At 37.3% G+C, this 116,979-nt stretch overlaps 1 protein-coding gene across 3 annotated transcripts; it reads right to left on the minus strand.

Moving 5' to 3' along the window:
• Positions 1 to 891: 891 nt before the first annotated feature.
• Positions 892 to 89,098, minus strand: SYT14 (synaptotagmin 14). 3 transcript variants are annotated; one of them, XM_059841117.1, is made up of 7 exons: positions 89,010 to 89,098; positions 76,999 to 77,046; positions 62,928 to 63,092; positions 30,959 to 31,227; positions 28,646 to 29,095; positions 14,885 to 15,074; positions 892 to 10,615 (listed from the first exon to the last, which is right to left on the minus strand). In XM_059841117.1, the coding sequence occupies exons 1-7, from the start codon at positions 89,020 to 89,022 to the stop codon at positions 10,302 to 10,304; spliced, it is 1,449 nt and encodes a 482-aa protein (XP_059697100.1). In that variant the 5' UTR covers positions 89,023 to 89,098; the 3' UTR covers positions 892 to 10,301. The 3 variants fall into 3 exon arrangements, with proteins under 3 accessions (XP_059697100.1, XP_059697098.1, XP_059697099.1); XM_059841115.1 differs by lacking the exons at positions 76,999 to 77,046; positions 89,010 to 89,098 and adding exons at positions 56,301 to 56,519; positions 60,780 to 62,048 and having other exon boundaries at positions 62,928 to 63,057; XM_059841116.1 differs by lacking the exons at positions 76,999 to 77,046; positions 89,010 to 89,098 and adding an exon at positions 60,780 to 62,048 and having other exon boundaries at positions 62,928 to 63,057.
• Between the last annotated feature and the right edge of the window lie 27,881 nt (positions 89,099 to 116,979).

The following is a 116,979-nucleotide window of genomic DNA, read 5'->3' on the forward strand; positions in this document are numbered from 1 at the left end:
ACTATCAATCAACAGATTCTATTTCACTTATTCTGCCCTGTTCTCATAGCTTCACAAATCCTCATTTGAAAGTGAATATTTTTCATATTATCACCGTTAACAGATCTTATATAATCTAGAGGCAGACACTCCTGGGTTGCTATTTTTTTCTGACAGACAAGGATAGTGAAGGTCTCGGGACATCTTCTAGAGAATATGGTCACAGGTGCTCCATTCAAAGTTTCTCAAACACCAAATATGTATCATCTGCATATGGATGATACATATCTGCCATGTTGTTTTTAGCTGTACAGCCTGTGGAAAATGCTAGCCTTAACAGCAGCAAGTACCATTTTCTGATTTGCAGGAGTTCTAGGATTTGCACGGATGGTGATGGTCCAGAGAGTCAGGATCATACGGCAAAGAAATTCATCCCTCTCTCCATTTTCCTCTGATAAAAGTCACTGGGCTATGCTCCTTTCATCTGCAGAAATGGGAAGAAACAATAAAAGCATTTTATACTAAGTGTTCCCACATTTAGGATAGGAAAAAATGCTTTAATTGTTCTAACAATTCTTTTTTCATGCATGCTAGTAGGTATTAAAACATACATGTATTCACTCACCTCCTGAAGCTGAGCTTCCATGAAAGCCTAGAAAGCTTTTTCCTAATAGGTTATCACAAAAATCATCAGAGGAGAGTACAGAAGGTCTAAGTTGGGTCACAGTAAAATTATCATTGCTACTTGTGGCAAGTGTTCTTTCATGTTTAAGTCAAGCCTCAATTATTTCATCCTACTTACTCTTTAGGAAGCAGAAGTTAAGCATAAATATGCTAGATGAGATCTTTTCTGAAAAACGCATGTGGGACAAAGAAGCAAAGAACCACAGATGACCCCAGAAGGAAACTGTATGAAGTCAATCAGAACAATCACCTGAGTGTGTCTTTATTTGCCAGTATACACATCATATTTGTTAGAACATTGTCACACTGGTTAATTTAAAGTTCTCTAAGCAGAAGGTTCATGACATCAACAAAGACTGTGGGGGACAGAAAGGGAATTGGGGAAACTTAGGAAATTTGTAAACAGAGCCAAAATGTGTGTGAGGGCTAGGATGCCCTTGCCAAAAATTAAAAAATATTTTTTCTTTAATGCAGACAGTGGTTCCAAAGGTTGACCAAACGTTACTATCTTCTGAACAGTGAAGTCTGGTTTTGTTTACAAGGTAATGAAATCCAAAGGAAAGTGACAACAAAAGGTTTTAAAAGTGATTTTTCCTTTTTTTTTTTTTCAAATACTTTCCAGCAATTAAATTCACATGCAGAAAGCTGATTTCACGTACAGAAAATACTTTGAAATATCCAAAGTCCTCAAACTGACAAAAATACATTTCACAGAGATAGAGTAAACAAAATACAAATCCACAGCTGCAAAGTTTCAGATATGCAAAATGACTATTTTTATGTCGTGACAGATCCAAGGTTTGAAAATATACTATAGCATGTTTCAATCAAACTAACATGGGACTGAAGTTACCTGTGCTCTACAGGTAAATACAACCAAAACCAGCTGGTGGCATTCTGGCTCTCCCCAGAAAAGGAATGGGATGTGTATGCTGAAAGTCCAGGGTTTTTTTACAGAAAGAGAACTGACAACATTAAACTGATCTCACACACTGGAAACCCTCAAGATTAATATACAGTAGCACAAAAATGATAAAAGTAGCTTTTTTCTAGGTAATAAGAAAGAAACCAAAACAACAAGTATCTGACAACACTCAACTGGAGATACTGTAGATACAATGTGACACTTAATTATAAATCCCTCTGGGGACTCAGAGTCTGACACACCATGTGCAGATCTGCACACTCATCGCCAGAGCTCCTGCTCTCACCTGATGTGGACTGAAATGCCATGAAACTTATGTCTTCATCTGGATTATAATGACATTTTCAAACCAAGTTCTCAGGCTTTAATAAGCTGCATAAACAGCTGCAAACAGTCATTTGCTCTAATTATGTTACTGTCAAAATGTAAAAAAAAAAAAAAAAAAAAAAAGGGAATTTTTTAGGGGAATTTTAATTACTGCTTATTCAGTTTAAAAAAAGGATCAAAAAAAGAAAAGCAGCTCAAGGAATACTGAAAACTGAAAAATCTGTGTGAATTCAGTCACAGGTATTAGTTAAGGGCACCAAGGTTCTGTACAGAAACAAAAGTATGAACACAAAAACAAATTCGAGAAAGGAAATAAGCACTTATACTTCACCTCTAAAACATTTAGCAAAAATGCCCTTTTTTGTGTGTGCATATAATTAGGAGCATGGTTGATAACACAACTGCAATGTACCCATTTTCTACAATCTTTGACTGATATATAAAAATAATCCTATGACTTCTGAGACAAACAGGACTTGCAAATATAACTTATTCCCGTTAAAACTGTGCTTGGTGTCTTAGATGTTTAAGGCTATACATGCATTGAAATTTAAGGAATTTCAGGTTGAAACAGTAGTTGAAAACTGTGTTATATTACAGAAGTTGTACAATGAAGGGACACTGGTAGGAAAGGTACATATGATGCAGCATCAGTCTGTTCCTGTGAGACCAGCATACACCAGGTAATTATTGTACAACATCAGGACTTCAGACACAGGAAAGCCAAATCTGTTCTTTAAGCAGCACACTTCAGATATAGGTAGAACACGGTAAACCAAGCTAATCTGACAGCACTCACTGACTGATATTTTTGTTTGTGATACGATTTTGATTAAAATGCACCAAGAAACACAACCCAAACACTTTGCTACTGATACAACAATGCACATCCAGTCAGAAAAGAGGTATTTGGAATTCTCAGCTGGGAGTCACATTTACAGAAGCCTATGTTATATTTGTTAACAGAGATCCATCATATCATTTTAGTCTTTAAGTAATTGCAAGTCCAAACATTATTTGTCCAAATAATTAGAAACAGGCTTGGTTCTTTGGTTAACACCATGTGACTTACATCAGACACAGGAATCAATTAAGAATAAACAGCCATAGGAGGAAGTTTTTGGACAAGGAGTGGGGGAGAGGAAGGAAAGGGGAAAACTTCAAATTCAAAGAAATGCACTGTGTTAAATTCAACTGCCTTTTGAAACCTCCCGGCCTAGGAATAATCAGTTTAAGACATCTCTTGGGTTGCAGTGACATTGCTTACACACCATAACTTCAGTTTCTCTACAGATTAAGTTTCATACAAAAGAAGGAAGGCACCGAGTGCATCGGTGACGTACAGGCAGTATAAAAGTATGCAAGAAAATGCTACATACTGTATATTTCATACCTTTTAGAAATGTGGTGAATGTGTGCTATCTCTATGCAATATAATGCTTCCCAAATCCAACTCCTTATATCCCAATGAAAGAATGAATTAAAATGTGGAACACATTTTAATAATCTTGCTGGTAACAGCACAATTCAGTATTTGTATTCACTAAGATCAGTTATTAGCTTATAGCCACCAGAAAAACAAGTTCAAAATCACTGAAGATCAAGGGAACTATAATCTAAAACTTTATTTTGGGACAGAGCCAGCAGCCTTTACTCATGACAGATGTTCCACTAAGAATGGAGAGGAGGCTCAGTTTTACCACTGTTATTCATGTTAATAGTGCCTTTCTCTGAGACATCCCCAGGATTAGATGGAAGTGCTTACAGGGAAAGGTCCTACACAGCATGAAAGACATCTGGTTAAACCAGGACCTGAGGAAAAGGCAGAAGGTTCAGGCCCTTAGTCATTATATTAGCACTTTTGATTGCGTTAACAGTGATATAGCTTGCTCATAGAGCATTTAATTGTACATTGTTAAATCATCTTATATAAAAATAGGTAAGAAAGCTCTGTAAGAAAGTATATATACTATATAAGGAGAAATGTCTCCTTAGAAAAAGCAAATAAAGGGAAAAATTGAATAAAAGGTTTCACTAATTACACTTTGTCATGAAAATCACATTAAAAACATTTATCGTAAACGAAACAGTACTGAGCACTAATGAACCTTGTGGTTTACTGGAAAGGACAGCAAACTAGCTGTATAGTAAAAAAAGATCATTGCTCTGTGTCCTTTTTCTGTAAATATTCCCTAATACATTCAACTGCTTAGAAATTTTCTTTAAATGTCATAATAAGCCATTTGCAAAGTCGACAATCAAAACTGGTCCAAAGCCCTGCTCCTTGCTTGTCCTATGGCCTAGAGATTACATCTCAAAGCTATGATAATGCTCCTAGTTAATTCTGCAAAATCATTCAAATTCATGCTCTGGAAATGAACCAAAAGTTAAAAAGCAATCCACTTTAGACCCTCAGCATGCAGTCAGTGTCCACGGGGTTTGCAAAACACAGAAAAATATTATGTTGATACAATGGGCAAGACTCTTGTTCCCAGATACAAGAGAGAAAAGGATGACATTAATTACATCCCTGAATGTCCATGAGGTATTCCTTCAGTGGTATGGTATTACTGCTTCTGCTCTCCTGAGTAGGGCCTTTATGCCAGCTCAACCAGTAGATGCTTCCAAGGAAATGAAATAATCCTTCTTGCTATAAGACAGCTTTGCCCTTTGTCTGGGCAGAGCTGTCTCCTGACCTTCATTCCTACAGGAGCAGTACCAGCCACTTTCCTGATCCTGGCCCATTCCTCAGCATAAGGACCACGTATCTATATCCATCCAGCAAAAGCCTGAACAGCAAAATTTGATCCAGCAAAACCTGATCCAGCATGTACCAGGCCCATCCATTACTTCAGTCACACCACATAGGAACTAAGCTTGCCAGCACTAATAATTGTGCCATATTCAGGTAGACATAATATAAGCAGATACTCGTGCATAAGATTTCTGCATAGTCTGCAGAAAGGAAGAAACCCTGCTTGAATTTAAGGAGGGGCAGTGATAAGTTCTTAAGGCTAAACTAATCCATGTCACTCTAGGACAGTTGGCACTTGCCCTACTCACCCAAGGCAAATAAAAAACCATCTACCCTCTGGAAAATACACTGGTTTAGAAGCCACACAATGTCCACAGAGACCAGCACTGCTCTGAATGCGTGAACTCCACAACTCGCATGTCACAGTTTGTCTGAGCAGGGCCCTCCGAGGGCCACAGGGCTCCAAGAGAGGAATGTGAGTCACTGTTGCTGCTACTGTAAGGAGCCATCTCTTATTTTAATGCTCTTGCTCTCAGATGACATCTCTTCGAAGTGTGTTGGTGATTCACTGACAAGGAAATGCTCCTGTGACTCTTCCCTCAAGAACTCCCATCAGAACAAAGCAGTCTGAAATCCAGCTGTGATGTACTACAAAATCTAGCAGTTGAGTTAGAGACCAAAAAACCAGAACATTCTCGATGGCTCCTTCTAACAATAAACATTGCTGAATATTCCAGTTAAAACGATCAAGATATTTAGGGACTGCTTTAACATTTTTAATAACAAGTTTTAAAACAATTTTTCAAAAGCTGAGGAAAAGAAGAAACAAAAAGAAGAGATAATGATTAAATAACAAGTTTGCGACAGTATCTGGACGTTTGGGTTTTTTTGCCTCTATTCATAACTGAAATCATATTTGAGTGTGTTGCAGGTGCCAGGCTGTACCACCCCTCTAACCCACCAATCCTATTGCTCTTCACACCTTCAGGATGAGGTCTGCTCTCCTCTTGAAGCCCGTGGGCTCCTCTCACTAACATTAATGGCAGGCAGGCATGCACATCAGTGGGAAAATTAAAAGGATGTTTACCTGTTACTGAGAATTCAGCGTCAGAAGGAAGTCAGTCTGCCTTACAACCAAGTGACAAGCCAGAATTTTAAAGACTACTATAAACAGGACAGTTTTTTTCCTCCAGAAAAGTGTCATAAATAGAGGGTTCAATACAACTCTGAGTTCAGCGAAAGGGCATTCTGTTGTTAGTTTCAAGCTGGAACAGCTCAGGCCAGAAGGCCTGCCCTCAAATCTCATTCCCTGATCTTACCCCAGACTTTTTATTAGAATTGGGATGTGTAAGAGTGATCTGTACTCAATTCCTACATGAAAATGTCTCCCTCAAAGAAGTTCTCTTCTTCTGGTTTGCTATATTAAAACTGATAGTTTGCATTTCAGAAATCTTTGGGAGTTGGAGAGGTGACACAAATTTTGCACCAGTAGCCTAAAGTACAGTATCCCTTACCTCTAAGGTCCAGTGACTGCCACAGGCAGCTTTTCAGGGCCATGGGGAGTTTGCAGCAGTGAGCCATTGGGGAGAAAAGAGAATACATCAAGAACACTGTAAACACAAATTTTAGACAAAAAAAGAATTGCTCCAAAGGTGTGAAAATGGGAAGGCACTGATGCTGACACTGCACCTGCCATCAAAAGTCTTTGAAAAATTTACAGGTAAAAGAATTTCCAGTAGTGAATAACATAACATCTTGTTTTCAGCTCAAGTATTTTCTAAATTGATAATAACATTTAGCTCCCACAAAAGAACAAATGTTCATTCCAAGGGCTCCCCAAATTTCCAAATCTAATTATTAATGAGTTTAGTTCCCTCCATTTCATTTAGAAATTGTCAAATTTCTGCCATAGCAGAGCTTACACCTTGCCTTGCTTCTGCCTTTGCAGTCAGAGCTCACTGTGCAGCTACAGCGTGGACATCTCGCATCCTGAGCATGAGGCAGCAGCACAGGGACCAAGCTTTGCATCTTCCCAGTGCTGCCCCGGTGTCCTGTGCCCCCTGGCTGAGCAGGAGCAGCAGGATGGCTCTGCTGCCTTTCTGCTCCACAGTATGGGAGACAGCGATGTCCTGCAGGTGCTGTACAACCTCTCCTCCTTGGGTGCACTGATTCCACGCTTGCCTGTCCTGCCCTTCACAGCCTTGCCCTTAACAGAAAGGAAATGACCAACTTTTTCACATTTATAATACTTCAGGACAACCTATGTGAAATGTTCTAAGCACTAAACCAAACAGATTATACAGAAAGGATGCGATACTTCAAGAAGAGAATCTGCACGAACGTCACTGTTCTACAATTATTTAAGGCTACACTGACAGGAAGCAGATTCAATTCAAGATCTGCAATTTCTACACGGTTTGCTGGCACACAGAAAAGTAACTAATTTGATACATTTTTTTCAAGTACTTACTGTACTTTTGAACAAAGGCAAACAACAAAAAGCTATCAAAAAAACCACAGCCAACTCTGGGGAAAATATAAGTGCCTCTAATTTGTTACTGATACTTTGTTCTTCAGCAATTCTCTTCCATGCTTAAAACCTAACTGAATGCACAAAACCACACTGTGTGTGCAAGCCCTTATGTAGGGTTTAAGAAACCCACAACAGACGAAGGCAGATATCAAATACAAAGGTGTAGGTTTGCATAAGCAATGAAAAACAAAATTACAAACAAATCAAATCATAAGAATAGGTTCTAGGAAGAAAAAAACCAACATGACAGCTATTGGTACTACAATTAACTCACAAAAATCCCAAGGTGAATCCAATTATTGGTGTGACTGGTTTTGCACAGCAAATCCATGTTCTACTGTGTCAAAATTAAACATTCATTTCCATTCTTTGAACATTCAGTTTCTACCCTCTGTACAGTATAAATCCAAGTAAACCACTCCTTCTTCTCTGAAGCACAAACTGGTCCCAAATACTTTAGGAAAAGTCCTAGAGAGAGATTCCTCTTCCCAAATGATCCCAACACAGAGTACCATAAATCTCTGTTGTGTCAAAATTAAGATTTCAGTGCCCTGGAAATCTAAATGGTGAAATGCAAAGCTGAAGCAATGCAATCTACAAACAGAAACCCACACCTCGACACAGTTTTGTTTAGTTTGGTTCTGTAAGAGGTTATTTGCTGCACCTTCCAAACTGACTTCTTCATTTGTTCAGTGATGATGTTAAGTATGTTCTCCACTGGAATTACCTGACCCAGTTCTTGCTGGTCAATATTGTACATTATTTTAAATAACAAAACCTGTACAAAGAGACAACCATCAAGAGACAATTTTCAGTTTTAGGAAAGAGCATCTAAATACCCACAAACAGAATAGATAAAACCACCTCCACATCCAGTGAAAAACTGCTTCACAACAGCTTCTACGTCATTGCTTCTATTATATGGAAAGCTGAAAAGATTGTGAAAATCTGAGCATTTTCCTTATGCATATTAAATTAATGCTGATTCTGTATTAAATTCCACACTCAACATTACATTTCTCAAACTGGACTAATAAAAATGACTGAGAAAGACAACCTGTATTGTATAACTGCAAGACCATTCCTGTTTAAAGAAAGTTTTTGCATTATTTATATTTAGTAAATAAAGCTTCTGTAAATGAAGCAGCAGTGCAATATCAGGAGGAAAAAAACCCAAGAACCAAAGGTCTGTAATAATGTTTAAGTCTTTAAATCAACAAAAACTGAAAGCCTGGCTCTGCAAATAAATCAGTCTAACGACACCAAATAAACCAGGATGTGGAATTACAAAATCCTTTAAAAGGGACTTAATGAAATTGTTAAATAGGGTGAGAATTTGAGAACCATGTGAAATATCTTTATTACAGCACACGCACCATCCCCAGTCTCACTGTACTTGACTGTCTGTATGCCCCAAAGCCAGGATTGTTCAAAGGTATTATAAAGGAATTCAAGAGGAACACATCTGTCCTAATGAGAACACTTGAGACTAACACTAATTGTCTCAACAAAATCCAACACTTTACTCTTCTACCCACCAAGGGCTACAACAGTTAGTGAGGTCTCATATTAGTAAGATATTATCACCATTTATAAGAAAAAACAAAATTGCTTGTTTTCTTTACAGGAACAATTAAAATTAAACAAAACTTGTAATTACAAGCAAAAAGAATATTTAAATTGGGAGGCTTTTTAAAAATACATTTACTCAGTAATTTATAATTTTAGTAATATGAATTGGATTCAGCAGTCAATAAATTAGTGTGAGTCCAGCTAAAGGCTTTGGGACAAATAGGAACCTCAGAAGCACTGATATTTCCTCAATTTTGGTGGATGCCAGGAGTGCTTATCTGGTGATACTGCAGCTTCTCAACTGCATCATTAATAAGCTGTGTTTCCCAACCTGAACATAAGCAAAGCAAACTTCTATTTTGTGTGTGAACATTCGTTCAATTGCTGGCAAATCACTAGAAAAATAACTTACTGATGTTCTCTTCTTCAAGAAGAAAGGTAAAAGCCCCTGGTCTGCTCTCTACTTCCAACAAACAGCATATGGTAATGCCTAACACAGCTCACAAGAGACCCAAATGGATACCTGTCTCAAGCAAAGCCACAGTATTTTGCATTCATCCAGAGTAGTTCAACTGCTGCTACTTCCTTCACAGTCCTTCAACCTAACTTCCAACTGCTGACATTTTAAAGAAACCTCTATCCATTTGTTTAATGAAAATATATTTTAGTAAAGTCGTGCTCTATGAGCTTCCTACATTGGAATACACGAGTAGAGGAAGTGCTTTCAACAGAAAGTTACATAGTCTTACAGTACAACCTGTCTAAGGAGTTTTGGAAGGGACCAAACGAATGGTCTGGTCTCTTTGGATTAGGCAGAAGTACAGGCAAGAGGGAAAACCCCAATTTTTGCCATATATAGAGCTCGTTCCTGTCACAGACTGAAGAAACATTAGTTTGATGTCACAAAGTTCACCTGATGCCCAAATGCCAGTATTTTCCAAACTGACTGCATATCAAAAAATGAAAACTTACTTTACCAAGCTCCTGGAAAGAAACTCAGTGCAAAACAACAGTATATTTCTATTTGCTGTATTATTAAGTGTTATTTCACCAGTGGTTTTTCTGGTTTTTTGCTTTTGCTTTACAGACCATTAACTTTTTCTGAAAGTGCAAACTATTGACCTTTAATCTGAATGCAGGCTGGTCAGAAGCTACAGTATTAAAGCAATACAAAAGGTACACAAGGAGGAGCTTACATTAATTTGGAGAACCTCGCACAAAATGTTTCTGAATTGAAAACCACAAAACAAACCCAAACAAATACAGCATCAGGTGGATGGGGAAGGGACCGCTATCGTATCTGTGTACAGCAAGGATCCTCTGACACCAAGGAAGTTCATGACACCAAGTGAACACTCTGTATTAAATCCCACCATTTTGCAGGTTGTGCATCCTTTCCGATGGAATGTTGACCGCAATTTCCATTTTTTTACTGCCACAACGAATCTGCTGATTGCGACCAGGGATGATCATCTTCCCGGGAGAACAAGCTCCCTCAGAACCACGGCTGCACTTTCTACCATCCATTAGGATTCCAGCAGAGTATGCCATCTACAGACTTGCTGTCCTTTAGATTCCTTCATTTCAGTCCAGTGGTTGAGTTCATCTTCTCCTGAGCTGTTGAGACCCAAGGAAATCCAGCCTATCATCTCTTTCCGCTTCATGCTGCGCTTGTTGTACACGGAGAGTATGAGCGTCACGTCCGAGAGCTGGAACAGCGCCACCTGGAAAACGAACGTCTCCTTGTACACCGGGTTGGGCTGCCCTCGGCGGATGGAAGTTTTGCACTTGGACATCTCCTGCCCCATCGAGTTCAGCAGTGTTAACTTAACATATGTATCTACAAAAGAAGTCACATGGTGGAACGTCAGAGAGCTTGGAGCCAAAGATTTGGAGAATGTGGTATTTACAGAGAACAAGGATATGGTGTATACCAGGATGGCTGAACACATGGAGAGATGACGAGTAAACAAAATGTTACCAACACACCAACAAATAAACTAGCTCCAGCACTATGTACATGGGTTAAGTTAAAGGTATACCTCATAATCCTCTTCCTATTGACCCCCCCTTGTTTAGTCTAAAAAAAACTTAAATTGCATTAACACTTAGCAAGCTCCAACTAGCCACAACACTGTAAGCATACCACTGAAATTTCAAAGAGTATGGATAAACAAGGTGCAATAAAGGAAATTAATGAAGAGGGGAAAAAATGATGTCAAAATGCAGCAATGATATCAAAACAGCCAGGATAAAATGCTTAAGAATAATCTCTGCATGGATGTGGTTCTCATTTTGGGCTTTTCAGTTTTATTTATCTTGAAAACCAAAATGTAACAAAGTGCATTCAAAGATGGCAGTTTACACAATAAAAAAACCCCCTACTATTTCCTACATTCATGAAGGAATACATTTACTGCATGTTTTAAGAAAAGCAAGGTTTTGCATAATTCAAGATGATTGTTCAAAAAGTAGCTTGTATGGTGCTTTTAAGAATACATTTAAGAAGCTGATGCAAGTAATGTAGCAAGTGCACATTATGTGTTAGGATTTGGGTATAAACCCTTATTTTTAAATATCTATTTTCATTGGACCAAAAGCACCAAACCATGCTCCTGCAGAAGGATGCACATTTCATGCAGTTAACTAATGATAGGAAATATGAAATTGTAAAAACAATCTCATATTTAATTTTTATTCCTATCTTTTCATATTAATAGATAATATGGATAACTAATGGATCAATTAAAGGTTGGAGTTTATGTTAAAAAAACCACATTGAGTACTTTCACTTTGCAGGTACACTGAAACCCCAACATCCATAATCAGAGATAAATGCAACTTTTGCACTAAAGAGTGCCACAAAAAATAAACATATACTTTTATAAACTGGCATGGTAGGCAGCTGTGGATATTTTACTGCTGGCAGGATTCTTTTGCATGAAAAAGACAACATCCAATTAGTTTCCACAGGAACTCACCTCGGATTATATAAACCTGTCCACCTATCAAGTGTTTTAGACAACAGAACAGTCCGTCTGACAACAGGGGGTGGAAAGCAGTAAAAGAAATAATGACCAGATGTCAATAGTTGGGTGAGAGAGGATCAAAGGTTAAAGTTTAAGAGGAAACACTACTCACTGGAGTGGAAGAACATGAAACCTTAGCAGCATAGATCAGAAAAAGGACTGAACAAAAGGATTGTTAGGTAAAATTTGATGAAATGGAAATTTTGTGCAGTTTTTGTGTAATCTTTAACAAAAATTATATTGCTTACTTAATGGGTTCTCTTAGGACTAATAGACACTGGATTCTAAGCCACACTTACCATAGCAAGAATACTGCAAATGATTAAGTTACAGCAGATTGGGTAAAAATCACTACATCCTTATCAAACCTTATGCTTTTTCATGCAAACTCCAGCATATTTAGAAAAACTGCACATTAAAGTAATTAAACTTCATATATTAAAAACAATAAAATGAAAAATAATTGAACTGAAAACCAAGCTGGTTTTGCCCTTAGCTTTTCTAGTTACAGATATTTGATTGTAATACTTCAGTTCTTGAGTAGTGATGAACTGGGGCACAAGAACGACTCTGATGTAATCTCTAAAAAGAGCTGAGGATCACTTATATCTAAAATTCAGCAATGGGTTTCTACTAAGGATGTAAAGACCTTGCTTATTAAAATCCACATATTTATGGATTTAATGTGTGTGTGCATGCATATACACACATGCATTTAATATGCAAAAGCTCATACCCTGTTTCAACTAAACCTCAAGGAAAACCGAGAAGCATCTTTTTCTCAGGCAAAATATTAACTGTCACACAGAGAAACAAAGAAGACACATCCACTGTTACTGCCTGCAGGATTTGGCCCATTTGCCTGTACTCAATTGCTAAATGAGTTACTATGTAATATAAATATGCAGTAGAGGAGCATGCACTAGTAGAGAAGTAGAAATTTAGTATTCAGTTCATATTTGCTGCAGAAGCACTTCACAAAAAATCCTAAGTTCCCAAGCTCTAGACTACAGAAACGTGGGAAAGAGTAATTGCTTCCATTTCTGTCACAGTTCCTATACACATGAATGAAAACTGTACTCTTCATATACTTTGCAGCACTTCTCAGGATTCTGGACCACTGACAGTCCAAACAACAAATGTGAACAGGACATTACACTCCATCACCATCACCCTATGGGCCTTAGTTTTCATTTTGTAGAAATGATGGCACAGATTGAGGCTGGCAGATGTCCATGATGTATGCAACAGGGAGTTAGGATATGGCAGTGGCACAGACCTGGGTCCAGGAGTTTAAAAGGTGCCACCACTGCTGGGGGCAGGGGAGGGGGATGGCACGAAACAGCCCAAAGGGGAAATTTAGATTCCACAATATTCTGTGCATGGTTTTACCAGACCCAGAAAGTTCATTAGTTTCCAGCTTTCTAGAAACAACAGAACTCTGAACTCAGATTTGCCCTAACAGAACTGGACTGTTGTTATTACGAATATCAAATCTTCCCCCTATCCTTCACAGGGACAAAAGGTAGCATGGAAGCTCTTCCCTCCAACAAGGTTAGACAGAACATGGTTTTACAGGGCTACGTGCCATGCTCTATGCTCCTTTCTTGCAATCTGAAACAGATTTGACCCCAGTGACACACAACTGTTAGCTGCACAGCATGGGACCACTGAGCACATTTTTGGAATTAACATACTGGGGAATGAGCATTTCTGTTTTCAAAACAAGTACTAAACCCCTCCTACCCAGCATACTCTAAATATGGAACAAAAACTGGCCATCTCTGAGACTCCAGAAAGATAAGCATCTGGTTTTGCTTTAAGGGAACAGGTGATCTCTTCTCTCCCTTTAATTTCTTCCCACACTCCAGTGTCCTTGGACCTCTTTGGCTTCCTCCATCTGTTTCTACACTTCATCCCCAAATAGGTGACTTTGGGGCAGCTGCCCAATTATATAAAAGTATTAGAGATTCATCTATTGCCTTCCCTCTCTGGCCATGTTAGCAAAGTCTGGCTCCATCAGTGTGAAAAGTATAGAAAAAGCAGAGCAGAGTAAGGTGAGCCAACTGTGAATAGAACAAACATGGGTCAAGAAAATGAGAAAGAGGAGAGAGCATCAGTATCAACTCTGGCTCACTTCCTAAACTCTGAAGATAAACTGAGATGTGCAAACCACTTACAAAATGTTGGCAGTCTAACACATAATCCAGTAGCAGATAATCTGCTAGTGCCATACTAATCTGGGGCTTAAAACCAGAAAGAGTAGCTAAAACCTGAGCCTCCTGACAAAATCAAAAGGAACAGGTAGGTATTTCTTATTAACATTTACATAAATCAGACACACCATCCTAAAAACAATAAAAATCCTTGAAAAAAAAAGAAAAAGAAAAGAAGTTTGTTATTGAACTTTCTCAAGCTATATCAAAGAGCTAGAGACAGTAATAACATTCTCTCCCTGTGACATTCCATCTGGCTCCACTTAAGAAGTATATAAAGTTCACAGATATTTCAGACATGTATTTTTCTACAAATGCTTGAAGACACAATTCAAGTCCTTTCTGATGGTGAACATTCCTCCTGTACAGTAAATATGCCAAAGGCCTCGAGTGATTGCTCCTTGTCTTTACTGACATTCCCAAATTACATATATTACCACATATATACAGGCACATAGGCAATTAAAGACTGCAGCATCAACCCCTCCAGGAACAGCAATAACTGTTCAGAATGTTTATATTAATATTAACTGGCATGTACTTTCTCTTTAAACACTGACTTTTTTATTCTTGGCCTGTGATGTGAGGCATTAGTAATTTAGCAATTAATCATTATGATAAAGGTAATTTATTAGTCAGTCATCATGAAAAATTAAAACAGGCTTGTCAACTTACAATTAATATTTTGAATTTTAGATTTTTGCTATTTCCCAACTGACTAGAAATATAAAACATGAAACAGATTAGTTGATGATTGCTCTATTTCATTTTGATTGGGTAAGACTAAGTGATAAGATTGAAGTCCTTGCTACTGAGAGCCCCACCAGTACAGAAGCATTAGGATGAAAAAAGATTTTCACTCACTGGGTGGTCTGTTCGCTGCCAAGTTTTTGAAGTGGCTGCCTTTTATCACTTCTGCTGATAATCTTCCAGTTGTAGCATTATAGAGAAGGCCAATGAGGATTTCTGGAGCTGAGCCATGTACCAGAGACTGACAAGAGGAGGTACTTTCACTGCAGGACACTTCTGACATGCTCATTTGAGAGTCACAACCCTATAAAACAGATTAAAAGTTCTGTGTGTCGTATGGAACGATGTTACTGGGAAGTCAATTTTTAGAATAATGCATAGAAAATTCTGAAAGCAACTTAGTCACAATAACAAGTTCCATTCAATCACCCAATATGAAATGTACATTTTTAATATAGGCTTAATTTGCACATGTTAGACATAACAATCAAATGGTCTGAAATTAAAGCCATTATTAGGTGCTTCATGATTAAGGAGAAATAACAGCAGAAGATGAAGAACAGCCTTTATGATCCCTATTTACTTCAATTTCTAAGGTAAGACCTGTAATATAATTTGTCAGCATCCTGGAAAACATTAAACCTTGGATCTTTTACTTTCCAAAAAATGGAGAACACCAGTGGAACCTTGAAGATAATAAAATTCTTATTCATCCTTTGTACAGGTTATTCTCTAGCCTGAGAATTTATGAGTAGCAAAATTACAGAACACATGCAATTAGAAAAATGCACTCTGCCTAGCATAAATTAGCTGACAAGGAATTTAACTTGATCCAGGGACACAGAACTGCAATAGTCCCATTGCCTTGGGTGGGAAAGGAAGAATGCCATCCAAAGCTCAAGAAGCAATGCTTTAATTTCCACCTGAAAGCTTCCAAAAAATTTAGATCTTTCATGCATTCTCACGACATCACCTCTTTAACGGGAGTTTCTATGACTAATTTTTATCATTTAAACTCCTCATTATTGGCATTAAAAACAGGGAAAAATACACTTTGTTTATGCTGCCATACTAATCACACCACAGTTGTTCCTATTCTCATTTGCACTAGCATGTAAGAGTGGTACCACAGAAAACAAAAAACTGGATGGCAGGTAGCCAATAGAATGACAATGTAACTTGGTAACTGAGGAGAGACTTTTGAATTATCAGCACATTCCTTTATGATTCTCTCACAAGAAGTGTAAATGGGGTCCACAGATTGTTCAAATATGCCCTGACTTATTTGGGAACCTGGCATCACTCTTCCAAGGAGTCATGATGATATTGTGAAGCTGATTCTTCCAGATTCCAAATGTCTCTATCATTTCCAACAACAGCTGACACGGGCATAAGATCAGACCTAAAACCTAAATAGCACAAATCCTCATCAAGATAAATGTTAACTTTACAAGTTCCTTTACAAGTAACTTCAGCTGACATATAAAGCCCACATGTATTATAGAATCTCAAATTATAGAAGACATGATACCTACAATAATATCCCTTTTATTGACATTTTAACTATTTCTTTTCAACAAAACATTTCCCGAAAGTCTAGCAGAAGTTTCAAGTAGCAATCCAGTTCCTCATTAATAAACATTAACTGTTGTTAGCAAATGTATTCTTACTACTGAAGAAGGACCTCAACAAATTTCTCTGACTTCCCTCCCCAAGCTGCAAATTCAGAATTTGAAGTCTTTGGTTATTTCTCCAAAAGCTCTTTAGTCAGTGGCAAGAATAAATCTCAAACTGCTTGCAAATTGTTAATTGCTGAAAATTAGTTACAAGTATACATTCATTCTCTGATTCTTGTCATTCATAGAACAGGAAACTTTTGATTCCTAACTTCAAGAGAAGGAACAAAATGGAAAGTTTAAAAAAAAGATGACTTGATTCAGTCACAGTATACATTGCACACTTGAAAGCCTCAGCCTGTCACAACTGCAGCTTTAAGTTAAGCTTTCTGGTCTTTTAAAATTGTAAGACACTATCCCCATGGTGCTTATTCACCTTATTATTTTTTGAGCCAGGAATTTTAGCACAGTCTACCTGACACTCTTCAAAGCTTAGGTTTCAAATTTGATTGAGCTCACAAAAAATGCTCACAAAAAAAAAAAAAAAAAAAAAAAAAAAAAAAAAAAAAAAAAAGATGTAACACAAAGAAGGCAGCTGGGTAACATTGTCCCCAAATCCTACAGGGGCTTTGGGATGCTGAGAGAAGGTGATGATGGTGCCTTTTCCTAACTGGGATTTATTTGTACAGTTTACTGATGTCCTAAGAGGAACTTAGAAACCAGTTTATGACAGAGTCAAACTCACTGCAATGGGTATCAGAGTAAGGTTTAGTCTGTTAGAAACAGTGAATACTAAATGAGTGACTACTGAGTGGAAATGAGTCCTGAAGTACCAGGAAAGAGAAGACAAGAAGCTTCTGCGTAGTATAATAGAGAAGGAGGAAAACAACTGAAAACTTCAATGTGTGGTATTCCAAAGCTACACAAGCAGGGGCTAGAAATACCATTCCTTTACAGAAGAATCCTTAGTAGATAAGAGAGAGACAAGACTGCCTTTTTCAAGGTAAAGCAAAAGGATCTCACCAGCTGAATGGTGGGGTGAGAAGACCAAGGTGATGCTTCAGAACTCTAAATGGACAGAAATGCAACTAAATGACTGTACCTTAGAAGTGTTGCACAGAAAGAACTGGTACATGTAAGCTAGATGAAAATCTGGAGAGCATCTAACTTAAATATTCTGCTACAATATTTTCTAAACCAAAATATTTTTGCAGGTTTGAGAAAAAAAAAAAAAAAGAATGTTGCTTAATCCTTATTTTATAATAAACTTGTGGATCTCCTTCCTACAAAACTGTGGGGACACAGACAAGACATTAAAATAAAGCAATGAATTCACTAAAGGAAAAATCTAAACAGCACTTTGTTTTCCCTTTCACTCTAAAATAACTTCAATTCATTTTCTTTCATGCTGACCCACATAGATTAAAAAAATACTCTGCTTTTTAGTTATAAACTGGAAAATCTAATACAAGAGAAAGTGAAATGTTAAGAAGGAAAACGAAGCAGATTAGAAGACAGAGTGATGTTACTGGGTAAAAAAAATTAAACAACATTAACCAAAGTATACTTTCTGTGGCTATAACAAGGAAGAAAACAGAGGATTTAGGGATAGCCCTGTGGAAAAGGGGAGAGCAAGATTGCATTTTGTCAGTTTTCTTTTAAAAGAAAACAAAAATTTTATGAGGAAGAGAAGAAAGAATCAGGAATCGTAAGAGAAAGTTGAGATCAACTGGGCTCAGATCAACAACTAAAGAAAGACTTTCCACTGCAGGGCAAAGTTACAAGCAGAGATACCAAGTACTATTAGATGACTTCTCACAAGTATTTTCTCCAGCACAGAGTTTACTGTTCACATTGTGAAAACCAGTCATTGTTTTAGGAAGATATTCCATGAGAACGACATCTGTGGGTAAGTAACCCTACTTTGTGCTAAGCCATTTGCTGCACTAGAACTGGAAAGAACAGCTTTACTAAAGTTTCTGTTTAGAGGAGTTTTTCTGTTTACACAAGTCAGAATTCTAGAAAAGCACTGACAAACTCATCAAGAAAAAGAGCCAGACAAGAAGTTACGCTTTTACCTGCTCAAAATATAACCTTCAAAATCAAGGGTCAAATTGTAAAATATTAACACTGAAATTGCTCATTGGTACAACATGAATATAGATGGAGCTCCAATGACAACATTACAGTGCAACCAGATGCTTTTCACCTCCATGCAGGTCTGCATTCAATCTGTCTGTAAAGCTATCCGTAGCCCACTTTGCCAATGCTGCTTCCTGAGGGAAACTTAAGATTCAGACCAAAAGTTCCTATTTGTTTGAAATAATGTCTTTGTAAGTTTATTTTCATAAAGCTTCCCTCTCATCCTCTATAAACACTGGGTGTAATTTAACAAGCAAGGAAAAGAAGGACTAAGGTTCCATAAGAGCAAAGGCTTTTCAAGGTCAGTGAAGGACCAGAAGAGCTTAGTGAGAAGTGTCACAAAACTTTCTATGTGGATTTTTAAGAACTTAGATGAACAGTCAAAGTGTTACTGATCTGCCCACAGTGCAAGAAACTGTCTCTTGAGGTTGTCTCCAGGATATTAATACTAAATCCTGACCCTTTTTTGTCAATTTAGCTATAAATACATTATTAACAGTAAGCACTGCAAGAAAAAAATGGTGAAGTCTAGTCCAAATATTTGGTTCATATATTTGTCTTACTACAGTATATAAAAAATGTTCACCTTTTGAATTTTCTAACACAAAGCTGAGTGCAAAGGACCTTAACCTTTCCCATATACACCACAGGATGGTACTTTGTAATAAAGTTAGTCTGATTTTATTTGATCAACACTTACAAGAGTCGCTGCTTTCCACTGGATTGTAAAAGTAGTATGTGTCATATTCTACAAAAACTTAATTACTAATTCTCCAAACTATTGTCCTTGATGACTTCTTTGCATATATTATCCGGGGAAGAGACATTACTTCTTAATAAATATATAATAAAAAACATTCCCATTAAGCAGGCTTTGTATTTCCTACGTTCACATTGTACAAAAGTTGGCATTTAAAAAAAGAACACTCTTTTCTCCCCCTCATACCACATGAGGGGACATGAACACATAGAATGCATGATGTCAGACCCTGAGAAGCATTTTCAATAGCGTTTTTCTCTCCCCTCTTACAACATAGAGAATCATCTATTTGCATCCATGGTAATATATGTAAAACATATTTATTTGTCTTCCTTCCCCACAATTCCATGGAAACACAGTATTTGTTACTTACATATTCATTTCCTACTGTTATTTTTCTATACCCTCAAGTTCTGCTTATAAATTCTGCTCTTAAGCCAACTGGAGTTAATGACATGGAATAAGGTGGCCATGCTCTCAAGGCAGTTAAAAGTTCATTTTCCTCAATGCACAGGTTACAATCATGTCTCTGTAGGCTTACGAAACAAGAGCATCTGACTCTTTTGGCTTTTCAAAATATACACAGAAGAGATGAAACCTTGCTGACAATCCTTCAGCAACAAAAATCTGATTCACAGCATGTTACTTGTCAAAATGTCTCTCTCCAATTTTAAATGTTAATGTTATACCACTAATGTCTTAAAAAACTTTTTTGCACATTACTTTTTCTACTTCTAGATCAATACAGCTGAGAGGTTAGGGAAGAAAATGTGAATCCTAGCAGGCAAGGGGGGCCCTCAATCCAACAGTTTTTAGATGAAAGCATTCATCTCTCTCAATCACCATCCTAGGGTTGAACCCTGAATCTCCCATTCCCTTCTGAGCTTGCTGAGGTGAGGAGAGCACCCAAGCCCCACAGGGGCTCCAGACCAGCTCTCAAGAAGAGAAAACCAAACCTAGGGGCTCCACATCCTTCATTAGTGGCTTCAGCACCACATACTTATCACGTGCCAAAGCTAAAATGCTGTTGAAAACATTTCAAGATCATTCCTGGGAAAGAGAACTTAAACCACCTGATGAACTCAGCCCTGAAAATGAAGGGATGCAAAATAATTAGGAATCTCAAAGGTTAAAGCCAGCTGTCCTGTACTGTAAAATTAGGAGAACACACAGCTATCAGTATTTTGCTTTAAATTTATAACCTGAACTTGCAAACATTGAAACATATAGTTTTAAGCATCTGACAAAGATTCAAGTTTAGGAAAGTATCATTATCTATGACAGGTAATTATTTGGGTTTTTGCTTAATAGCTTCCTTGAAGCATGTTCCAATTAAGTATAATGTGCATTTTTATTCATGTACTTAACACTTTACAGCATTACTAAGTCAACTTAAATCACAAACATGAAACTAAATAGTATAATGATCTTTCCATTATGCAACTTGATCTTAGAGAAAAAAAACATTTATTTTGGGTAAAATGGTGTGCTTTAAATATTACCAGGACTTCCTCATCAAAAATTCCAATTTTAGCAAATAAATCCACTCAACAGCAATGGTATTCAAATCAAATATGGATTGTTTTGATTATTAAATACTATTAATGTAGTTGAAAATCATTATATGAAATGATAATATTCCCATTTCTCATCAAAAGCTTCTGCTCTACCCCATTTTTTACTCTTAAGAGAGAAACATTTCTGGATGCAGAATTCTAAAAACCACACCATTTTCACACAGATGGAATACGAAAAACTGAGATCAAATTAAAACTATTTGATGCACTATATTCAAAGGACTAAAACCTTAAAAATTCTATGCACAGCTTTTATTTACCATAGACACAACAACAAGCTTCCTAAGATACAATATGATAATACAGAAATTTTAATTTCAAAATAATTTATAATAATTTGTTAAAAAAAAAATAAAATCTTTGTGGGATTTCTAGAAAGAATACTGTATTGATAAAGAAAGGCATGTTTTCAAATTTAAGATAATACAATTTAGCAGTAATATTTAAATAATAAAATTAAATATATATATTCTTAATAATGACAAATCAACACTCAACTTTCCTGAAAGATTCTGAACAAGTTTGAGAGATTTCTGTGTTGTTTTTCCTCTCTCATGAGAATTTGCTGTTAGTACTTTGTGCCTAAAATTTTTTTAACTTGTCAGCTCTGCAGAACAAAACATTAATTTTCTACTGAAAGGGAAACATTTTAAGGTTTCTGTAACTTCTATTGGTCTGTATTGAAATAACACCCTTGGCAGATGACAAAAGGTCACCTGGTTGTTCCACAGACATAATGGGCTTGAAATTTGCAGCGCAAACCCAAGCAGCAGTTGGAGGAAGCAATTGGAAATGAACCTACAATGGAATTTACAGCATTGGCAAAAGTACTGTTTTTCACTGCAGAAATCTAGCAGCTTTTTATACAGCCATGGGCCTGGGGAGGAAAAGAGGCAAGAGGACTTTTATTACTGAATTCTGTTTTCTGTGATAAGACAGGTACATAAAGAAACCTTCAAGCACTAAAAGCTGTTAGATATTTGTGTTAGCAATTTAGGTAAGAACATCTGACACAAAATGCAGACATTTTACCTGCATTCCTGATGAAGCTACACTAACAGCTCCCACCCAGATCCACTCACACATCCCCCTTCCCTTTACTCCCAGTTAAATATGTAAGAGCATGGAGATGTTACTGTAGGACAGCTTCCAACACCACAGACTTCTTTAAATGACAATGCTCTGTCCAGCTGGATTGAGTCTATTCTCACTGGGGAGATCAACGGCAAATAATTTCATTTTTCTCTTGATTACACCCTTTCAGTCTGGGAAAAGAGAACGATTCAGCAATCAAACAGTAAGCACAATTTATGAGTAGTCAATCTATGGATTAGTATTTGATTGCATAAACATATATGCAATAATTTTTCACAATTTTTCATTATGCAATAATGAACAAACCCATATCACTAACTGTACGTTTAGAATGTATTTGTCAGGTGAACTCTTTGTGATTAACAATTGCTAGTGGTGCCCTTTTGATTTGCTGAGGTCACCTTTAATCTCATGATCAGAGGACCACCAGGTGTTTCCAGTCAGAAGGGATCTGCTTCAGTTCTAAGAGCTACCTACACAAAAAAAAGAAAGGGAAAAGATAAACTGGATTCTCCTGGGGCCAGCTGACAGCTGATTAAGCCCAACAGAAAGACAGGAGCTGTGAAAGACTCAGCTCAAGGTCAAATGATATAAAGGGCAAACCTGACAAGAATAAAACTAAAAAGATCCCTTGCTAAGGGCACCCTGTGAACAGAAATGCTTATCTAATGCCAAATACAAGCTGCTTGAATGTACAAAAGAAGTGATTACCTGAAGATCCTCAAGTCGGAAATGAATAATGATAATGAAGAAGATTTATGTTACACTGTAAAGCCCACCAGAGTAATATGAAGAATCATCCAGCAAATAAATCAAAAACTAATTCAAAAGTTCCACAACCACATGCATTATGAATTTGCAGACTAGGTGACTTCATCTGTTCTTGCAAAATCTCTGATTAGGACTTCCCTCAATGAAAATTAAAAGAAGGAAAATGGTGCACATGCGTTTGCTGAAGGGTGCTCAAAATGGCCAACAGAACCAATTCTCTGCTTCTGTGAGAAGATATTTGTGTGTACATATATATGCAAACAAGAAGAGTCAAAATTATAAGAAAACAAAATATTTGGGAAATTCAGCACCTCTAAGGGGAACCAGAAATTTCACTTGGGTTGATAAGTTAAAAAAATCACCCTCAACTGAAAGAGTTGCTGGAGAAAGGTTTAAGCAGCAGCTCATAGTCTTCAAAAGTGGAAATGTCATGCAAGGGACAACCCTGGCGATCTTTACTTTTACGTTCTGAACTTTCACTTCTGGGAATTGTACAGTATGATTATTTTCCTTACTGCTCTTAGAAATCACAGTCCAGGTTGGGACACCATACTTTTACAACAGAGAATGATATAATCTCACAGTTACCTCATGTTTTTAGCTTTATGTGTTGATAATTTTTCTCTATTTTATTTCTTTAAAGATGATCAAAACAAGACATAGAATCCTAGACAATATGTTTGCCACTAATGGACTGGCTTTTCTGACTAACTCACAGTAATCCTCTTGAGCAATACTCTTAATCTAGAACAGTCATTCACAGCTTGTCATTTGACTGGAGGCACTTTAGAGGCTAAAAAGCATCATCGTACATTCAAAATAGTAATACCACACCTGAAACATAGCTTCCATAATTTGCAAATATCAAAGACTGTAGGGATCAAATTGAGTAAGTAACTTCTTTGAAGCAACTCATTAATTGAAGGCAAAGCAGGCCTGTTTTTAAATTGTTATTTCACTCTGCGTGACCAAGTGATGATTTTGATGTCTAGATGAAATACTGACTTCCAAAAATTCTCTCCGTATCCTGCAATTCAGGGTTATGGTAATAGATCTGGTATCCCATGGAAGAACTTTCCTCCCATCTGTATCAGCAAGGGAGTTGAAAGTCAATGTTTTTTACCCCCAGCCACAACACCAAGAAGACAGTGACTGCTGCTTGCTGGTACTGCCATGCAATGTTACACGAGCAGCCAAACACAGGGGGAATGCTTTGTTTGTACTGCCAAGTTCTCCTGCAGCCTCACTAACATCATCACCATCTTCCAGACACCTAAGAACTTTATTCAAGCTTACAGCAAGAGTCATCTTTCTTATTGTATCAAAGGATCAATTCTGATTTTCTGCATATTACTACCACTAACTCAGATGAATTGAGTAAGTTACTCCTGGGACAAAATCTGCTCAGGGTTTAAATATAATTGTCCCTACTTTGATGGACATAATTTATACAAGCTAACCAAGAGCATTTATATATTATCACATAGGAAGTCTTCATTTTAGGTAGAATTCCAGTTAAAATACTAAGAACAAAATATTTTGTCTTTTTGTTTCTTCCCTGGACAAGTCTTAGTCATTTCTCTTATTAGCAGCCTAAAGTATCATACTGGTATCTAATAAAGCTCTGTTTATACATATGAATTTTAGCATTTAGCCTTCCAAATACAATCCTGGATAGATCACGCTGTAAGAACACAGTAGTAAGGTCACTAGTAGTGACTCTTCTTTGTTTGCACAAAACCTGACAGCTTGACTCTATAATGGACAGGAATACCCAAAAGAGAAATGCCACTCTGAAAGCCTTTATTCCTGAAAAGTTTATGAGCTGATAAACATTACAAGGAATACTCAAGACATGCCACACATAAAGGCCAACATGAAATAAAGGCCTTAATCACAGTGCATAAACCAGTGCACACTAAATGATTAACCACTCTCCTCATAGTGGACAGTGCATGTGTGTGCATGTGCAAGAATGAGCATTTTTATACACTGCGTACATAATTGCCATCTCTCAAAAAAACTAATTAAAATAATTATCCAGACACTCTGGATCTTTATAGTAAAGATGTACAAAATAATCTTTTAAACACCTATGACTGCCTACACTGTTGGTTCTTTGTTATGGGGATCACACTGGAAGTTCAAGATGTTAGAAATGGAGAATGCTACAGAAAGAAAGAAAAATAAATTGAATTCTTCCCAGTAAACACCTTGTAATTTGATGATGCATAATGAATGATTACTAGATTTTCTTAGCAGCAAGATGTATGTTTCGGTCGCCCAAACAGTACTTCCCAAATCAATCACAAAATAAAAACCATGATTGTTGTTATTCTACACCAAAAAGCAACCTATGGGATGGTGAAGTGGATTACCCATGTTTCTTTGATCTTTTCCAAACAGATTTCACTCAATAAACTGCTTATATGTTTTTATAATCGCATCATACTAGAGGCTGTTTTTCACTGTCAGGAAAATTTCTCTGGGTGAGAACGAAGAGTAACTAAAAACAGGTCCACAGGGATTTCCTGAAGAGGAATAAACAGCTTTTCTAAACTCCAAGATGGGTGAAGAAAAATTTGTCTTCTGCTGTACTAAAGGGAAAATTTCTCTGAAAGCATTGACAAATATCTTCCTACACAAACCATACTCTGACAAAAACACAACGTACACCCCTGCTATTAAATGTTTGATGCAATGGACAATTTCTATTAAATCTGAAAGGGACACAGTCTCAGATAACAGTGACAACTGCATTCTGCCCAACTTATATTGGTTTCACTGCTTCCTCCTCATTCTCCCTGAACTTGGGAGAAAATGTGTGATAAATAAGGGGGCTGAGGAGGAATTCCCTGTTACATGGGAGAACTGCAGCAGCACAGGGCTGTTAAAGGCAAATGGCAACAGGACTGGGGATAATAGCTGCTAATGCAAGACATTATACACAATGTGGGAATGAGAGAAACGGGGTGAAATCTAGGGTGAAAATGATATTTTGTGAATATATTTGTAAATTTGAAGCCATGTGTAGCTTTGAAACCTATTTAAGGAACACACTAGTATCATGTATTCACCATGACATTCATTTGTTGACATCTTAACAATAACCAGAGACTTGCAGGCCCCACTCACGTCAAACTGTCACTATCTTTGAAAGGCACTGGACTTGCTGGTCTACTTTTAGCCAGATTCCCTTGTCTACAGCTTTAAGGTATCACTGAAAAAATACTGAACTTTACAGGATACAAACTGTTCTTATACAATCAGAAGGCATATGATTAGCTAATAAAATACATTAATATAATATCAGGCACAGACAGAAGGAAATAAAATACATTTCTGCAGAAGAGATTAGCATAGATATTTCAATGGATTAGGAAGTTTCAGTGACAGAAGGTATATTTAATATATAAAATCCATATAATGAGAAGTAGTTGAAAAAATAGGACACCTGTCATGTGTCCAAGAAATATCATAAAAAAGCTGTCACATATAAACACTTCTCAGCAATAAAACCCTCTGCAACTGAACAAGGCAAATTTAATTCTGAATGTAGAATGTGCCTCAGCATGGATCTTATAATTACTAATATCCTTGAGCAACTGGATATCTCCAAATTCAAACAGCACTTACCTTTTTGTGTTAAATAACTCCTTCCTGACATTTATGATTAATTGCACATAAAGGCTGTTGGTTTATTCTAGCAAAAGGACAGTTAAAAAGGAATACAATCAATGTGTATAAATATACCCAGAGGCAAACACCTGAGAAGGGTAGGAACTAATTAAGCTCAAGGCCAATGCTGGCAGAAGAACAAATGGTAATAACTTGGCCATGAAGAAATTCAGGTTGCAAACAAAACAACCTGATGTTTTTAGATGAAAATTCACAATTTTGTGATCAAGATGACCTGGCTGTTTTGAGTAACCAGGGCTTGAGCTCCAGAGCCCAAGGATGCCCCTCACTTCCAGTCATACATCCTAAAAACACAATGAATTTTAACACTCTTGCAAAACAAATAGATATTAAATCCTGCAATATATTTGCTTGGGAAAAATATTATATTTGCTATAAATGGTAAGATAAAAAATACCTATAAACTCAGAAGTTACTCAATTCCCAAAGGTTTAAAACCTGATTTGCATAGTTCCAGAAGACTATGGCTCCTCATTCCAGCTATCACGACTCTGAAGGATCCTTTCCAGCAACAGGTAGAGCTGCTTAAATCCTGTTACAACAACAAACTCTGAAAGATCCCTTCACTTTCTACCAATATTCCTTATTCTTGTTCCAACCCCCAAACACTGAGGGGCAAAAAGCGCTAACACACCATACCATACCATAATAGAAATTAAGGAATAACTGTATCATCTTTCGTGCCTCATGGAACTTGTTTTGATTCTGCCTATCAGAAAACCTCAAGAAAATAATACTTAAGAATAACCAGTGTGCATGTGGGATATGCCAATCAATCACATACATGGCCCATTCACTGCCCTTTTCCACTGATTTTAGTATATTTTATACACAAACCTATGGAAAACATACAAGTGAAGCAAGTACCTTTAGAATATTCAATGTTTTGGGTCATAGGGTGCTTTTTTCCAAGCTGTGAAACTAGCAAATTTTTCACTAAGAAAGTTTGCTCTAGAGAGGTGAACCATTTCATCCTTAGATTAGACTGATTTGTGCATCTTAAGGAACCATAAGGAATCTGCTCTACTGTCAGTTGATCCTCCACCAGACCCATGATTTAACCTCAGCTTTTATTAAAAAGTATATTTTCAGTCATTAAATACAACAGCCATTTATTTTGAGTCTTTGGCAATACTCATGTTCACCAGAAATGCCATTTCGATCGATCCAAATGTTTTTTTCAAAATGCAGAACAAATTAATTGCTTTGCTTCACCTAAAAAAATATTTTCCTTTCTTTCCCTTCTCCCCCTTTTTGTTTTATTGATTGTTTTAAAAAAAACAAACAAACCACAAAATACATACAAGGACCAAATATGGATGTCCTTGATAATCATCATTTTTTTCTCCCGAAAATATATCTGTAATATAGCACACATGCAACTCTTAAGCAAGGAACACTCAAGCACTCCTAATCCAGGATGCCCAGACCACAACATGACAAGCATTCTCTTCCTGGACAAAAGCATACTTAAATTCTTACAACAAAAAAAAAGATGGGGACCACTGCCACTTTAGTGATCCTCTGTGTTTATTGATAATGATACCTATGTTAATCCTTAATTATTGTTGCTTTGCTTTATTAGAAATATTATTTGGGGGACAAATAATTTTGTTCATCAGATAAGCAGGGTTTTTTTTTTTTTTTTTCAGAAAAAAAAATATTTTCAATTTCAAATACTTTTCACTTCAGACTGAACCAGAAATCAATTATCTCCAAGGTTCTAATGTGAAGTTATTAAAAATTGCTTTATACTCTCAAAATTCTTCTTTCCTATCTTTCTTTCTTTCAAGTAAAATACCTATTTTCAACCAAGACTTAATAGTAACAGATGGAGGACATTTGCTAGTATAGCTTCTTTTTTTCCCACTCTGGTGTGTTTTTTTTAAATTGAAGTGCTGCAGGTGGTAAAGATAATACTATTACATACATATACATATCTATATGCAAGGAAACATACATTCATCACTATATCATTATTTATGGACTGGAAATTTCCTAGTAATTTAAAGAAAAAATAGGGCCAGCTTTTGCAGGTGGAAAGTGAATGTACTTACAGAAGCTCTAAGGAAATTTTCATTGTGCTAATGCAGTGCTGTGATTGTTCAAAAAGCTGAGTGGATGTGATGACTCTATAAATACACGCACTATTCTTATTCAGAATTCAGGACACTGTATCTCACTGCATTCTTATTCTGCCTCATTTAATACTTACAGGCAGACTGTAAGAAGGCTCCAGTATCACTGGCACTGACATCTTCCCTTGAAGATTCAATTTTGTCAAGTAAAAAATCTTTTCTCCCACAACCCTCTCCTTTTTCATGCGCCGTACGCTGTAGAGTCGAAAGCGAACCGCATAATTCCCAATCATCTCAGACTCGACGTGATTAAATTTGAATGTCTCTGTGAAGACAGGGCACGGTCCCCGCTGGATGCTGGTTTTTGCTCTCTGCTTCTTTATAGGGAGAAGAACTAGGTGTACTTGCCACGAGCTTCCACCTGTCCTGCTGTATGTTGGAATGTCTGTGACAGCTGTCACTGTCACCAAAAGCTTCTGTTCCTGTGAGTCATAGTCAAAAGTCACATCCAGTGTGCCATATTTAGCTACTGGCTCAGGATCAAAAGGTTTAGGAAGCTGTGAAGATGATCCTCGAGCTGACATATCCTGAAGAAGAAGAGAAAAACCCCAATTATTTATTTATTTATTGTATTCTATTATTAAATCTGGCATGGAAATTATGGTTTACTCCAGACAATATGAAGGCACTATGATCTTTTTGTTCATTTCCTAAACAAGGTTATTAAGCACTGAAAGCCCAAGGAGACACCTGGCTGGCAGTCAAGATGAATCCAAGACTTTACCTGGCCAATACCACCAAAAGCCAGGAGCCAATCAGTCTGAACTAAGACTGAATTAAACTGTAATAATCTCTTCTTCTGTGCCTCACATGTTAAAAAGTATATAAATCTGTCACAAGATAAAACCACCTTATTTAATGTATTTTACACATGCATTTTAAAGTTCATCTATTACACTGCTTGAAGAGACAGCTAATGATTGAGAGCACAGTGAGATGCCAGCAAAGAACACAGGAATTACAAACCTTACACACACAGCTCCTGTTGCAGTCCGCAAAAGTTACATGAATATGCCAAAAATTATCATAGAAACATAAAATCACAGAAAAGTTTGGGTTGGAAGGGACCTTAAAGATCTTTCCGTTCCAACCCCTCTGCTATGGCCAAGGATTTACCTCTCGTGGCTTTATTAATGTAATTTTACCGGAACTGTAGAAGATGTATCTGTTTTGAACTCAGCTTCTGAGCTCTCTGTAAACCATATTCAGTCCTAAAATAGTATTTTAAATGTAAAATTCAGACAATTTATTGTCACTTCAAATTCTGAATAAAATAGTGATCCCCTATAAAGCTACAACAGTCAGTTTGATAGGAATATTGAAGGAGAAAATATTTACAAGTACAGGTCAACCCACTGTTCATACAATAAATTATTCCAAGTATGTAAAACAAAGGTATTTCAAGTGTGTCTTCACATTATCAAAGATCAAGCTTGTTTACATGAACAAATAGATGCCAAGACAAAACCTTCAGGGCTAAGAAATGTTCTTATTTTAACCTGGCCACCAGATAGCTGTGGGAATGCATTCCTCTAAAGGCTTCACTCCTGAAGCTTTGAGTGGCTATGAAGAAGCATAGGCAGCATTCTCAGTTCTTACTGACTATGCTTACATTAACGACTCGAGAGACACAAAATGGGAAGGCCTGGCAGCTGGGCCTTCCAGACCTTGCACCAACACCCCAGGTACACATCATCAACTACCAACAGGGCTGCCTAGACAGAAACATCAGGGCTGAGCTCTAACATGCACTTCAAAACTTCTGGTAGCAACAAAAGACAAATTTGTAGCAAAAGAGCTTCTCCTGCACATGGCATCACTAATTAGACTTCACCCATAGATGTCAGTGCAGTAACTGGTTGTTAAAGGCATTTCAATGAAATACATGTTTAAAAAGTTGGTTTCTTCATAGAAAAACGTACATATATATCATTACAATCTATAGCACAAAAATAGGAACATTAAGTGGGCCAAATCACTATACAGCATCAACAACTGAAAAAAAAAAAAAAAACTTTGTAATTTTTTTTTTCCATAAAACTTATTTTACATTATGGGGTGGTCAGTTTGAAAAAGCAGCCCCAGAACTTTTATTTGGGTTGTCTGAAAAACCACGTGGAAGAATTTTGACTACAATCCTTACAGTGTGATGAAATTTTCTGACTGGTTTAAAATGGTTTAAAAAATAATTCACTCTTCCTGGGAGCTGGTTTGAAAGCTAAGGCGCCACAAAGGTACTACAGCAATCTGAACAATCTGAAATCCTAGTGTCCTATTTTCTGAAAAACTACTTTTTATTTAAAATTAAATGAGCAGGAGTATTAGTGCCTGTATAACTGTGCATTGATCTTTAGATTAAAGATCAACTACACCTAACTATTTTCATTTACCTCTGGACTAAGAACCGCTGTGCTGTCACTGGGAACATCCTCTTCATACCCTTTGTTATGAAAGCTTTCTATTTCGTGTCCCGTGCTTCCCTCACTTGGGCACTTATATGAACATCTTGGGCTGTTGCTGCACTGGGAATATTCACATTTGCTGTCTCCCACTTCGGAAGGTGTACAGGAAAGATGAGGGGAGCCACTGTCATCCTGGTACGGAGGCGGCTGCAGCTCATCCAGCGGAGGTGTTCTTCTCATCCTCTGAATGCAGTTCGCTGAGAATAAGGGAAAATGCTTTGCTTACTTTCTGATTGTTTACTGTTCAAACAATTCAGTGGAAAATGTAAATCTAAATGCCTGGACAGAGAATTTAAAAATCTATGTATGTCTTTCTTTTTAAACTTTACATTTCAAATCAGATGAAAAATAACACTGAAAAAAAAAAAATTATTCAAAACGGAAATGAATGATCACTCAGATGAAAGAAATCTAGATTAAAGCAAAGTTTTAAGTGTAAAGTCAGAATAGATTGTGCAAACCACACGTAAATAAACATAGCACGGATATGACAAGACGAAAATTCAAGGCTTGAATTTCAGGGATGCTTACCTTGCAAAAACCTTTGGATATTTTAATTCAGATTCTGTGCAGATGGAATGTAGGCCAATTATGGTAACAAAATGCACTCCCTAAAGCCATGATATCAAGCTGATTACCTCCTATGCAGTTGCCCACCAGGGAGATGCTAAATTAAACTCTGAAGACAAGTAAGGTACTAAAAAAGACAACAACCTTTCACACAAATGAACTCTGCTCACTAGTGAATTTAAAAAGTGAAGCAGTGTCTCATATTCCTTATTACTTGTTAAGGACAACTAAAGGGAACATATCCAGTGTCTGGAAGTTACACACTACCTCTAGTCACTAAAGACAGTGGAAAAAGGATCATGAGCAATCTTGTGCTTGGGATGAATACTTGATGCTGACCACCTTTGCTTTTCACACTAGATAGACAGATAGATAGATACAAATGTGGTTATACATCTCAGAAATTAAACATGATGCATGGCTACAGACACAGAAAGTTAATTCAAAATAATTACATTTCAATTTTTTATCTCATACTTTACTATGCAGCATTACACAGTTGAATAGAATTGGGAAAAGAGAGCAAGGTGTGCAGCAGCTGAAATGAAAGGAATGTCAAGGACAGGTAAAGAACTGTCTCAGATTTCATTTACATTTTCTGTAGAGGTTTCAATGAAGATTTCAATGCCCCTGACATAAAGAAATACCTTATACATAAAATTTTCAAAGCAAAAATGTTTTCTGGTGCCAAACATACCATTTCACTCACAGAAAAACCTACCAAACAAGCAAGTTAAAGAAAGTATTAACAGGGGAATGCAGGGCTCTTCTCTATTTCAACAGCTCCTAAAAGAACCATGGCAAAAGAGTAATTAAAACACTCCTACAAGATGAAACCACTGTCAGGAACTCTCTCATCTCTGATAAACCCATCAGATAGACATAGAATCTAAACTGATATTTTAATCAAAATAAAATAAAGACGTGTATCATTCGACTGCCTATACCATGAAAACTGGACCTCCTTGTCATAATCTATATCATTAAATATTTTAGAAAATTCAGAAGAATAGTATCTCTTCTCATTGTTGCCAAAAGGCAACAAACAGCATTAAATGAGATGGTAACCACCTGGCAGCCCTGAGTTTCTTTCTGTTCGCTTGTCATCAAGTCTGATAAGAATTTTTAACACCTAGCTTTTCTATAGTCTAATGAAATGAAAGTGTGTCCAGGTAGTTATCAACACCATTATTGTCTTACATGAGTAAATAAATGACTGTGTGACTCACTTTTTTCACTTTGATGAACTCCATTATATGTCCCTATGGGAAAACTGTACAGGTTGTGTGACAGAAAAGGTGCTTTTAATGTAGGCATGGAAGAAGTGAAGACAAAATTCTTATTAACCAGCTATGATTCAAAAATCTCAGAAAAAGCTAAAACACTGGGACAGGTTTTAACTACATATTTTTCAAATTTCAGTTTAACAAACTTAAATAGCATGTAAATTCTTAAAATTTAGGAATCCCAAGTATCTGGGATTAAAAATCTAGAGACACCTCTGTCTAGAGAGTTATAAACTGGTTTTGAACAACAGCTTTCTCTACCAAAAGAAAAAAAAAAAAAAGTTTTCAAATTAATTCTCAAGGTGAAACTCTCATTTTCATTTCCCCCTCCCCACAGTAAATGATGCAATAAAATGAAATTTTCTGTTACAGTTCTTTGAAAACCATGAAGATTTGAATTCCATTGAGACATTCTAATGACTGATGATATCAAAGCCAAATGATATCACAGACAGTAGTGAATACAGCCATACTAAATACTGGGTATTTTCCTTAAAAATTACTTAGAAGTAGTGACAACCTGTCTAAAAAAACTTTGCATATGTATCAAAGTTTAAAGTACAAAAACACTGCTAGTGCTTGCTGGCTTATCACTAGTTGTATTGGAGAAGAACATTTGGAGCTGAAAGGCAAGATGATCTGAAATGGGTGCATATTTACACATGAAACCCCTGTGTGTTACATACCTTGTACCTTTTATTTAAGGTGTAAGTTTCAGACACAGCTATGTATACTTCTGTACTGTGACAAAGCCAAAGAATACCTCCCAAAACCACTGAATGTGGCTAGTAACATCTGCTAAAGAGTTACAAGGAAATAGGTACACTGAAAATCTGAAATTAATAATTGCATTGCTTCTATGCAATTTTCAAATCACATAGAAAGTACTTTTTGTAAATTCATTTGTAAATTAAATTAATCATATTAAATAACCACATCACCTTGGACTAGATAGGGTGAAAAACAAGCCAGCATATGTCCCAGAAGTGGAAGTAAGATACAATCATGGAGAAATCAAATCAGGTTTAGTCTGAGATTCCTACCAGCCAGAAAATGGCATAACAGAGAAAAGACAAATAGAAAGAAAGAAGAATAGAAAGAACCATACATTCAGTTCTCCACCCAAAGTATGTGAAAATACTAGGCATTCTCATGATATGAGCAAAGCTAATTTTGTTTAGAGTTTAGTATTTGGTAAATTCTAAATTGAGAGTACAATGTATTGGTGTCAGTAGGAATATTTGAATAAACACTTTTTAAAGGGGTAACTGCATAAATAAAAGTTTTCATCCCCCCTCAGTCAGCTGGGAAAACAGTCACTTAATGGTGACAGTAAGAACCTTGCTTAATAGCTAAAGAAACCAGAACCATAAATGATACACCTGACAAACCTGAGCAATTAGCATTTTGCTGGTAGATTCAGACATTCCAGCATGCAAATTGTCATCAGCACATTTAAGTCAGAAGTAAACAAATATCTTCTTTTTAGTATTGTTTGTTAAGCAGTGAAGGTTCATCTGTTTTCCTAAGCCCCCGTAGGACAGGTTGCAAGTCAAAGGGGGATGATACACACCTTGCAATCAACCTCAAGAGACTCCCAAGTTAAATCTGACACAGCAACCTAGGCCAAACTGAGCACTTCTGGAACATACAGTTGGTAACTATGAGAAAATCCAGAAAATTTTCAGTCATTTTGCTGGGAGGGAATCAAAGTTTAAAGATGCAGAAGTTTATCATAAGAAATGCTTTTGGTTTTCAGTTACTACTTGAAATTGCTTCTTCCAAAGCTGTTCATTTCTCCTCTCTGTTCTGGTCTCTTCATGGACCATGCCAGGCTGCACATCTCACCATGCAGCTGGTGATGTCCTTTTCCCATGTTTACAGCATCTATACTTTCCTATTGTAATTATTTTTCCCAAAGGTTCACAGCAGCAGCACCAACCCAGTATCCCTTAGCCCGTATTTCCTGAGTAATTCCAAGAACACCCATCTCTTAACATGGAAAAAGAAACTACCCTTATGCCTTTAACTCCCCTCTCCCATAAGCCATCATTAACTACACTTCTGCAGCTTCGAGTTTCTCATGTACAGTACTTCTTTAAAAATTCACATTGTTGTGGGAGGCAACAGTATCACAACACCCCTATTGGAATCTGGCTTCCAGTTCCTTTAAAATAAATAGTCACTTCCTAAATCAGTAATTTTTGCAAGTCATATTTTGTACTTGTCAGAATATCTTCATACTCAAATAGTATCTTTCCTTTCTCTAACATATCTCTGCTATTACTCTTCTACATAATTATTTATTTTTTTAAATCAAACGTAAAATTCAAGTTTTCAAGCCTTCAAGGGGTTCTATGTAAATGTTAAGACAATTTAAATAAAACATAAAATGAAATACATGTTTAAAAATTAAAGAAACCTTTCTTATTCTGAATGATTAAATACCCTTAGAGATTTCTGATAGGCAGCATAGACAGTCCAAATGGAATTTTCATGTTTGAACTTTTCTACCATCCAAAAATATTATGTTGACTGAATTACCCCACATTACAGGGAGTATAAATATAAATATTAAATATTGAATGAAACCTCAGGCCTCTCCTTCCTTTAAAATTAAAAGCTTACATGCATTTTTGTGAGGACAAAACCCAAATTATTTCACAGAACAACAAATTACCTTGGTATTATTCTATTTCTTTTCCAAAAGAGTTATGGCATGAGTCATGCTTAATGAAAAAAGAGAAATATAAGAGTGGTATGTGGTCATTGTGGACAACAGAAAAAAAATTCTTTGTTTTTACATTTGCTTTCCTCTTGCATTTTAGACTTCCATTTCACATTAGACAGTTCACCGTAAACAAGGAAAAATATCGTATCTGTTTGACTGGGTTTTTTTCCCAACAACAGATAACTCTGTTTCCTAATATTTAGAAAATTCCATACACTATGAGCCTACTCCCAGACCCATGGAAATCAAAACAGCATTGCTGTCATTTACACCTGATGTCACCTGAAGCTTTTAGCACTGCATTTTCCTAACTCTTTCAAGCTAATGCTACTGGTCATTCATGTAGTAAAAAGGTTGTCTTTTCCTTTTTAAATAAAGAAATTCAAAATGATAGAATTATCTTTATGTCCAGTCCTTAAAACTTCAATTTTCTTCCACAGGAAAGGTCTAAGACCAACTGAAACACATATAGTATATTTTTTTTTACTGTGTCTGTTTACATTTTGAGCCTGAAGAATTACAGCTGCATTTTGTTTCCCTAAAAAAGAAATTTACTGTTTGCTCTCTGTACTTACTAAAGCACTTCTTATTTGTAAGAATTTATGGTCTGTTTTACAGAGCAATACAAAAAAGCCCAGCACTACTGAAAAAAAAATCTCTTTCCAAAATTAGCGCCATTGATAACATTTTAAGTACAAATACATTATTAAAAGCATTATCGTGAACTAGCTGTCAAAGACATTCTTTTGTTTCCTTCCCAAATATTTTGGTCGTCTTTCAATGAAAATTATACATTGCCATCTATTGAATTAATTTGTTTTCAATTTAAGTATCATTCTCTAGTTCCTTATAGAGCATTGATATTAATTGGAATAGGGAGGAGTTCTGCTACCTGGTTCTGTATTTCTACTTTTCAGTTGTCCAGAATACATCTAAATAATACTTAAATCTAATGGTTCAATATTTTTAATCTTTTATTGACGTGACTATCAAGCTCCAGAACACTTTTTTTTTTTTAATTTTAAAAATTCTTGTTTTCTGAGACCCCATTCAGCTCTAAAGCTTTTTGAAAGCTGTGATCTTGAAGAAGTTAAATTGTTTGCTTTCCCTTCCATAATTATATTTCCTTAGAAAAAGCATATGCCTATTCAGGTAAAAAAAAATGTATTTTCTGTTCCATTTAGATGCTGGTTACACTTTTACTATTTTTATAAGCAGCAAAATTTCCTTTACACTTCTTTTCAGATCACTATGTTGGCTAACTTGATAAATGAACAGGTATTCCTATGCACCTCTGCTCACTGTTTTTTCCAAGTTATCAAAATTGTTAGAAAAATATCACTTCCAAAAAGGTAATAAGTTAAATGAATTCATAGAATCTTCCTTTTATTTATTCTTCCCTCTTTTAAAACATGCTAGAAGTCCTGCTTGCTGAGGGTGATTGACAACCAGCTTTGAAATCTTAGGAGTATCTTGGTGACAAGGAAATGCCTTTTATCATCTCTGTGAAAATTTTCCCAAATTCGGCTCTCTCACCAGCAATTATGGATGCTTTAGGGGAAATTCAGAGTTTAACAGCTAAAAGCTTTGCAAATTCCCCCACTATAAAGCATCCCAGGCCCCTGAGAACCCCAATTTCTCACCAGTATGTGCACAGCAGCACCGCCCTCATCCCTCCAAACAGTAGCAGCAGGATATGGACTTAGGAAATATTTTCCTGTCATTGCTATACTTCTTTTGATACAGTTATCACCTTAAATTAAAGCTCAAATTCCAGTCCAGCTTAATTCTACTACAGCTGGGGTATTAAGCACAGGAGTTGAGCAACAATGAAGTGCTGAAAAGGTGAAAAAGATCCCACAGAGGTCTAAAATCAATTCCCAGTGAAGTATTGTAACACACAGCTAATATTCCTGTTATGTTCCTGCTCTCACTCTGTTCAGTCTCAAATGAGGAAACAAAGCATGATTAGAAAGCAAGATTAATGTGTTGTGTGGATAATTTTATCCAGCATTTTAATGTTTTTGCATCTAATTTCAGGCACATTTTTGTTTGATATTTGACAAAAATAAAAAATTACAAAGTTTTCAAAGTGACACAAAACTCCCCTTTCAAGATCTTAATTAATTTACTAGATACACAAGATCTGTTCAGCAGTATATACAATACTTACAGTATTTAACTATCAGAATTCTGTCATTCTTTTTTCCATACTTGTATTTTAAGTAAAATAAAGCTACTCTGTTATTGAGAACTCCTTCTGCAACTTAAAATGCAGTAACTTAATGGTTTCTTAAAAATACCTCTACCCTGATAGATGTATTTTGCATTTCGCAATTAAAAAAAAAAAAAAAAAAAAAGGGTGTACAATTCCCTACCATTTAAGCTTTCTATTTTTTACTAATAAACAGAAACAGGTGAAAATGAACCATAAAAGATACTCTGCATCAAGAATTGCTTACAGAATAGGAACACAAAGCTTGATTCCTCTGCCTTGTTTTCACAGCATTTTTGACTGCAAAGGATTCTCTGTTGGAGTGAGTTACTAACAAAGCAGCACCAAAAGGATTATGCATAAACAATTTCAGTAGGGTTTAAATTTTCTGCCCATCTACTTCAGCTAGCTATATGATCACAATTTGGCTATCTCATAGCTGTTAACACAGATATAAGTGAAATATATATTATGGTGGGTTGTGGTACTGTTATAATAGTAGAAGTTAACAGGTTTGGCATTTTATGGATGGAGAACTGAAGTACAGGCTGAAAACAAGATAATAAAGATTGCTATGAATCTAGCTCAGAAGTGCCCCTCATCGCTGAAAGCTTTCAGAGAACTGTGGAACAGAAAAACAGAAACCAAGTATTTTACAACTAGTACTCTAGCCACTTCTTCTGTTGTTTTTTGAGAGTTTGGTTTTGTTTGCTTGCTTTTTTAATTTTTATACTTCAGGCTTTAAAATTATTAATCTAAAATTCACTTGAATACTGCCAGCAAAATGAAAAATTCCCATAAATACAACATCATCAACATGAAAACCTCCCATATATATACCCCCAAAGTATTTTCATCAGCTTTGCAGTGGAAGAGAAGGAACAGAAAATAAAAAATAAATCATGCGAGTCGGAAAAAAGGTACAGGGAATATGGAAAAAAAGGCAAAAGGAGAAAGTAGTGCGATGATTCAGGAAAAAAAAAAGTGGTTTGTTGTCAAATAAACAAAGAAAAGAAATAAAGAGAGAAAAGTTTAGTAGATCTGCATAGAAAATGAGAGTGTGCAGAGAGAGAAATAAAGAACAGACAAGATGCAAGCAGGAATGAAAAATTACAAACAGGTAAAATAACAAAGCAAAAATGACAGAGGAAGAAAGGTGGAGAAATGGGAAAATAAAACAACATATGACATGCAAAAAAGTAGTTCAGATCTGAGAAAAAAGCAATGTCAACAGAGCAAAGAGATAAAAGGGAAAACAGTGATGTCTGATGGGTGGAAATATCCATATTTGTAGGTGAAAATCTGCACAACCTAGAGAACACAGCTAGTTACATTCCAGGATAGGCAAGACACTTCCCACAATTAACATTTATTTTTGCATTTATATTTTATATTTATTGTTATTTTTCCTTTAGGTGGGAAGACAGTGGTAATTATTTATTCAGACCCTAGAATTGCATAGGACCTTGATTTCTCTCATCTATTCAGGCACTTTCTCTCCTTCTCTCCTTGACACACTGGCTCAGTGACTTGCTCTAGTAAAATGGACTGCCTTCTCTGCAGTATATTAAAGTATTTCTGGTAAAAGCATTCTAGAAAAATCAGATTTGTTTTGTTTTGAAACATTTCTCATAACTTTACCAAATAAAAAAGCAGCTAGAACCCAGAAAAATAATCTACTATGATCTCAGTTGGCAGGAGCATCCAACGGGTCAACAACAGAAGAAAATTCTCCGTGTAGGGTCAAGAACTCCTCTAAAACCTTTCAGATATTAGCATCTGTAGAAAGTCTGCTTAGGAATGGTTCTGGTATCATTTACAGAGCCAACTCTACAGAAAAAGAAAGGCAAAATAGACACTGTGAAATCACAGGAAATGGATATGCTTCGAAGCCAACATATCTTTCCTCCACACACCCAGTAAGAGGGCTAAGAATTCACAGAAAAGGCACAGATTAACCAGCAGGGAGCATGTCAGTCTGTTCTGCTCACTCCAGCAAGGTCTCAACAAGTTTCTCCAGGCATAAAGAAACACTATTATTCAAAACTAAATTTCTTGCTTTCTTGCACTTCTTTGCAGCGCTTCTGAGACCTCCTACTGTCACAGACGAGCTGCTTTACTAGGCTTACATGCAATGTATGATGTAGGTGTTGCTATGTTTCCATAGTTGTCATACAGTTCACAAAATAGGTAACTTTCTGCATTTTGACAAGACTAAATGAATATGAGTCTGGCAGGTAAAGATATTTTCATTCAGATACAGCACCAGCCATAAGAGCTAAGCAAGAGCTTATGAGGATGAGAAAACAGTGGCCAAGCTGCATAAGGGCTCCTAAGAGCTAGAGCACGATGCTTCAGCCCACAGCAAACAGCAGGAGAGGAACTGCTCTTCCATGTCATCCACCCAAACAAACAGCACTGAACAATCAAGGACCAGTCATCCTCAACACTCTGAACTTCCCAAAACACTATCTGGAAAACGGACTTGTCATGGTCTTATAATCACAATAATAAACCTACTAGTCATTGGCACAGAGTGAAAATATGCCTTTACACCAAATTTTTTTTCTCATAGACCATTCTTACACTAGAAAAATATTTATATATCTAATTTGAAATTACTGTTTGATGCTGCTTGCTGAATAAGAGACTTAAAGGTGGTGCAGAGCAGTTAATTAGTAATCAAAGTCTGACAGCTACAGCTGCAAAATGTTTGTATGATAATTTCAAAATTGAAAATTATTTATTTCACTCTACATGAAATTAGTGTACGCTCATTAGAAAGTCAGTGATTATCCTGAAAAGTACTGCAGGAACATTTTGGTAGGTGTGTTAGAGTAGCAGAAATACACAACATGTGACTCCAGGCCAATTACCATCACACCCTTCCTCATAATTTGGTGCCTTACAGTTGAAAACATATTCAGCAGAATGATGTTTAACATGGTTCACAATCAGAACGTTGCTGCATCCTGCATTAAATACACATTACCTACCAGTGTAGCGCTTCCATTGTTAGAAACAAGCAGACAAACAAAACCACCAACCAGCCAAAAAAACCCACAAAAAACCCCCAAAACCCACCACTACCAGCACTAAAAAAAAAAAAAAAACCCAAACCCAATTCCAAAGAAACAAACAATACATGGAGCAAAAGAGATCCAGAATACTTTGCTAACTGGTGGCATTCTACTATAGTATCACTGAAAATTTTATTTCAACAAAATGAAAACGTCAAGACATATACTTTTAGGTTAACAGCATCTTAAAAATAGTTTACACACACATATATGTAAACACTCATATATACATACACACACACACACCCCCACACACACACGCCCACCCATGGCCATGTACCAGTAACCATTAAAGTTTGATGTAATATTAAATATAATTGAGATTACAGTGGGGAAGTAATGTGCATTACAAAATGCTGATGTTAGACAGCAAATATTGACCTTTGAAATTTAACAAGTGAAAAGAGCCTTAATTTGCTTGTTATTCCAACTTTAACAATAAGTATGATAGCTTAGATAGCAAAAAAAAAAAAACCCAAACCACAACCCCACAGCATTTGCCATCACTTTGCATTAACATTTTGACCAGTCAACAATTCAGCAGTGATGAAATGTGCAGTTTGATTCAAAGTAAGACAAGGCTATTTAAATAACTCAAAATAAGAAATGGTTATTGAAACATTAGAATTTTGATAAGCGATCACAGCTGCACTAGAATTAGTTTCTATAGCAACAGAGGAAATAATGTGGAGAATTGCACTGCAATACAAGATGGATTCCTTACAAACACTGATGTTCAAATAGAAAACTTCAAAATTATTCACTGTGTTAAAATATTTTTATTAAAATGGTTTTTCAAATATCCTATATCTTGTACTTCATATATTGCCCTATTTTTGTTCTCTGGTATTCCATTCTAGTCTACCCATTCAAGTTTCCACACTTTTCCCCAATGTTTACCTTCTTATTTTAAAATTAATTAAAGCACCTTATTCTGAAAAATATTGGATTGTTAACCTCAAATTAATCTTCATTTTCAATGGCTTGTTTGTTATCCCTATATAGAAGCACACATTACATTATTTTTTTCCAGCAGAGCCCTTGTGAGACAGCAGAGAATGCTTTGCACATACTATTCATAAGAAGATGCATCACAGCCATGAGAATTAACATCACTATGGAACTTCAGAAACTTACAGTCATGTGAGACTTGCAGGAGCTTTTATCAGTGTGCACTCTCATGTCCTAAGCATGATTAAGAAACCATTGCAAACCTATTAGTATTCATGGACTAAATACCCATAAGATGGTAAGATAAAGCCTTTCATCTGAGCAAATCTTTTAGATTTCAAGTGTTGCTCATTTCTAACACCAAGAATTATTGTTTCATTGCATCATCCCCGATTCCAGCTATTTTTGGCAACTAATTAAAAGCATATGCCTGAACCTTTTATGTATTTTGCCCTTATAATGAGACCTATTACTCTGGCTTATTCCATCCTTTTGAGTTCCAAAGTATCTTTCGAGTTACCATGGATACAAGTGATATGCTTTCTCCCACAACTGCTTTGTGTGCCTTATCGAACAGCAGAAAACTGGCACAGTAGGAATCTAAGCCATCTATACAGTATGAATATCTAACCCCTCCAAGTGTTTGTCTTCCTCTTCCCACTCCCCCCTCCCCACCCCAAAAAAAAAAAAAAAAAAAAAAAAAACCACTCAAATATGCCATATAGTACCATTTGTAATGAAATAAACAAGCAGGGTTTTTTCTGTCTGAAATCTAGGACTTTTGCCCACGGAAAACAAAAAAAAAAAAAAGGTACAGACATAAATTACTTTAATCTGACCAACACTGAAACAGTGTTGAAATGAAAATGGGAATCATTCTGAGTTTGCTGCTTATTTTGAGTTGACAGAATTTAAGTGTTTCTACATCAATATATCCACATATTTTACATCTTGTAAAACACAGCAAATCTCGATGAGCTTTTCTGAAAGGAGTCGCAGAAACACTGCATGCCACTCTGAGATGATGCATAAACTAGAGTAAATAGAACTCCCCTAAACTCCCTCTTTGTAGCAATTTCTTATGGACATTTTCAAATGCAGATTGCTTTCCAACAAGCTGGGAATAATTTGTACTTATTCAGTGGAGAAGAGGGCAGTTAAACAGATTTTTCCCATTATGGTTTTTGTATTCTGACCTCTTCTTAAAAACAAAAGACTCTCACTGAGACAGCAAAATTTACACAGTATTCAAAAATCAAGTGCTGATAGCATAATCTGAATTTATGTGTGAAAATGGGAATAACTAGAAGGAAAAACAAATTATTGTAATACAAACTCGACAGAGACTCAGAACTGTCTCCCAACTTTCAATGCAATAAATCATTGGAAAGACATCAACTGCATAAATGCCATGGTGGCAACTAAGGGCAAGAAAGACAGTGAAGATTGAGTAGACAAATTCTGTTCTTGCCTCTTTTCCACAGTTATCTAAACTTCTCCAAGTATTAAAACAAAACATTCAACAAAAAAACATACTTGGCTTCTTCACATCCACAGGCTCAACACTGCTTTAAAATACAGAGAATTTGAAGTATAATATCTGAGACACTGATGCATAAGCCCCAGACTCTTACTCCTTGCTCGTATTATTAAATAACTGTATCATTCTGCAATTTTTCCACAAGTTTTCCATAAAATTATTTACTTTATGAAGCAAAGAAACATTAAATACTTTTATTTTTCTAACAGTGTCAGTGTAGGCTAGACTTATATTTCCCTGCATTTCTTTTAACCTTTAACTTCTAACTGTCTCAAACTTCCTTTTGGGGACAAAAAAATCCACATAATGTTTTTACTGTGAACTTTCAACTAGAATTAAATCTCACTTCTTTTTTTGTCCCCTGAAAATTTCTTTTAAAAGAAAAAAGCTAGAAAAGCTAGAGAAAAGGATCTCAAAATTGACTGCTACATTGTGGCATTTATGCTAAGCTGTCTGTGCTACCAGAATATTACAGTTTTGCACTTTTATGTCAGTACCACTTACAAAAAAAAAGAAAAAAAAAAAAAAAGAGCATCTGGAACAGTGGAGATATTTACAGAATGGCTCAGTACTCAGGCTATTACATTCACTGTTACACATGCTATTATTTTTCCTCTGTATAATATTCTCCTGGATTATCTTCACTGGGCACAAAAACACACAAGAGATTCCCCACAGTCCTCTCTGAGAAGAGTTAAAGTGCAAAATAGTCTTTTTTTGAGCAATAACTACTATTGTTACTATCCCTCTAAAGCTCCTCCTTTTCAAAATGTTGAAGTTCTCTGGAAATTGCCACAGTAGTTCCCTAAACTTCTGTGGCCAACAGATTGCCTTTAACACTTATGACAACTACTGTTGCTATTTCAAAAGATTTTTTTCTTCTAAAGAAAAAAGATTTTTTTCTTCTGCCTTCTCTTAACAGGAAAGAAATGGCACCAGGACAATCAGATGACTGGGAGCAGTGCCTCTTATTGCCAGTGAAAGGAATTTCACTCTGAAAACAGTCAAGAGAGCAGATAGTATGAAATAGCAGGATGATGAGTTTCTCTGAAGGAGAGCATTAGATGCCCATCTCTTTACAGATTAACTATTCCCCAGTTAAGAGGGAAAATGACCATCAGCACAAAGCATCTTTTCAAATTTTACCAGTGCTACCCAAGAATTATCTGCTGGCCACATTTTTGTGTGGATATACAATCCATGAACCAAGAGTTGAGAAGAAAAGAAAAAATATATCAGAGCAGTATTATCAACATCATCAAGAACAGCTTTAAGTCATACATATACTTGCAAATTTTCATGGGATTATTGCTATATTAAGATGTAAGTAAATGAAAATTGTAAAGTCCAAGGAAAAGACATCATTATTCTCTCTCATTCTTACACTCTAAAAATAGTTCAATTCTGGCATTATGTACAGTATTTAACAATGCTAAATACAAAGGATTCCAAGAAAAATAGTTTTGAGAAGGTAGGTAAAAATTAATGCAAAATTAGATCAGTTTTCTGGTTTGTATTGATCAGATGTTGAAAATAAGTGCAGTAATAATTTTTTTTTTATTTTCATTTAACTCATCTAATTGCCACAAACGCTACAGATGCAACAGAAGCACTTGGAAATACAACAGATCTTTACAGATGACATCGTACTTTTCACTCCAGAGTAGTGGGTTTTTTCTATTAAAATTCACAGGAAGAACTTGGGCAAAATTTTAAAAAAATACTGTTTATAAATCTTACTAGCACAGTGCTGAAGATTTAAAAGCAAAGTTTAGAAGTCATTATTTCTGCTACCAAACTACTGACTGAGCAGAACACAGGGATAACCAAACAATTTATTAGATTAACCATGAAGAGAAAGCCACAGAAAGTTTGAGCAAAATCAAACACCATTGCAAATCATATCTTCCTAGAAGATGTGAAGAAATTAGCTTGATCACTAGAGTAAATCTTGACCAATTTAAACCAGAACAGACATAACCCCTCCTTTTTGGCCAAAAGCCACAGGGTTGGTCTGGCCTTTTGGTTGTGAGTGTGTTTTCTGGTAGAGATATCAATGGTTTGCAGTAGCCAACAGCAATCATGTCACCTGTTCAAATCACACACATCAGCTGTACTTGTTCAGGCTGAGCAGTTTCAAAGGAAAGAAATTCACACCTGAAGTCAGCCTCTTGAAGACATGATCCCTTTGTAGTTTCATTCTCCAAGATTTGGATTTTTCAGATACACATGCTCTTATCAGCTCTATTTTTAACCTGCTGCTCATATAGGATACTTAAAATTCTGAACATGTTTACATTATCCATCCAGCAGGCTAATGGAACTGCATACCAGACAGTCATGCATAATTCAAATCAATATCCTCAGGCTTGCAACTCTAAGTCAAAGCTGCCTTTAAATAAGCTGGGTGTGACTTTAACATGAATAAAATGTATCTAATTTTTAACCTTTATCTGACAAATTGATATATTTGCAAAGGAATGTGATAAAACTTCTTTAAAAATTAAACCAATTAGGAAATCATGATAATTGAAAATCTTTTACAAAATACTTTGAAGGACAAAATTAAGAATGGTTCAACAAGACTGAAACCAAAGGTCAAAATAAAAAGCTGGGTCATTAGTATTTTTTTTCAAGCAAATTGTACAAATATATACACAAAAACACAAGCTGCTGAACTACAAAGTGGTGAGAAGGTGAATGCAGCAAGATTTTCTATTTACAAATTTACAGACCAAGCTTTAATTGAATTGGGCACAGGTGACCACACAGAAAATCTTATACCCAGTTAACCATGTCTGCTAGCTTCTCTCAAAGGACCAGAATCAGATTTTCCATAATAAAATAATTTTCCCTTTAGGTTTTCCTGTGTGCTTCTGTGAGACCATGCAGATAATCTTCAGCTGCACCAAAATGACCAGAAGCATGGCAATGACATTAGCTAAGGATCCATTTCCAGCTTGTAAATACAGTGGAGGAAAGGTAATTGCAAAAAAACAATCCCACCCCCCCAAAAAAACCAAAAGCTCACCCCAAACTAAAAGGACAGAAACCAAAAAATTATGTCAAGTTGTATGACATATCATGCTTACCCTTTCCCCAAGGAAAATATTCTAACAAATCCTAAAATTTAGGATAACTTCATAAGACAAGTGTTCCAAATAGCAAATAAGAGCTCATTTTGCAAGAAAACAAATTACAGATCTTTGCCTCCACAGAAGCTACAGACACAATTTTATATTGTTTACTCAGATACAATATAGTCTCCAATAATATACTCAAAGTAGCTATGAAAATAGTTATCCTAACAATAAAATACATGCTATCAGATTAAAATGCTAACACTGTTCAACTTGTGTAAGGGCAAAATATTCATTAAACCATTCCAAGAGAATACTTACAAGACGGTTATAGCATGTCTATGAAACTTATACATATGCATAAGGAAAATAATCTACATTAGGTAACCAAACAGAAAAAAAGTTCAGTTAAAAAAAAACCCTAATGTATTTTTACAAAAGAGAAGGTTAAAATGTAATGTGCTCAGAATATAAACAAACAGTCCTAATGGTAACCTCTCCTTAACCTACAGGGAAAATGCACAACTGGGAGGCAAACTTTAGTTTCAGACTAGAGTTAAAAATCTTGTGGTTTTAACCTTGAAACTTAAGAAAAATGCTCCATTTATCCACAGCTGCTATGGAGGAAGAACTGGTAAGCCATTCTTTTGTAATATTCTTATGTAAAGCTCAAGATCAGGCTGGATGGGGCCTGGATCAGAACAACCTGATCTAGTGGGTGGAATCCCTGCCCATGGCAGGGCCTTGGAACTAGATGATCTTTAAGGTCCCTTCCAACCCAAAACATTCTATTATTCCATTTTGTGAAAGCTGTTCTACTTTTTAGTTCTCATATTTGCCTAAACTGCTCCACTGTGCTAATCAAGCAGCATGACTGTTCTCAGGAGGTAAGTAGAGTACTGGGTAAAATTTCTTTTCCCAAGGCACCTAATAATGTCTACACAGAGATTTCCAGTCTACTGTTCAATCTTGTTTCTTAGTCACTCCTTCCATGATAGAGCCATGAACCTTCAGAATCAGCAAAAGCACTTGGTTCATCAAGGAAATTATCTTTACAGCTGATATAGTACTATCTGCTGTGTTTATATCACAAAACAGTTCTACATGTTGTGAATGTAGAGCACCTATTTTAAATACAAACTATTTCAGTCACTATTTCAGTCTGTGAACTTTTCCAAGTTAATTATCTTATAAATTCCTGATTCAAATAGGTAAGAGAGGTATTAAAAGAGTAAGTTTACAATAAAATGGAAACTCTCCTGTTATCATTAATGTATGATTTACATCACTTCAGAGATGTAAATCACATTGCTGAGGGTGACTTTCTTCAAAGCCTTCACATCAATGCAAGGGTATTTCTTGAAAGAATTCAAGATGCTGGCAGGACGAACCTAATCTGAGAGATTGCTTTGCTCACTTGTATACATCACGAGAAAATGCCCTTTCCCATTGGAAGACAGTTTTTCCTCCTCTTTGGAGCTGGTGTAGCTGGAAAAGGAATATTTTCTGTGGAAAATCTTGTCATCATCCCTAACTCTGAGTTTTGTTACTAGGGCTTCTTCTCTCAGCAGTAGATGATATGCATACTTAAACAGCATCTTTTACTCCCCAGCATCTCTTCAGCTCATCACAGGGTAAACACATGATTTCAGAATTACCCAAATTCATGCTAACAAGCACTTTCATGTGCTTCCTTTTGGTTGAAAAGACTGTGCACAACTTTGATACTACCTATCTGGCTTTTAAACTCACACGTCCTCTATGTAAATCCATTCTCTTCCAAACTGTGTTTCAACTCAGACATGGATCTCCTTTGCATTTCAATCTTTGTTTGTGTCTTGCCTCCTCCATAAGATTCCTCAAGAAAATTCCATGAGTAATACTGAATTGCACATGTGCTTTCTACCCCCATCTGTGAATTCAGCCTATTCCAGGACTCAAGAATTTGTAAGCATTATGCATGTCTGCTATTCATGCACGTAAAGAAGCTAACCTCAACATGATCATAGCCCAATTGCTTACAAGAAAGTTCCTTTCTAACAGGAACTTCTCACAAGACAAGGGGTTATACTTTCTTGGGAAGGAAAAAAAGATATGAATTCTGTAACACTGAATAAAAGACAAAGCAAGAGTTAATCTTTAAATCACCTTAGTCTCTGCAATGCTCAGCTGAGTATATTTTGTGGAAACACGCATTGTAATTTCAAGCACTTAAGAGAACTGTCTTCCACTATTACAGAAGAACAATAGAGGTCTGTCATAATGCACTAGGAAGCTACTTGAGAACTCAGAAAAATCCCACTAAACCCCAAGCAAAAACTTGGCTAAAGAAAAAACACAAGAAAACCCAAACCCACAGTATTACATGCACTAAGTAGAAAGCATTGCAAATCAGGTTAGACACTATTCTGCATGTCCTTGAATTACAAAAGTATCTTTTTTACAAAACTATCCTTAAATATTCCTTTGATATAGCAATGGATTCAACAGCCACACTCCCCAGAAGCTTCAAAATCACAAGATACTGTCATTATCCAATTTTTAAGGGCTGGAAGCCAATGAAAATTTGTTTCAATTAACCAGAGGAGGCAGACACACATGATCAGGATTACGAACTTTGTATCATTTACATCACTGCACTCTCCTGTACAGTACAGGAAGATTTTTAATTACTCCTACAATAAAAAATGTCAGGGGTAGATGCTCATATAATAGAAAAACAAGAATAAGGAAGCCGAACCAATCAAAGAAATACTGTAACTAAAAAAATCCCCCAAAATCTCCAAAAAGTATATCAATAACATGAATTGATATACTATCAGATAAGATAAATGAGTATGAATATCAGGAGTATTCACAGTTGCAACATGACTAAGCCTTCAAAACACACTCTGAAGCATTTAGAAATACTGCTCTGAAGGTGTCTTAAGACTTGTCTTAAATCTCTTCAATAAAGACCCTTTCAAAATACCTTGAATGTATATTTGAAGCCCTAAGCCTATCCAAAGTTGCAGGACAAAAAAAGTATTTGCTTCCAATAGGTGTTACACCAGAGAAATCTCACAGGTAAGCTGAGAAAGACACCTAAGAAAAAAGTGGGTGACCACTTTTTTGCTAAATACTCTTTTCACTGAATTAATTTATTTCTTTAAGGCCCATTAGAGGAAAAAGAAGAGAAATAACTATTTATGATTGAGTATTCAACTGAGCTTTCAGTCCTCCAGCATGAATACCAGTACACAATTCTTTTCCATGGCAGACACATTTTTTGCCTGTAATTCTTAGTATCTGAAGTTTACAGAGAGACTAATTTTGAGAACTTTGTGGCCTTATTCTGCTGAACACAATACAGCCATACAGAGGCTCTCACTCCAAAATTTCAAAACAGCCAGTTTTCATTCACACTTGGCTTGAAAAAAGATCTACTTACATGCAAGAAATAATGATAGAAACTAAACTGCAAAACATACAGTTATCATGGAATTCAATGAGCGATTCATTATTCCTCTCTCAGCCTGTCCAGAGACTTTCACCTCATCTTGGTAAGTCTGAAGAAGTACGATCCTGCTTCACAGAATGTATTCATTAAGGAAAACTCGCCAGGTTGCTTAAACAGACTGGGGAGATTCACCTCTATACCGCTTCTGAGATGTTTGTGAAAGAGCTTTTAGTGTTTATATTGGAAAGATACTACGAGGAAATCTCTATATATACTTTAAGTAATTCAGTGAAGAGACTTTTCCTGAGACATGAAAACTAACAAGAGAGAAAAAAAAAGGCAAAAAGACGCATAAAGAATTAGATCCAAGAGATTCCAGAAGAACAGTCGCCTTCACGTGCAAAGATTGACACTGAGGAACAAGGCAAACATATGTCCACAGACACATCAACATAAAGTGCCGAAAGCCTAGAGAAGAATAGAAGGGGAGAAGATAAACTACAAAAATAACCATATTCTACCTTCACAATATGGAAAAGATGGATAAAATCCAGTAGCATATGCCTGCTAGAGCAGCAGATTCTCATTTAAGAGAACTTATGTTTTCTCGCTGCCGTCTTTTAGTGCTTCCATATGTTTCAAAAAAACCTTGTGAAGTGTAAGGCACTTGGGCCAATCTCAGAAATAACATGTCTTCAGCCAGAGGGCTTTACCAATTGAGAAGTTAGAAAAAGATTTTAAAACAGGCTGGAGATGGAACCTGTGGTTGTACTGAACTGGTAAACTATAGCTAAATAAAGTATATCTAAGTATGCTAAATAAGCAAGTGAGCTTACTCCTTTTTTCTTCACGATGTGACTTATTTTGCCTCAAAACGGGATCAATTCTCCTTGCTAGCTCCTAATCAGGAATTTTGCACAGCTGTAAAAGAGGTAATGCTTAAGCACATCACAAATTAACTATGAAAAAACCATAACTGTTTTCTTCTCCTCTTCTACCTTTCTCATCTCAGGGGATTCAGAGAATCTTGATTTCAGAAACAAAGAACCATCTATAGTTTTTGACATCTGCCTGCAAAATTGTGATTTCAATACATTTCAAAACATAATCAATAGGATATATTGAAATGTAATTTCAAAATATCCTAACACTTCAAAGTTTTAAAACTTCAGTTCTTAGGAATTTAGGCAACACTTTCCTTAGACAAAATACATTGCCTATGAAGCTTATGGAGATACTAAAAACACAACTACTTGGCAGTATAATGCTTGACATTTCAAAGTTGAGGAAGCAGCCACTACTGGAGACAAAGAGGCCAATTCAATATAATACTGGATGCATTTTTGAAATTCAAATTATTAAGAAGGTAAGATCCATTTAAGATCCCAATATAGACACTAAAATAATATTTCTATAATGAAATACAAAGATCGCCAATTTTAATGCCAATTTTAAATATAAAATTTTTACACTTGCTTATCATAAAGTGTATGATAAGCAAGTGTAAAATTACACTTTCAATTCATAAACTCTTTGTTAGAAGAAATATCTTATGGTGCTGTTTTTCCTTGCTTTTCCCCCCCACCTTATTTTTTATTCTTTATTTTCTGAAATAAATGTGTAAATATTACAGTCTATATTAATCCCCTCTTCCAAAATATTACAAGTAGTTGGAGCACATAAAGACAATACTACATATTCAACACTGAAATGGTAGGAAACAATATAAGTAGGATACACATTATAAAAACCTAAAAGGAAGTTGTGTCAGAAAAACAGGAAAAAGAGGTCACTTCAGCAAGTATCCATACTGATTGGATAATATTAGAAAATACAAAAATAACATTATTGGCAAAATCAGGATTTCAAATTTCAAGCTGACCCTGGAATTTTGGGCCTAAGCACAGAGATTGAGCCACACATCCTTTAGTTACACAGGTTTTTCTTTTCTTAGATTAAAAACTTTTGGTCTTTTGTGCAAGAGTTGAAAATTTCAGGTATAAACCTCTGTACCATTTTGCTTTTAATGTTGACATTTGTCATCAACTCAATTTTTCTATTGAATTAGGTTTTCCTTTAGTGATACTCTGGAATTAAGCCTGCCCATGAGGAGTTCCCTGCAAAAGTTTTATATTTACAATGGCTTACAGTCTGTAGAAACAATTGCATCCAAGCACAGTAACAATTTATTTTTCATTTTGTGTATCTATATGTAAAACATGTAAAAATCTAAATGCATCAAATGTGCAATACAAATATATCAGTTAGGTCAGACACTGGCCAAAAGCAAGTATTTGTGAATGAAAATTTAAACCCCTGAATTGCAGAGAATTACCAAAAGTGCTACTAGAACATTCCATCATGAAAATACACCAACAAAGCCTGCAGAAGACATAGCTTTCTTCATTTCAGTGTTAAAAACATTATACAAAATGCCATGTGAGTTCGATACAAATATGCTGAAAAGAAAGATTAATATGGCCATCTAGAGGAGAAAAGAATGCTGTGAAAACATACAACACAATTTTTCTGCCTTCAGAATATGATGCTTTTAGAGGCATGCAGCCAGAAAAAAGATGTAATAAACTAATTACAGAAATGATAACAAGCAAACCTTAAAACAATACAGTCAGACATTTTGGTGGTCTGAATGATGCAAACATATTAATATTAAACACGTTTTTAGCAAGACAAGAAAAACAAACAGGGTGTATTAATAAAAACAAGACAATGTTCTTGGCTCTTTGGTAAATTTTGTGTATGCAGAGTTAAGTACACACATATCTAAACAAATGAATTTAAAAAGGCAGAAGTTCAGAGTAAACAGTTACCAGTAAAACTGTTTATTGACTCCTTTAAAAACACACAGCTCACTACTGTGAAATAGAACATGTGAGAGAGATTAGCTACTGAAGAGTAAATTCAGCAGAGAAATCCCAAATTTTCTGAAAACTAAGTATAATTTTCATTACTTTGATGGAATTCATAGAGTCATGGAATGGTTTGTGTTGGAAGGGGCCTAACAGACTACCTCATTCCAACCTCTCTGCCCTGGACAGGGACACCTTCCACTAGACCAAGCTGCTCAGAAATCCATCCAGTTTGGCTGCACACTGCTAGACGTGCAGCATCCACAGCTTCTCTGGGCAATCTGTTCCAGTGCCTTGCTACCCTCACAGAAGAGAATTTTTTCCTAATATCTAATCTAAATCTACTCTCTTTCAGCAGATCTTGCAGATCTCCTTAAAACCACTCCCCCTTGTCCTTATTCTTAATGATCAGGGGCTGCTTTACTGGCAACAAGCAGGAGGAAAACAGAGGTGAGACAAAAATTCATTCTGTCCTCTCATCACTTCACTTTAACACTATCAAGTGTTATTTGCTCAACATATGGACTGATCAGTGCCTTACAATGGAAGCACAGCCAAAATGTTAAAGACTTAGAAGTAGAAATGATAAAGCACATATGAGAAAAAAGAAGCACATAAAATCAAATGCACTGACAATTTTTTCTCATATTAAACAAAGTACATAGGAGCACAGTGCTTGTTACACTAAAGAGTCAAGAAATGGTTCAATCACCTGTCTTTACACTTCTTATAAAAGTAATTCAATACCCATAAAAGCCAAGTATTTAACAAAAAACTAAAAAATCAGCATTCCTATGGCACCAAGTCTTCTACAGATTTTTTTTCCAAGTTTAAGGAATAGTAAAGTTTTGCATTTTTAAAAATCACACTGGAACATCTGGAATGCTGATGCTTCCCCCTTGGAATCAGATTTTTAATGTCTTCTGTTAAGTGAACAGCTTCTCTGAACACAAATGAACAGCTTGGTAGTAATAATCTCTCATTTAATTCTGATTGCAGGCCTTCATGAAGTTTTCACCTCTTTTCATCAACGTTCTATGTTGGGCAGCTTTCCCTTCGTAATGATCATCACATAAGGCATACACTGTCTCTCCCTCTACTCTAAAACATTTCTATCATTGTGCAAAGATTCTTTGAAGTAATTTAGGAAGAACATAAAAAGTACTAACACTAATTATTCCCGCATGCCACCTTCAGGTCACTGTGAACTGAAAAATGTTAGGTTGTTAATCTACTACCATGTCCAAAACTTTTTTAATAGTATTGAACATAATTTTGTTGAGAATAATGGATTAATAAAATGAGACAAACTCCTCACTCTAATTTGCAAGCATTTTGCCGAACATACGGTGTAGAATGATTGCAGGCTGTCAAAAAAATAACACTGTTTATTCTCCATTCCTTGTAAAATGTGGGAAGAGAATGCTCCCATAAGTAGCAGCAAAAGCAAAATACTGACATTATTAAAGTTTTTGTGCAAGCAGAAGTATGTGGTTAAAAAAATTTAAGTTTTTAAGTTAGACTGCTTTGATAGCTTTTGTTTTAGAAGTTTTTTTGCTTCCAAACCCTGAATGTTCTTTCATTACAAAAAATTTTGAAATAGCATTTATATCCAGCCTGCTTCCAGGATAGAGAGGGCATTGAAAAGGAATAGCACCTGGTGACAGATATATTTAGCAATAGAAGAATAACAAAAAATGAGGAGGAGGTAGCAACTGTAACTTTCTGGATGCAATATTTGGACTTGCCAAAAAGGTTCTTTTGTCTTAGATTGTAATCCTGATACAGATTTCCAGACTGGAAATTATCACTCCCCAGGATAAAAATCAGTAAATATAAATTCTGATGACTTAAAAGGATGGTAAGGAACACTATCATTAAAAATAAAATAAAATTGGATACAGGTTAGCAGAATGCCTTTGAAGCTTAAATCCTACAGGGCCAAAGTAAAAACTCAGATGAACTCAGGACTTTTCACTGAGAAGATGAACTAGACTGGATAAAAAAATCAGAGCAATTACAAAACAAAAAGAGGAATGTTGTATAACTATGGCTATTTCAACAACTAGCCTCAGTAGTCTGCAGAGAGAGAAATACCTTATTCTAGATATCTGAAAGGAGTCTTCCTGTGTAATTCTTTTATAATTCATATCTGGTATTATGTGCTAATCAATTTTCCATCTCCTGTTAATATACATCATCATTCTTTCCCAACAGTGACAGAAGCCATAAAAAAGCCTTTCATCTTCCCACCACCAACACTGTTGAGAGATCTCAGTAGATATCAAAACCAAACATACTTTTACTATCCCTATTCCTTCTCCATCACAGTGTTCAAGGATCAGTTTTTACCACCTGACCTCACCTCTGCAACTCCTTCACTATTTGCTGGAACTCAGACTACCTGCCTTCCTACAATTTAAAGAAAAGAAATGAATTTTCTGATGATCAAAAGAGAATCTTTTTACTCTGCAACTTACTTGAAATATGGCTTTTATGTCCTTCAAATCTTAGCTTGGAATCAGGAATGACCACATACTAATTTCAAATTTTGACAGCAAACAGACTTTTATATAATTTAATTATATCAAATTGTAGAAATTGTAAATTTTTTCAAGCCCTTCTGGACTGTATAGAACATTTAAGGTGAAATATCTTGTAATTATATATATCCACTTTTTATTAGAAAACAGCAAACACCAAAAACCTTTTGCATTTTAATATACTAAGAGAAGACCAAAAATACCTTACTATAATACAGTTCCTGTATCAGATCATGACTTTTACCTAACTCCAAGAAAAGTTCACTTTTCATGCTTGAAATGGGCTATGGGCACAGCTCTCACAGAACTATTTTCAAATACAAAAAGCATATTGACAGAATATTGACAGCAGAATTCTCAGACTCTACATCAAACTGTCACCCCAACTTAAAATCAAGAAATATATAGCATGTAAGAAAACATCCACTGTTTAAATCCAACTTTTACCTTTATGGAAAAATACATTAATCTAATCTTTCTAGTAATTTCTTTGTATCCTTTCAAGAGAAGAAAATATACAGAACATTCCAGCAATGCACACTGCAATGACCATATGCACTGTAACCAATGACTAATTCCACTTACTTTGCTGTTAGAACAGCTTATCAATACAGAAATAACATCTTCTTTGTATTTATAATACCACAAATTCAACAAGAATTGCCATGTTTCCTTCCTAAATCAAAACAGCCTAAATTGCCTCCAAAAAATGAAATGAATAATGATAAAATTAAATGAAACTTAATATAACAAGATATTGTATCATTTGTAGTATCTCTGGAAGAATGTATACAAGTGTGTGCTTTATTTTATTTTTTTTGAGCATGCACTAATAGAAGAGGTGTCTGGATATTTCTTGCAGACGTTGACTATTTGCTAGCCAAGCTGCTCTCATCTTGGACTTACTTATCCAGAACACAATTCTGAAATTTGGAATAAAAGGAAGGCTTTTAAATAGCTCTTACCTTCATCTATTGAGGCTTCACTACTGTATCCATCATATTCTGCAGACAGGGGACTATATTTTTGTCTGGTTTCCCATATATAGTTTTTTTGCTGTCTGCCATCCACCACTGGCAGCCTGGAACTCTGGGTTCTAGACAAGGCCTCATGATATTTACCCAGCGCTTCATCTTCACTCTCAGATGATGAACCATGCTGGTCTTTACTCATATAAGAATTGTCTGTTTGAATAAAATAAAGCAAATCGACTACAGCTCAAAATAGAATACAAGAAAATAACCATAAGAGGTTATCATTGAAGATATTTAAGCCATTTCAATTAAAATTTCTGTAATATTTTAAAAATACCTTGTAATTACAAGCATTGTGATTTTGTAATTGCTGAGAGCTGTTCACATTTTCTAGAAGACCTGAAAGATCATTAAGCCCCAAAAAACACACTAATACTTATTCAACAGAAAACAGATCCATTCATGTAAGGCGGCACATAGACATTCTTGAAACCCTTCATTAAGCAGGAAAATGCTTAAAATAATTTATGTCAAGGAAATCCAACACTGCTGCAATATTACATTAGGATACCTTATGTATAAAGCAAGCAGCTCCTGATCCTACATTCCCAACTGATTTTTGCTGTGAGCATGTAGCATAGCATAGAAACGAAACTGATTTACAAAAAAGAAGCCTACAACAAAATCATCTTTAGGATAGTTATGCCAGTAGTGCTTAAAACTCACAATAACAAATGGGAAAATGCTAGTGAAAGATGTTTGCATGCACAATTTTATTTAACTTACAATAAACAGCTCCTTGTTCAATAACTGAAATTAATGCAGATTTTTACTGCAGACATCTGGCAACAGCAAAAATTACATGGGAAAATAAAAATCTATCTAGTTAATTCTTTTATAGCAGTTCTGCAGTGCCTACTCCTGTGGCCAACGTTTTCCAACTCCATCTCAAGCATGACTTCCTCCCACAAATCAAAGATTAGCTGTATTTTTATTTCTGTAAAGGGAAGATTTCCTCCTCCCTTCTTCCAAAGTTCAACTGGATTCTACCCACATTAAACATGCCTTGCAGAGTTCTGTAGATCTCAGACTGTAACAGGCATTAAGAGTTCATGTAAACTCAGAAGTCTGCATTACCTCCACTCTGAGAGCAAACCCATGGTGTATGATTTGCCAGTGCATTTCTATTATCAGCAGAGCTTTGAGGTGCCCATAATGCTGTTTCTCAGCTCCTGAATCTGAGGGAATGTTGTCTAACATGCTATCCAGCCACACTGAACTGCTTCTCCCCTCCCTGCTTTTACACCCTCAGCTCCAGATCTGTGTTTCCACTCCCACTAGTGTCTGCCTTCATGCCCAGTCAGTCTCACTCCTCTAGGTGAATGTTCCTGCTAAGAGAGAGATTCAGCTTATTCAAAAGTCAGACAGTAAAAAGTTAATTAACTCAATGCATGTCAGCCACCTAGATCTCTTTTACAATCAAGTGTTTGCCTCTTAGTACTATAGAGGTCCGCCCTTCCTACTTTTAGGAACCATTTCCCATAGAGGTCTTTTTCTCCCTGGTACTCATACAGAAAAACCTCTGCTGCAAGTTTAGGTAAGAAATCTTTTAGAAAGCTACACTTATACAAGTAGAATCCTATGCCAAGTTCCTGTCTCCCAGCCCCACACTCCAAGTTCTTGCTCCAAGCACCCACATTTGGTTTCTTATGGTGATTTCCTCTATTCTCTATGGCTGTTCAATCCCAATGTCTTTACTTGCATCTAACCAACTACTCATGTAACCTTGGTCTTTCACCTTTAGTCTCTCCACCTTCATATGAAGTTATCAGTTCTCTCCATAGCTGTCACCCTTCCTAGTTTAAATCCCAATCTACCATGTGCATCAGCTCCTGTCTGTTCAGGAAGTTTCTGTCCTCACATCGAATATGTTTATTCTCAATTCTTCTGTTCAAACTCCCAGAGTCCATCAGTAACCATAAGCATCAAAGGCAGGGTAAGATCTGCTCTGCTCTTCAATCTCTACAGTGAAGCATATGAGTGCAAATGGGATGGTCAGTGAATTTAACAAGCAAAGTATAAGAAGTGTTTACCATGTCTTTTCAAAAAGCAAACTTTCCAAAAATTTACAGCTTTGTCAAACTCAGGTGTTTTTTCATAGAAGAACATGGGCATCTCTGACATGGGAGAAGTGCTCTCCCACATCTCAAGCACATATTCCAACACACAAAGGTGCCACAGCATCTTTGTAAACCTGAGGTGAAATCTACTTTTTTTTTTTTTTTGCACAAATACCCAGCATGTTTTTTTCCCATGACCTATTTTTTGGAAATAGTTAAAGACTTTAAACTATAACTTAGGAAAAAACAGAAACATTAGGATCTCAGACAGAAAGAATGCCTAATTTCCTCAAAATTCTTTCAAATTTGGCACATAATTTAGGAAATTCATAATAAGATCTTGCAACAGAAATTGTTAGAAAGCCTTATCTGGATGTGGGGCTACCAGCTCTACACACAATACTTATTTTACTAAATATAGGAAAAATGGTGCCTTAAAAGACTTCTAAGGAGAAACTAGATCTTTCAGCTCTAGACTATTAATTCAAGTATAGCAGATATGGTTCTTCCCATTTATGGATGGCTATAAAGCAAGTTCAATTTCATTTACTGAAAATATCACACCAAGCAGGATATATTCTGGCTAACACATTCACTGCAAGAGGCTGCCCAGAAAAAGGAATCTCAAAGTGTTTTGCTATAACACAAAGTAAAATTTTGTATTTCATATAGCCCTTCAGGGGTTGAAACCTGCCCCATTGAAACTTCTAAAGATTCCCACAACTAGGATTAAAGCAGAGCATACCAGGCCTAAAATACAGCGCCAGACATCAGTATTAGGTGCCTCCTTTAACATTACAGGAAATGCATTCACAAATAGGAAATCAGGTTCATTAATCAGCCTGCATAAAGAATGGAATAGTATAAAACATGGCAGCAACATGTTTGAAAGAAGAGTTGAAAGTTATGTCTCTAACAATACACTGATTTTTGTAAGCATCCAGAAGTTCTCAGTGATAGCAGGTTTTTATTTTTTTTCCAGGTCCTATCATAAAAGAATGAGAATATACCAGTATACCAGTATTAGAAGTCATGAAGAAAGACCTCTTCAGAGGACTTAAAAACCTCCTCCAAGTTTAAACATAAGCTATCCATGCAAATACTTTTTTTTTTTAATTACAAAGCAGATCAGTTTCAGTTTCTTAGAAAAAAAGTACCTTCCTGTACATCAAGAAAAAAAAAAATCTCACTGTTTAATGCCTTTGCTTGCCACTTCTCATTTGATTTTTATACCTTATTTGGAAACTTGGCTAAGAGAATTTATGTTCTTAGCAAAACCTTTCCTTTATTTGGCTGACACAGGTCATGAGCAATTATTAACCTATTGAAAGCTATTAATTTGCTTATTATGGACCCTAAATGCCACTTTTGAGAGAATATACTTTAAAAATCTATTATTACGTAAAGAAATAGATAAGATCACAGTTTATCATACAAACATGGAAAACACTCCTAATTCAAACTAAAAAAAACCAAAACAAACAAAACCAAACCAAAACTCAACAAAGCAGATAACCGAAATTTTCTGATAATGAAAACACACACAACTGAAGGAAAAAAATGGGTTTCTATTAGGAAATCATTCATTTCTTTACAGAATCAGCACCTCTGGAAAAGCATATGTTGCTTTCTAAAACTTTACTATGCAGCCTGCAAAAGTATGTAAAATTGCAAGTTTTTACTTCTTCCTTACAAACTGCTATTGCAATTCCCTTATCACACTAAGATTGAATGTTGAAGACGGCACAAAAAGTATCCATAACAACAACACACAGGTTTTCTTTTAAGACTACAACTTTAAGACAAGCCTCATTCACTTCTTTCTATACTTCAAATCATTTAATTGCCATTTCTTATTGAGTTTCTCATTTCTCATTGTGTCTTGAAATCATTATCTTACGTATCCCAGAAATACTCTGAAGATCTACTGTACTGTAAATGCAAAAGAAGTTATTCCTTTTACTGTCATAGCACATTTTATGCAATGCTTTTAAAAGAAACAAAATAAAAGTAACTTTCACAGAACAAGTATTAACTTCCAGTATTAATTAATTCATGGTTTTCAGCAGAAACCACACAAGGCAGAGAAGGCAAGAAAAACTGTATAAAGAAAGAGTAAAGTTAGAACATAGAAAAGGCATTTATTAATCAGTTCCTTTAAGTAATACTGTGGAAAGTAGCTAACTTCCAAGAAATATCAACATAATTAGAAAATGAAGCACTGAAACAAACCTGGCCCTTTCACGACAGGAAACACTATTATTAAATGTGTAAATTAGGTGAAAAAAGCAGGAAATATCATAAGTTTCAGGAAAGGATGAAGATTGCAGTTTGCTGACAGACTCCTCACCTTTTCCTGCTGTCTTCTTATTACATAGCTCTCTTTCTAATTTCTTTGAGTTTTTCCTTTTGCCCTCATTTGCAATTGTAGTTGACACATTGCCTTCATCCTTTGAGACAGGTTTTCTTTTTCTGTCAAAGAAGGCTTCAGATTTCTTTTCTTTGATTTCATTAAGGTAACTGGGATGGTCATTGTGCATCTTCTTCAAGCTGGAATCTGATAATTTCTCCTTCTGTACTTCAACAAGCTTTGTTTCTAAATCTTGGGGAACATTCATACTGTGCACTTTATCAGAATCTTTAAAATCAGCTCCAGGCGACTGTTGTTTGATTTTTTTATGCCCACGATTCTTAGAATTATCTGATACCACATATAAACAATTATCTTGCTCCTCAATAGATTGCTCCACTGTAAGTTTTCTACTTTTCAGGTTACTATCCTTCAAGAACTTATCATTTACAAAACATTCATTTCCCTCTACTACTTCCCTTTTAAAAGGTCCTCCTACAGTCTTCAAATCCTGAGGTTCTTCTGTATCACTGAGAGGATTACTATGATCTGTGCCTCTTAACTGGCACTGGTTTTTGTTCAAGACATGGTCAGATACTCCAACTTGACTTGTACCTTTCTTTACAAAATCTGACGAATTAGAATTATGCATCTCTTTATGTTCTGCAGCACCTCTCTTTGTTTTCATATTAATTTCCTGAGAATGAGCTAATGAGGGTGTGTGTTCCTCTCTGCTTTCCACAGGTTTCTCACTCTGCACTCTGGAGCTCTCATCTTCTGCCCGCAGGCCACTGATCATGCTGGTTACTTGCTCTGTCACCGAGTCAGCTACAGAGTAGCCAACCTCACCAACAACACTGGCCAGGTCATCCACAGCACTGCTGAGTGTGTCCACCAGGGAAGACACTGAGGGAAGGCTCAGATTTTGCTGAAGGTTTCTAAAAAACGCCATTTGTCCAGCCTATTCAGCAACAGCCCTTAATATTGACAGGTCCTCTGTTTCACAAACTGATCACCTCTGTTTCTTCAATTTCATAGCTATTTGCCTTTTCTATTTCAAAAATAAATATATTTACCAGGGGAAGTTGCAGCTTTTCTCTTTTCATTCAATAATCATTGCAAATAATAAGAAAACAGCTAAATAAATATCTTGAAGCCACAATCAACCAGCAAAACCATAGTCTTTCATCAACTGCAGCATCAACTAGCCATAATAAAATTCATTATTTCCAAAAACAAGACAAATGTGCGAGGTTTATTTATTCTAACCTGTGAAGAAGAAGTTGTGAGACATTTAAATTTTCAGCAGTGTCACACTAAGACAGGCTTTTAACACAACACAACACACATCGTAGAGACTTCTTCACCCCAAAATATCTACTGTTTTTTACATAAGGTAAGATACTTTGGAATATCAAGACTTGTTTTGTAGCAAAAAAGAAAGTTAATATGACAGACAATTTCTGGGAAGAACATTTTTTGTTTTGCTTCCTAGAAAATTGAAAATAAAAATTTAGCTCCATCTTTTAGAGAGGTAGAGGGGAAGAAGTCCTCTTCAATTTCACATTCTGTTTTCTGGTGCCTGGCTCTTTCTCTCTAGTCAACTAACAAAGCCTGTTCAATTTTCACAGTACAAAAGTAGAAAGAGGTTGTTTTACCAACCCTCAGTATCTTTTTCAAGGTCTAATTTCTTTCATTACACATGATCCTAAAGACCTTGTTGTATTAAAAAATATTCAATAATGTTTTAGTCAGATATAAGATATCACTAAAATTATTCTTTAAAATTACTTTCTGGGTGAATAAAATCAAGACCTTCTCCAAAAGTATGGCAAAGGATTTTAAGAGGCTGAGTGAAAATCCAATAATCCCATTCAAAAATTTACCTGAAAAGATTTAATTATACAAAATTATGGAATGTTTAAAATAAGTTCAAGAGTATTCTCGGAGTGTAAGAGAAGTATCTACCCATAAGTAAAAGCAAACTCTTTGGTTATATAGCTGTTGAATTTCTGGGGCTTGTGGATACAAAGGTTTGCTCCTTTCAAGTACTGCAGTCATAGGAAAAGCCAAGGTTGTTGTGTTGCTACATACTTGTAAAAACATGCACTCTTATAAAGTTTAGTACACTGTATATCAGATACTTACAAAGTTTATCTTGTGAATTCTTTCTTGTAGTGTATCCTGAATCGAGATCTGGGAAACCACTAACATTTTCAATACACATCTTCTTATTAATGTATAGGAAAAGTAGCAGCATAAGAATAATGAACACCCCGACTGCAGACAGGAATCCAATTGCTTCTGGAGATACTAAAAGAAACAGAAAGAAATAAATTTTTAAAAACTTTGTAAAGGTTTGCAAAGTTTCATATTACCAGAATTGATCATTAATAAATTCCTCAAAAGATGCAAATATATATGCCAGACATAATTAAAATACCATCATTTAAATCTGAGTTAATGCTTAATCATTTTTTCAAAGAACAGAAAGCATGTGGTCCTAATCTGAGGGACTGATGTTGTAAGCAAGAGGTTCAGATGGAGGTCTGGACAGTCTCTGCAGAAGAACAGGGAGATTATCAGAAGCTGCCAAAACCAATGATTTCTAATGAAACACCTGAGACAGCACTGGAAAGGAGCTAAGAGCTCCCCATCTCCTGGAGGTTTGGCTGCCTCTGCTCTAGGCCAGCTTTGAGAAAATGCTGTTGAGGAGGGACTAAGCCTTTGCCCTGTCCACCTTGTCATGTTCAGCACCTGGCTCCTCTTTCCTCAGGGACCAGCTGGCCCACCCAGCCCTCTGGCAAGCAGGATACTTAATGAGCAAAAAACAGAGTGAGAAAAACCATGTATGGACACTTGCATATGAACCAAAAAAGAGCTAGTAGAAAGTGAAATAGAGATAAAGCAGGTGGGGAAAAAAGAGGCCAAAGCAGACTGACATGCCTTAGAGAATATGTAAAATAAAGAATATGTAATTGCTATTAAGCAGATGACTGCAAGGCAGTATTGGGGATCTGTGAAAGGTGTAGAATCTTTGACATCCACCAGCACCTAACAACAACAATTACACCATTTAAGACTAAGATTGTCAAGGAGCAGGTTTTAGAAATATGAAATCTGCAAATGGATGTGGCAACTTGAAGCAATGGGAAGAGTATTTAAATGGCAGCTTGTTTATTTGAAAGGAGAGCGGGCAGGGAAAGGGATATAGAAGAGCATCAAAACCAAGAATCTAGAAATGTGAGAAATAAGTAACAACTTATAAATGTAGTTCAAGACCAAGAGAAGGCAGATCTTTTGAAAGGAGTGCAGATGCCCACAGACTATAATGAAGCTGAGCTGCTTCATTAATAAAGGCTGCCAGGATCTCACAGGGAAGGCCCTTAGGAAACCCAGAGGACTCTCCACAAGCTCTATATTCAAAAAACTTGAAGCAAGAAGCTAAAATAGTGACAGAATTGCATATTTATTATGAAGTAGGGCGGGAGGTTAAAGTGAAGGGTTATAAAACTGCAACTCAATAGTATTTGGATGCAATTTATAGGCAAAAATGTAATAGAACCCAGTAACTACACGAAATTAACAACCATGTAAAGCATTACAGAACTGTGATTTCTAGTGATACATAACAGATTAATTAATCTGTTAACTGGTTTATTATTAGTGTACTGATAATTAAGAAACATTATGTCTCAAACCTGCATTCTAAACAGGAAGAGTAACACCAGAGCTGAACATAACTGCATTAATCTGGAAGAAAACTGGGATTTCACATATCACTTTTCTTCCTCCTGACTTTACAAGACTGCACTCAACTTTAAAATTCCATTCTTGGAGGTTGATTTTTTTTTTTCTATTTAATAAAGATTTATGAAGCTTTATCAGATTTACAAATTCTGTATGCCAAGATCTTGGCACTTCACTTTAGGACTATAATGCTGCATGGTAACATCTTTCACTATTTAAAAAGGAGTGGAATTAAAGAACAGTTGGCAACAGACTCAGCATTCAGCAATGCAATACAAAAGGACAAGACGCAGGAGTCCGAAATAACTGCAAGAGTTCCAATTGGAGATGAGGCGGGAAAAATCCAGAATGAGAGGAGTTTATCACTGGAACAGATTGCCTAGATCAGTTATAGAATCCAACTTCAATGTTATTCCTGCTTTGAGCAGAGGACTGAACTGTAAATTACTTTCCCAGGAGCCTTCCAAATGAAATCATTCTCTGATTCGACATATGCCCTTTGTAAATCTGGGCTCATGCATCTCTGTTAAAGTACTGACTGAGAAACACATGCAGTTCCACAACCTCCTCAGTTCATTTTGCAGGATGACAGGGAACATTTGTGTCTGTGGTGCTGTTCTTCAGTTATTATACAGGTGTCTTTTAAATCTGACAAAGAAAGAAAGATCCAAAGAAATGTGCCTTCCACCATGAAAAACAAATTGGACAGATTTGCACTTCTGTTTTGAGCTGGACATCCGACCTATTTAAAACTGGCAATTATTTTTGCTTCACTTCTTACCTCTGACCAGAAGAGATCATGTAACATTTTGCCTAAACCACCCTGAAAATTTTCCCATGAAAAGGAACTTGCCAACAACTTCAAATGAGACATCCTGCTGCATCAAGAGGGGTAACAAGGTGAGAAAAGTGGATTTCTATCCTGGAACAGAGGGGAAAGTCAGATAATTTTTTTAAATTAATATTTTAATTATCATTAACTTTGGCATGTGTCAGGCATTCATTTACTGTTTGTCAGGTGCCTATTTATCATTTTTCATGGAATCTTTCCACACATGGGAATACTCTGAGTTTTGACAAAAGCCTCAGTTCATATATATTAATTTTTTACCTCAAAGCTTAACAGATGAAATCTCCCCCAAGTTCTGCTGGCAGTAGGCATGCTCCCACCCCTTCCAAGACTGCATATGGATAAGTGAGAATATCTGAGGCTATCAAAACAACAGCCAGTTTTCTCTGAATTATTGATCCTGACCCAAATGAAACCAGGGACTGGGCCCAGAACAGAAAACCTTCATTTTCAGTAAGTTCCAGCTACAACATCTATCAAACACAGAGGCAGTAGCAGAAAAGGCAGCAAGAGGGGACTGCAATTCACCAGAACACAGGGACTAGCAGAAGTGAAAGAGCAGTAGAAGGTGGCACAGGTTAATGATGTTCAGGGAGGAAATCAGTGTGAGATACGAAGAAGGTGCGATGCCAATTTGGGGTACAGGGAAAAAGTCAGAAAGCGAAGAGAAGGCAAAAAAGAAGACAGATCAGAAGGCAAAGATCATGGGACCTTTGAATGAACTATGAGAATGATTGCTTTATTATTGGAGCAGGCTGTCCTAATCAACTTCACCTGAATTCAGTGTCCACACCGCTTTGAGCAGGAGATTTAACTGAATTCCAGTCATGGAATGATTCTCAACAAAGGGCAGTGACAGTCTCCTTTAAATAGGATATATTAACTGTACAGCATCTTCAGGGAAAAACACTCTCACATATGTCACATCTGATCTTTTCAAGCTGTAGGTTCAAATTGCATTTTTAAAATTTTTACTTATGCTTACGTTGTTCAGCAATCATCTGCCTTGATCCATGAAAATATGTGTTTAAGGAAGTTAAGCACAACCTAAAAGGAACTGAAAGCTGAATACCTTGGGGTTTTTTTCTCCAGTACTTGCTGGATACTAAGTAGTTAAAAAAGGCGCTGTCTGAAAGCCTTATAGTTCTCTATGGAAACACAGTATCTGATGACATTTTTCTGGATGAAAAAAGAAACATTGGCTGATACCTTACAAAAAGAATGAAACTTTAGCTGCAGCAAAACTAATTAATTATTTATGTAATTCAGTGTGAACATAGGACTTGAAAATTATATTTCTGTATCAATTTGCACTCATGTAAAGAGTCTCAGAATACTTGTTCACAGATTAGGTAAATTATCAAGCTGAAATCCTGTAAAGTATTTACATTATAAAGCCAGGGGAAAAAAAATGCACTTCAATTTTCCACATGAAATGTGCACAGACTCCCATCCGTGAATTCAGGTTTTATACATCACATTAATCCTTCAGTTAGTTTCTCACAGCTTAAGTATCAAGCAGGTATACTTGGTAGACATAAAAAATTTAAAAGTTTTTACATAAAAACTACATCTATGCCACATTCGCCATCCAAATTATTTTGATTCAAAACATATTCTAATAAATTCTGAGCTGTCTGGGAATTAATTGTACCATGAAAAGCATTTTAAAATCTCTCAGAGGTTTCCAGTGGTTTATACTACTATCAGACATCAGTAGGAAAGCAATATTTTATCAAAGTCATCCTTTAAATTCAAAGGTCCTACTTCTATAAACTTCATCATTATTTTTGGTTCTTAAGAAAAACACCAATGAAATTCTGAATTTATGTTTGAAACTCATTATAATATAAGGCAGTTTTAGATATACTAAGAGAAAAAATGTCTTTCTACAAAGTTACCAAGACTAATTGAATTGCTGGCTATGGAAGAGGCATAGAAAGTCCTAATCATTGCAGAAGTATTACCTTAACATCACTTTAATTCCATTTTGTTGTTATCATCACTATAATCAGAAGTATTAGAACACAGAAACTTACCATCTCTTCATCTTAAATATCAAATTAGCATCTCTGTCTCAAATAATAACTTCTTTGTTATGACATAATGTTTCATTTCAAAAAGTTGTTTCAAACTCTTCAGAAATGACATCTTCAAATATACACTATCAAAACAACAAAATGCCTCAGATATTTTAAAAAGATGAAATGTTTTTTATATGAAATTTAAAATAATTTCATATTTTAGTATGTATCTAGCCCCAAACTTTATTTAATTTGAAGTCAACTACTTTTGGATCTTCCACACTCTACATCATACCACTTACTTAGCTAGTGATGTACAAAGCCACACAGTTATCTTAGTGATGTTTCAATTATTCATTTACAAATGCAATACTATCTCTTCTGTACACAAATAAAGTAACTAGGGGGTATGACCTGAAAAATACCAATTACCTTTAGGATCCTAGCACAAAAACCATTTGAAATCTAATATGTAAGCTTGTTTTTATTTATAACTTGGGTTTTGGGGGTTTTTTTACTACTTGATCTAAGATACTTTAGCCCTTTAAATTCTTTTAAATATACAAGACCGTTGTTTTGTATTTAGTCCTGAAAAAGAATGATTCACTGTTATTCATTTTTTACACCATTACATCTTGACAATCCATGAAAATAATCTGTGCTGTCCAGCTCAAAATATTTTCATCCAAATGCCATTCACTGCTGCTTGTCACTTCTTTCCAACTTTGCCACTAGCACAAGAAATTAACATATTTTTAGAAAGCTGAGCAGGTTACTGAACAAAACAACAAGATTTGTGCCTTGATTGCCTTTTCTCCATGCTTGAATTATTTATCTCCAAACAGGATGTATTTATTTCTCCCAGACAAGTCATAACAGAAAAAAACCCAAACAAATCCCTCTACACCTGAGTCTGCTCACAAGTGGAATACTTTGGTCTGATTACTCAACAGGAGTAGGGACTGTATTTTCATATGTGTCAATTTACATGTAAATTTCTTTTAGTAATTACATAGGGTTGTCTCTTCTTTAAAAGCCAGTAACTGAACTTGACTGCTACCTAAGATTTCATGGTCTTTCTAAACAGCTTTTCTTTAACAATGGAAACTCAATACACAGCGTTTCACAGCAATTTGTGAATTCGTACATAATTACTACCTTTCTGTTTGCTGCAGTAATTGAAGAAGCAACAAGTGAATAGAACCTTTTAAACAAAATGCTACACCTACAGGGGTTTATCCACTGTTGCATTAGAATTCTGACTAAAAACACTAAATTCTTGACTACCTTCACTGTTTCAAAAACATGATCTATATATGGCAGCATCACTATTAAAATACTTTCCCATATAAAAAACAAAAGCAACTGTACCACAAAAATTGACTAGCTGAGGTTGCTGCTAAAAAGCAGCGACAGACAATGAACACTAAACATTTTATTGAACAAGTCAAAAGACAAAATTCCAAACATATATCCTATGATTCCTGTTCTATTCTTTCTTCTATCTCCCGTATAAAACACCGGATTTTGCAATTCCCTTCTAAAAATTTACCTACTTCTTTTATGTTTTGCCAAAACAAACATCAGGGGGCCTTTTAACTCAACTTAAAACACACAATTACATCTCATATATCAATGCTTTTAATTTTTTAGTTACGTTTAGGTAACATTAAAACTAAAGCTTTTCTATATAAAGATGCTGCCCCCTCCAATTCCAAACTGAATTGCCTTTCCTGGTGCAGCACAGACTTCTTACCTTGGCCCACTACTGATGGCTGCATCTCTCAGCCTGCTATGCTAAATACATTTTATTCTGCCAGTCTTCTGATTCTCCTTCCTCCAGGTTGGCTGCTCCTGCATCTCGCACTTTGTTGGACAGCAAGTTCACATGCTCTCCAGTACAAATTACAAGCCCCTGCAACATGAGCTACCTGTACTTCAACACTTCAAGTATCAACATCCAGGACACAACCCTGAGCTACAGCAATTTCAAATGAGCACAAACTTGAAACAACAACTCAATTCAATTTCAAGGCAAAACCGAAAAGAGCGCTGCATTTCCTAAATAAGAAAATTATAAACAATTCTAGCAACGTGAACCTCTCAGAAGTTTTTTAAGACTGACAGAATGAGATGAGGATGAAAGTGGTTCTATTTGGAATAACAATGCCCTTTAAATGGACCTTTCACAGAAATACTGTGGAAGACACAAAATTTGTATTTTCTGAAGTGATACATGATGCCACTTTTGGGTTAATTTCAAAAAGATGTCACATTAAGCAAAAACTAAATGTACTTCTTCACACAAAAAGTCTACTGGAATTAGTGTATCATGAAAGCAACACTGGTCTAACTCCACTGTCTCTCCTATTCCAGTGGAAATTTATCAGAAATAATAACAATGTATTTAACATTCCATTTTTGTCACTTCACCCTGGCTGTGGAATATTATGCATTGCTACAGAAACAAAGCAGAACTTCTTTTTCCCTTTGTTTCCTTAATATCTAATTACAAGGACTAACAAGAAAAACACATTTTTACATCTAGATTCCAGGAATTCTTATACACAGGAAGAAATTCTAGAATGTATTTTAATTAACAAATTCAGTTTATTTGATTTTATTATGATCAATTTAATTACTTGACTAAATAATTACATCAAATAGAATTCATTTAATCATAAAATACTACTCCAGAACCATAGAATACCGTGAGTTGGAAGGAACCCACAAGGATCAAAGCCCAATTCTTATCCCTGCACACACCATCCCAAAGAAGAGCATTGTCCAAATGCTCCTTGAGTTCTGCCAGGCTTGGTGCTGTGACTGCTGACCTGGGGAACTTGAGCCTGTGTCCAATCATCCTCTGGGGGAAGAACTTTGTCCTGATATCCAACCTAAACCTCCCCTGACACAGCTTCAGGTCATTCCCTCACGTCCTGTCACTGGGCACCACAGAGCACAGACCAGTGCCTGCCCCTCCTCTTCCCCTCACAAGAAATTGTAACTGCAGTGAGATCTCCCCTCAGTCTCCTCCAGGCTGAACAGAACAAGGGACCTCAGCCATTTCTAACTCACATTTTATGATAGAACCAGCTTGCTTCATTACATTAACAAATCACATCCATAAGTGCACAAAACTGCTTGTGGCAGCTCTAGTACTGCCTCTACAGATTGTCTTTTCCAGGATTCTTACCCCTTTCTTTTAAAATACTATGCTGAAACTGTCTTTTGCTGATAAATTTAATTACAGGAAAAAGAGGACCCCTGGCTCCAAAATACCACTGATCTAAGTAAGAATTTAGGAAAAATTGAAGCCCTACTCTGAGATGGAGATTTAAACTTTTGACAGAAATCTTTTAATTCCTAAATCCTTATATGCTGAAAAAGTTGTCAGCCTGCCATCCCTGCTGATTTACCAGTCCCTCAATGCCTTTTCTCTCTTACATGGAATTCATCTCTGATTAAATAGTATCTCACAACAGAAATCTCTGAAAAGAAACAGCGAAGGAAGCATCTCATTTGCCACTTGAAATAGACACTGATCATGGAATCATCTTGATTGCCTCCAAATCCCAATAATCTGTTGCAATTACATAGCATATTACATGACTATTATCCACACAGTGGGTAAGAGAACAGCAGTGATTATAATTTTTAATGGTATTCTCAAATAATCCTCCCAAAGCAAAAGTATTAAAGACCCACAGGGGTCTAGAGACTTCCAGTTTAAAAGTTCATTTCTCTCCACTGTGGGGAGAGAAAAATAATCTATGTAATAAAAATACTTTAAAACCTCATTTTTCTCTATCAGACACTACAATTAACAATAAAGCATGAGACAATCCATGTAATCCAACAGTAATTAACCAGGATATACAGCAAAGTACTGCATGGTAAAAATGATTATATGAACATGAGAACTTGAGTGAAGAAATGCCAGGGCTTGGATATAGCAAACTTCTTATACACAAAACTTGCCATAGAAGGAAAGATACAGCCATAGCTGGAATTAAGTGACCCCAGTAGCTGCTGCATTCCAGAAGACTCCAAACACAGGAGAACACACAAAATAATATTCTGCTTCCTGTACGGGCATCAGTAAGCTCAAAAAAAAATATTTACTCTGTATTGAATTTTCTCTAATCCAAAACATGTACATACAGATTACTTTTCCAACAGAGTGCAAATTCAGAATATATATTCTGGTGGTGTTAATTTTAACATTATTTCCTTTTTTTTTTTTTTAACAGGTAGCAATATGTCTAAATATCTCCCAAGTGTATGAGGTTTAGTATCCATGGGATTAAAATTTTTTTCAAGCCTTGAAAAAAAAGTATTAATTACTATTTTCTTCATATATTATAAAAGTGGCTTTAATTTTTATAGTTTCTAAATGAAGAGGTTTTTTATTCCTCTTTGTAAAAAGAGAAAGTGCACTTTATTTTGTAATGTCCAAATCCAAACCTCTAAATGAATACAGAAACAACATATATTTGCATTTTACATTAATATGAGGATATCTAATATAAAGAAATTTGCTACCATCTGTGACATCAGCCTTCTCTTGATGAAGAACAAATAGTTCTACCAACTGGATGACAGCAGCAAGAAAGGGGAAAATTATTTTATTTCTTTTTCAGAGGCAGTTACTTAGTGTAGACTATCACAAATAGTGTAAGATAACTTGAGTATCAGATGCAGTTGACTTTCAACTTAATCATGTTTCTACTGTAAAATGAAACTAATGAATAAATATTACTTTTTGCCATTTGGAATAAGTGCAATTGGCAGCTTAACATTCAGACACATGCAAATGGTGAGGATAGTTGACCAGAACATTAAAAAGGAATAGTTCTACTTAAAACATACTTCTGACAAAGCAAAAATTCACACCTTCTTATCTTTTCAAAATTATTATTCCAAGTGACATTTTTCATTGTCAGACGAAGACATTGTCTTTTTGCAACTTCTCTTTTGCATATTAAAGAGAGAACTTCTGTTCCATTCTTAGTCACAAAGTCAGTTTGCTGAATAATTTCTTTTGTTTGCAAGATTGCCACAACAATAGAAAGGAAAGAACATCTTGCAAAAGAAAAAAAAGGGCTTAAAAATAATTTTTAAACTTGTGTGCAACTCCGCCCTTACTTGGATACTCAATCTACATTTCCATGAATTAAATACAAAACACACTGCTGAGTTAGAAATATCACTTTGCACTACTTCAAAAATAAACAAGTGAAAAACGTCGGGAGAAGAAACCAAAAAATAATTTGGCCATATATATTTTCCCCTTTATTGTCACTTCCATGTCACAAAATGAATATACAGCAGAATATATTCAAGAGGAGTTTCTTCAGTTATAGCTCAATATCGTAAACACTCATCACAAATCTGTCTTATTTGTACAAAGAGAACCTTAAACAGCCTTAATTAAAACATTACTAAATCTAACAACAGCTAATTCCAAGTTAGACTTGCAGCTGCACTATACAGCTAAAAAAGATATATTGTTCTCAAGTCTTATCTCAAGTTCTTTGAAATCTTTTACTTCCATAGCAAATAACCAAAGGAACAACTTACACAAATATCCTGACTCTCTCAAAAACAGCTGGATACTAGGAAGATATCCAGCAAAAAGACAAACTGTTAACTTCATTTCAGAGAAACTCTGTCACCTTCCACTGTCAAAAACTAAGCAGGACTCTTCTTTCCACAGCCAAGTCTTCAATTTCTATTGTCAGACATTAAATAAATGTGTGAACACAAACTTGCATTAAATAATAGAAGTAAACAAGATGCTAATTTATAATAAAAGCAAGAATTTATTTTTTCCTTTTTTCCAAATTCCAGATTTCAATAATGTGTAAATATAAAACCACACAAATACTTCAACTTCTTGACTATATTAAACATAGGAGACACATATTGCAGTGATTTCCTAATAGCTGACCATCTTTTAAGTTCTTTTTACAAGCTGGGAAGTGACTTGTCCAGTATTTTCTAGCTAGTATTATTAGTTGTTATATAACAGCCACAAAATACTCCCATTTTCAGGACACACACTCCCTATATTTATGCATTTAGAGGAAGTCTCTTTAAAAATACATAAGAATTAGTTTTTAAGACTTTCCAGAAAAGCCTATTAGTGTCCTTACTCCTGATCAGCTCTTTGCAGATTCTTCTCAAAAATGTATGAATCTGCTAAAAGGAAACCAAGTGAAAAAAACCCTGTAAAAGTACTGCAATCCCTCTTGTGCAGCCTAGAGGGGGACCCACCACAGTCTCTCTTGGGTAACTACAACACTATAGCAACATTAACGTGACACAGGAGGAGGCCTGTGCCAAACAATTGCTACATCTTTGGGTAGCAAACCTGAGTCCTGTATTGATACCTCTACCTTACACTAGAACTGACATAATCTCAGATATTCAATGAACATCATACCTTGTACTTGCACACCTCTGAGTCTATCATTTAAACTGATATCATCTGAGAAATACAAAACCTAAAAAACAGGAAAATTGTGGTTTCAAGATATTTCATTTTTACAGCTGAATAATCTTAGAGCAGACATTTCTTTTTAAGGCTTACATTTTGCTTTCAAGCTATGCCTTCAACTACAGCTAAGAAGTTTTCATTATATTATTTGAGCTAAATGGTGTAGTCACAGCTTTGAAGACCTTTCTGGTCCCTTTCCATATTTCATCATCTGATACTACAAGGTTTCTATTTTCCTAGCAAAAAATGAAAGGGCAAGTAAGAAAAATACAATTTAGGAATGCATTACTTCACTGACTAGAAAGAAAAATTAACCACCAGCAATAGGTGTTCTTCAAGTCATATAATCCCCATATAAATTGTAATTACATTCCATCACTTGAAACCGGAAAGTTTTCCCATGTATTATTCATAGAAGACACATGCTTGCTTGCATGCTTACTTTCCCCTTTTCCCTATTCAGGGCAGAAAAAAAAGATGGAACATCACTGTTTATCCTATTAGTTGCTTCTCAACAGCCATGTACTTGGAAGCACTGTAAGAAAGATCGACAGACAAGCAAAGCACAAATGTACACTGCAAAACTCCAGTTCCTTAATGCAGGCTATTTACTACTAATGTTTCTTTCAGAGGTTCCACACAGGCATTCCAACTCCAGACAAAGAGCAGCCACAGTTACCCACCATCCCCTGGCAGAAAACATGAGAGGCTTTCAGGCAAATAGCAAATGGAGAACCATTTTGTCAAACACTACCCGTTTTCAAAGCCTCACAGGCAGTAGTCGATGAAAATGAGGGAGTGGATGAATGCCAGGAGTGCTGGAATGTACTCTCCTTGTGCCACAGTCACACAGACACTAGAGAAAAACGAGAAGGGCACACTGCAACCTTGCTCAGCACCAGACCAGACTGCAGGGAATGACCCATGTGTCAGTGTGTGAACACAATCTGTCCATTCAACTTCTACTGTGAGCTCATAGACCAAAAAACAGCTTAGCTTTCAGGGCACAGCCAAGAGATGGGAAACTCCATCCTGTATAAGCTTGACATGAGCGCTCAGTGACATTAAGGACAAAGCTGGAAGGTCTGATTTGACCAGCTCAAGACTGCTGGCAGCCAGGAACTCTCAGCTTGGAAATGCCTTCCTATACTGAGGATGTCAATAGAGTCTGCAATCTCATCCTGGCAAGCAAATAGGGATGGACGACTGGCAAATAAAGTAATCCTTAGGAGTCCTGATCAGACAATAAAAGCATCTTGAATGTGCATCAGTAGATGTAAAGTCTTAGACAAAGTAACCAAAAGCCCACGTGACTGGAAGATTTGCAGTATAATGGCAATCACCTCCTGCTTTAAAGGTACACTTCAAGTATGGAGTGAAGACAGACAGGAATGCACCAAATCCATGCACCACAAGGAGAAATGTGTCAGTAACATAGGGACATACAAGGTTAGAATGTACATAGAAACTCATATGAACTGAAAAGGAGCCCAACATAATGCAAGTATAAACGGCACTAAAAGGATACTTCTCTTTTAATCACACTTACCCAGGCTAATTTATAACCACCAATGCTAAAACACAAGTTCTATGCTATTTTTATTTAATTTATTGTATCAATGGCTAACAGAGCTTAGAATTCAATGCTCAAATATAACACAGAATCTTAAAGAAACAAACAACACATCTTTTCAATTTAACTTCCCAGCAATTAACATTAAAACCATACAGCACTGTCTCCAAGAACACAGTAAATTTGTTTTTCTTAAAATCAGTACAGCATCCTAAAATAAATAAGGATTAGCAAGATTAACAGCTCTTGAAAGTTCATCAGAAGGCTTTCTGAAATTCCAATGAGTTTCCCAATTCAGAAAGGTAAACAGCAGCTATTACAGAAGGAATACAGAGCACTGTGTGTACCACCTTATCTGTCAATGGAAAAAGAGAGACCGCAATAAAAAGAAAAAAATCACCTCCCCTCCAAAAGGAGAAAGTATTTTATAAAAGCAAGATCTAAATTATTCACAGTTTAGAGAAGCAGAGAAATGTTCTTAATTACAGTACTGTAGCACATACACACTCAAAAATTCTTTCAACAGATATTTGGAAAAGTTTACTTGCAACCATACAGCTATTCTTAACTAGTAGACTTAATTCTGAGGTTAAATAAATGCTTCAATAAACCCAAACAATTTTACCAAAATGTCTCAGTGAATGCAATGGAAACGAAAAGGACAAACTAAATTTCTTCCCACAGAGCATACTCTGTGGTTTGACAATACTATAGAGGCAGTCAAACACTAAGTTGTTGTCAAAAGAGTCTCGCAGTTTCACTCCTCTCCCACCACGTTTTCTTACTCCTTCCTTTTGAAAGCACTGAGACTCTTCTGACCTAATCCAGACTCAATTCAAGGAACTAATCCTTGAACAAACCTTTTTTTTTTTTTTATTAGCTTTCAGATGAGAAGACAGAAATTCAACAGCAATGCTGCAGGAAGGAGCATAGGGCTGCCAGAAGGGACAGAAAAGAGAACTGTATCAGGCCTTTACATCAGCTGAGCTGTTCTGCTGAGCTCCAACTTCAGCCACTGCAGCTCAGCTTTAAGCTGTAGCAGCCCTCCCTGGAGCACAGCTCTGCTCTGTGCCCTGTCAGTTGCTGGTCTCACTACTGCTGCAGCTGTTTGCAAAGAAGTTTGAGTCATTAGGATCTCACCTGAAATCAGAGGCAGATTGCCAGGTCATTACATCAGTTTTTTAAAACAGCCTCACAGCTTTCTATTACTAATGAAATTCATATAATCATACAAATATAAAGCGAAGATCAAAGTTTTCATGGTTATGCATCACACCTTAACAAATTCCATGTAACTCAGTGAATTTTGGAAGAGCACATTTTTCCCTCTTGTGAAAAATCAAATTTTATTTTATAATTTCACTATTTTTTCCTATTGACATTGTCAGCATCAAAAGATTCTGCAACACAAAGATGCAGCACTAAGATCCACAAAAAGTCAGAGCATAACACTTGGCAGCAGATTTCTCACCAGGAATATTCACAAGCTAAGGAGTTCACTTTCACAAATTATTGCTTACCTTTTCTGATGCAGATCAGTTCATGTACACCACAAGTTCGTTCTCCACCTGTGTGGAAATACACCATTAGAAAACAGTAACAAATAAAATGTATTTCATTTCTTTATAAGGCTTATAAACAGTGAAAAAGAAAATTCCAAAATTCTGTCAATTCTTAAAAATGCAGAAGATTGCCTTAACAAAGTTTCAAAGTATACATTAAATCCTTTGGAAAAAACAATAAATGTATATTTGGCTTAATATTGCTAATGGTGGTACAGTCTGAAGAGCTTTACACTGAATTTATACAGATAAAATTATAAAAGCAAGCACCTTAACTGAAGCCACGCTAATATTTCCCAGGCACAGACATAATTTCCTTTTTGGAGAAAACTGCCTGCAGAAGAATTGTGAAAATATCAAAAAATTTCCAATATAATAGAATGACAAAATAACATTATTATTACCTTCCACAGTAATTAAAAAACAAACAAAAAAATCCCCAAAACTCAACCCTATTAACAAACACTTGGATTGCCCAGAATTTCTCCTTTAGATACTTTTTAAATTAAAAAACCAGCTGTATAGACCTTGAGATATTTATTCAAGAATAATAAAATTGTTGCAAGAAATACTACTTTTTTTTTTCACATTTTAATAACGACTATTTTAATTGGAATTACAGCTTGTAAACAAAACACCAACACACAATATCTAAACTAAAAATAATTTGGAGTGATATGCCCCATGATCAAACCTTAAAATTCCAAACTACATTAAGCTATGGCTTCTCTTAAGTACACCCTAATGCACTCAGCCTTCTTCCACTGACAACAAGAGTGCATGGAAACAAATACAGAACTGAGGGGAACTGCCAGGGATTTCATACCCAGTTCTCTGCAATCTCATGAAAATACAAAACAAAGTTTCAAAACCTCACAAAACATCTGTTTCATATCCAATAATCATTCCTTGGCTCCAGACACTTCAAAATGCACTAAAACAAGCTTTAGGTAACAAAATTCTCCCCTTCTCAAAAACATGGAAACGCATTACACAGCACTTATTACTCTCCTCCATTCCATAATAAATTAATTATGACATACAATACAGCATGTAATGATATCAACCAATACTTCAAATTCTTAACTGGCAACAGACAGCATGATGGTATAGTAAAGCTTTAAGATACTACCTGTATTTCTACTTAAATTTACACTTTAAAGAAATAACTGTAGGAAATCCATCTATTGAAGTGAGAAAGGATAAAAGCGATCAAATAAATGGAATAAAATGTAACTCTTCTAAAATAAAATTAAATGTCTGTGAAAGTAAAAAGAATCCTCATTTTATATCAACATACTCAGAAGTATGAAATACAAGCTTCAAATATACTCTTGAATGGAAAATTGTGTATCAGTGAGTCTGAGGATCCCAGGAGTTTTGTAGAGTCATCACCCTTACAAAATCCCATTGTGACAGCAATATAATTCCCTCTTTTCAGCACATTCTAGAAGCTAGGCAACATCATTTTCATTCAGAAAGGCTTTTGACAGGAAAACATACGAAAAACTAAATTAAAAATATAATCTGCTTTTATAATAACAAGGCATTAAAAAACACACAAACAAAACCTAAAACCAGACAGAGGGAGGAGATTACAATCTTCTTTAAAGTCATTGCAATCATCTTTAGGGGACAAAAGATAAAGCAGAAGAGTGACTGAAAGTCTTTTCCCTAGAGTTTTTGCCCTATTAGTTTTAAATTCAGCAGTGAAGAAAAAAATAAAAATTATGGCAAAAAATAAAATTATTTTTCATTACACAGATGTCAGACAGTTAAAAATAAGGATTCACCTAAAATTCACAGAGATAAGAGAGCAGCAAGAGATTTTATTTATATTCACTGCTCTCAGTGAAATCAACCAGTTTGAAATTGCATCACAAAATACAAATTCTGGATTTGGATTCTGCATTGGATATCATTTTATAAAGCAAGAGATCTTTACTCAAACATTCAACTTCTAATGTAAGATAGTGTTCCACCAAATAAAGCCTTTACATTAATCACCATGTCGCTTTTTATTGAGCAAAAGGTTACAAAATAAATTCATACCATTTAACAGGCATACAGTCAGGATTTTATTCCTTTTCATTTTCCTAGAAAATGCTAGAATGTTATTTCTTTTTTTAATAGGTGATTCATTTATTACTTCTTTTTCAAGCTGCTTTTGGATGGAAATCAACCATTAAATAAAAATACATCAAATGATATAAAAGTTAAAGAAAGTATCTTTTATATTTTAAATTAATGTATTAAAGACGTGACATTTTATCCTCAATTGACTTGGACTGATTCTTCTTTTCCTCTGTGATCCTCAAAACTGTGGAACTAATACATAATTTACACCTTGCCTTTATTCATGGATTAACAAATAAACCCAAGTTTTTCCATCTTTACAAATCCCAAGAATTTTCTCAGCTCTCAATAAACTAGTTACTGAAAGAAACCAAACTGAAAATATGGAAACATTTTCCATGACAGCAAGATGCCAACCAATTAATTTAGCATTTCAGTCTGAAAATAGTGGGTTTGTGCTGGTTAGCCCACAAATCCCAAAGGTTCAGTGGCATGACACACTTAAATTTTATTCTTTAAATATTATTTTTAGGTAATTTATCATAGTATAGTATTAGTTCACCATAATGCTATAGTTAATTAACATTTACGCTTGATTTAGACACAAATTATTATTAGTTCAATTCCATCATGACTTGGAACATAATCTCCTATTTAAGATTTTAAGGTTTTGAGTGAGTTTGCATATAAAACTACATAATTCTCTGTCCAAAATGTAACCTGAGAAGAGAAACAAACCCACTTGGGTACACAGAGCTTTTCATGATGTCAGACAATGGAAGTAAAATGAAAAATAATGAAAGATCAAATAATTTTAGAACTGCACATTCAACAAAACATTTTCATTTTCTTGAGCAAGAAGAATCACCTAGTGGTCGTAAAACTCTAAATCATTCAAACACTTAACACAAAAAAGAATGGCCAGATGTTTACCAGAGGCAGCTGATGAAGTTTAATTTTCTCAATTAAAGACAAAGGATTTGTCTCTATTTTCTAAAATGACAATGGCAGCAACAAGATGAAAAGATGTACATAAAAGATGAATACTGAATTTTGTATTAACTCAAAATTTTATGTCTTTCTAAACTAGCACAATTCAAGATTGAAAGGTCTACTATGCTCAGAGTTTAGCTGGAACTTCACCAGTAGATGCTGATAATAGCGGTCAAGAAAATCTAGCACAGGCATTCCCATAGAGTGCTGTAGGTTGGGAATGAATGACATCTGGTGTTCTCAAAGACTTCAGACCGGGACCAGCATCAGAGAAAGTTCCTCTGAGCCTCAACCAGCCGTGTTCTGCAATGGACCACAATTCCAGTACCTCTGGGGTACCAGTGCTTCTCAGGGGGAAGGTGTCACCCCCGTCACTGCGAGCACTTCTCCCTTACAGCCAGCCAGGACTCTCCTTGATGTAGCTCACAACCACTGCCCACAGGCTTTCACTGGGCAGCTTAAGAACCCATGTCCATCTCTCAGACCCCCCTGCACAATAAAAGGCTGCAAGAGCGCCTGTCAGATCTCCCCAGGCTACACAAATGTATTTCTAAGCCTCTCCTCATGTGCCAGGTACTCTAAGTTCCCTCCCAGCTTAGTGGCACTCTGCTGAGGTCTCCAGTTTGTCAGCCTCTCATGCTGGATTAACACAGCTGGATACAGACCACAGACACGTGGCTGGTCCATGCTCAGCTCACTGCTCACCGGGATCCTCAGGGTCTCTTTGCTCAGAGGTGCTCCCAGCCAGACTGCCTCCAGCTGGTAGTGCAGGGCTTGGACTTCACCTGTCCTTGTGGAAGCTTCTGAGGATCCTTCAGCCCACTCTGAGCTTGCTGAACGCTTGCCAGCACTGCCCTCCAGCTTATTAACTACTCCTTCCATGGCGTCATCCATAAACTCAGCCAGGGTGCATTCCATCCCACCAACAAACACGGTGCACAGCCCCAGTTCCAGCACCAAAACTGTGATGCAGCTTAGGCTGCTGCATGTAAAATTCATTATTCTTCGGAAAAAAAATCCACGTTGGTAGCTGCAGCAGAACATTACACTGTATCACAAAAGCCTTTTGTCAGCAGGTGTAATTTTTTCAGATGCACTTTTTACATGATAAATTACTTTCCTGCTGAGAATTGTTTTTTAATTAGCATTTTCATAAGTTTGGATCACATTCAACAAACGTTTACTTAACATTTTATTCAACAATAGACAACTATTTTTTCCCTTGGCAAACCCACAACATTCCAGCATGGAACAACACCACTGAGCAGGTTGAGTAGCAGGAACAGGGTGCTACAGTGCAGAAACATAAAACAGGATACACGTGAAAAAGTCCAACACAATGTTAATGTTACTGTGTCTAAGCATGTGGAAACACTAATGCTTCTGCTAGGAATGCAAGAGACCCAGGAAAACTATTCTTATGTTAAGGGTTTCATACAACACGCTACCAATTTATTTAAAAAGACAACTATAATGAGAGACTTCTGGGTTGCATATACCAACAAATCTACTTGAAAAACTGCCTCATGCCATGAACTGAATTCTGGGCTTGGATGAACAGACAGCCAACTGTAATGGAAAATAAAGAAAGCTGAAGACTTTTCCACAACAGCAACCCTACTGAGAGCTGCCATCAGTGTTTTTCCTAAAAAGGTTACATACAATCATTAGCCCACCCCCACTCATGGTGTAAAATCACCTCTGAGTTCCTTTAGCATCCTTTTCCACAAGTTTAGTCTACAAATAATACTGTATACATCAAAATAGAAATGTTTAAAGTTGAATGTTGAGAACTAGTCAAAAAGCAAACTAAAAAGCAAACAACATCTGCATTTATAAGACGAGAGATAGCAAGGTAAGAAAAAAATTACTATTATATATAGTTATTTATATGTTTACATCTTTTACGTTTTGTGCAGTTTTGGTCTCCTTTTGGTCCCACAACCTCAAAGAATAAAATAGAACCACAGAAGACACAAAGAAAGACCCCCAAAAAAGTCAATAAAAATAGTTAAAAAACAAATGGTTTCAATATGAGGAGCGACTTAATAGACTAAGACTCTTGGACCTGAAAAAACCCACAACAGATGGTGGACTTAAACAGGTGAATATAGAACAATTACTCACTGTCTAACGCACTAATAAGAGAAATAACTATCAGACTAAATTAGCAGCAGACACGTTCAAGACCAGAAGAGTAAAACTCGGAAATCTATGTTCTGATTTTATGACTCGAACTCTTCCTGTAAAGAATATTCTTCTTTGCTTGCCCAATTTAAAAAGATCCCTATCTAATAATTTCTTAGCCTAAGGATAGGTTATCTACCTGTCCTAAAAATATTTTGGGTTTTGTTATCCAACTATAAAAGTAATGGCAAACATCAAAACATTTTTTCCATGGGAAAAAATGAAATTTTAAAATTATATTTGTAATCAACAGAACCAATGACACTGACCAATGAATTAGCAATCAGTGACAACTGATCAAGAACAGTGTAGCCATTTCTGTTTCTCAAACTAATTTTGCATCCAAACCTACCCACACTAAAATACATGGAAGCATCTATATGGAAGCAACTAAAAAAAGTCAGACTTTCTAAGCTAAGTCATAAAGCAGAGAGGTTGTTTGGGACCTTCTCCTCTCATCATGAAAATAATATTATCTCTGCTTCCTTTCTATCCAAAATGACCACAAGCTTCTCTTTTCCTTCTCTTTTCCTACACTTCTGACAACTGAAATATAATTAGCACTAAAATAATATTAGTAAGTTCTTTATTTCACTTTGTTCTCAGTCAAGTACTTCTTCAGGTAAGTCTTACTGGTGAAAATTAAGAAATACAGTAAATAAAACCAGCAATAGAAACATCCAGTAAAAATGGCTCAAATCTGACCTAAAACCTATAATTTTCTTTTTACTAAAAATAGAAAGAAAACCCGAAAACAACTTCACTAAAAATGACAAAAAGATTAAACATACATTGACAAGCAATGTACAATGCTATCAAATGTTCAGGAAATAAAAAAGAGGATGTCAGCAATAAAAGCTGAGAAAAAAAAGGATGAAAAATTAGTATGACTTTTAGTAAATTCCTACTGTTTTTAATTAACAACACTAATCACTACTCTAGAGCAAAGTTTCACAGCAAAAAGTAAACTGAGAAACATTTCTTCTTTAAAAATTACTCTATGATCTATGCAGAAAAATATACTCATAGAAATAGTTTCAATTATTTCAGATAATGCAGTAAATGTGTGATATGTGATACAAAAGAAAATTACTAAGAAGAATCTGTATTGCAAAAGATTCCACTTGGTAGGAAAACTGCTTATTTTAGCCTACAGAACAAAAGTACCCATAAGATGTGTCCCCTTTTCACATCAAAGATTATTCTCCTCTGCAGAATGTGACCAATTAGCTCACAAACTCAACCCTCACTTGCTGTCTCTGAATTAACTTTCCAAATCTTCCCAAAATTTCCCCTTCTTATTCTACAAACAGATTCACACAGAAATCAGGAAACATCTCCCATCTCCAAGAGTGAAACACACAAAAATTAGGAGGTTCAGTGATTAATTGCTGACTTGAAATCCACTCCAACTTTTACATGCAACATGGACCTTTGGCCTTATGCAGTTCAGAACTTGACAATATTCAGGAAAAAGTTTGAGAGTATCAGCTGTGAATCCCTTGCATCAGTTTTGATGGTTTTTTTGCATCAAAAGCTGGAAGAGGTATAACTGAATTGGGCTGAAGAGAAAATAAGACCTAATGGTTCAAACAGTTGAAAGTTCTCTGGAAGAGAGCAAAACTCTTTCCTTTCCAAGAGTTTCCCTGTATTTGGATGGCAACATAGGCAAACATTTTTAATCAGGTAGTGACTCCATGTTTACTTTCCTGCATGTCTATCTTGAAAGCCAAGAATTCCAATCTGCAGAAGTGCTAGGCATTAAAAATTATGGGAATTCAAGAAAAATTTCACTCTGAACACATCAACTGTTCTTATATTAAGTATGATAGCTTCATCTCAGCCCACGGGGAACTTGTCAAAAATAAGTCTGTAAAACATTAGAGATTAGGTGGGGTTTTTAAAAAAGGTTGCCCCCTTTGTTATCTAAAGATAAGAGACCTGCCAGCTTTCTTTATCTCAATAGATTCAATACTGCAGTGATGATGGTGTGAGACAATCCAACCAGGAAACTGGTGATTTTGCCTGTGGCACAAGGTTTCATTGTCATCAGCAAATAATGCAGGCAATCATCCTTACAATGACAATACCAGGCAACACTCACTGAATAGTTTCCACCACAGTCACTGGATAAGCATAAGGCAGCATTAAACCAATTCTGTGTGGCTGATCCAATATGATACCTTGACATGTGATTCACCACACAGTTGACAAATGTGTTTAAAAGTGGGCCTAAGTATAAAATATGTCTTCTTATATTTATGTTTCATTAAATACCGATGATGCTGCTCAACCCCTGCCCTGGCCACACCGACTTGAATTCAGAAGCGCTGTCATTTCAGGTCAGCACTAACTTGAGGATCTCCATGTCACCTTACACCCTTCTAGTGCACCCTGCAGTGACACCTGCCCAGCCCAGGTAAGCAGGAAGTCAAGATAAAACTGTTCCCCAGGCCAGATTCAACCTACAAGCTACACATGATACTCCTACTTAAGCTCTGTAAGCAGCTCATTGCTCTGTTGTTTCCTTTTCTAGATTCTGGAAATTTGCAGCTAGGCATAGTTTTCATGTGACCTATATGAAGCAGTGTTCTAAATACTCTCTTTTTGTATCCATAAACAAAAAGTAGGTTCATTTCATAATTTCTTTGTTTCCCAAGGAAATGAGGGTTATATAATTAAACAGTTCACTTCCTGCCTCATCCTTGTATTGTTTACAAATTCTCTGGCTCATTTAAGATAAAATAGTCAGAAAGTTTTAAGAAACTAACATAATATTTCATAAAAATCAGCAGTCAAATACAACAGAAACACAAGTCCCACCAAACACAAGGACAGCCCACCAGCTAATAATGCCATGCACAGCACAAACAGGTGCAAACCAAGCCGCTGGAAGGTGGGGAAAAAGAAGGACACAATCTTCTCAGAAACCTCAGAGAGACCAGGATACTTCACAGACACTCAGGAACAAAATTATCAAAAAGGTACATACTTGGTAAAGACCTTGACCTCTACATCAGGAAGGAGAAGTGTTAAATTGATAGGAGCACAGTAGGAAAATCAAGGAAGCCATGTGCATTAGTCTCATTACTCTATCAGTAACTTACTAGATGACAACACCAACAGCACACAGTAATTCTTTCTCCTCTGCTAGATTCCTTTTATCTGTACAGCTCATTATTGTCTTTAATGCTACTTCTTATTTGTTAGCACTAAACTTCTCACAATGGAAACCATATGAAAGAGTTTAAAAATGAAAAGATTTTGCTTGGTCTGAGAAGGTTCATCTCCAGATGTTTTCCCCTCCTTGAGAAATGTAAACTTATATAACTTGCACTAGATTACAGCATGTTCAAGTGCAGCCCAAAAATCTGGTAAAAGTAGATTCATGAGGATATACAAGACACACAACTCTGCCTTAGGTTATAAAACATTCTACCTGTGACCTCTAACATTTCTTTGCCTCCCCCACTCCGTGCAACACAATGTGGTTTCAATTGCTGGTTCCTCACCCAGGCCTCAATTCAAAAGACTTGTCTTAAGGCAGGCACCAAAGCTTTGCTATTACTCAAAAGAGGAGAAGCAGCATAGAGCAGCCAAGGTAATGCTGCCATGAGGAACATTACCACAGTGGTGCTGAAGGATTCTCAGAAGTCACTCCTCAACTTTCTTCCCTGCTCCAATCAAACTGCCACAAGACCCTAGGCTTGGGCAGCAGTAGATGGGAAGATTTTCATCTCAGACTGCCCACCAGTCTGGTTTTACTACTGCTTTCAGTTTGGCCTTACTCTCTACCACACTTGACAGCTCCCCATCTGATACTCTTCATCTTACTCCTGCCCAATAAAAAGTTGAAATATTAAGCAATAAATAACCTTGCATCATAAAACAGAGCTCCTAGTAAATACTAATTGTGTTTTGGAGGATAACTATACAATTACTATTACAATTACAATTACTATGCAAATACAATTCTTTAAAATCATTTGAGCCAGAATTTTTCCAATAGAGCTGCTGTCTGTTATTTCCTCACAAATCTGAGATTACCAGACCTATGCAAACTCTAACTGGATGTCTTTATAAAGATATACAAATGGAACATGTTTTAACATGACATGAACTTTCTAAAGAAAAAGATGTCACAGTTCCTGCAATCACTAGATCAGGGCTGTGAACTTGCTCACATGAAGATACTTGTGTTTTAAACGTCTGTCAGTGAGCGTAACAAACCACTGACATTGACCAAAAGGGTCCCTGGCCATGGCACTCTGCTTCTCTGTAACACTTCACCCAAAATGCCTCACTTTTACAAAAACTTTGGGATTTAGTGTTAGAACCACTGGAAGCTGGTATGCTGAAAAAGTGACACTGGAAATGGTACTTCAAAAGATTTTTTAAGAACAGGCAAAAGCAGCCAACAAATTCTATATTAATTTGAGCTCTTTTAATTTTGTGCACTCTTCACATCTGTGTCCTGCTTTGAAGGAGTTTTGAACTACTTTATATTTATTCTTCAAAGGGAAGTTTTCAGTCTTGATAATTTTCTTTCCCTCTACCAAAAACAAAGAAAAAAAATTAAAAATCTGGCCAAATGCAGTGTCCCTAAAACTGAGCAAGGTATTTTCTCCGTTTACCTAAATACATTTACAAATTTACTTTGACACAATGCAAATTCTGTATTTTGACAGTTTAGACTAGAAATCCCATGGTTTGATTCTGCCTTCAAGAGCTAATATTCAACCCAAACTCATATTTTTTAACTGCTGGCCAGAAAGTACTGCTAAAAATTACAGTCAAGGCAAGGTACAGTTGCACTACAGGAGGGAGAGATCATCAAGGTAAGGAATAAAAATTGTAACACCTACCAACAGCCCTACAGCAATCAGCCAGTCAGCTGAAAACAAAGAGGAGGAGGCATGCCTGCTACAGGCTACAGCAGAAAAATACATTGTCTTTTCTGTCTTCAGGAAGAGTCCTAAATCAAAACCTAGCAGACCAGTTTCATGACTGGAATAGTTTTTAATCCCACCTCACATTTAAATGTAAACTATGCACCCAATTTTCTCAAGAGCTTAAGTCCCATTTTGGATATTTCGAATAAGCATCTACAGGACAGTTGAGCTATTTCTGAAGTCTGGCCATAATAAGAAGTGTTGCATTCTTTTCAAAGGCTAGATTGCTTTATTCATCCATGGCTATTTGCTTTAACTTTAAAGAAATAATACCCTAAATCCCCTGAAGATATTACACATGAATTTCACATATTGTGAATATTTTCAGATCTAACAGATCCTCACAGATTTCTGGGATAATGCTGCCTAAAATGAAAACAGAGACAGATTTTGAAGGATAATTTTTTTTTCTAAGCTCAAGTTATGTAAAATGTCCAGACCCAGCAGAATTTTTTTGCTATCTTCTTGACAATATTAAGAAGACTTTTCAGCAGAAAAGAACCCAGCCAACACAAAGCTGGCCAGCTCAGACTCCTGGTGTGCACAGCTTCCAAGACAGGGTGAACACGCAGCTTTGCTTGATCACTGTAACTTCTCCTTACAGAGGCCTGAATCCAGGGAAACTGACAGCAGAGAAGCATCCCACATGCGAAACAAACCAGAACAGTTTGTTTCCCCCACATACCCACTGTTTTACAAAATCCTTTAAGCTATAACAACAGATGCTTTCAGAAAGAAACACCTCGGCCGAGGAAGCTGTATACTTTACATCCTTGTCTGGCTAGAAATAAAGTTCTGTTTGTTTTTTGGGGTTTTTTTAAGGATTTTTAACGAGGTGTAAAATTACTCTCAGAGTTGAGAGGAGAGGTTTCAAAGCAAAGCTCAGAAGCCCTGCCTTTGAAGATGAGCATCTCCAAACAAACCCAACAAGTGTCTAGTACATTTCGCCGCTTTGTTGTTGTTTCTAAGTGATGACTAGAAAGATCTGCGGACAGCAGCTCCTGTGCAGCCTGTTAGCGCCCAGCAACCGGCAGAGAGCAGGGAGCATCCCTCGTCTGGGGACTCAGTTTTCAGAGACTCCGGGGCCCGGAGAGTGACAACGAGTTTTAGAGCAGTTGGCAAAGTCCCTGCGGGGAGGGCCGACAGTGCTGCGCACCTCAGGCGCCGACCTTCCCGGCTGGGGTGCGGGGACCCGGGCAGTCCGGGACCCGGCGGCGGGCAGGGGCGGCAGAGCCCGGCCCGGGGGCTGCGCCGCCCGCCCCCGCCTCCCCGCCGGAGCAAGGGCGGCTCACGGCACGGGGGATGCACGGCTCCGTCCTCCTCGGGTCCCCTCCGCGACGCCCACGGGCGAACGCCCGGCATCCCCAGAGCAGGCGGCGACGGAGAAGGAGGAGGAGAAGGAGAAGGAAGGATGCCGGCCACCGTGCCAGGGATTTATTTACCCCGCCCGGCTCCCGGGCACGGAGACGGGAGGAGGGAGCACCACACTCACCTCTCCCCCATCATCAAACAGCCCTTGACCCGTAGCCCCCGCAGCCGGGCCGAGGGGGACGGGGAGCAGAGGAGGCGCCCCCCCGCCGCCCTCCTCGGCTGGGGTCCCGCTCGGCTTCGGTGCGCCCCCACCTCCCGCCGCGGTGGGAGCCCTCCCTCCCCCCGGAGCCACCCCTCTCCCCGTGCCCGGGGGAGGAGAGGGAGAGGAGGGGGCTGGGGGAGGGGAGCGGTTCGGGGCGAGAGAGAGGAGCCCGTTATTGGCCTACTTACCATCAATCGCCATGATCCCCGGCGGGGTGGGCCGTACCAAGCGGAGGGAGCGCACGCAGGAGAGGCGCTGCCGGGCGCCGCGGCTGCCAGGCGGGAGCGGCGGGAGGGGCGGGGCGGAGGTGAGCGGGGCGGGGCCGGGGCGCGTCACTCCGCCCGCCGCCGCCCGGCCCCGCCCGGCCCCGCCCGCCGCCGGCAGCCCTCAGCCCCTCACGGGCCCCGGGGCAAGGGCGGCCCACCAAGGGGAGCTCCGCCGCTTTCCACGGTGCTGTTCCCTGGGTTTCCTTCTCAAAGCGAGTGGCTGAAATAAAACCCAAAGCTCTGAGGGCACTGAGTGTCAGCAAAGCCGTGCTTCACGCTTCTGCTTCACAGAATCACGGAATACCCTGAGCTGGAAGCGGCCCAAAAGGGTCATCGAGTCCAAGTCGTGGGCCTGCACAAGACACACCAAGAGTCTCCGCTTGCCTGAGAGCATTGTCCAAAAGCTTTCTGAGATCTGTCAGGCTTGGTGCTGTGACCGCTGACCTGGGGAACCTGAGCCAGTGTCCAACCATCCTCTGGGGGAAGAACTTTGTCCTGATATCCAACCTAAACCTCCCCTGACACAGCTTCAGGTCATTCCCTCACGTCCTGTCACTGGGCACCACAGAGCACAGACCAGTGCCTGCCTCTCCTCTTCCCCTCACAAGAAGTTGTAACTGCAGTGAGATCTCCCCTCAGTCTCCTCCAGGCTGAGCAGATCAAGGGACCTCAGCCATTTCTGACTGACAGTTCATGATAAAACCAGCTTGCTTCATTACATTAACAAATCACATCCATAAGTGCACAAAACTGCTTGTGGCAGCTCTAGTACTGCCTCTACAGATTGTCTTTTCCAGGATTCTTTCCCCTTTCTTTTAAAATATCATGCTGAAACTGTCTTTTGGAGGTAAGTTTAAAGGGAGTGGATTCTCCCCCTCTATTACACTCTCATGAGGACACACCTAGAATACCATATCCAGCTCTGGGGCTACTAATATAAGAAGGCTGTGGATCTGTTGGAGCAGGTCAAGAGGTGTTGGAGCCTCTGTTGCTACTCCTTCCTGTCCCACCCACTACAGGTTCTTCCTCTCTTTTCCTGGAGTTCTGTAGTTGTTGTCCCAGCCAGGAAATTCTTCTTCTACACTCTCTTCCTTACCTCCCAGAAGTGGCAAAAGGATCATCACAGTGAGCAAAGAGGACAGGATTTTGCAAGGCCCTGCAGAGTTTACCACAAGGATCCAGAAGGAAATCTGGGGCAAACCATGCATGGCTCCTGCAACTAAGAGAGAAAACAGCCAAGCCGATGGCTTGTATTATGGATTTTGTATTGTAATCTTGTACAGGAAGTAGGATGTACATAAAATTCTGTTATTGTGACAGAAAGTCCTGGTAGCATTTGGAGCTATAAAGAAACACATTGCTACATGCAAACAGGTTTTTCATACATAGGTAGACTGGCCAAACAGGAAAATTTTTGCAAGATGGTAAGAAGGAATGCCTTTTGTACCACTATCATCTTTCTGCCGAATGTTTAATCACCGTTCAAATGCTGGAAGCATTAATCCCCTTCAGACTCACAGCCTTCAGAAATCTTTTGTCATATAGAAAAATCAATGTGTTTTCTCAAATTTGTTCTTCACCTCAGGAGAAAAAACCCAAACTTTAAAGTAAGGCATTTATAAGCACAGTCACCTTGAGCAAAATGGCTGTCTTGAAAAACACAAGTCCCAGATGACAGACATATGTCCAGACCAGAGCCAACTGTAAAAAAGATCTTCAAAGAGAAAATGTCAGCAGAGCTTAATGGCAAATATATTTTTCTGTACCAGCACTGACATTTACTTCAAAACCCTAATGATTTGCTGTTCTTCCTCTTCCTTCCATGCCTTTTACTCAGCTCTCCTGCTCCTAGAAAGTGTTCCATCCCCAAAGCTTTCCTTACAGTTTGTGTAGATGGCCATCTTTCTGATCATTTTACTTTGAGAACAGGAATGAAGATTCCTGTGGGATCAAGTACATAGAGTTGTTATTCTTTTCTGCTCTGTTTTTTACTTCTCCCCCTGCTTTTGGCAGCATCCCCAGTATGAAGGAACTACCAGTCAGATATCATCAAATCTTTCCAGGGCACAGACATCCACTCATACAGAATCCAGCATAGAATTTCTGAGATGTTTAAAAAGTCATCCAAAATTTTTGGAGAGCCCCACATGTCATGACGATTCCATGATTCATGAATGCAATTACCATAATGGGATGCAGAAGTTCATGTCATTGGACAGACTCTTTTTGGGGGCGAGATATGAACCTATGCTTGTGAATTAGTGACAATATGATTGTAACTCTTGGTCCAGGGGTTTGGTTTTCAAAACATAAAAGAAACACATAACTTCCCCAAAGTCATGAAAGCTCAGTTTGGAAAAAACAGTTTCAGGATAAACATGATTACACATCAACAAAGAGCTGGTGTGAAATGTATGTGTAAGGAACCAAAACACGACTTTTCAGAGCTATGCTGAATCAAATCTGTTCTATTTGTGCTTAAGTTTCACAAGTACATGTTTAAAATTTCTTGCTTTATTGAAACAGCAGATACTCCTGCCCACCACCATAGCAGTCTCATTTTTTTTAACATTACCAGGAGGGACAAATCTTGAACAAACTTCCAAAATTCAACGATTTTAGTTTTGTTCCTATGGTGTAATTCAGACTATGTAAGCTGTAGCTTCATCCATTCCCTGCACAAAAGGAGCACAGCTGGTCAGTCTGGACGTGTCAGAAATTGTCTACTGAATCCAGAGGGCAATTCATTCTGCTAGAAGCATTTACATGTGATCCCACAAGTATGCCCTTTGCACAAATAGCACAGCTGCACACAAACATGACTACAGCTCAACTCCAGACCTCAAGTTGATAAATCTTTACTGTACAAACAATTTACAGGTTATCAAGAGTTCCCTAGCAAATGAAAGAACCTATTGTGACAAGAGATTTTGCTGACAGCAATGCAATGCAGCTATCTGGCAGATACAGGATAAATTTAATCCCATAAACCCTAAACTTTTCAACAAACTATCTACACAGGAGAAACTTCTCCCACTGCACTGATGTGAAGCACTTCAGCAATTAAAACCAAAAGCTGCTGGAAAATTTGGCATGAGTGCCCTAGGAGGTTCTTTAATGTATTTCTATACATTAAAGAACCATTTAAGGCCTGATCCTTGCCAGACCTTTTGGATTTTCTCTTCTATTTTAGCCTTAATAATATTAGTATTAAACGAGATATAATTTAAGAGTCTGTGCTTCATGAAAACTTAGAATGTCAACTATGGCATGTGTGAATGAAAAGACTAACTGAAGTGTTAGAAAACACAGACTATCAGTAACCAGAAAGGTCGAAGCCCCAGATTAGTAATCTGCTTATTAAGATGCCAGACAGAATAGGTATCTAGAATTGTCATGATGTGAACAAAGTGAGCTCACGATTGAAAAAACAGTGGAAGAAAATGTCCATGTAAATTTTTCAGTGGAATGTTGCCATTTCATTCAGCTGTAGGTAGTCTGCAGTAACACAGTGATTTCACTGAAATGCCATTGGGGAAGGGGGTAAAATATCCAAGGTCTTGCTTTTCAGACAAAAACTTTTAATCTCAAGGCTTTTTCCTTCTTATTATATTTTAACATAATAATGACATTAAAATGAAGCATCTTGATCTTATCTATATAAAATCTTTCCATTAGAAAACTCAGTCTGTTGTTGAAATTTAACTTAATGGGGCTTTCCAAAACTGTGTGCATACTGCTACACCTCCCTGTGTATTTCTCTCTGGTTGTATTTCAATCTGAAAAGAAAACAGATTTTTAAAGAAGGCATCAAAACTCCGACAAAACTGAAATTCTGGTTTTTTGACCAGGAGCCTTAAAAAAGTCCCAGCAAGAAGCACAATGATATGCAGCTCCAGGGTGTTCTCTCCTTGCAGATTATTTATAGGAATGCAAAAAACCTGGTGCAGCAATGTTGAAGTGAAGAGACGAATAGACAAAATCTCTAATCTATAATGTTGAAGTGAAAACACGACCTCTGAAACATCTTCAAGAAAGGTCTCCAAAGATATGATTACTCCAGCAGATGAAAAGTTGGCTAAGAATTATAATACAGTGCTGTGTCCTAATTGATTTGGAATATCAGTTTACAACTTCCCGTAAGGATTTTTGGCAGCAATTTTGTGAGCACTGCCAATCAGATTTGCAATCAGATTAGTTTTGCATGCACAGTGTTCTTTATTAGGATATTAAATACCTGACCTTTCAATATTAGGGTTGGCATTATCAAGTTTTTTGGCACTAAGTAAATAACCTGTGACTCTTATTTAGCTTCTCATAGTTTTTGAAAGCTATGAAAGACAACCTGAGCCCTCTGCCCTCTGGAATTGCAGAGCTACATGTGGTAAGAATTATACAACAGACACAGTCAAGTCTCCACTCCTTGGAAAAGAAACAGAAATGCGACTCTTGAAGCAAATGATTTGGCCAAATGATACTCAATGTGTAACTTCATATTCGAGAATAAGTGACTGAGAAACTGGAAAACAGTGTTTCCAGCAGCACCTTCATTCTGCCAAATTTGGGACTCCACAAGGTAGGATTTCCATTCTGGGGTACAGCTGGAAAAGGTCCTATGAGCTAAATCAAAATGGAAAGATTTTTGTTCAGATTCACATTCTTAATCCATGGGTAATGAATCTGCTACAGAAATAAAAATTGAAAGCATAAACAAAAATGTGACTTTTGATGCCTATTCATTCTAGTGGATGTTCAGTTAGCCATAAGTCACATGCAAATTTTAGAGCTGGATGAATAAAATAATGACTCTTACTGGTGCACTCATAAAAATCTTAACTGGCTCAAGCAACCAAAGTTAATATTATTCCACTGTGTTGTCTTGCACTGCCCCAAAACAAAAACCTCCTGAGGATAGAGCTAGGACTATTAAATGCAATTCCAAAGAAATGTGCCAATCATTGAGCACATATGTTCATACAAACTACAGAAATGGTAAACCAAAAGTGTGCAAAAAAATGTCATATGCCAAATTCATGCACAATCCATTCAGACCAGCCAGGTTTTCCATGAGAAGCTGAACTAATGAAGCGGGTGTCCTGCAGATGTAGCTCTCTACCACTTATCTCCATCCCTCTCCAGTGGGACATCTCTAGGTTATCCCCATGTTATCCTCTGCTACATTCCCAGCGTTAACAGGATATGTTGCAATTATTCCAGAGCTTTGCACAAGCACTTTGAAAGGTTGAGAAGCTGTCAAATGAAAGGTACAAATGATGAATTGTCATAATTGCTCAATTCTCCTCACCTTTTCTCCAATGAGGGTACTAGTTTCATTCTTTTTCCTCTACACAGAAGTTGGTTTCCCTGAAACTGGAAGGAACAGAAATATTTCTGGGATCTTGATAAACTTGACCAGCTGTTCCTAAGCTGAGGCTTCCCTCAGCTTTCCTAGGTAGAAGCATTTGAGAAAGAGAACATGTTCACATAAGCTTAATCTGCTTGGGAAATAATATTAGGAATCTCAAAGCCCAGCAAATGGCCTTCACAACTCCAGCAAAATATGAAAAATTAACCATTCAGCTACACTTAAAAAACAAAGCATACATTTTAATGCAAATTCCCAACAAAAACCCTCTGTGTTCTTGCAAAGACAGGAATAGCATACGAATATCCCAACACACAAGTGGATAGGGATTACTGTGCTTTCTTACAGAAGAGCTATGTGAACACCTAATTAGACAAACCATAGTATAACATAGTGATACGAAAACAGGCACATGCATAGTATGAACAGCCGTCCATTCTGAAAGCCATGCCTAATTTTTTGATGGAAAAAATCGTCTTCATCAAAAAGCCATCAAAGGTAATACTGTGGAACAAAATCAAATTCAATCTCCGTTATTCATACTTAAAATATTAAAAGGGGATTGAAAGATATGATCCAGTTCTCCTGAAGGGCTATTTTTAGAAAGAACAAGGTCCTGGATGCTAACAGCCTATTGGCCTGGTTCATGCCAGCATAAAATAAATGACCTTGTTGTCACAACCTCATCTGATAGAGAGGAGAGACTGCAAATGGTGTGAACAGAGACTGAGCTGCCACAAGCTGTAAAACCACAGCATACATAGAGGCAGAGTTAAAGCTGTCACAGTGTTGGTTATTAAAACATTTAAATCTCAGATTGCTTGAACGGTATGGGAGTTTTCCTGTCAGAGTGTTCTTAAAACTGGTTGCTCACCAACTGGCACTGTGAATCCAAGAGTGGGAGAGATTCTCTTCCCTGTGGCCCAGGCAGCTCGCAAAAGTGGTGCATGCATAGGTGGTGGTGTCAGCACAGGGAGTTAATCATGCTCCCAAGGCAGGGGAAGTGATAAGAGATTCACAAGGTGGTTTACAGCATTAGTTACCCACAGCATGTATGCCAGTCCTGGTTTATTGACTAGCCCTGGCCAAACCTACCCACAGTTGCTGTTCTTGGCTAACCTTGACAAAGTCACTCCTGTTGCCATGAAACAGCTTCCTTCACTCTCATTCTTCATCTCCCTCTAAAGAGTGCTTTTAGTGCTTCTCTGCCCTCCCACCTGTAACCTGGTTCGCTCAAGCCACCACCCCTGGATTGCACTGAGTACTTTTGTGTAGCTGCTCTGCATATAAAGGAGGCAAAACTGATCTCTGTAGAGGAGGGAGACAGTGTCTAGCAACAAAAGAAAGTGCTTGACAAACACTGTCCCCTTAGCAACGTTAAGGCTGTAGCTGCAGCCAGACCTCTTAGGGTCTCTCTGGAACAAATGGTACCCTTAACCATTCCTGCTGGGAGGCTTGTGCTAAGTATATAATCTGCATTTCATTTCCCTCTAACTGCAGCAACTTGTTTTGTACATGTTCCCTCACAGCTGAGAGCTCAACCCTGTGGAGTACTCATCACATCCTTTCCCACTGAACTTAGTCCCCAGGAGCAGTATTGTAAAAATATTTTTGAAAGAAATAAGGGTTCAAAAGGCTGCATCCATCTAATTTCATGTTTCTTTTTACTGATAAAAGCTTTAGTCTGCCTTTTAATTATTTAAAATATTTCCAAGTCATACAGCAACATATGATCTATTCTGATTTTTGGACTTAGCAGAGCTGTTCTTAATGCTGTTTCTGAACATACATTCTGTTCTTACATTTAAAATAACTACCAGGATATGTCATTCATTCTGATGGCACCACAAATATTCTATTGATGCATTAATGACATTTCCGAATCGAAAGAAAAATTTTTACTTGAAGTGCATGAGACCAGCAGAATTGTTAAAGTCACTGTTAAATGCAGGAACCTATTTAAATGCATTTTTTATTTACATTAATATTGCCCTTTTAAAAGGCTTCCTTCCATGAAAAAAATCAGATTGTACGTAAACTGTAAGTATAATGCTGGTTCTTTTAAAGGTTGCTCTTTTATACAACTACATCAAGATTAGGAATTCTGCAGAAGAGCTGTAGAATCACAAAGTTAAAGTATTATGTATATGAAGCACTCGGGCTTAATCTACAATTTTAAGGTAATTAATAAAAAGCTACTGAATTAGTTAATTAAAATTATTGTATATTTGCTAGCTTGGGCATGTGCTTTCAAAAATTGCCCAACTTCCAGACTGGAATTTAGCTGGAATTTAGCAGAAACTTTCACAAAGATTTCTGAAATACAAATACTTATAAATGGGGAACTTCACAGTGGCAGAAATTATTTAAGAAAAAAGAAGAGAACTTGGTAACAAACTAAACTGAAGTTAGTTTGCCACTCAAGTATTTCAAACAAACTGTTTTAAAGGTGATCAACCTGCTTTCTCCTTCTCTAAGACTCAGCTTATTCCATTAGAAGAAATAAAGTGATACATATTCCAGTCTGACCTCCTTAATTCTCTTAATTATCTTACTGATACCCCATGGTAATACAGGATTTGAAAACTGAAAACTTACATTTAAATGAGGAGATGTCCATGGAGAAATATCTTCTATCCTAGAAGAGTAGATAAGTAAGCATGATTCCTAGGGCATGAAGGTGCTAGAGCAGGATTGGTTTGGTAGGGGAAGGATGAGTTGTGTTTGTAGAGTAGGGAACTGTATGAAGGGGCAGTAAGGTATTAGTCATATGGCTTTAAAACCTCTATTTCTGTTTGGTATGAGTTTGACTTAGTCATAGACTTAATTCAGCCATCTAAATGTTTTCCCCAAAAAGATGTATCTTAATTTTTCTGCTTTTCAAAAAGTTCAATGCAGACATATTAAAATAAAACTGTTTCATTTCAGATGTGTTAATGACCATCTAACATTCACCTCTTTTCCAAGAGACGTAGATACACAAGTACCTTTGAGAAAAAAATGTAATGGAAAATTCAAAGGATATATGAAAAATATTCACAAACCCACCACAAAACTTCAAAGATATTTAGCCTAAATCCCAAGTTACTGAGCTGTATTTATCATTATAATATTTTTTAAACTGTGAGGCAACAGCTGGCTAGAATGGTGCTTTCTAACTTTCTGCCTTCTTCATCCCTTTCCAATATTAAACTTATTTTTCATTTTTTCCAGCTACATGTTACCCGTGTCTGGAACCCCTCCCCTGCTGATCCCAATCTACACAATTACTTTGCCTTGGCAGTTCTTGTTGGCTCCCAAAAATGTTTTCAGTCCAAGTGAAAGCTGTATTCTCTACCACCATTTTCTTTGCCAGTTCTCCCAAAGTCATTGGTCCTTGTTGCTGGCTATCGTCTGTGTGCTCCTTTCCCTCTCCTCTGCATACATTTTTACCCTTGGTAGGTCATTCCTTGGCTCTGTGTTTATTTGAACCTGCTCCCAATATTCTTTCAACTGCAGACTATGTGACTCTCCAAAAGAGAAGAGTACTCCACTGGAATATATATCACTATAGCTTAGGACAGGATGCGGCCCTCCTTGAAGTTACTTAATGAGACTAGTCACTCATTGCATAATAGAACATTTTAGTCAAAGAGAAGTCAATTTCCTTTGGTTACATCTTCATTGTATCAATCTACACAATACTATTGCAAGGTAAGGAAACAAAGTTTCCCATATTTTAAAGATAAATGACAATGGTACAGAAGCTGTAACCACATTGCTTAATAAAACAGGACCAGAGACCCTCCCATGCTTCTGGGGTCAGCTGGCACAGTCTGGATGTCTCCACACTGTGCATGGTCCTGGCTTCTTTTTATTGTCTCATGAACTGCTTCTGTGGTCCTATGACATCATCCCTGTATCCATGATTTTTTTTTCCTACTCAGTTGTCTCAAATAATGTAAGAGCTACATGCAGTTCACCAGAGTGCGAATTCATGGCAATTCTTGATATATGGGTAGGTGCTGCATGCCGTTGGGCAGGTTATGATGGTTAGGGTGACAAGTCTGCTGGGATTGTCTTGAAGAGCTCTACAAGTTACAGAGACACAATACAGGTTTTTCTGTACCACCTGGTGGCAATTTTGGTGTAACAAATCTCTTACAAGCATTTTATGAGGCTAAGAATGAGTATTCCCTGTAGCAGGGCCCTGTGCTTGTTGGGTGGGCTAGGTGTACTATGGTCACTTTGCCCGGCCATGAATATCCAATGGAGTAGATTTTTCTTATACTAACTAAATGATGTAAAGTTACACATTAGAAGTTGTATTTCAGGGTATAGGTAACACAATGATACCGATACCAGGCAGTTCAGAACATGGAAGATGGCACCATTGTGAAACAATTTTCCTTTGTTCATTCTCTTTGTGGAAAAGTTGCTTCCATAAGCCATTAGGGAATTTATTTTCAAACAGATGTCACATTCAGCAATGTTTTTTTCTGGTGGCTGATTTCCCTAGGGTTAGTATTTTTTTTTTTATAAAAAGTGTGCTGGTATTTCTGTTACATGTCTCTGGCCTAAAGTGTGGTTTGAAGCAAGTACTTACTCATTTAGCTGTAAAAGTTGATAAGATTCCCAATTCATTAACTGAGAATTAATAAACAAACAGAATTAATGAACTTACACAAATTCATAGTCTTACATTAAATGAAGTACTGTGCAGACTGTAAGAGGTGATGGCATATGGGGCATGACACTGCATGGAAACACTGTGCCACTAAACTCTAACTTAACACTGCTATCAGGCACTGACAAACAGAAATCCAGCATATTCCATCTAGCAGATCAGTGCCATCAATTGATCCATGCAAATGTCTGCTCCTACCGGACCTTTTCCTTGGCACAGAGCACGGTTCTCTCAGGTGAGGCAAATGTGCTCAAGGCTAGATAGCCAGAATTCATGTGGAATATTTTTGCTGCCATGAGAGCACAGCCAGCAGAGTTTGGAGCTTACATTCGGTCAATGTGGTGAGCTACAAACCACAAAATAGTCTTGGTTGATGAAAAGAATAGTATATAGCTAGGGTCCCTGATGATTATTGAACTATAAAAGCAGTGAGAAATTTTTATCTTCTCATCCTCCCTCACTTATAAAACATGCCCTTTAGGATTATTTCCTCCCATTGTCACCAGCTTTATAAACTTACCCTGCTTCGTTTTGTCAGCATACTAAAGCTTCAGCTCACTGGAGGCAATGCTGTTGCACCAAATGACAATTGAGAAACTAATTGTCTTCTGCAATAGTGACACAATAGAGGACAAACGGCCACAACAAAATCACGACATAGCCTCCTGAGACTCATAATTAACTTTTCCTTGGAATGAGAGGCACAGGCTGTCCTGTTTCAAAAATAACAGTGTGCTTGGTTGTGAGCCAGTGTCAGTGATAAATACATTTCTGATTACAGTCAGCAACTTAATTTACAAGCATCTGATTAGAAGAAAAAGAAAAACAAACCGCTAAAAAAACAACCTTTCAGAAAATATGGTGATAAAAACAAGACAAATGTGATCTAGTGCACTGAGCACAAGGCTGGAGTCATAAGACTTGGTGTTCCCACTGCTGCCACTAATCTGCTGTCTGACCATGAGCAAGATATTGGATGTCTCCATCTCATTTTCTTTGAGCTGGTAATTAGCTATCTGTGGGTACACCTTAGAGATCAAGGATTCAATAACGATCAAGAAAAAAATATCCTGTTTAGAAAGAAGAAAGGTCCAGAATTTTGAGGATAGGTTTCCACATTCAACAGCTGAAAGTCCTTTATTGCATTATACCCTGTCTGCAGGTATTTATACTGGGGAATTTCAGCAGAATTATATATGCCCACGTGATATGACTGAGGTGACAGGAGTAGAGATAAACCAGCTTTCTGCAGAATAAGATCCATGCTGTACATGTCCCACTCACAGGCTTTCCCACAAACTATACCGGTCTTCTAAAATTCTGCATTTGTTCCAAGCCAGCATATTAAAGCTAGTATCAGACGAGCCAGATCAGAAAAATGGATATAATTTATCTTCCAAGTTAATGATTAGACATTTATATTTAAAGATAATATACTGCTCTGTGTCCCAAATGAGCAGCAATATGTGATTGCTGAACAGAGAGTATGCAATTATGGGCTGATGTTCAGTAGGCAGAGAGAGAATAGTCCTGAGTGACTCCAGTGATAAATGCCTCTTTGTTTTAAAAAATACACTGAGCTGCAACATCAAAGCTAACTGCTAACCCTCTAAAACTTTGTGCTTCTGGAAAGGAAATAAACATTTGCCATTGCTGCCTGTGTATGACCATACAGCCATTTTACTAATAACCCTAACAGGGTAAGCCTTTCAGCATGGCATTATTTCAGTTGCTACATTTTATCATCTAGTTTTTAATTGACTGTACAGTTGTCAAATTTAAAACCTTTGCCCAACATATTCTGTTTTTAGCCTTCATTTGGACAGTTTAGACAAAACTTTTGCTGCTTGTGAGAGCGTGCTTAGGGTAAAAGATAATTTCAATTAAGTTTATTTATTAATGCTTACATTTCTGATGTTTATTGGCTGTATTACTTCCTTGAGTCAGTACTGGGATTTGTAACAAGTCAAAGTCTAAATTCAACCCACTTTTGTGGTCCCCTGAAAGTCACAGCAAAACACTTCTTTTTTAGGTGCTCCTTATGCAGCTGATAAAGGAAAATTAAAAACAAAGCTCATGGTTCATTTTACAATTGTTGGCTGGAACAGTTTTTCATGAGTTATCTTTCCAAATTTTCTCGACTCTAAAACCAATTTTTTAAATGTTATTGGAAAAGATTTTTTTTTATGTTTTGGGTACTAAAAAGACAAGGAGAGATAGAGAAAAAGCCACGCTTCACTTTCATATGTGCATAAATTAAGATCATAAAACAAAATAATTCAAAGGATCTGACTTTCAAGCTTTCAGATGCATTATCCCATCTGGCTCACATTTTGCCCAGAGAAAGAGATTCTGCTCTCTGGGGACAGGGAGAGAACAGCACTCAGGAAGCATGTTCAGCAGAGTCTAACCAGGCTGTGACCTGTGAAGCTGTGCTTCTACACTGATCCATGGTGACAGTACAAAAGGGTGCGTGGGAAGCAAGAGGAGGCGTATGGTTTGTGAATCCATGCCAGTGCTATTCCATTGGCAAAATCCCCTCCTGGGGAAGGGAAGCTGTTGCAGAAGCTCCTGCATGCTGGAGGCTGCAGCTGTGTGCATGGAGTACTTATGCTAATTTTTCCCAACCTGGGAAAAGATCGGGGGTGGCTTCATCACTGGCACAGAAGAACTCTGCTGAACACTCTCATTTGTGCTCAGGGCAGTGATCAGAATTAAGCTCTGAGAACTGAATCTATTAATATGAGCAGGGAAATAATCAGTTTCTTTTCTACCACATGATTTGGAGATATCTGAGTTTTTCCACTGTGTTTTAAGGTCCTGTTGCCATAGTAGGCATAGAAGTTCTGAACAATGAGCTGCTGCTCAAGGAAGGGACTGAGGAGTTGCAGAACAGCGGTTCAAAAAAGGACACAAAGGCAATTACAGAAGCTGCAGGGAAATGAAATAATTTTTCTTTTATCACAATGCTCGCCATTTCTGTTTTCTCACTGGTAGCACAAGAATAAATGCCAGGAAATGAAATTTAATCTGCATTCAAAGAAATGATTTTTAAAAAGACGGATCAAACCATGTTCTCAATACATGGTGACAGTGTTCTCAAAACCAAGGACTGCTTCATATAGAAATAGTTGTGGACTAGACCTACCTGCCTCCTGAATTTTGTCTTAAGATCAATATTCTTTAGAACTACTACAACAACTTACATTATTTTCGTGTAAAAAGGAAGAAAAATATTCTGGTTTTTATTTACCTGATACTCAGTTCTTTTGGAGGTAAATAATGCACATAACGGGATTATGCATCTTTAGATACTGCTTTCTTTTTAATCTTCTGTTACATAGTTTTCTAGAGTTAATTTCTGTGCCTGGCAAGCCAAGAGAAATTGCTATTATGGGACCCTTTTACAGCTTGGGAAGACAAAGTTAACAAAGTTATAACTTCCAAGTCCTTTCACAGGGAGCCCATTTGCCAAAGAATTACGTAATGCTTCGTTTGACTGCAGTGGCTCTTTACAACACATATTTTATAGACTGTAGTGCACTTCTAGGGCCCAGGCCAAAATATCTTGTTCATCCATTGCTCATTAAAATGTTGAATCTCTAATAGAAATGGGATGGGATCATTGCTATAAAACAATGTCAAAATGTATAGAGGTTTGATTCTGGACATATTCCATTTCGCATCAGTGAAGGTAAATCTGTTTTGCAAATGCAGGAGGATGAAAATGCCTTTATATTTCTGCCTACACCCACCTCAGGTTACTGCTGCTGATAGAGAGGCTATTGCAAATGCTGAGGTTTGTCATGTAATTACAAAAACCTCCTGGATCTCTGGGATGGGAACTACAGTAACAATTATCAGCTTCCAATCTGCATTCTCGTGAATTGATGTGGTGACACATATTTGCATTTCTCTGATAGCAAATAATAGGGCATGCTAATAGCTATTTTAATAACTTAACAATTATTTAAATTAAGGTTAACCCTAATTACATTTCCTATTAAATCCAGGCAGTGATTTCCCCACCTCCAGTGGAAAGAACTACATGGTGAGGCTTACATGCAAAGAAGGGTCTCTCAAGTTTTCTCATACCGGTTCCTGGTGGGGAGGACCTGGGGAAGGAAGCTCTGGCTCTTCAGTTCTTGCCTATTTCCCTTGAAAGAAAGAAAGCTGAAGAATCAGAAAGCATCAGGATAGGAGCTGTCCTGATGCACTGGATGTATCCACCTGACACATCTGATAAAAAAAACCCATGGGCCAAACTCTGCCATAGAAACTGGATGCAGGCAATTAGCAAGGCTGCAGGAGAGGTCACATCACTATCTGTTTTTTCTGGAAAAAAGCAGAGGGCAACACCACATCCACATGTGCAGAAGACACCTGAAGGAACATTATCTCCTAAATGGAACGAGGAAACCAACAAACCCAAAGAATCTCTCTTGCTGAGCGCAGGTCAGGGGAATTTGCTCTTCAGACTCCCTTGCTTATTTTTGTTCAGCAAAGAAGAAACAAAAGCAGATGAGTAACCCCAAATTCTCCTTTCATCCCCCCTAAAGATTGATTCCCTCACCTTTTTGTGGGATGTCAGCCCTTGTTCTTCTTTACCCTCTAATTAGTTGATTGCCATTGGATGGCTATGGAAAAACACACATGGCCTATCTCTATTACGTGAGCAAAGGTTTTATTTCAGAAACCTCGAGACACTGAAATCAGAGGCAAAGCCATTGTTCATTCTCACTGCTGACTGATTCAATTTAGCTTTAAATGTGTAATTAATTTTACTACTATGGGAAATGAATTATGTTTTTGTTATAATGATCAGTATTAACCTAATTAGTGACCATGAAAATTCCCAAGCAAAACACTTAATTATATTAGAATTAGGAGGGTAAATATTTTCCTAATGGAAAACTTCCAGTAAAACACTAATGTGCTCAAAGACTACAAGCCCAAGAAACATGAAGCATTTGTAAAATGCCATCCATAATGAGATTCTGATTGCTAACTCTGCTGCACAAGGTAATAGTGTTTATAATATGATGTTAGAAACATACCCATACATCATGAGTAAGCTGTGCAATACTTAAATTGATGCTTTTAAGATTCAGTTCACCAGATAAGGCAGAAATAATTTTCAATAATCTCTTTCTCTAGCTCCCAGACAGAATGGTGCCGTCCCTATCCCTATGGCCACAGAAAACTGTTTTGGGCACAGGAGAAAATATACTTCCTTCAACTTCTTGTCCTTCATGTGCAATCTTTTTTCTGCTTCTAACCCCTGGGTATCCACTTCCAGCCCTGCTCCTGCTAATTTCTCTGTTTTCCACTCTTCACATTTTCTGTAACATTTTTATGCACAGCATTTTCATAACTCAGAAAGGAGCTCCTGAACCCTGGAAAACACAGGCAAGAGATGTAGCTTGGGTGGGAAAGAATGCCACCACCAAATCACAAGGCAACTGTTCTTGCCATTAAAGGACAATCTCTGAGGAAACAGCATTATCTTCTGTCCCCCAGGAGACATATGGCCCTCCTAACTTAAGCTGAAATCTCTTGTAAAGGATTTGCATTGCAGTGTCCACAATCTTTCTTGTAGATAAGGGACACCAAGTATCCAAAAAGAATCATTCCAGTGTCCCTGGTATCATATAGTTATTCATAACTCAATCTGACCCTCCTTTTATTTACTTTATTGCAAAAAGCTTTCTTGTACATACATAACTTGTTGCAAGCACTGCCCCAGATATAAGCCACTTTGTAACACAGGGAACATATTTGTCAATGTGATCCCCACAGGCCACCTAACGTTACAATTAAAGTATTTATTTAAGATAAAAGCTTTGTATTGAATTAGAAATCGATCTTCCACTTGACCTGATAGTATTGTTTTATGTATTCATGTACAGGTCTCTTAGAAACCTCTTCCATTAGAGTGCTGGCCAGAGTGAGTCATTGAATCATTTCTATACATGCAGAAATAATACTTGGAAATATAATTCCCTGCATTTGTGGGACTCAGGGTGACTGGGACAGGCACCAATTCTTTTGTCACCTCCCAGCTCTTGGTTAAACCATTTATCTCGCCTACCAACTGTATACAAACAGTGCCAGGAATTTATCAGGTCAGTATTATACCCTATCCATTATGCACTGCTTAAAAGCATAATACAGTTCATGAAGTCTAAAACACAAACCAGAAAAATAGAGAATGTGTTCCTCTAGAGCTGCATCATACCATTTATACACAAGAGAAAAGATTTTCAGGTGAATTACTCTCTTTCCTTGCAACTTTTTCCCTTTTGATATTATCCTATATTTTCTAATCCAAATAGTGTGCTAAAACCACAAGAACAATGAATCTACTAAAGAATCAGGAGGTGAGATCCTACAAAGATGCTGGCTCCAGAAAACTGATTACCCAATGAAAGAATTTCTGTGGGAGATTTTTAACTTCCTATTTCTTTACAACTACATTAGCTGTGTTACATGTGCATTTGTGCCTGAGCTCCCATCACAGCTGCTTCTCCCAGTGTTATTGAATGTATGCACACATATGTAAATATATAATTGTGTGCGTATTCATTAATGGATGGCTGCTTTCCAGCATAGGCCATGGGCTCTTTGCTGTTTTGTCTTTTGCTCTGCTGCCATCAGTTCATTGTGACAGCATGTCATGGATGGTAATATTAATGCTAGAACTGTCCCAGGCTTATCAGATCTATAGTAAATGCTTTACAGAGAGAAGGAAATAAACAAGTCTTAAAATAATATTCTAGTATGGATTTTGGGGCATGCCTTAAAAATCTGTATTAGTTTTTAATATCCCAATTTGCCTTGCAAAAGACACCATTATCTGAAGACTTGTATTGCACTAATCTCTACATAAATGGAGTATGTTTCAGTCATCTTTAGGTACTAATGGCTGAAATACATGCTCTGGAAATCAATTTACCCTGACACAGAAAGTCTGCCTTGATTTGTTTCAAACATGCAGAACACAAAAAGCTGCAGGCAATTCACTCACACAATAAATACATTTGCTATCCTGGTGGCTTTTTAAAAATCAGCAGGGTAGGTCTTTAATAATTTTTAAAACTGATTATGGTGATGAGAAATACAGCAAAACCAACTTTTTTGATTGATGAAGTTTTATTAATGGAAAGCTTTTATTGTTATATGTTTAATTTTGAAGCTACTGACATGAAATTTTATAAGTACTATGTATCACTGAATTAAAATTTCATTTTAGATAGTGCCAATCCCCAAAACCTCAGCCTGTCTCCTTCAATCACACTCTACACATTCAACCATCCATTTGGCACCAGCACAGCATTTTTATCAGGTCTCATACACAGATCTAAAAAAATCCTCTGAATTCACACAAGAAAATGGTTTTATGTTTGTGGCACAATTTATACAATTGATTGAGGCTGCACTGAAGATACTCACAATAAACTCATAATTACATCTTGGAAAAGTAACTATATATTATCAATTTTGGTATTATTTATCGTTATGAAACGCTCCTCACTTCATTTTCCACAGCCATAAAAAACCTTAACATCTAGTCTTTAATTATTTTGATTCAACAAATATGTCCAAAAAGGATGAGCACCACAGGAATAATTAAAGCACAACAGAAAATGGGAAGGCTAAAGGCAGTACTGAGCAAAACAAACACAAAGCACAACTATGATATGGGACCTGACCTACCACCTTTCGTCAAACAAGTTCTCCAGAAGGAAACAGGGTCCATGCAATGAATGTAGCATGGCCTCAAAAGGGTCAACCCTTCTCTGGACAGCAGTGTGTCCACTCTGATGTCCTAAAATAGACCTCTGCTTGCTACTGAACACAAGTTGAGCATGAATATGCAAAGGCAGCCTTCTGTTACCCTGCTAGTAGAGAGGGAATGAATGGACACCTGTAAAGGACACGGGCAGAATATTTTTGGGCTCCACCAGATCACTACTTGTTTTCCTTTTCAAGGTCATTTGTAGTGAGAGTAACTTAAAACATCTCTAAATTATTCAGAGAGACCAGGCCTTCATGCAGCTGACAAACAACTAGGGAGCGTTAAGTTTTCCTTTGGAGGCTTTCCATAGCTCTCCAGTGGGTTGTCTGGCAGGGCTGGATCACCAGGACCTGCTTCTCTTCTTGCACAGTTCCTGGGCATATTCAGAAAGGAAGCTGGGTGCTTCTTTCCTGCCCAGAGATAGTTTCAAAACTAGTTTTGTATAGCACAAACTAAACTACAATGAAGATTTATATTTCTAACGGTTAAAAAAAGTAGTACTTGCCAATGCCAAAGAAAGGCAACAAGTTGAAGATGGTTTTGAATGTTTTTGTTCTTTTCCTCCAGATAGGAAGAGCAGCTTTTAAAATCCATTCCAATGTTATTTGGAACAAACCCAAAGAAATATAATGGTATATATAAATTCACCTTTGAGTCAGCATCTCGTGTTTCAGCACTTCTAGTCACAGCATCTTTCAGAACAGTACATCATCCATATGCTTCATGCACATCATTTACCTTCTCAGTAAATCAGAAGATGGATGCTAAAATCCACAAAGCAGCCTTAAAAATTCCCCTGTTTTTTTAGCAGGTTTTATCGATATTGATGGCTGAACATATTTTGTAATGGCAGATGGCAACTTCTCCCTTATAATTCAGACAAACAAGCAACTGGAAATAAGAAAGAGGTTATCTCACAAGGAACTTTTGCAGTAATATTCCAAACAAATGTTGAAAAAATATATGCAGATACAATAAAGAAGAAAAAACTCCTTTTCATTATAATTTGAAGAAGTATGGGAGAGATATAAAAGCATCACATGGGTCCCAATCTCACAAGAACCTCAAAATTATGTCCTTGTTTTAAGAAAATGGGTGGGGTTGGGTAGATTTTTTTTGTTTGGTTGGGGATTTTTGCCACTGAGAAATAATCTCAGCATCAAGCTTCCAATAAAACAGATTTACTTAGCTAAAGGAAAACAGCCAGGAATCATTATGAGTGTACACAGTAACTGGTGTCTTTGTGAGCTTTTTTTATCGACCTCATCCTTTGAACTTTTCTTTAGATAAATTCTTCAGATTAAGGGAGCATAACTGACACAGCTTGCTAAATGTCATATGGTGCATTATCATGCTTCTTTACTTCTGTACACTCAAATAGCAAATTTTAATGGGTTTTGGGCCTGCTGCTGCCATTTTACCTGTTTGGACTATGATCCACACATACCAATAATGTTTAATAACAGTTGTTCCTTGTCTTTGGGACCCTCTGAAGCAAGTGATGGCATTCAGTCCTAAACCACCCTCACATCCCACTAGTTTGATGATCCCTCTCTCTTAATATAACAGCATGGTTAATAGACTGAGCAAAATTAAGAGAGCACAGAGATATTTACACCTAGAGCTTGATAAGAATGTTTTGCTGTGTAATTCTGTTTGGTTGGGGTTTTGTTACAAAATTGAGGTGACCATCACCAGCCAACTTTGAGTGTGTTAATCCTGCCACCACTCCCTCTGACTTTCAACTAGATTTACATATCCACTGCCCTCCCAGACCTTCAGAATCACAGCTTTGATACCATAAACATATTTTTCCAAAAGTATTCTTACTCAAAAATCATCTGCTTCATACTCACAGCCTGATCTTTTCATTGTCTGCATCTAAGCACCCTGGTCTAAACCTGATCATTTCTTTTCATATTTTATGGACAGCAAAGTTTCAAACCTTCTAGAGGTCAAGAAGGAAAGAGAATTTGCTGTGTTTCTAAACAACCCCTCTGATGATGGCTGTAAATATTAATAACTAGGTGAAGAGTTATACCTGTTCTTGTTGAGGGTTCTGAATGGAATTGGATTTCTCCCTTCCATTAGGCTAGGGAGAAAATTAACCCCATAATTCATCTGGGGAAGAAGAACTTAGGAACACTGTGAGTTTGCTGCTTGCGACTGAGCTAAAGGGATGCCAGCTTTGAAACGTTTGTTCTTGTCCAGTCCCAACTTCTTTATTTGACTTTGAGCTTCTACATTAAGCAAATATGTTTTTCAAGGTGCATTTTAGAAATTAAAAAAGAAAATGAATGTGAGGTATGTGATCAAAATCAATCTATCTTGCATCTTGAAATGTAGCTGTGGGTCTCTTACTCAATACTTGAGTAAGGCAATGTCTTCATCATATCATTCCTTCAAGTTCAAGCACAAGGAGGGCATAAATTATCACTGATTCCAACCTCCTGGCCTGGTTGTATTAAAAAACTACTTTAAAAATAATAATAGCATTAATTATTCAAAAACCCTAAAATCATGCATTTATTAAGTTATGTAGTATTTTGTAAGATAAACAGAAGTGTACTGGAATAATTTCTTGCAGCAGTGGAATTTGGTCACTTAGGACAGGAATCATAGAACACAATTTCCAAATAAATGTTCAGCCAGAAATCTGGGAGACAGAAGGTGCCTTCAGGAACAACATCCATGGTCCTGAGCAGCAAATGGTTCTACAGATTTTAGGAGGAGGCAAATGAGCATCAAGCTCAAGAGTTGCAGAGTAGAAGGTGCCATCAATCCCTCTGCATTAAGGGCAGAGGTTTTCCTCCTTCCCAGTGCATATTTGTAAGCACATGATTTCTCTTTTTTTTTTAAATTTTGGTTGACATTCTACTTCCTCACAATATAAATATTTTGTGTATGGAAATAACAGCAGGTAACTGTAGCATTTGTATTAAAATGCCTTCCAGAGAGCTTAATATAAATAGACGGGATAGTTTTACTATCGCTTTTGAACATTTGTTCTCTAAAGAAGCAAAGGAACATCAAGAAATTTGATTTCCAAGTGTAATCTCTGAGGGCACCTATTGACATTAGCAATTCTTTTATAGTTTGGCTTTGCAGCACTTTGACACAGACATATTAAACTCTTTTCTTCAGATGGAGTGAGATTGTACATCCTCTCCAGCTGGATGCTCCAGCTGGATGCTCCAGCTGGAGCATCCTCTCTCCAGGAGCACTACTGCTCTTTCTTCTTTCTGTGCCAGCCCACCCAAGCAGAGGTCATGAACTGGTCAGTTTTACCATGATGGTTTTCACACATGAAATTTGAATCCTTACCTAACTGATTTCATGGCTAAACAAGAAAAGGGGTTTTACCCATTTTGTGGGATTCTTCCTGGATGTTTTAAGACACTAGAGCCTGCAGCACTAAGGACTACTCTAGAGACAGCAATAACACCTAGAAGGTAGCAGACAACTTCTTTCACTTCGTGTTTTGTTATTCCTAGTGAAGGCACCCCACCATCCAAAGCCTCAGACCCCCAAACCAGTGAAGTACTACAGCAGCTTCTCCCCTACACCCTGGCTAGTGGTTACACAGCAGCCAAAGATATACAAAGAGGGCCAAAGCTCTCTTTTTAGTCAGCACTAACATTTTAGAGAACAGTGATTTCTTAGCGGGACAACTTCTAGCATTTTATTCACAGAAAGTCTCCAAACCCCAGAATAGATAGCAGGACTTAGAGAGGAGAATGAGTAATTCAGTGGGTTGTGTTTAGTAAGTGAATAATGATATCTTTGCTTAGAGAAGCATGTTTCCTATGTTTGTTCCTCATCTGATGGCAAACTGCCCGCAATTATTGTTATTGTACCATCGGAGAGCAGGGGGACAGGAAGCAGCAGAGTTGATAAGATTAACTAATGAGACTTCTAGTGGACATGCAAACAAACTCTGAAGGCAAAGAGCTGTTCAGGCAGACATGGTGGCTGGAAATCAGGCTTCAGCCCTTCCACTAGTCCTGGCTTCCAAGACCTCACGTGTCGGCCTGGACACTGATCTGTGCTGCCTGTTGAGCCACAATGATGCCTGACTGGATCCCACACTGAGTATGATACGTTGCTGGGCAACTGGAATTCATTTAGCAAAATTTAATTTCCTTTATATTACTTTTACTCTGTAACATACAGGGCTGAGTAACAAATTCAAACACTGTGCTACCAGGAAACGATTTGATTCCTGTTAAACTTTGCTTTGGAGTAAGAATAAAAACAACCAGAAGAAAGAAAGGAGGGAGGGAGGTGCAACATAGACCAGCATTTTGACCTAGCTTTAAGTTACAGTGAAGCAATAGAATGTCACAGTATGCTAATTATTTAATCAACCCACATCTTCTCTGCTGTTCATGTATTATTCTGACTACCAATCGAACACCATCTGCCCTCACAGAAAAATGTTCCTGCAACATAAAGAATATTTAGCTGGCAAGAAACTATCACCATGTTCACACTAGAAAGTCTTGAACCTGAGAAAGCTTGAGGAACCTCGGGTATTCAAAAAAATCTCCTGCTCTCTCTTAGCCTTCTTCTGGAGAAATGGATGATTTCCATTTGAATTTCAAATAATAAAACAGATTCATTAAAGGATAGGAAGCCAAACATTGGAATACAGCATTCCTTTTAATGAAAAATTTCTTTCACTTGGAGAAGCGTGGGAAGCAACAGCAAGGAGAGGGAAAAAGGAGGAGGGGAGGCAGCTCTGGCTCCTCTCATCCTCTCTGCTCCAGCAGTGTTTCTCTCTGGGGTCTCCTGCCTGGTCACCAGGCTGGCCCTGGATGGACTCAGGCTGGAACCCAGTGCTCTCCTCCCCAAATCCTGTCAGGAACCCTTTGGGGACCTGCTTCTTAACGCTGGGAAAAGGACTTTCTCACTTTATTAATTCTCACCCTTTACTGGACAGCAAATCCTATCAGGCATTTTATAAGGTAAAGAGATAATTTCTGTCTCAAACAGGGAGACAATGGACTTTGTCCATGACAGCCTGGTAAAATACTACAGGGAAAGGACTTTGGAAAGGTTGCTTAGTAAGTGTGGATTCTAAGAGGATGTTTACCTTGAACAGATAAAATTAAGCATGAAACATTGCAAAGGGCATTGAATAATCTATGCCAAAGGAGGATAGTATTACTTACATTTTAATTTTTAACTACTAAAAATAGACATACAATTGTGACATTTTATCCTAAATTGTTCCAGTTGGAAGTGCAGCACAGTTGGACTCTTCATTCTTTTCTAATCAAGTGCTGCCTATTAAGGAATCCCAAATAGGTACAAGGATTTCATGTGCTATGACAAATACCAAGCACACAGGCAGCCAAAATGTCTTTGGATGCTGTTTAGATGCAGTTTTTGGAAACAGTCCCACCATCTTTAGTTAATAGATGACTTAGCAGGCTGATGTTGAGTCACCCCCTCACACCCTTCTGTCTCGCAGCCTGGCATGGAGCACCTAAGTCCACACCTCACCTGCCAGGGCAGCTGACAGCTTTAGAGCAATGTTCCCTACACCAGTGAAGAGCCATTGATAAAGCATGGATGGACCCACCTACCAAAATAAAAAAAAATGGGCAACAGGATAAAAAAAAATAGGGCCCCGACATCTCTGTTGTCCTTACTCTGAATTCCTTGGAGCAGGCCCAAGGATTTCCAGTGGGACTGGAATTTGGCCCAGTGTGCCACACTCCCATAAAACACAACTGTCTATTGGTTAAACAATGCCAAGCATGTCTCAGCCAGATGCCTGTTTACTGACTACTGAGAGAGAAAAGAAGCTCTCAGATGCTATTGCTTGGCTTTGCAGGATGTAGGACATTAATTATGTACAAATGAAATGATCACAAAACAGAGATGAGCCACATAACTTGGTTTGGCTGCAATTCCTGCTCTATGAAAAAAAATGACTGCACAGTGCTTGGTAAACATTCAGTCTGCATTAAAAAATAAATTATTTTGTTATCTATTTGCTTAGGATAGTTCTTTGCTCTGTTATAAGGGATAATGGACCATAAAATTGGCAAAACTATTGTCCATTTAGCACAAACACTTTCTGCAGTAAAGGAAGAATCCTGCTTCATTTTCCCAAGAAAACACTGTTGTGCTAAAAACGTCTTTCCTTTCCTAGAAACAGAGAAGTCCAGCAACATGAGATGGCATCCAGTGGGAAAGCAGAGCTGAGGGAATTGTGGCAGGGTTACCTTAAAGCATGGCCTTCCCTGGGACTTCCGTGCCTGACTGAATCCAGAGCCCAAGCCTTGCAGGTGCCCCCTAACCAGAGCACACCCAGCTCTGCCGGGCTGTGCTGCAGCAGGGTCCCTCCCTCGCCTTGGGGGAGAGCAGCAGGATGGGGAGCTGGGCTGGGGCAAGGAGGCAGAGGCTGCTGGTGCCCCCAGGGCCCTGACCACACTCCCCTTTCAAGACACAACCCCTCCCTGCCCACCACCCCCCACGCTATCTGTCCCACTCCCTGGCACTGATGCACAGTTTTTCTTCCTGCAGCAATGGCAGCGGCACTTTTGCTTCTATTTATGCCAAGAAGGCAGCAAAGGTCACACAAAACCCACCATTCTTGAGCAAGGAGTTCCTATGCCTTTGTACCATCTCCATTAAAATGTTTCTCCTAATTTTGAACTTTAATTTCCCTGGTTTTTACCCTATTCACCACAAAGAGCAGATGTTCCTGCTCTCACAGCAAGCTTTTGTGCATTTGAGGACCAAAGTGTTTCACCTCTCAGTCTCTTCTTTTGTTTTTCAGTCTTCCCTGGACTAATTGGCCCATACCTGCTCTGAGTGCAGTGTCCCAGATTTGATGCATCCTCCAATAGCTGGTGTTTGTGAATAAATGGTTTTGAATATATTCCTATAAAGTTAAAGAACTTAAAAATGTTTTTTTTATCAGTATCCTTATAGTGCAGATTCCTGTTCAGCATGTGACAATACCACCTTGTGCTTTTGCAGATCTTTTTGTTAAGCACCATATTTTATTACCATATTTTATTTTATTTTATTATTTTATTATTATTTTATGTGTTGTGCATTTGTTTATTTCAGCCCAAGACCATGATCTTGATCTTGTCCTAGTTGAATTTCTTTTTTTTTTTTTTCTTTTCTTTCCCAGGCCTTTTTTTTCTATTTGTTGATAAAATCTGGCATTCAAACCCTGCCCTTTACAGGTCCTGAATCTTCTTATCATTTGCAGATGTAATGAGCACAGGCCTTTGCCCAGCAGTGGCTATTAACAAACCCATTAAAAGACCTGCTCCAGAGCAGACAATGATGGAAAGCTTGTGATGTAATGTCTGCTGCCACTGCTGCCTTCCAGAGATGCTTCTCACTCAGCTGGGCGTCAGCTCAGGCCTTTCAGTGTTTTCCAAGCTTTCTCAACCAGAATGTTGTACCACACTGCCAGAGCCTTGGAAATCAAGATAAAGAACACCTATGATTTCTTCTCTGTCCACTCTTTTCTAGAACAAAACGAGCTTGGTGTGATGTAATTTCTTTCTTTCCTTTTTTTTTTTTTTTTTTTTTTGTTGTTATTTTTAGATCAGTGAGTTCTCTGGTAAGTGCTTCCAGGCTGTTTTGGGAATTCATCCTAAAAGTTTTGAGCTGGTGCAAAGGCTTTAAAATTCCCTAACTTTGCTCTACTCCCCACAGATGCTCTACTTAAAAACAGGCACTGTCCAGGCTTTTCCTCAGTCTGCTGGCATCTTGCCTGTCCACAACTGTTAAGAGAAATCCTGCATCACTTCTCTGTGTATTATTCAGACATGCAGTCCACCAGGCCTACTTAATCTCAAAATATTCTGCTTAAGTCTCTGCTCACAATTTTCCTGCCCTAAGCTCATCTTATCCCTTTGCCACCAGCATTAACTCCATAAGCATCTGTTCCCTGTGGCTCTCTTTCAGTGAGCATGGGCACAGAACAAGCACCAAACACCCAGGTCCTCTGTACATAGCACTTCTTTTCCATGAGGAACAGGTCCAGTTTTTCCTGGGCTTCCTACAACTAATGGCATAATGGTTTTTTCTTGTATCAGGTAGCCTTTAGTAATTTCAGGGGATGAAATATGACCTCCAGAAGACCTTTTGAAAACCTTCATGAGTGCTGGTTTCAAGGGATGCTGTTTCTAGTACACCTCAGCTCAAGAAAGCAGCATATGGAGATGGGCAGAACAAGGGAAGAGCAAAATAAACCTGTAAAACTCAGATGCTGCTGAGCACCTCCCTCTCATCAAATGCATGCCAGAAGTCAGAAAAGAAGGTGCTCAGTGTAGCCATTCCCCTGCTGCCAAGACACAGACCAGAGGTCAGAAAATTCTCTGAGGTACGTAGTCTGAGCCACAAGAAAATGTGAAAGAAAGTGTGTTTTAAAGATAGTACAAGGGGAAGAAAAAAGCAAACCCACACCCCCCTTTCTTGAACTTTCCTTAATGACAGCGAGATATTTCTCTCCCAGCAAAAGCTGACTGCTACTCCTGTCCCGCCTGATGTCAGCTGCAGGAACAGATGGCTCAATGGTTCATTTCAAACTGTTCATTCAGCCAAACTGCACAAATTGCATTAATTGCCTCACAGTACGAGCAGGGAATGGAGCGCTCCCATGTCCTCGCTGTGAATGACTGGGACTGCTCATCACCATTCCCATTTGACAGGTCAGCCAGGAACTTATCAGCATACTGGGAAAGATGGGAATAGAGGGAGCACAGCACAAGAAAATGCCTGAGTTACTCTGCAGGTAACAGAAGATGCCCAAAGGCTGACAAAGCCTTTGACGTGGCTTTGGAATGGGTTCCTCAGCACAGTGCCACTTGCTGAAGTGTCATTTCTAAACATGAGAAGGGCCCCTGCATACAAGAAATATGTATTTGCTTGTTTCTATAAGCTGGGAGCCTTGTATCTGTTTATTTTACTACTACACATGTGCACAAGCACCTGAAAAGTTCATATTGAAGGTGGGTCCAAGTAAAAAGCTCTCTTTTAGGTTTGATTGCTCTAAACCTTGCCAATAAATGATTTATTAGATGCTCTGTATCCTGCTGAAAAGCCCTGGCCCCTTGCTCACCACTTGCAAGTGAAATGTGTTAGCATTTTAGCTGCTGAAGGCACTTTTTTTTTTGACCAAGGGAAAAACATTGAAAAATTGCCACATGAGACCAGAAGTTTAAGGATACAGGCTCCCAGAAAATGATCACTGATGCTTCTCTGTTGCCCACTGAATATATTTTCTTTATTTCCACAACTTCAGTAAAATACAAGGAAAATACTAACCTTACTCTCCAAGAGGCCATTGCGGTTCCTGCTACAAAACATCCATACAAAAAATCCTGCTGCTCTTTCCTTTTCTTTGCTTTAAAAGGGCAAAACTGCCATTTCACCACCACAGGCAAAACATCTGTACATCTATGTGCATTGCTAAATTCTGCTTGAGCCCCTCCTCCAAGAAAAAAAAAAAAACATGAAAAGAGGGGGGAAATGAAAGATAAAAAGCAACACATGTGCAAACCCAGACCTACAGTGACCTGTTGTGGTGTAACCCTCCCTAAATTGGCGGCAGATCTGTTCATTGTAAATGGGTGACACCTGAAGGGCAACTCCTGCTCTCCCTTTCCTGCGTAGTGGAGACTCTGCATCTTCCTTCACTGCTCCTCCTGTGCTGGCATCAGACCTCACAGGTTTCTACAGGAGAGAGGCTCTTCACTGTTTTTCCTCCCTTAAGCAGAAGGGAAAAGATACCTAATTACATGTGACTGATGGGAAAAAAACCACGATGCACTTTGTACCATTAGTTTCCTTCCCTCTTGGAAAGTTTTGGGGGAGAAGCCCCTGGATCTGAGCTTCTTTCACACTCTGTTCTGTACCTCTAAAAGAAGTGCAGCAGAAGTCCTGGAGCCCAGTCCTTTCCCAGGAGGAAGCTTGACACTTGATGCTCTGTACCTGGCTGCTTCAGTCACGCTGTCTTGGTGGTGCTGACAGCTCCTTGTGCACTGCCAGGAACACCCTGACCCTTGTGCTTGCCCTGGGGCCT

This window comes from Haemorhous mexicanus, chromosome 3, assembly GCF_027477595.1.
Source record: "Haemorhous mexicanus isolate bHaeMex1 chromosome 3, bHaeMex1.pri, whole genome shotgun sequence".
NCBI lineage: Eukaryota > Metazoa > Chordata > Aves > Passeriformes > Fringillidae > Haemorhous > Haemorhous mexicanus.

Bases quoted from the DNA above. Each gene is read 5' to 3' on its own strand.
- SYT14 (XM_059841115.1), bottom strand. From the start codon at position 61,731: ATGGCGTTTTTTAGAAACCTTCAGCAAAATCTGAGCCTTCCCTCAGTG. The intron at 15,075-28,645 runs GTAAGTATTAAA...TCTGTTTTATAG, and splicing joins AGCCTTCTTACAGTCTGCCT to GGTTGTGACTCTCAAATGAG. The intron at 10,616-14,884 runs GTGAGTGAAAAT...CTTCTTTTGTAG, and splicing joins GGCAGCGAACAGACCACCCA to ATACATATGTTAAGTTAACA.